The following is a 144,179-nucleotide window of genomic DNA, read 5'->3' as shown; positions in this document are numbered from 1 at the left end:
CTGTTGGAAAATCTTTTAGTAATTTCAATTCAAGATAGTTAATAAAGATGTCTGCCATAATCCCTGATACAGAGTTTCCCATGCTGAGTCCGTCTTTTTGGACATAAATTTTATCGTTAAATGTGAAGTAATTCTATGAACTCGTTTATTTCCACGCTGGGCATATTACTGTGGTTTCTGAAATTAGCGTCAATAATTTGTATTGTTTCATCAATTGGGATATTCGTATATAAATTGACAATGTCCAGCGAAAGAAACGTCATAGTGTCTGTAATAGGTATATCTTTTATTTTCTCTACTAATTGGGTACTATTTTTAATCGAGAACTGTTGCACAAATTTATAATGTTAATTCAAAATAGTTAGACATTTTTTCGCAATATTCACCAACGGGCCCCCTCTCCCATCAACTATCGGTCTAACGGGACTAGATTGCTTATGAACCTTGAATTGTGATCGTAACTTAGGAATTTTTGGATTCATTATCTTGAGATACTGTATCTCACGAAGGTTTATTATATTTGAAAGTGATTTAAGTTTTTCATTTAACTTTCTTTGGATCTCATTCGTTGGGTCTCTCGCAATTGATGTAATACCGTTTTCTTGAAAAAATTGTAAAGTTTCTTCTACATACATTTCTTTTGTAACAATAATAACAGAATTCCCTTTGTCTGCCTTTGTGACAATTGCATTACTTTCTTGTAATTTATTATTCAAACTTTTCACTGTCAACTGGTCCCTCCTGTTTTGGTTATTATCTTTTTCTACCTCGTTCTTTAATAGCTTTTCTACCGCTACAGCCATTTTATTCTGTTCTACCTTATTTATTTTACAACTATCCATCCCAAATTTTACCTGCACTAGTGTATTCTTAATTGCCCTCCTATCTAATTGTTTATGTATGTTGTACTTTAAACCTTTATTCAAAAGTTCCTTTTCTTCCTAATTAAATACTATATCCGTTAAATTTTTAACTCTCGGATAGAAGTTATATTTATGTTCGCCATTTAACATTTGTCCTTTCCCTTGTCCCATTAGCTTAGCTATTTTTTTTGACATGTTTAGCTCTTACTTTACTAACTACATTATACACAATCTCATTTACTCTTGAGAGTAGCAAATCTAACATTAAAGGAGAGACAAGTTCACCCAAATTGGCGTGTGCTTCGAACAGTTGTGAATTAATAACACTTTTTTTAAAAAACAGTTTCCTAATTTCACTTCTCATCAAAACCAGTTCGCATTTTTTCATTGTCACTGCGCACATTTGTCGTCGTATATTAAAATAACTCTGTACATACCGTGGGGTAACATTTTTCTTAATACACTCTTTGTTGAACTGGATATGTTGACTTGTGATCGCCAGCTTGATTTTTAACTTCTTGTATTTAAGATACGCTGCACAAGCCCATCTAGGCAAAATTTTATTGATTGGCGACTCCATGTTGTCTTGTGCACTACGACCAGATAACAGGTATACTTGAAAAAAGAGACAGCATTGGTCGTATATTTTTTACTATTGCAAAATCGTTGTACTTTTGTCTTCCCACACCAGATGGTGGGTGTTACGTTTTTTAAGAAAGACCTGTGTTGCGCCTCTTTTTATGTTGTTCATTTATTATTCTTTGGCATTATCTTTTGCTTTTTATATGTTCTGCACTCTAACAACTTATCATATACCTATTACAGACACTATGACGTTTCTTTCGCTGGACATTGTCAATTTATATACGAATATCCCAATTGATGAAACAATGCAAATTATTGACGCTAATTTCAGAAACCACAGTAATATGCCCAGCGTGGAAATAAACGAGTTCATAGAATTATTATCATTCTGCTTAAAATATAACTACTTCACATTTAACGATAAAATTTATGTCCAAAAAGACGGACTCAGCATGGGAAACTCTGTATCAGGGATTATGGCAGACATCTTTATTAACTATCTTGAATTGAAATTACTAAAAGATTTTCCAACAGTAGCTAAAAAGATCGTATAGTACTATAGATATGTAGACGACACGCTATTGCTTATTAATGGTAGTCAATCTGATATTGACAAAGTCGTCAGTACATTTAATAGCTTACACAACAAAATTGCTTTCACAGTTGAAAAAGAACAGAATGGAGTCATTAATTTTTTAGACTTAACCATTGGAAGGGAAAATGGAAAACATACATTTGACATTTACAGAAAATCAACATTCACAGATATCATCTTAGATTATCGTTCACAACACCCAGACCAACACAAAAAAGCGTTTTTGCACTTTGCATTTCATCATATGTTCAGATTACCATTATCTAATGCAAACCATGAGAAAGAGTTAAACATAGTTAAACAAATTGCAAGAAATAATAATTACCCGTTGAAATATGTCATGAACATTTATGAGATGACATCCAAAAAATATAGTAAAGACAATTTAAGGCGGAATGAGACAAGCGAAACTAAAAATCAAAAATTTATCACATTGCCTTTCTATGGTCCCATTAGCAATAAAATTGCCAGTGTATTAAAGAAGAGAAATATTAATGTAGGTTTCTCGACGGCGAACAGACTGGGCGTGCTTTTAAGGAATAACATTCACGAACGCAAAGTCTTACATGAATCAGGTGTTTACAGACTTGTGTGTGCCACGTGTAATGCAGGTTACATAGGGCAAACAGGACGAAAATTAGAAACAAGATTCCGTGAGCACGTTGCACTTGAGAGGAAAGATATTGCTGAAAAATCGAATTTCGCAGCCCATCTGGTAGCCACTGGTCATACAACTCCAGATTTGACATCGCATTTGAAATTGTTGCACAAGGGTAAAAAAGGTCGCCTTCTCGACCTTATGGAAGAGATGGAGATCTTTTGTCATAATAAAGCTCCAGATATTGCGCTACTTAACGAGCAAACGATATCGAGAAGCACACATTTTTGGGAATGCTTCTCCGATTTACTATGAAATAAAGTCAGCTTGTGGTCATTTATCACAATTTGCAATTCATAGTCAGCTTTTTTTTTTTTTTTTTCTTTATTGAATTTCAATTCCCCCCAAAGGGGGCGGGCTGGCAGCAGCTTAGGACGCTGCTCTGCAGCCTACAGATTTTCTGACAAAGAGCAGGAGAATAAATAATAATAAAAAACAGGCGATAAAATCGGGGACTTAGTGAGTAACAAGGTGAAAAGAAAATGGGGAAATTAAAACACGTTACAGAGGGATGATGAAGCGAATAAAAATACATACGGAGCAGACAGGGAAAACAATAGACAGTTAAAAAACACGGCGACAGTCTGGAGTCTGTTCGCAAAGTATATAAAATTCACACCCAGCGACAGCATGGTTTCTGTTCGCAACACAACACTGAATAGGCACTAGAACACAGTACGAAAAAGTCGGCAAAGGTGACACCACAGTCGAGAGCAGGTGGGGGGAAACTGGACAGGAGATGGGAAAACAAAAAGGGGGGAAAGGAGAGTAAAAGCGAAGGGGGGGGGGGAACCGGGAAAGGAGCTGATGGAGGATGACGACCCATAAGAGGGGCAGGGGGCAGACGCGACAGGGAGGGGGGTAGGCAGAGGAGGGGAATACAAAAGGACTGGGGGGGAGCAGGGAGGTAGGGAGAGCTGTAGTGGGGAGGAAACAGGACGGAAGGGGGGGGGGAAGAGGGAGCCCAGGGAAAGGACAGAGGAAAGGAGGGGGAGGGAGGATCAGAGTTGATAGGAAGGATAAATGGAGGGAGAGAGGGCATCATCCGGGAGGGGGAGCTGACGGAAGCCACCTTGGGAAAGGAGATGGAGGGTGTAGAGATGGAGGGTAGGGGGGACACAACGGTGAAGATGTGGCAGGGGGCAAGGATGGGAGAGGAGAGGAGCAACCAGGGGGTGAGGGGGTTCAAGACGGCGGGAGGTGTAGAGGATGCGGATATGTTCGAGGAAGAGGAGCATATGGGGGAAAGGAATGAGATCATGGAGGATCCGCGTGGGGGACGGGAGGCGGATACGGAAGGCGAGGCGGAGTGCATGACGCTCAAGGATCTGGAGGGACTGATAGAATTTGGGGGGGGCAGATATCCAGGCAGGACTGGCATAACAGAGGATGGGACAGATTAAGGATTTGTAGGTGTGGAGGATGGTAGAGGGGTGCAACCCCCATGTCCGGCCAGAGAGGAGTTTGAGGAGGCGGAGGCGGTTGTGGGCTTTGGATTGGATGGATCGGAGATGAGGGATCCAGGTGAGGTGACGGTCAATGGTGAGGCCAAAGTAGGTGAGGGTGGGGGTGAGACGGACAGGACGTGCACAGACAGTAAGGGAGAAATCCAGGAGCCGGAAGGAGCAAGTGGTACGACCTACGATGATTGCCTGGGTCTTGGAAGGATTTAGTTTCAGGAGCCATTGGTTACACCATGCAGCAAAAAGATCAAGGTGATTCTGGAGAAGGCGTTGGGACCGTTGGAGGGTATTAGCGAGGGCGAGGAATGCGGTGTCATCAGCATATTGCAAGAGGTGCACTGGAGGGGGGGGGGGGGGTTGAGGCATATCTGCCGCGTACAGGAGGTAGAGGAGAGGGGAGAGGACAGAGCCCTGGGGCACACCGGCAGAGGGGTAGAAGGTGCGGGAATTGGCATGATGGATGGTAACGTAGGAGGGGGCGGCGGGAGAGGAAGGAGGCCACCAGACGGCTGTAGTTGATAGGAAGGGCGTAGGTTTGGACATAGTCAGCTGCTTGTTATCCCTTATATACAACGCCTCAGTCATAGTCGCTACGAGAACACGTATAATGGCCGCTATTTCAACTATCTCAACACATTGACACACATGTTTTCAGTTTGTTTTAATAACTTTACTAATTTCGGTTTTTTAAAAGATGCTTCTTTCCTTTTTGTTCTGTAATTTACAGAACTTATGGACGCCTACTGAACATAATTTTACCACAGTCGGCATCTCGTAGGCGGTGACACAAAGTAATACAAACCGGTTATCACTTTACGTAATTATTTTTAATGTATGTTAACAATTCCTTTACTATTTGAATAAGTGCTGGATATCGTGCATAGTCTATGTTTAATTTCTCTAAAGTACGATGTACATTTTGGTATAAGTGACACTATTACTTGTCCTTCCTCATGATGGTTTCTCGATGATTGATGTATACTACTTGTTCGCACCTTATATTTGCACGGCATTTTAATTATTAAGTAATGGCAGTTTCGTACTGTGATTATTTTTCATATATTTGACTCCTTGGTATTAACGTTATTATTTTTTATATATTTGACTCCTTGATATTAACGTTTGTTACATAAATTACGAACGTTGTACTTTTGACTTCCCACACCAGATGGTGGGTGTTACGTTTTTTAAGAAAGACCTGTGTTGCGCCTCTTTTTATGTTGTTCATTTATTATTCTTTGGCATTATCTTTTGCTTTTTATATGTTCTGCACTCTAACAACTTATCATCGATCTATTTTATGTTTTATAGTTTATAAAAAACAATATGCCAATGTATTTTAGATATTCTCCTGCGTCTGCTATGTGTTGTACGTACATTTTAAATTTGAATTACTACACCATTCACAAAAGTACAAGAGTTATTTAGTGTTAATAATTCGCAAAACCAATAATACTATGTCTTCACGTGACACATGTCACATAGAGGGCGTGTCAAGCCCCGTCACACCGAGGTCTGCCGAATAAGTGCAGGTAAACAGCGACCTCAGTCTATGTGATTGCCGTAAGCTTAGTGACAACAGTGCATCCCAATTTAAGTTATACAATATAGGTTTGTTTCTAACAAGTGTTATGTTCATATGCAGATGTAATTGTAATTTTCTATGTTGTACTCTCTGATCGCAATGTGAAAAAATTTTTAACTTCTAGCACTGAAGATGGTCACTCAGTGACAGAAAATCGATTTTGCAATAGTAAAAAATATACGACCAATGCTGTCTCTTTTTTCAAGTTAGCTTAAGTAGTTTGTAAGCTTAGGGACTGATGAGATTAGCAGTTAAGTCTCATAAAATTTCACACTCTCCACTTTTCTGTCTCGGCCAATTTCGGTTGAAGAAATGGAGAATTTGTTGTGTGACATTGTCGAGCATTCTCGCTTCAGCCACTATAGTTTCATGCAGTTCCGATAGGTGGTGACGCCATACGTAGCCTTCAATATGGCGTCCATAACGGAGGTGCGTTCCAGGCAGAGAGCTGTCGTTGAATTTCTTTTGGGAGGAAACCAGACCGACGCAGACATTCATGGGCGCTTTCAGAATGTCTATGGATACCTGCCAGTAAACAAAAGCACGGTAAGACGTTGGGCAACAAGATCTCCTGCCTGCCGACTGGCTGCACACAGCTGTGACTCCTGCAGTGTAAGAACGTGCGGACACTCTCATTCGAAGTGATCGACGGATCCCAATCAAACACCTCGCTGCTCAACTGGACGTCTCTATTGGCAGTGCTGTCACACTAGTCCGTTAGTTGTGGTACTCTAACGTGTTTGTCGTCTGGACTCCTCGCCACATAACAGAAGACCATAAAGAGCAACTTCCATCTTTTTGTCCCAATGAAGGATACACTCCACGGGAAGCAGTGCAAGTGTGGTGTCACCGCCAGACACCACACTTGCTAGGTGGTAGCTTTAAATCGGCCGCGGTCCATTAGTACATGTCGGACCCGCGTGTCGCCACTTTCAGTGATAGCCGACCGAGCGCCACCACACGGCAGGTCTAGAGAGACGTACTAGCACTCGCCCCAGTTGTACGGACGACTTTGCTAGCGACTACACTGACGAAGCCTCGCTCCTTGGCCGAGCAGATAGTTAGAATAGCCTTCAGCTAAGTCCATCGCTACGACCTAGCAAGGCGCCATTAGCCTTACATAGCTTGTATCTAAAGAGTCTCACTTGTTTCGCCACAATCTCCAGATGTACAACAACGATGGATTAAAGTTAAGTATTCCAGAAGCTACGTACTTTTCTTTATAGCATTCATTACGTATCCTGTTTCAGACCTCACGCCATCCTTCGTGTGCTTATAGCGTGCATTGCGGCCCCCTCAAATCACACTGTGTCGGCACTTCTGTCGACACATCAGCAAGTACAATGGGGCATCTGTTTGTCCCGATGAAGGATACACTCCAAGGATTGCAGTGCAAGTATAATGGGGGGGGGGGGTTATTGATGCAGAAAGATATTGTCTCCGACATCGGCCAGTAGAGTGGTAGGATGAGGGCATACAGGCCTTCCCAGTAAGGTGTGGCCTAAGGCCGTCGCATTGAACGAACATTATGTTGAATAACAGAGTTTTGTAGACAAAAGAGTGGGTTCAAATGGCTCTGAGCACTATGGGACTTAACATCTATGGTCATCAGTCCCCTAGACTACTTAAACCTAACTAACCTAAGGACATCATACAACACCCAGTCATCACGAGGCAGAGAAAATCCCTGACTCCGCCGGGAATCGAACCCGGGAACCCGGGCGCGGGAAGCAAAAGAGTGGGAAATGATGTAGTATGCTGGAGTTGTGAATGTAACCAACCTGGTTTCAGAAATAAAATGTGTTTTTGTGATACTTACTGGTTGGGGGGGATCGTTAACATAAACAAGAAATTTTGCTTCAGCACTCTCAGAGAGCAAATGTTGGCCTTTCTGCTATATGTTCATGATATGTAGGCTGCGGACATTTCGGTCTTTCAGGATGACAACAGCCGTGTACACATGGCTGCCTGCATACGTTCCCAGTTGGAGGAACACTCAGACACCGTACTGTACCTCCACCAGCTCGCCATTTCACACAAACGTAACCGCTTGAGTACCAGTGGGTTCTGGCTGAAACCACTATATTATGTATTTATTTATTTATTTTTAAGTATCAGTACCCTTTGCGTCAGACCACCAATGCTCTTGCAAGACAGAGACTATAGCTTCATATCCAGACTTAACTAATTTTCCCCCGTATCAAGGGAAACAAATAGTTAATGACAGAGTCCAGTACGATTAAGTGAAACGATATTTAACTTTTTTATTGTAACTTCTATGGAATGCAGCTATACACTAACCTATACAGCTATACACAGCTATACACTAACTAGTACTGAGATAAAAATTACGCAAAGATGACACACTTAGAACTTTATGAAAACACTCGTAAGAGTGTGAAAAGCTCTCTTGGCGCTTGTTTTTCTGTTCTTTAGCTGCCTACTTATCCTTTAGCTCTCCTTCGCGCTCTTGTTGTCATGTCTTGGATGGAATTAAATCTTTATCACCGAGCTTTACTAATTAGCGTGAGTTTAATGAACGTGTGTATACTGTTCATTAAAGTATAAAAAGTAAACAACATATTACAACTACGTTGTTCGAAGATTCACTTTTATTTTGGGTAAAACAAAAAGGTTTCATTCATCAAATGTGATAAATATAAAAGCTCTTCGTTTGATTCGTGATTATTTCAGAAGTCATTTTGTGTGTAATTACAATTTGCATATTATATTCATTAGAACCCGCAATTGTTTTTCTCGAAGTCCGATAATATTTTTGAGTTCATTTATCACGAAAGTAAGCTTCACTTCCTCTCACGGTCAGTAAAACACCAAACGAATTGTTTCCAAGTTAACTGTGGGCCGTAATTATTTAAGTTTTAAAGTAAATCAAAGTCAAAATAATTATTGTCATCCTCGGAGAGATTAAACCATCTTCTTATAACGCTACTGGCAAAGAAAGAGTTTCTATAAATGCTCGTCTCGAAAATTTTAATATTCTTTATTATGAGATTCAGAGCACAGAGAAGTAATTGCAGGCGGCAATGTTATATGACATCTAGTGGTATACTTAGGTAATTCTACGAATATAGTGCACTGAATGAGTCCCTTAAGAGCGTTCAAAGCAACAATAGACGGCGACACTTTTTGCGCTATTGCAGGATAATATGGCCTTTTCATTCGTAGTCAGCATATTGAGGAGATCATTGATAGTGAAAGTAAGTATATCTAGAGTTATTGTAATGTAAATTTCAGTTGGCACTAATGCTTTTATGAGCAGTTTCGCAGTCAAACCACTATAGCAGTATGTCCACTTGATATAAATTTATTAAACTTTAGTTCCATTTTTCTTATTATTTCGGACTGTAATTTGTTTTGTGTATTGTGATCCCATAGAAGTTTCGAGATGTGGGATTGTGTCTAGGAAAAATGCTAAATTGCTTTCAAAGAAACATTCAGTGGTGAAAATCTGTAAGTCCCAGTGGTTCCAAAGTGAAACTACGTTTTTAAAACAATTCCTTGGTTACTTCTTGGTTACTTTTTGCCCATTTTTTTTGTACACTATGACAGTAAAAGCCAATTTTGTAAAAAAATTTAAAGTTGTGTTCCAGAGTGAAACCAAATCGTTGAAATAGTTGATTGTTTACTTATTGTCAGTTTATTCTTGTATTCGTTACTTAAAATGCTAAAGCTCAGTTTTGTGAAAAAATTTAAAATTTAATTTTTCTTTAGATTATTCGGACTCAGAGAGTTAATTCCACAGAAAATGTTTGGGAGAATTGGAACAGCAGTTAAAAGGTAGCATTCAACATCTGCGCAAGCTGAAATTTGAATGACATCTAACCTTCAAAGGTTGGTTTCAGCTGATTATAGCATACATGAAGAAATTTTAGAGACTCTCTTACTTCAATATGTACATATTATTAAAAACAAGATGATGTGTTTTTTGTGTTCCGCCGTCTTCCGGATGCCATGAAGATCAGTTACACTGTAAAATAATATGCAAATGTTAACATATTGGGATAAATGCCTTAAATACGTACAGATTTAGATTCTGACCTGCACGTAACTAAGTATTCCCACTGCTGGATGTCGAGATTCCTTCGTCATTTTAGATAACAGATAACTTTATTTGATTTTGATATTTGATTCTGACTTGTATAGAGAGCATATGTACAATATGACTTTCACCTACCACAGCTGTGTGATGCATGTATTGCCAATTTTAGATGACTGTCGTTAAGATCAGACACTTTCAGTTCAGTCTCAGTAGGTCAAGATTGATAATGAACCGGATAGTTCGAACTAGTCGCCAAAAAATATAACCTACACTGCAACTGTGACAGATTTGTAATATGCTATCAATGCTAAAGCTGTCGAGTGGTAAAATACAAAATATGTTAAATTCAAAACAACGCTCTGAATTAAAAAATAGGAAATAATTTGGCTTCACCTGTGTTTGCGAAAGTGGTAGAAATATGATGGGCTTTCAGTAAATAATAAAACACATTCTTTATCTGAAAGCTAATTGGTTTTATTCAGGATTAGAATAAACCATATTATTCCCCAGTCTTCCGGCTACAAAATTCTGTTTTTCGACACAATATCCGTTCAGTGCGACGACCTAAAGCCAACTTACCAGGAGGGCCTGTTTGCCCATATGGTAGCATTCTACTGGTCGACGTCTTGCTACGTCAATAACCTCCTCTTCATCCACATACTGCTTCCCACGGAGTGCATCCTTCATTGGGCCATGCAGATGGAAGTTGGATAGTGCGAGATCCGGGCTGTGGGGTGGATGACGAAGAACAATCCAATGAAGTTTTGTGAGCTCCTGTTGGGTGCACAGACTTGTGAGGCCTTGCCTTGTCATGGTGAAGGAGAAGTTCGTTTGCATTTTTTTGGGAAAGAACTCGCTGATATTTTTTACTTCAGTTTCCTACAGGTAGTGCAGGACACTACGTTGCACCAGGACGTCAAACAGAATAACCCGTTCAGAGTTGCAGCAGTCCGTCGCCATGACTTTACCAGCTAATGGTACGGCTTTGACCTTTTTCTCCAACTGAGAGGTGACATGGCGTCACTCCATGGATTGCCGCTTTGTTTCCGGTTTGAAGTGATGAACCCATGTTTCATCGGCTGTCGATGTTCGACCAAAAATTGTGACTTTTTTTTTTGTTCATCAGTCTACTGACTGGTTTGATGCGGCCCGCCACGAATTCCTTTCCTGTGCTAACCTCTTCATCTCAGACTAGCACTTGCAACCTACGTCCTCAATTATTTGCTTGACGTACTCCAATCTCTGTCTTCCTCTACAGTTTTTGCCCTCTACAGCTCCCTCTAGTACCATGGAAGTCATTCACTCATGTCTTAGCAGATGTCCTACCATCCTGTCCCTTCGACTTATCAGTGTTTTCCACATATTCCTTTCTTCTCCGATTCTGCGTAGAACCTCCTCATTCCTTACCTTATCAGTCCACCTAATTTTCAACATTTGTCTATAGCACCACATCTCAAATGCATCGATTCTCTTCTGTTCCGGTTTTCCCACAGCCCATGTTTCACTACCATACAATGCTGTACTCCAGACGTACATCCTCAGAAATTTCTTCCTCAAATTAAGGCCGGTATTTGATATTAGTAGACTTCTCTTGGCCAGAAATACCTTTTTTGCCATAGCGAGTCTGCTTTTGATGTCCTCCTTGCTCCGTCCGTCATTGGTTATTTTACTGCCTAGGTAGCATAATTCCTTAACTTCATTAACTTCGTGACCATCAATCCTGATGTCAAGTTTCTCGCTGTTCTCATTTCTACTACTTCTCATTACCTTCGTCTTTCTCCAATTTACTCTCAAACCATACTGTGTACTCACTAGACTGTTCATTCCGTTCAGCAGATCATTTAATTCTTCTTCACTTTCTCTCAGGATAGCAATGTCATCAGCGAATCGTATCACTGATATCCTTTTACCTTGTATTTAAATCCACTACTGAACCTTTCTTTTATTTCTATCATTGCTTCCTCGATGTACAGATTGAAGAGTAGGGGCAAAAGGCTACAGCCTTGTCTTACACCCTTCATAATACGAGCTCCATTTTATATTGTCGAACGCTTTTTCTAGGTCGACAAATCCTATGAAAGTGTCTTGATTTTTCTTTAGCCTTGCTTCCATTATTAGCCGTAACGTCAGAATTGCCTCTCTCGTCCCTTTACTTTTCCTAAAGCCAAACTGATCGTCACCTAGCGCATTCTCAATTTTCTTTTCCATTCTTCTGTATATTGTTCTTGTAAGCAGCTTCGGTGCATGAGCTGTTAAGCTGACTGAGCGATAATTCTCGCACTTGTCAGCTCTTGCCGTCTTCGCAGTTGTGTGGATGATGCTTTTCCGAAAGTCAGATGGTATGTCGCCAGACTCATATATTCTACACACCAACGTGAATAGTCGTTTTGTTGCCATTTCCCCCAATGATTTTAGAAATTCTGATGGAATGTTATCTATCCCTTGCGCGTTATTTGACCGTAAGTCCTCCAAAGCTGTTTTAAATTCCGATTCTAATACTGGATCCCCTATCTCTTCTAAATCGACTCCTGTTTCTTCTTCTATCAAATCAGACCAATCTTCACCCTCATAGAGGCTTTCAATGTATTCTTTCCACCTATCTGCTCTCTCCTCTGCATTTAACAGTGGAATTCCCGTTGCACTCTTAATGTTACCACCGTTGCTTTTAATGTCACCAAAGGTTGTTTTGACTTTCCTGTATGCTGTGTCTGTCCTTCCGACAATTATATCTTTTTCGATGTCTTCACATTTTTCCTGCAGCCATTTCGTCTTAGCTTCCCTGCACTTCCTATTTATTTCATTCCTCAGTGACTTGTATTTCTGTATACCTGATTTTCCCGGAACATGTTTGTACTTCCTCCTTTCATCAATCAACTGAAGTATTTCTTCTGCCACCCATGGTTTCTTCGCAGCTACCTTCTTTGTACCTATGTTTTCCTTCCCAACTTCTGTGATGGCCCTTTTTAGAGATGTCCATTCCTCTTCAACTGTACTGCCTACTGCGCTGTTCCTTATTGCTGTATCTATAGCGTTAGAGAACTTCAAACGTATCTCGTCATTCCTTAGTACTTCCGTATCCCACTTCTTTGCGTATTGATTCTTCCTGACTAATGTCTTGAACTTCAGACTACTCTTCATGACTACTATATTGTGATCTGAGTCTATATCTGCTCCTGGGTACGCCTTACAATCCAGTATCTGATTTCGGAATCTCTGTCTGACCATGATGTAATCTAATTGAAATCTTCCCGTATCTCCCGGCCTTTTCCAAGTATACCTCCTCCTCTTGTGATTCCTGAACAGGGTATTCGCTATTACTAGCTGAAACTTGTTACAGAACTCAATTAGTCTTTCTCCTCTTTCATTCCTTGTCCAAAGCCCATATTCTCCTTTAACCTTTTCTTCTACTCCTTCCCCTACAACTGCATTCCAGTCGCCCATGACTATTAGATTTTCGTCCCCCTTTACATACTGTATTACTCTTTCAATATCCTCATACACTTTCTCTATCTGTTCATCTTCAGCTTGCGACGTCGGCATGTATAGCTGAACTTTCGATGTCGGTGTTGGTCTGCTGTCGATTCTGATTAGAACAACCCGGTCACTGAACTGTTCACAGTAACACACCCTCTGCCCTACCTTCCTATTCATAACGAATCCTACAGCTGTTATACCATTTTCTGCTGCTGTTGATATTACCCGATACTCATCTGACCAGAAATCCTTGTCTTCCTTCCACTTCACTTCACTGAACCCTACTATATCTAGATTGAGCTTTTGCATTTCGCTTTACAGATCTTCTAGTTTCCCTACCACGTTAAAGCTTCTGACATTAGACGTCCCGACTCGTAGAACGTTATCCTTTCGTTGATTATTCAATCTTTTTCTCATGGTAACCTCCCCCTTGGCAGTCCCCTCCCGGAGATCCGAATGGGGGACTATTCCGGAATCTGTTGCCAATGGAGAGATCATCATGACACTTCTTCAATTACAGGCCACATGTCCTGTGGATACACGTTACGAGTCTTTAATGCAGTGGTTTCCATTGCCTTCTGCATCCATCCCTAGGACAAGAGAGTGCCCTGAACGTCTATCCGCTCCTCCGCCCTCTTTGACAGGCCGTTGGCAGAATGAGGCTGACTTCTTATGCCGGAAGTCTTCGGCCGCCAATGCTGATTATTTATCAAAATTTAGGCAGTGGCGGGGATCGAACCCGGGACCGAAGACGTTTAGATTATCTATTAAAGACGCTACCCCTAGACAACGGGTCACAATCGGCCACATAACGCTTAAGCAATTCTGCACAGATGGTGCAGCGTCGCTCTTATCGTCTTCTATTAGGCGGCGAGGGACGCAGCACGCACAGATCTTCGAGTCCGCCAACTGGTTAACGAGTATGTCAGCACTGCAAACAGAAACGCCCAATTGTGACCCATCAGTCACCCCAAATGAGAGTGTCCGCACGTTCCATCACAGGGCGAGACAGCTTCGTGCGGCCGGCCGGCACGCAGGTTTGTGTAACCTTGCTGCGACTGTGACAGACGCTTCGCCCAACGAGTCACAGTGCTTTTTGTTTGCTGTGAGGTCTCCGTAGATGTTCTGTAAGTGCCATGGAATATCTGTGATGCTCTTGTTTTCCGCCAAAAGAAACTCAATGGTAGCTTTCTACTTGGACTGCACCTCCGTTATGGACCCCATTTTGTAGCGTGCAACACCGCCACTATAGGGGCTAAGGCGGCAATATACCACAATGTCCACAAAACATTTCGTATTTTTTGAAAAGAAATCGACAAAGGAAAAGAAGTGTATTAATTATTGAACGGCCCTCGGAAGCTGTAAGGGGCAATTTTGCGGTACCACATTACGACTAAACTTGGGGACGGAATTTTTGATGGTCATTAACTCTTGATGAGATGGGCCGTCGACTAAAACAACGCAGTAGCACGTACTCTGCAGCGATCAGCTGCGGTAGCTACTCGGAATGGGGCTGGACCCACCGCCAGCAACGTCGTTGCTGCGTGGGGTCCTGGATGTGGCGCGGCGAGTCGCAGTTGGCCAGCCTGGGAACAGATGGGGTTGCGGCCCAGCCTGGTGGGCACGCCAGATGCTCCCGGCCTGGCACAGAAAGCCAGCCACCACTGACAAACTGCCTGCGCTACGCTAGAGGACACAGCGGCCACTGCGAACCGCGAAGCTGCGTTAAATTACGCTCTAAAAGTAACTCGGAAAAATAAAGCTCCGTTTATACGTTATTGTTTGTTTTCAGGTACATGTCAGCAGTTTTAGTATATACTCTAAGGCAAAAAAAAAAAAAAAAAATGACGCACCACGAAGGAATTATCCGAATGGGACGGAAATCGGTAGCTGTACGTGTACAGACTTGCAAATGAGTACACTTTCAGGAAAATTAGATGATTTGTACTAGGGAAAGAGCTTCACATTTTTGGCATTTCAATGACGCGTTGGTCCACCTGTGGTCCGCATGCAACCTGTTAGTGGGCTTGGTTCAAATGGCTCTAAGCACTGTGGGACTTAATATCTGAGGTCATCAGTCTCCTAGAACTTAGAACTACTTAAACCTTACTAACCTAAGGACATCACACACATCCATGCCCGAGGCAGAATTCGAACCTCAGACCGTAGCAGCAGCACGGTTCCGGAGTGAAGCGCCTAGAACCGTTAGGCCACAGCGGCCGGCTTATTGGGCTTGTCACTGATTGACCGACTTGTTCGATATGTTCTTGAGCGATGTGGTGCCAAATTCTGTGCAATTCGCCAGTTAGATCTTGAAATTCGCGAGCTGGTTGGAGGACCTTGCCCATAATTCTCCAAACGTTCTCCAAAATTGGAGAGATCCGGCGACCTTGCTGGCAGCGCAGGATGACAGGCACGGAGACAAGCAGTAGAAGCTCTCGCCATGTGCGGGTGGACATTGTCTTGTTGAAATGTAACACTAGGATGGCTTGCCATGAAGTGAGCAAAACGGGCCGTAGAATATCATCGACGCATCGTTGTAGTGTAAGAGGGCCGTGGACGACAATCAAAGCGGTCCTGCTATGAAAAGAAATGACACTCCGGATCATGACTGCTGGTTGTTGGGTAGTATGATCGGTGACAGTCAGGTCGGAATCCCACGTCTCCACTCTTCGCTGGTCGTAGGGGCTCAGTTCGCAACGGATCTGAAGACAAGTTTACTCCTGTCGATGAGGTACCTGGCTGAAAGCGTGTCTGGAGACGCCATAGACAGTAGCGGGATACCAATTTCACTGTCGCCCACCGTGTGGCCATATAGCTAGAAGTGATGATCTGGGGTGCCATTTCATACCATAGCAGGACCGCTTTGATTGACACCTGAGGCACCCTTACAGCACAGGGGCACGTCGTCGATATTATATGTCCTGTTTCCTTGCCCTTTATGGCAAGCTACCCTGGGCTTATATTTCTGCAAGATAATGCCTGCCCGCATGTGGTGAGAGTTTCTGCTGCTCGTCCTCGAGCTTTCCGAACCCTATCTGAGCCAGCAAGGTCACCGGATCGCTCCCCAATTGAGGACGCTTGGGACACTATTGGCAGGACCCGCCAGCTACAGCTAGTTCAGGATTGCGACGATCTAACGTCCCAATTGGACAGAATTTGTGCACGATATCCCTCAGTAGGATATCCAAGAACTCTGTCAGTCACTGGCAAGGGCCAGATGTGTTCCAACGCGTTGTTGACTAGCCCAGTTTGTGAAACTCTTTCTCTTGAATAAATCATCCATTTCTTTCTGAAACTGTTGTCATTAGTTTCCAACGGCCTTGCCGCAATGGTAACACCGGTTCCCGTCAGATCACCGAAGTTAAGGGCTGTCGGGCTAGACTAGCACTTGGATGGGTGACCATCCGGTCTGCCGAGAGCTGATGGGAAGGGGGTTGCACTCAGCCCTTGTGAGGCAAAATGAGGAGCTACTTGATTGAGAAGTAGCGGCTCCGGTCTCGGAAACTGACATACAGCCGGAAGAGCGGTGTGCTGACCACATGCCCCTCCATATCCGCATCCAATGACGCCTATGGGTGAGGATGACACGGCGGCAGGTCGGTACCGTTGGGCCTTCATGGCCTGTTCGGGAGGAGTTTTAGTTTAGATTTTAGTAATCATTAGTTTGTCTGTACATGTACATCACAGTTTCCTTCTTTTTTTGTTTACTTTACAGATTCCAGCGACAAACCACTACCAGCACAGCCACAGGAGTCAAAACAAAAGATCACAGCATATTTGTAGATAAGCAAAGAGCACTTGATGAAGACAAATCGAACGCTGTTGATCAGCTCAATTGCTGCGAAAATCAAACGTCCACTGATCTAAATTGAGGAATTTGTGCTGATCCAGATGTCTACATGCCCTCAGTGATACGTTTAAGTTTAAAGCCATATCACATACTGCCGAAATGAAGATCTACAACGCCGCCGTTTGTAGTATCACCTTTCCTTGTCTGAACTGACAATGCCGTATGTCTATTTCAAAATATTAAACGGAGTAATTAAATACACGGTGAGCCAAAAAGTAAGTTAATATTTGAAAATTCAAATTTCACAGAAGAATGTAGGTAGAGAGTTAAAAATTGACATACATGCTCGAAATGGCATAGGGTTTCATTGAAACTAAAAAAAAGTACACAAAATTATCAATAGGTGGAGCTCCATACAACACAAAAGTAATAAATGGCATAACAACTGATTTTTAGCAAAGACGATGTTTTTTGTAACAAACGCTCAACATGTCAGCCCTCATCCATCAACAACACTTGCAGGTGTGGGACAGTCAAGAGGTGTAATTAAAAGTCTAGTGGACAGAGTTAAAAGGATTTTTGCGCCGGAAAACCTGGAAGTCCAAGTAAAAACATCTAAACCAGGTTTTTGAGAAGAATGGGTACTCTGGTGAGGAAATAAATAGAGTTTTGCGACCAAATAACAGGAGGCCTAATGACATCGGTAGGACACAGCGACGGAAGAACAAGTGTGAGTACAGGGTTGAAGGAACATGAAAGTCTTTCCCGACTAGGGAAAACTGACAAGTCAGCCGTGGCGGAACATGCTCTTCAGTTGGGTGATCACGTAGTGAAATTTTCGGAACTGAAGTTTTATGTACTATGGCGAACTATTATCCACGGGTATATAGAGAAGCTATCGAAATATATAAACATGTGGATAATTTTAACAGAAAAAAGAAGCTATGAAAGCTGTATATGGACATTGGCGCTACAGAGTCAATGAGAAGTTTTTATCTTTGACGTGCTATGATCGTTAGTTATGTTTTATCCTTGACAAGGTCTATCTCTGCTATCACGTGAAATCCAGACCGCGCCCACTTTGCACGGTATTTAGGCCATTCTTCGACATCCGACTCGTCAGTTGGCAAGACTCAGCACAACCAGGAGCACCTCCGCAGATGTCCAACGTAGCTTTCGACGAAACATCAAGGACAGAAGAGTTCCATGGACCACGGCCATACAACCCGGAAGAATTCTCGGCAGCTTCAGTGTACAATCTTGTGAATTCTGTACGTTCATCTTTTCAGATATGGTTGCGGGACCTCGGCTGTATAGTACAGAATGTCAAATGAAACACCTTTCAGCCGTCTAAATTTCCAAGCTCTCCCATGTCGTGAACAGCTCTGTACAGCATAGCAGTAGATATGGTGAGAAATTGCCGTCGTATGTTGTCTTTTAGCATCCCCAATGACGTCGGACGACAGCGGTAGACTTGCGACTACAGGTAACCCCATAACCAATAATCACTCGGCATGAAATCTGGGGTTCCGCGAGGCCAAGCATGGCCGAAATGCACGCGATCCTCGTACCCGTCACGCTGACTGTTTGAAAAGTGGCACTTGCATTTCCTCGAAGAAAAAAGGTCCGACTGCGACTGATGTGGTGAATCAACACCACATCGTGATTTTCTCATCACGCAGTAGGGTTCCCACGAGCAGTTCTCGGATTTTCTCACGATTCTCATCGGTCGTCACTGACTTGTTGCTGCCCAGCGTCGTCTGTTGGCCGATTTTTGAACTCATCTTTGGTTTCAATAAAATCCAACGTTACTTCAGGTTGCGTGTCAATTTTTACCTCTCTGGCACAGAAAGCCATTATTACGTGAATTAGTGTATTTCCAAATGTTACAGACTTTTGTGTTGCCCTGCATATTGACAGTGTGCCTCTGGTTTAGCAACGATTATATGAATATCATATTGTAACTGTAATATACACTCTGTGCGCTGGTTATTCTTTGGTATCAAGCATTGTGACATATCCAAATACGGAAAACCGTTTTATAACTTCTCAGTACGGATAAGCCGTGAAGAGAGTTGATAAAGGGGGACGTTGATGAAATTGACCAAAAATGCCAGTTCTCGATTTATTTTTTGTTAGTGCAACTCATGTTTCAGTGCTGAAATCGCATCCGAAGTGCCTGAAAATTAGTTAAAAGTGTGACGTGGCCTCCCTCCCACGCCAAGCTCAGAGGGATAACAACCCCTACATTCACAAGGAGAGGCTTCCAAATTGTATCCTGGATCTTGTCAAGCCCACTTAGAGGTTTCTGGCCGATCCTGCACTTCTCAAAAAGAGTATTCAAGGCAAAACCCAAAATTCAAATGAGTCTCTAACTTCACTCATATGGAAACGATTCCCTAAAAACACATTTGCATCTGCTACAGTAGTCAGAACTGCAAGCTATGACGCAGTTATTGTATTTAATAATGGGAACGTCGGGAGGATGAAGGTATTAGAAAGAATGGACTTCAAGACAGGAAATTTTACTTAAGACATACTGAGAAAAATAGATTTACAGCGCGTCTGTGCAGCTGAAAAGTCAGGTGAAGACCTGATAAAGGAAAGAAAACACACAACAAGATACCAAACGAGAAACCTTGAAGGGAAAGACGACCCAGAGTACAAATGTGGTGCCTTCTGAAGAAGTGACATAAGGAAAACGTTAGGTTGAACTTTAAATTGCGTTTCCTGAAAAGTTTGTTTTTTAAAGTTTATCTACCTTTTCCTCAGATTCTATGAATGTTGCAATTATGAAATTTTGTACTCATATTTCCGTAAACCTAATAAACGTTGCCTCAAGAGGAAATTTTGAAATTCTAATTACAAACTGAGACATTGAGCAAAGTGCTTGGAATTTTGCATGAATTTAAAATTGTACTTGTGGAATCATAATTAAAAAATTATGGAAATTCTCCTATTTGATCTATTCCAAAAAAAATTTATGAGAGAAGCTTACAACATTTAAAGAGATGAAACACAGAAATATTTGTAGAAATTTCTTGAATACTTTTTTAGAAAAAGGAACATACATTACTTTTTTAAAATAAAATTTCAAATTTCATTCAAAAAAAAGTTGAATATATATAATCAAATGATTTTATATGTAAATGTGTTGCTTTCATGTTAAGTGTGGTACATTGCCATACCTCCAAAACTGTGGATTTCGTGCATTTTTGAAATAGTGTGTATTTTTCATCAATGTGCCCCCTTAACGAGTGGTAAAGTGTCTTTTGAAATCACATGTTGACTAAATGAAAATGAACTGCCAGGAGGAAGTGTTATGGCCAGTCGAAGCAACAATCGCCCAGCCATAACCGTGGGTTCTTTGATTGCTCTAGGAGATGGATCATCTTAAATACAACATATAAGAAAGCAGTTCACTTTAATGCATGAATGACAAAATAATTTATTAACTTAATACAATCTTTATCCACAGGAATGCTTGATATTTACAACTGTAATTAACTATTAAATTACCATTTGATGCACTAGATAACAGACTCTTCCGCTGAAGTGCAACATTCAATGTTTACAAAAATACATGTCCATTTGAGACTTGACTAACACTGGTGCAGCCGGCCGCGGTGGTCTAGCGGTTCTAGGCGCTCAGTCCGGAACCGCGCGACTGCTACGGTCGCAGGTTCGAATCCTGCCTCGGGCATGGATGTGTGTGATGTCCTTAGGGTAGCTAGGTTTAAGTAGTTCTAAGTTCTAGGGGACTGATGACCACAGATGTTAAGTCCCATAGTGCTCAGAGCCATTTGAACCATTTTTAACACTGGTGCAACTCGATGATGTGCTCTGCTTCAGCCGTGGTTACGGACTTGGTAAAACGCTTCCATTCCCAGTTCTATATTGACCTTCGTGTGAGGGTGCTGCTGTGCTGAGGAGAGTGCGTGTCCTCTTCTTGCGGACTGCAGCGAGACATTGCTAATGTCTGTGGTGTAGATGCACGTTGCCGCCTGTGGTGTGGCACAGCGATCCTTGGACAATGCCATAGGGATGTGTCAAACAAAAGTCGTCATCACGAGATCGCTGATGATATTCAAAAGAAATTATATCGCCTACATATTTTATTAATCAGTCATCGCGGTTTCACTTATGACAGTACAAGTTTAATAGGAATGTTGGATGATGCACACGAGCCTGCTACACGCCTCCGATAGAAGAGCTTCCTGCTTCAGTATCCTGGTACGCATTGCACACTGCCGAGTCTCTCCGATCGTAGATTAATGTTTGTTCACAGGATCTGCTGCCTCACCTGGACCTGAACCTTCTGTATACATCTAAATCATAAGGTAATGTTGAAAATTTATATTCAACATCTAAACTCGTTAATAACCACAGTAACGAAAAATAACGTAAGGAAAAATTCATGTTATACACCCCGTAATCAACCTCTTATAGTTCAGAAACCTGGTCATCTAACTAAAATGGAGATGCAGTAGCTTTTTACATTTGAAAGGAAGGCAATGAGAACGATCTGGGGCCCTGTGACAAACATACTTCGAGAACAAGAAATAGTAATGAAATTTATGAGATGATGAACCAGCCCAGCGTTTTGCGATATCAAAAGAGCATACGTCTCCAGTGGGCAGATAACATAATCCGCATGCCAAAGATCCATCTTCCTAAGCACTATTTCATTGCCCATATTACAACATAAAGACCTCCGGGGAGACCAAGACCCAGTTGGGAAGACAATATGAATACACTACTAGCCATTAAAATTGCCACACCAAGAACAAATGCAGATCATAAACGGGTATCCATTGGACAAATATATTATGCTAGAACTGACTTGTGATTACATTTTCACGCAATTTGGGTGCATAGATCCTGAGAAATCAGTACCCAGAACAACCACATCTGGCCGTAATAACGGCCTTGATACGCTTGGGCATTGAGCCAAACAGAGCTTGGATGGTGTGCACAGGTACAGCTGCCCATGCAACTTCAACACGATACCACAGTTCATCAAGAGTAGTGACTGGCGTATTGTGACGAGCCAGTTGCTCGGCCACCATTGACCAGACGTTTTCAGTTGGTGAGAGACCTCGAGAATGTGCTGGCCAGGGCAGCAGTCGAACGTTTTCTGTATACAGAAAGGCCCGTACAGGACCTGCAACATGCGGTCGTGCACTATCCTGCTGAAATGTAGGGTTTCGCAGGGATCGAATGAAGGGTAGAGCCACGGGTCGTAACACATCTGAAATGTAACGTCCACTGTTCAAAGTGCCATCAATGCGAACAAGAGGTGACCGAGACGTGTAACAAATGACACCCCATACCATCACGCCGGGCGATACGCCAGTATGGCGATGACGAATAAACGCTTCCAATGCGCGTCCACCGCGATGTCGTCAAACACGGATCCGACCATCATGATGCTGTAAACAGAACGTGGATTCATCCGAAAAAATGACGTTTTGCCATTCGTGCAACCAGGTTTGTCGTTGAGTAGACCATCGCAGGAGCTCCTGTCTGTGATGCAGCGTCAAGGATAACCGCAGCCATGGTCTTCGAGCTGATAGTCCATGCTGCTACAAACGTTGTCGAACTGTTCGTTCAGATGGTTGCTGTCTTGCAAACGTCCCAATCTGTTGCCTCGGGGATCGAGACGTGGCTACACGTTCCGTTACAGCCATGCGGATAAGACGCCTGTCATCTCGACTGCTAGTGTTACGAGGCCGTTGGGATCCAGCACGGCGTTCCGTATTACCCTACTGAACCCACCGATTCCATATTCTGCAAACAGTCGTTGGATCTCGACCCGCGCGAGCAGCAATGTCGCGATATGATAAACCGCAATCGCGATAGGCTACAACCCGACCTTTATCAAAGTCGGAAACGTGATGGTACGCATTTCTCCTCCTTACACGAGGCATCACAACAACGTTTCACCAGGCAACGCCGGTCAACTGCTGTTTGTGTATGAGAAATCAGTTGGAAACTTTCCTCATGTCGGCACGTTGTAGGTGTCGCTACCGGCCTCAACCTTGTGTGAATGCTCTGAAAAGCTAATATCGCAGCATTTTCTTCCTGTCGATTAAATTTCGCGTCTGTAGCACGTCATCTTCGTGGTGTAGCAATTTTAATGGGCAGCAGTGTAAATATGCATAAGCTTAAAATTGAGATAAAAACAGCAACAGGCAGAAGTCAGGGCCGGTGACAGGTGGATAAGTAAGTAAGTAACCTGGAGTATCAGGCTGTAAATCATGTTCCACATTTGTAAGGCAACAAGCTGAAACGTTCCGTGGTGAGATGGTGTACCACTACGCCACAGCTTACGACACACGTGTTAGGAGACACACGGACTTTTCCACTATGGTCAAAGAAGTTTGTATGAGGAAGTGGCAGACTATACTGTAACGTAGCAAATTATTACGAGTTGTCATCTTTCACTGAAAACATAGCTTGCCGTGAGACCGGGAGAAGAGCATATTTTGGTTCTCACGCTGGCACAGCTGAAGCTGGCTAGTGTGCCGAGTTTCCTTCGGGTCACCAAAGAATTAAAAATCACGGTGAAATCTCCTGGCTGTACGAGGGATGTTTCAGTGTTCCCCAACTAAATCGCTGAATCGTAGCGTAGATTTGGTTGGGAAACATTGAAACATCCCTCGTACAGCCAGGAAATTTCACCGTGTGATTTTCAATCCTTTTTCGTCTTGAAGAAAGACATACGTGGACGTCGGTTTCACTCGGACGAGGAACTACAAGAGTGGATTCAGTTGTGAATCCGTCATCGGCCGACCGCGTTGTACGTAACAGGAATTCATCGTCCCGTCTCCCAGGGGGATAAATCTTAACGCGTGTAATGATTACTTTTGAATGGTACCATTCCATGGCCCGTTGTTTTAATGAGACTGTCCCTCATTCAAAATAGGTAGATTGAAGTCCAGGGTATCAGAACTGAGGCGATAGTGCAAACAATTAGTGTCAGTCATGGTTCAGTTTTCAACGTCTTCCATGAGGTCGCCGCCGTGAGTGTTCCGCGACCGCTTGCAACCATCCAAAAAGCCCACTTAATCGGTACGGCAGCTGAAATGTTGCAACTCTGTGTCTGGCCTATCCAGATGACTAGTCTAGCAGCCTAATCACCATATACGAGTGTTGACTGTATCAATATGACCCCTACACAAAGGAGCAAAGCAAGCAGTTGAAACACGTGGGTTCACTAATACCGATAAAGGTGAAGACCCAACCGTCATCAGTCTAGGTAGCACTGTTTCCTATTTTTGGACTGCCATGTTGTGATACCGACAGATTATCTTCTTAAGTGGCAAAACCGGGCCGGGAGCATATTTCCGAGATATCCTGACGGGTTTACGCCAGGCTGTCTAGGTGAAGTATTCCACAAAATCTCTCCAGAGGAGTGTTTTTGCTCCACAGCAATACATTGAGCATAGCCACACAACCTACTTTTTCGCTATCAATTTTGCGCCCCCGCCCTACTCTATTTACGTGGTGAAGAAACCACTGCGAGGCCAGCTTTTCCAGAATGATGACGAGGTGCTTTTAGAGACGAGAAGTATCCTGAACAGTGAGAATGTGCCCCTGTAATCAAGGTGTCCGCCATCTAAGGCTGAGAAGACATGCCGCATTTAAAAGATATCTGTTGATTCAGCCACCCTATATTTCGCTTGCATATTTTTGCATATCGATTACAGGAGACTTCTTCGGTATCTTACCCGACCGCTTGTTGGTCGATTTAGATATCCATCTGCTACAAGGAAAGTGTTTTGGTTTCACTTGTGATCGTAAGAGCGGTATCTCCTCCAATGAACGCCTAGGGCATTGCAATGTCACGCTAGTGTGTCGTATTTGAAGGAAGCGGTGATATCGTCCAAAGATCGCAGTGCCAAAGTCAGCAACGCACATCGATACCACAGACTTTAGCGAGGTCCGATTTTACTCTGCAACGACGAATGGGAGGTGATCCTGAAGACACGCGCTCTCTCTCAGAACAACAGTGCCCTCACACAGAGGTCAATATAGAGCTGAGCATGGAAGCGCTCTGCCCAGTTCTTAACCATCATCGAGTAGGAGTAAAGAGTTATTCAAGTCTCAGACGGAAATGCACTTTTGTAAATGTTGAACATCGTACTTCAGGAGAAGAGTTGCAGATTTACACACGAAGTGATGCTTTGATAGTCAAAGTACCAAACACTCCCGTTAATGTAAAAAGTGAACTAATATTTTATATGTTGTGGTTCAGATGAGCCATCTCCCCAAGCAAACAAACAATTGGGGAATAACCTGGTGTATTTCAATGCTGAATAAAACAACCCCTGTTTCAGAAAAAAAATGTGTTGCATTACTTATTGAACTGCCCTCGTACAATAAAAACGTAATAATACAGCTGAGTCGTTCTCTTTAGCCATTAATACTATGAGTTACTCGTTGCTGATCAGTTTTACGGCCGAACTTTGTGTTATTGTAAGCTGTGCGAGAAGGCAGTGCTGAGCTGGAAGAGGCCAGTTGAAAGTTGTTTGTATCAGACGAGCTATGGACTGACAATTCTATTTAACTCACTTGAAGAAACTGGTGCGTGATATTGGTATTGAGAGTCGCTGTTTTGAGAGAGCAAGCTATGTTTCTTGAATTGATTTTGACATGCACATGTTGTTCCTCTCAACGCTTTTTGCTCAGTGAACCGAGGTAATGTGTCACTGCATTCCTTTTCTTATGGCTGGGTGTGTATCCAGTGATGATGTGAGATTAGACTTCCTGACGCACCAAATAGAAGAGTGACAATTAAGCTGATCTCAGTATTCACCATTTGTTACATTCGCGTTCTATATTTAATCCGCGATCGGGAGTCAGTAAACCACCAATACAGTCATGCTCAAAAATTAAGGATAATGCTGATACATGGTGAAACAACGCTCTGGTGGGCGGGGTTTGCGGGTTTAAATCACCTCAGGGTATGACCATGCGGTGCATTTGACCTGCAACGTCGCACGGTGGCGCTGGCAGCAGTCCACCATACGCAGAGGTGTGTTGGTGCATGTCAGAGTTCGGTGCATCAAGTAAGTGTGCAGACGTTTTCAGACGTGCTAATGGTGACTGTGTGTTGAAAATGGCTCAAAGAACACATATTGATGACGTTATGAGGGATTGAATACTAGGGCGGGTGGAGGCTGGTCAAACACAGCAGGTCGTAGCGCGGCCCTCCGTGTGCCACAAAAGGTGATCTCAAGATTATGGCAACGATTCCAGCAGACAGGAAACGTGTCCAGGCGCTACATTATGGGACGTCCACAGAGTACAACACCACAAGAAGACCGATATCTCACCATCAGTGCCCGCAGACGGCCACGGAGTACTGCAGGTAGCCTTGCTCGGGACCTTACCGCACCCACTGGGACAGTTGTCTCCAGACACACAGACGACTGAACAGACATGGTTTATTCTCCCGGATACCTGCAAGATTTATTCCACTGACCCCTGGTCACAGGAGAGCCCGTAAAGCCTGGTGTCAGGAACACAGTACATGGTCATTGGAACAGTAGTCCCAGGTTATGTTCACGAACGAGTCCAGGTACAGTCTGAACAGTGATTCTCGCCGGGTTTTCGTCTGGCGTGAACCAGGAACCAGATACCAACCCCTTTATGTCCCTGAAAGGGACCTGTATGGAGGTCGTGGTTTGATGGTGTGGGGTGGGATTATGATTGGTGCACGTACACCCCTGCATGTCTTTGACAGAGGAACTGTAACAGGTCAGATGTATCGGGACATTTTGCACCAGTATGTCGGCCTTTTCAGGGGTACAGTGGGTCCCACCTTCCTCCTGATGGATGATAACGCACGGACACACCGAACTGCCACTGTACTGACAACACGTTTTCTCCTCAGCTTCAAAGCAGGGACACCAATAAAACTACTGTTTATTTCTCCAATTGTATAAGGATACCCTGTACACTCACACCCTTATCTCCTGTCTCGCCCTTCCTGGCTCTTATTCTGTCACCATTGCCACATTCCTTTCCTGTGCACTTGCTGCCCCTCTCTGCCAGTCATTGGCAGTGCTGCTGTCCAAGTCTTCTTGCTCCTAAACATTTTATGTTTCCCACCCATTTCACCAACCCATCTCACCAGTGAAGCTGCAGTGCTGGTACAATATAGTCAGCTGAAGCAATGTTACCATGCTGTTCTATCTCTCTGTTTGTGCTTCTTTTTTGTGTTCGACAGTAAGTCTTGTTTATGGATGATGGGCCTATCTACAGTTCTTTGCCTCAGCTGCATGGTGAATTGTTGACTCAAGGATGTTGCTTACAAGACTAAAACTTGAGGGGAGTATATATGGTGAAACTGGTCAAAAAAGTGACATTTTCTAATTATTATCTCTTAATAATATCTGATCTCTCCTGCATAATTCGATACATCATTTGTCGATTAATTCCAGCTGAAAGTGTACTTTTTATCATTTCAAAGTTAGTAGTGCAAGTGTAAAAAAGTCCAGTCTTTCTGCATTGACTTGCTATCTCTGGATATATATTTCCTAAGAACAATGTGGCGAAACAATCATAGGTAACTACCGTTTTCAGTTGCTAATGGTAGTGTGTGCTGAATTCGTTTCGCGGTTTCAGAATATGATAGGGATTTGAAAAGTGAACTGTTGAATCTTTATCAGAAACGCAAGTTGAAGCCTGATGCTGTTCCGACTCAGTACTTCCTGTGGTCCAGAGCTGATTTATGGGGTGGTTATCAGAGTAATAATGAGAAAATGAAAATAAAGTTCCTGTAAAAAAATAGATTTTACACGCAAATATATTACCCACCAATGAAGTAACTATAGTAGAGGAATTATTAACTATGACAATAAAGAATGCTGTAAATTTGACAGTGTAGTTTGTGCCAACGATTTGAAATTATGGAAAAAAATAAAAGACAATATGCAAAGAAAACAGATTAAGTGGAACATCCCTCTTGGTGTAATGCTGAGTTACTGACAATTTCCGACCGGCGGTTGAGACCACCTGTCGAATATTGCATCCAAAAATGTGCTGTGATATATTTCACAATACTACATCAAAAAATTCAAAAAGTTGTAGATGGCTCTTCTTTTGTCAAAAACTAGTGGTAATGGAAGGACGTTGTTCTATTTGGTCATATGAAGGTATTGAAAGGGTTACATATTTACATTCAAAATATTACAGTTTATAAGAGACCCAAATAAAGGCAAATTTATTTAACTACTAAATAAGCTTTAATAATAGATACAATGCAAAACGAAAAAAAAACGACTGACTTTGGAAGAGTGTTTGAGTCACACATGAGCGTGTCGTGTGCCTACAAGTATATAACGATGCAAAGAGTGACAGCGCCTCTACATGTAATACCTAGGCTACGTTACAGTGACAACACCTCTACACTTGCTGCCTAGACTACATTACTGGTGACAGCATCTCTACACGTGATTACTAGGCGATGTTACCAATGACACCACCTCTACGTGTGATACCTAGGCTACATTATTGGTGACAGTATCTGTACACTTCATAACTAGCCTGCGTTACTGGTGACAGCACCTCTACCCATGATATCTAGGCTACGTCACCAGTGACAACACCTCTACACATGATACTTAGACTACATTACCGGTGACAGCATCTCTACACGTGATTCCTAGGCAACATTACCAGTGACAGCACCTCTACGCATGATACCTAGGCTACATTATTGATGTACCTCCAAACTTGATAACTAGCCTGCATTACCAGTGACAGCACCTCTACACGCGATACCTAGGCTATGCTACCAGTGAAGGCACCTCTACGTGTGATACCTAGGCTACATTATTGGTGACAGTACCTCTACACTTGATAACTACCCTGCATTACCGGTGACAGCACCTCTACATGTGATACCTAGGCTATGTTACCAGTGACAACACCTCTACACATAATACCTAGACTACATTACTGGTGACAGCATCTCTGCACGTGATTCCTAGGCAACATTACCAGTGACAGCACCTCTATGCATGATACCTAGGCTACATTATTGATGTACCTCCAAACTTGATAACTAGCCTGCATTACCAGTGACAGCACCTCTACACGCGATACCTAGGCTATGCTACCAGTGAAGGCACCTCTACGTGTGATACCTAGGCTACATTATTGGTGACAGTACCTCTACACTTGATAACTACCCTGCATTACCGGTGACAGCACCTCTACATGTGATACCTAGGCTATGTTACCAGTGACAACACCTCTACACATAATACCTAGACTACATTACTGGTGACAGCATCTCTACACGTGATTCCTAGGCAACATTACCAGTGACAGCACCTCTACGCATGATACCTAGGCTACATTATTGATGTACCTCCAAACTTGATAACTAGCCTGCATTACCAGTGACAGCACCTCTACACGCGATACCTAGGCTATGCTACCAGTGAAGGCACCTCTATGTGTGATACCTAGGCTACATTATTGGTGACAGTACCTCTACACTTGATAACTACCCTGCATTACCGGTGACAGCACCTCTACATGTGATACCTAGGCTATGTTACCAGTGACAACACCTCTACACATAATACCTAGACTACATTACTGGTGACAGCATCTCTACACGTGATTCCTAGGCAACATTACCAGTGACAGCACCTCTACGCATGATACCTAGGCTACATTATTGATGTACCTCCAAACTTGATAACTAGCCTGCATTACCAGTGACAGCACCTCTACACGCGATACCTAGGCTATGCTACCAGTGAAGGCACCTCTACGTGTGATACCTAGGCTACATTATTGGTGACAGTACCTCTACACTTGATAACTACCCTGCATTACCGGTGACAGCACCTCTACATGTGATACCTAGGCTATGTTACCAGTGACAACACCTCTACACATAATACCCAGACTACATTACTGGTGACAGCATCTCTACACGTGATTCCTAGGCAACATTACCAGTGACAGCACCTCTACGCATGATACCTAGGCTACATTATTGATGTACCTCCAAACTTGATAACTAGCCTGCATTACCAGTGACAGCACCTCTACACGCGATACCTAGGCTATGCTACCAGTGAAGGCACCTCTACATGTGATACCTAGGCTACATTATTGGTGACAGTACCTCTACACTTGATAACTACCCTGCATTACCGGTGACAGCACCTCTACATGTGATACCTAGGCTATGTTACCAGTGACAACACCTCTACACATAATACCTAGACTACATTACTGGTGACAGCATCTCTACACGTGATTCCTAGGCAACATTACCAGTGACAGCACCTCTACGCATGATACCTAGGCTACATTATTGATGTACCTCCAAACTTGATAATTAGCCTGCATTACCAGTGACAGCACCTCTACACGCGATACCTAGGCTATGCTACCAGTGAAGGCACCTCTACGTGTGATACCTAGGCTACATTATTGGTGACAGTACCTCTACACTTGATAACTACCCTGCATTACCGGTGACAGCACCTCTACATGCGATACCTAGGCTATGTTACCAGTGACAACACCTCTACACATAATACCTAGACTACATTACTGGTGACAGCATCTCTACACGTGATTCCTAGGCAACATTACCAGTGACAGCACCTCTACGCATGATACCTAGGCTACATTATTGATGTACCTCCAAACTTGATAACTAGCCTGCATTACCAGTGACAGCACCTCTACACGCGATACCTAGGCTATGCTACCAGTGAAGGCACCTCTATGTGTGATACCTAGGCTACATTATTGGTGACAGTACCTCTACACTTGACAACTACCCTGCATTACCGGTGACAGCACCTCTACATGTGATACCTAGGCTATGTTACCAGTGACAACACCTCTACACATAATACCTAGACTACATTACTGGTGACAGCATCTCTACACGTGATTCCTAGGCAACATTACCAGTGACAGCACCTCTACGCACGATACCTAGGCTACATTATTGATGTACCTCCACACTTGATAACTAGCCTGCATTACCAGTGACAGCACCTCTACACGCGATACCTAGGCTATGCTACCAGTGAAGGCACCTCTACGTGTGATACCTAGGCTACATTATTGGAGACAGTACCTCTACACTTGATAACTACCCTGCATTACCGGTGACAGCACCTCTACGTGTGATACCTAGGCTATGTTACCAGTGACAACACCTCTACACATAATACCTAGACTACGTTACTGGTGACAGCATCTCTACACGTGATTCCTAGGCAACATTACCAGTGACAGCACCTCTACGCATGATACCTAGGCTACATTATTGATGTACCTCCACACTTGATAACTAGCCTGCATTACCAGTGACAGCACCTCTACACGCGATACCTAGGCTATGCTACCAGTGAAGGCACCTCTACGTGTGATACCTAGGCTACATTATTGGTGACAGTACCTCTACACTTGATAACTACCCTGCATTACCGGTGACAGCACCTCTACATGCGATACCTAGGCTATGTTACCAGTGACAACACCTCTACACATAATACCTAGACTACGTTACTGGTGACAGCATCTCTACACGTGATTCCTAGGCAACATTACCAGTGACAGCACCTCTACGCATGATACCTAGGCTACATTATTGATGTACCTCCACACTTGATAACTAGCCTGCATTACCAGTGACAGCACCTCTACACGCGATACCTAGGCTATGCTACCAGTGAAGGCACCTCTACGTGTGATACCTAGGCTACATTATTGGTGACAGTACCTCTACACTTGATAACTACCCTGCATTACCGGTGACAGCACCTCTACATGTGATACCTAGGCTATGTTACCAGTGACAACACCTCTACACATAATACCTAGACTACATTACTGGTGACAGCATCTCTACATGTGATACCTAGACTACGTTACCAGTGAGAGCACCTATATGCTTGATAAGGTATCAAGCATATAGGCTCTGTTGTACTAGCTGTGCCTCAAATTTACTGTGTCATTGCAAAGTGTCACTTAATTTCTTTGGCGTCTATGGGAGCATAGGGCATCCAGGAGAACTCGCCATCCCTCTCTGTCTTTGGCCATTTGCCTCAATTCTGCCAAGGTCTTGCCAACTCTTTTCGCCTCCCCTTCCACAGTCCTCTTCCATGTGCCCCTATGTCTTCCTCATTTCCTTGTTCTCTGGGGACTCCATTCCAATGCTTTTTTCTCAATGGCTCCATCTGGTTTTCTCAATGTGTGCCCCAACCATACCCACATTCTCTCCCATATCTGTAGGTATCTAGTTTGTTATTCGCCAGAGCTCTTCATTAGATATTTTTTTCTGGTCACCAGATATTCATGATGCGTCGGAGACATTTATGAAGCTTTGTAACAGTGATGTTATCTTTTTATCCATTTTCCAGCGTACAGAAGGACAGCCTTCAAATTTGTATTAAAAATTTTTGTTTTATACCTGATATTTCTATTTTCCTATATTGGATACAATAGTATGAAGGCAGCATTTGCCTTTTTAGTGCGGTTTTTCACGTCATCTCCAGCTCCACCATCTTCCGCCACTCTACTACCCAGATACAGGAATGAGCTGACAGTCTCCAACCGCTGCTCACCTATCAACAGTGCACCTCCATGTTCCCTGTATTTACTCTCATTTCCTTTGTCTTTCCTGTATTTATCTTGAGGCCAACAGTCTCTGCTTCTTCTTTCAGCAAGTTTAATTTAGCTTACATATCAGTCAGCCTTTGAGCTAATGAAACTATGTTGTCTGCAAAATTCAAATCCTCCAGACGTTCATGCATCCACCACTGAATTTCTCGTCTCCTGCCTGCTGTGACTCTTTTCATAACTGAGTCTAGAACAAGTAGAAAAAGTGTTGGTGATAAAATGCAACCCTACCGGACTCCAGTTGTTACTTTTATGCGCTCTGTCATATTTCCCTTGTGGAGTACGCAACATCTGTAGCCGTCATAAAGATATTTTATGATGTTGAAGATCTTCTGTGGTATACCACACTTCCGCAACACCTGCCAGAGCACTTTGTGTTTCACGGAATCAAAGACCTTTTGAAAATCAATGAATGCCAGGTACATGGTTGCTTGGAATTCTTTGCTTTACTGTAAAATGATCCTAAGAGTGTTAATAAGATCAACACAACTGCGTTGTGCCCTAAAACCGACCTGTTCTTTACGCGGTAGATTTTCCAGAGACACTTTAATTCTGTTTAAAATAATTCTGGTGAGGACCTTACTCGGCACTGACAACTATGGAATACCATGCCAGTTGTTACAGTCTGAAAAATTTCCCCTTTTTGGGACCTTTACTCCTTTAGAGATTTCTCTTCAAAACAAATATGCTTCCGCAAGGCATGGAGCATTTTAACAGTTCTTTCATACTGGCTTTTAAGAGCTCCGGTGCTATGTTGTCTAGGCCTGGAGCCCTTGCATTTTTTAAGGCTTTCAAAGTAATCCTAATTTCGCCCATTGTAGGGCACTGCAGATTTATATCTTGATCTTCTTCGACTTCCTCTGGAACATCTCTTACCTGTTCCTCTTGGTTGTCTTCACAATTTAACAGTTCCATGAAGTGGTCCTCCCATCTCTGTAGCTGTTCCTGTTGAGTTGTAAGCATCACGCCATCGTTGTTCTTAACTGGTACTCCACGTCCGAAAATCTTCATTTGGTTATATTGTAGAGCTCTTTCATATTCCCCTGTCTTGCTGCCCCTTCTGCTAACTTTGCTTGCTCATCTGTCCATTTCCTTTTATCTCGACGTAGTCATATTTTCACTTTTTTTGTTCGTCTCCGTGTATTCTTTATGCGCTTCGGTCTTCTGGTCTCTTGTCATACAAAGATTTAACTTAAGATTTAGTTCTTTCCTGTTGGTGATTTCATTCCATGTAGTATCGGAGATCGATTCCTTCCTTTCATGTGCCTTAAATTCCTTCCTTTCATGTGCCTTAAATTCTAAGATTTTTTTTCTCCCACATCTAAATAATTGTCTCTGATTTTTTGCCAGCCTGTTTCAATTCCCTCTTCCATAAAGTTTTCTTCAGAGAGGACCTGGAATTTCTTTTTAGTTCAAGGACAAATGTTCCTTTGACCTGTTGGTCTTTTAACATTGCCACATCTATTTTCTTGCTCCTGTGATTGAGCTTTGTTCTATTTGCCACTATCTTCAGTCTGAATTCCGCCAAAACTAGGTGGTGGTCGCTTCCAAAGTCTGCTCCTCTTCTATTTCTGACATTACAGAGAGTGCCGAAACTTGTGGCTTATGGCTATGTCGTCTATTTCACTTTCCATAGCGTGGTCTGGAGAAATCCACGTTATCTTATGGAATTTACATTGTGGAAACAATGTGCCTCCAATGACTAGATCTGTTCAGCGCATGTATCTATCAACAGTTCACCATTTACATTTCTGTTCCCCATGCCATGCACACCCATGATATGTTCAAGCCCTTCATTTTCTGAACCAACTTTTGCGTTCAAGTCACCCATTAAAATTGTTATGTTCCTAGAATCTGTTTGTCTAAGGACTCCATTAAGCTCTATATAAAATGCATCTTTTAATTCTCCTTTAGCTATTTCAGTAGGTACACAGCATTGAATGACAGTGACATATCGCACATTTGTTTTAAAGCGTGCGGCTATTATCCGTTCTGAGACTGGTTTCCACTTCAGTAAGCTCTTCTTGCTACGTTTGTGTAGTAAAAGCCCTACACCATTCCTATGCATCGCGTCCTCACCTGTGTGACCCGCATTTTGTGTTTGAAATTCCCCAGATTTTGGCCATCTTATTCGCTTAGTCGGTAGTTCTCCAGCTCTTTTTCAGCCTATCTTAGCCTTCCTGCCTCTCTCAACGTCCTTACATTCCAAAAAACCAATACAGGTTTTCCTTTTTTCCTCTTTGGGTCAAAGGTCATATCCTTTAGATCCATCCAGCAGTTTCTCCTTTTAGTTTCTGTGATACGTGTTTTTAGGTGGTGGGGGTTATGAACCCCCAGCCCCTGAGTGTTCTGGTGGGGCTGCCACCTCATGGCTTGGACACCTTCCAAGGTCTTATTTCAGGGCCTTGCCCCTTAGATGTCTTCGCCATGACTACAGAATGCTATCCATCCCTTCCTATGTGCATCACCGTTGTCCTGGTTTCCAAGGATCTTCTGCTGTCCACATTAGGGGCCTGAGTCTGTTGGCACACAGTCACAGAGAGGAAAAGGAAAGGAAGGACGAGTATAGGATGGGATGGGATAGGATAGGACAGAACACTAGACTTGACTTTGTGAGACACGGTTAGTCTGGATCCTGTCCAGATGGAGACCTGTCCAGCCTGGGAGGCCCTGCCGATAGTTAGACTACCGCCGGTATAGCCCTCCGCTTCATTGGATCACACAAACTCCCTTGGCAACATGGACAGTGTTTCGTTAAAAGCTGGTGTCTTTTGAGGGGGAAATGTGGATACACGCAGCTGAAAAAAATTGCAAGGCGCTTATGGACAACATTCACTGACACCAGAGTACAACATGTGCATACTGAGAGTTTGTAGAGTTAGTAGTTCGTCATCGTCATCGGCGATCAGATGACGCTCAGGATGCCTGTATATGCGGCCTCTGTTATACTTCTGCAGGCAGTAACTGTGCTAAGTTAAGACGTGAACAGTGTTTACAACATCCATTCTACAGTACAACCATTACTAGTGACAAGTATGTACCTCTTTTCAGCAACTTCAGCCTCTTGAACAGGATTCCACTGTGTACTTGCAGGAAGCTGGCTGTACATATTGACGGATTGCTACACATGTTTGCTACATAGAGTAGTATCCCCACACCACTGTAGAGTCTTGTAGTGTAGAATCCTCATCGCCACTGTAGAGTCTTTGTATCAAGGGAGCAAGGGAGAGGATGTTGTTATGAGTGGCTAGTATCTTCTTTCTACAACACAAATGCACACATGGATTAACATGGTTCTTTATTTACATGAACAGATATTTGTTGAAAAATTAAAAGAAATTATCGTATGGCATTGTTGGCAGGGGAGCTCGGCCGCTGTATTGCAAGTCCTTTTTAGTTGACGCCACTTCGGCGACTTGCTAGTCAATGATGATGAAATGATGATCAAGGGCACACAACACCCAGTCATCTCGACCCCACTGGTAATCGAACCTGGGACCCCATGCGTGTGAAGTGAGAACACTACCGCAAGACCACAAGCTACAGACAGATATTTGTTACTTAACTTTAATAGAGTCCATGTATTGTGGTATAAGCTCATCAGCAATAGTCTTCTTGCAGACACTATCAGAAATCTTACTATTGTCACAATTTTGGGCACTGTGTACTATCGTAGCCTGTGACCCGCTCTGCAAGTGGACTGACAGACAACAAACTATAATCAGTTTGAGTTAGTCAGTGATTTAGTAAGATCCTCCAGTCAGCGGCGGCTGCCTAAATACTTGCGGTCAACAGGGCGTTGGCGGCACATTGCTTGCGAGTCTGTCTCTGGCGTCTCTCATCACAGGTGCACGCTTGATCCAGCACCCAATATTCATCTTCATGCTACAGCTTTGCCGACCAGAGTGCTGCTGACAGCTTACACCAGCACAGCAGTGAGTCGCTGCTTTTAATACCAGTCTGTGGATCAGTCCCATACCTTTGTCCCTCTTTATGGATATCTGCATAATACAGATCAATTCATTACTCAAGCAGCGATGTCCAAATGAACACAGTTCAAGAACGAAATCTGGGCACATGGTGCAGCTGCTTTGTCATCAGAGACCATTGGGAACTGTCTTCTTGCAGCAGGATCTCATGTACCTCTGGCCCAGCTACCACTGACACCATGACACCACCAAGCATGGCTACTCTGGTATCATGGAAAAATTTGGCTGAAGAGTGGAATGGCACTCTCTTGTCTTCCGTTTATATGTGAGTGATGGACATACACTTATGTTGTGTAGATGAGCTGGCTATTACTGAGTGTGTTCGCTCAAGACCCATAGATCCCAACCCAGACCTCATGGCGGGCGCGAGGGGAGAATCAGTTACAACTAATTGTCACATTTGGTGTTTTTCCAGGGTAAAGTAATCAGTACACACTACTGGCCACAGGTTGTTATTACTGCCATTTATTCAACAACAAGGTGATGTGCTTTTTCAATAGGACACTGCACGTCTTCATACGATTGTTGTGTGAAACAACTGTCCTGGCCAGAAATATCAGCACACCTCTATTCAGTCGAACATGTATAGGACACGATGAAATGGGGAGCCAGCAAAAATCATTGCTGAATTGCAACAAAAGGCACAAGGTGCTTGGAACAGTCTATCGCAGTATGCCATTCGGCACCTTTACAATCGTTTGCGTGAGAGAATACACACCTGTGTACTGACGTGACTGTTTGGGAACCGTTTACTCTGACGTGTGTATCATTTGGTCCGAATTAGTTATCATATTCTCCTACAATGATAAACTAAAAACTTGTCAATAAAATGACATTCTCCTTGAGGGTGTAGCATTTCCTTTTTCCTGCCGTGTTAACGATGCGGCCAGTGTATACGAACAGGAATAGCGGCAAGTCCTTTGAAAGTCGCTAACCAGACTAAAGTGGCCATCACGAAACTAGGTACGTCGTCACATCAGCTCCCCGCAGTCTGCTGGCGCTAAGTGCTGTAACTCGCCCACCTGATGGCTTTCTTGCGGCATATACGTTGGTAACAGTGCGATAGGTCAGCTCCCTTGGAACGGTGAATCGACTGTGTGATAGTGAACGAAATGGAGGAGTAAAGGCCACTCCGGTCAGTGTACACAAAGGACGAAAAGGCATTCGAAAACGATCTAAAATTTATGTATCCAAAATACTGGCCAACAGTGAAGAAGTCAGAAAAAATAAAAATTTTGCAAAAAATGACAACAAAACCTTGTGGTATTTCCGAATCGACTATATTCCGTATTAACAGTGCAGTAACATCGGCCGAATCTCCAGATGTGAGAACGTGGTATGATTCTCCAAGAAAGGTATATAAATGAAAACGGAAATTACGACGGTTGACGATTTTGACAAAACGTTTGTACGTGGAACTGTATTTTGATAATACGACAGAGGAGATTATCCGATGGCGTGCTCTCCGTGAAAAAATTATTTTTTCTGGCTCAGAGACCTCCGATCTTTGTCTTCCCGACTAACTTGGTTTTTTGTTCAGAAAATTTGATAATGGTCAAAAATTCTTTATAGAATGCGGAGACATTGGGGCAAGAACGAAGTTTCCTGTAAAATGCATTTACTGGGTGCTGAGGACAATTCTCTTGTAGTATACTTCGATAAAACTTGGGTTTCACTAAACCACCCGAAAAAATATATTTTGCTCGGCTGCAACGGAAATAGTGGCCTAAAAATCACCTGCAGTTACTTTTGTATGTATCGGCGATTTAGGTGTAGGGTGCAGTGAAGAAGGCGGCAGGTAAAGAATTTTCGATAGGTAGGGAATGTTCTCAGTCGTATGAAGACACTAAAATCCAGTCGGCGACATACAAGGATTCGCGCACTTTGGCGCACGAAGTCTTTCGTAAATAAAATGCGCTCATATGTGACAAGATGCAACAATGATGTCTCAGATGTTCCCAAAATTAATTTCATAGTTTTCCTAATAACTTTCTCGGTAGAAGTTTCTGCTGCGTGTAAAGGAATGCAAGCTCATCAGCCAAGAAATTTTCCGTTACACAAGCGGAGAAGTTTCACACCACTTACGGTATTTTATTTTTTACCTGGGAACACTATGTTTTCACGATAAAACGTGTAACATATGCGTCTGTAAGGTTTTAGAATGCTGATATATTATTTTCAGTCCAAATATGTCAGTGGTTCTAATTTTTTCCGCAGTCTGATGTAAAAAAAAAAAAAAACAGTATTTTTCTTCGAAATTTCTGTTGTGTCTAGACAAGACAGCCTAGACACAATGAGAGGAAGCCGACAGGCTCGCGCTAAGTTAAAGCTGAATGGCGTGAGGTCTGAAACAGGAGACGTAATGAATGCAATAAAGAAAAGTACGTAGCTTCTGGAATACTTAACTTTAATCCATCCTTTTGGTACATCTGGAGATTGTGGCGATACAAGTGAGACTCTTTAGATACATGCAATGTTACTAATGGCGCCTTGCTAGGTCGTAGCCATTGACTTAGCTGAAGGCTATTCTAACTATTGGCTCGGCTAATGAGCAATGCTTCGTCCGTCGCTAGCAAAGTCGTCCGTACAACTGGGGCGAGTGCTAGTCCGTATCTCGAGACCTGCCTTGTGGTGGCGCTGGGTCTGCGATCACACAGTGGCGACACGTGGGTCCGACATGTACTAAATGGACCGCGGCCGATTTAAGCTACCACCTAGCAAGTGTGGTGTCTGGCGGTGACACCACAATTTCTTTTAACGTCAGTTTTTGTTTTTGTTCGTTGCAGCTAGTAATAATTTTGTTTTGGAAGGTATTCCATCGATTTGTAGAATCATGGAACATATTTTGTGTTTAGACACGATGACCTTTCTAGACTCTGAGAAGCTCATCTGCGGAAACCAGCACGGTTTTAGGAAACAGCGGTCATACGAGACACAGCTGGCCCTCTTTGCGCATGATATACAACAGTCTCTAGATACCGGCTCCCATATTTCTCGACTTCCGAAAGGCGTTCGACTCAGTTCCGCACTGTCGCTTGCTACAAAAAGTGCGCGCTTACGGTCTATCCAATGACATATGCAGTTGGATAGAAAGCTTTCTAACAGACAGGGAGCAGTATGTCGTCCTGAACGGGGTAACTTCAACAGAAACAAGAGTAACTTCAGGTGTGCCCCAGGGCAGCGTAATAGGTCCTCTGCTTTTTACGATTTACATAAACGATCTGGTTGATGGTATTGACATCGGCCTTAGACTGTTTGCCAATGATGCTGTAGTCTACAGGAAAGTAGTATCAAACGAAAGTTGTGAACAAATCAATGAGGATTTGCAGAAAATAAATGCGTGGTGTAATGACTGGCAGTTATCTCGCAATATTAGTAAGTGTAACCTACTGCGTATAACAAGGCGAAAATCCCCATTCATGTATGAGTACAAAATAAATGATCAGTCTTTGGAAGCGGTAACATCAGTCAAGTATCGGGATGTGACTATTCGAAATGATCTCAAATGGAATGATCAGATTACACAAGTAACGGGCAAGGCGAACTCTAGACTGCGGTTTATTGGTAGAATCCTGATGCGATGCACTCCTTCAAGAAAGGAAATAGCTTACAATACGTTAGTTCGTCCAGTCTTAGAGTACTGTTCGTCTGTTTGGGACCCTTGCCAGCTGGGTCTGATTCAAGAGATTGAGAGAAGAGCAGCAAAATTGGTGACTGGTACATTTAGCTACCGCGAGAGCGTTACAAATCTCATAGAAAGTTTGAAGTGGGACACACTTGCAGACAGACGACGTGCTAAACAGAAGGGGCTGCTCACTAAATTCCGAAATCCAATATTCACCGAGGATGTAGAGCATATACTATTACCACCAACTCTCAAATAGCTCAAAGATCACTATTCAAAGACAAGGGAAATTAGAGCTCGTACTGAGGCGTTCAGACAGTCGTTCTCCCTCTCGCGATCCGCGAGTGGAACAGAGGGGCGGGGGGGGGGGGGGGGGGGGGGGGGGGGAAGGGGGGGAAGGGAATATGACTTTGGCGCGAATTGTGCCCTCCGCCACACACCGCTTGGTGGCTAGTGGAGTATATATGTAGATGTAGATTCTAGACAAAAAATAAAAATATCTCTTTTCAACATATGAAATTGTCACTAACTGACAATGGTGTAGGACTGTACGATATTGCCTGTGCCATTCCGAATTTCGACGTAACGAACAACTATCTGCTGTGTAATGGAATGATGACGGTGAAAATTTGTGCCAGACGGAAAAAGCGAACTCACATTTCCCACGAGAGAGTTTCAAGTGAAATGTCTCCGCCTGTACAGGAATATACACAATGGATGACACGCGTAAAGCTGAAATACTAAACACCTTTTTCCAAAGCTGTTTCACAGAGGAAGACCGCAACTGCAGTTCCTTCTCTAAATCCTCGCACAAACGAAAAAATGGCTGACATCGAAAAAAGTGTCCAAGGAATAGGAAAGCAACTGGAATCATTCAACAGAGGAAAGTCCAATGGACCTGACGGGATACCAATTCGATTCTACACAGAGTACGCGAAAGAACTTGCCCCCCCTTCTAACAGCCGTGTACCGCAAGTCTCTAGAGGAACGGAACGTTCCAAATGAGTGGAAAAGAGCACAGGTAGTCCCAGTCTTCAAGAAGGGTCGTCGAGCAGATGCGCAAAACTGTAGACCTATATCTCTGACGTCGATCTGTTGTAGAATTTTAGAACATGTTTTTTGCTCGAGTATCATGTCGTTTTTGGAAACCCAGAATCTACTATGTAGATACAGTTCCGCACTGTCGCGTGATAAACAAAGTAAGAGCCTACGGAATATCAGACCAGCTGTGTGGCTAGATTGAAGAGTTTTTAGCAAACAGAACACAGCATGTTGTTATCAATGGAGAGACGTCTACAGACGTTAAAGTAACCTCTGGCGTGCCACAGGGGAGTGTTATGGGACCATTGCTTTTCACAATATATATAAGTGACCTAGTAGATAGTGTTGGAAGTTCCATGCGGCTTTTCGCGGATGATGCTGTGGTATACAGAGAAGTTGCAGCATTGGAAAATTGTAGCGAAATGCAGGAAGATCTGCAGGGTGCAGGGAGTGGCAACTGACCCTTAACATAGACAAATGTAATGTATTGTGAATACATGGAAAGAAGGATCCTTTATTGTATGATTATATGATAGCGGAACAAACACTGGTAGCAGTTACTTCTGTAAAATATCTGGGAGTATGCGTGCGGAACGATTTGAAGTGGAATGATCATATAAAATTAATTGTTGGTAAGGCGGGTACCAGGTTGAGATTCATTGGGGGAGTCCTTAGAAAATGTAGTCCATAAACAAAGGAGGTGGCTTACAAAAGTCTCGTTCGACCTATACTTGAGTATTGCTCATCAGTGTGGGATCTGTACCAGATCGGATTGACGGAGGAGATAGAGAAGATCCAAAGAAGAGCGGCGCGTTTCGTCACAGGGTTATTTAGTAACCATGATAGCGTTACGAAGATGTTCAACAAACTCAAGTGGCAGACTCTGCAAGAGAGGCGCTCTGCATCGCGGTGTAGCTTGCTCGCCAGGTTTCGAGAGGGTGCGTTTCTGGATGAGGTATCGAATATATTGCTTCCCCCTACTTATACCTCCCGAGGAGATCACGAATGTAAAATTAGAGAGATTAGAGCGCGCACGGAGGCTTTCAGACAGTCGTTCTTCCCGCGAACCATACGCGACTGGAACAGGAAAGGGAGGTAATGACAGCGGCACGTAAAGTGCCCTCCGCCACACACCGTTGGGTGGCTTGCGGAGTATAAATGTAGATGTAGATGATGTGCGAGTATAGGTTGTACGCACATGGTTGACGACATGTATAGAAGTTTGTCTCAGGCTGTTAGTTGCGCTCGGATAGCCAAATGGTAAGGCGACCACTTACGATAAGCCGGAAATCCAGGTTAGAGTCCCGGTACAAATTTTCATTGTCGTCATTCCATTATGTAGCTGATGTTCATTTTCTCAAACGTGAATACATTTCATGTATGCTGTAGGAGGCTGAGAGGACGCTGAGGTGTCTGTTTTCGAGACGGCCGCTATGGCATGTAGTCCCGTAACGATGGCGGTCGTAAATTCGTAGGACGGCCGACGCCGTACTGTGTGGCGTGTCATATGCTGGCGACAGGACCAACAACGAACCGTAATCGATGTCTGGTCGCCAGCCTGCGGTAAGAGCAGTTTGCCGCACGTGGTGATGGAATTACAGTATCCACGGCGACGGGGTCACGGTCAGAGGCATTTGCTGACGAACCATCTGGGATTAGACACGCGCGTAAAACATCTGCCCGCCGTCCCGACAGCCGAATATACGGCCCCGTGGGACAATACCGGCTGTTAACACGCCACAGCCTCTACACCGGCTCGTAACCTGCTAAACACAAAATAAGTACTGTGCTCCCTGCCGCCGTTGGATAAGCAGCTGCAGCAGCAAGTCGTATACTCCTAGCTCACTCATTTGTTACATAGTTTAATTCTTAATTTCTTTGCGTGTTTTTGGTACTTGCATTGTGTAATTCATAAATTTCGGGCGTATTATAGTATTTGAGAGTTGTAGCATCGCGTTTTAGTACCTGAATAGTGTAAATTCGCGTAGTCGTTTGTCTACTGTTTTGTTTCGAACGGCCAGTGTCGGTTGGTCGCAGTCAGTGTGCTCCCTGCCGCCGTTGGATAAGCAGCTGAGCAGCAAGTCGTATACTCCTAGCTCACTCACTTGTTACATAGTTTAATTCTTAATTTCTTTGCGTGTTTTTGGTACTTGCATTGTGTAATTCATAAATTTCGGGCGTATTATAGTATTTGAGAGTTGTAGCATCGCGTTTTAGTACCTGAATAGTGTAAATTCGCGTAGTCGTTTGTCTACTGTTTTGTTTTGAACGGCCAGTGTCGGTTGGTCGCAGTCAGTGTGCTCCCTGCCGCCGTTGGATAAGCAGCTGCAGCAGCAAGTCGTATACTCCTAGCTCACTCATTTGGTACATAGTTTAATTCTTAATTTCTTTGCGTGTTTTTGGTACTTGCATTGTTTAATTCATAAATTTCGAGCGTATTATAGTATTTGAGAGTTGTAGCATCGCGTTTTAGTACCTGAATAGTGTAAATTCGCGTAGTCGTTTGTCTACTGTTTTGTTTTGAACGGCCAGTGTCGGTTGGTCGCAGTCAGTGTGCTCCCTGCCGCCGTTGGATAAGCAGCTGAGCAGCAAGTCGTTTACTCCTAGCTCACTCATTTGGTACATAGTTTAATTCTTAATTTCTTTGCGTGTTTTTGGTTCTTGCATTGTTTAATTCATAAATTTCGGGCGTATTATTGTATTTGAGAGTGTAGCATCGTGTTTTAGTACCTGAATAGTGTAATTTCGCTTAGTCTCCTTCCGCCGCCGAGCAGTGTCAGCAGTGCGCAAGTAGCAGCATTACTGCATTTACTAGGCAATCTTGTGTTTTAATAACCGTTTAAATTTTGTCGATTTGTTTGCGCTCTCTGTAGATTAGTTCAGACGTTCTTAGCAAAACAGTTTTTAGCATGGATAGGGACTGCAACTGCTGTGTTCGGATGCAGGCTGAGTTGGCATCCCTTCGCTCCCAGCTTCAGGCAGTGTTGGCTTCGGTCACACAGCTTGAGGCTGTTGCCAATGGGCATCACTGTGGGGGTCGGGATGGGGGTTTGTCGGGGACGGCCAGCTCGTCCCACACATCCCCTGATCGGACTACGACTGTGGTTGCCCGGGATACTGCCCGCATTGAGGCTGATCCCTCACCTGTGGTAGAGTGGGAGGTCGTTTCAAGGTGTGGCAGGGGGCGAAAGACATTCCGGAGGGCTGAACGGAAAGCCTCTCCAGTTTGTCTGACGAACCGGTTTCAGGCTCTGTCTCAGGCTGATACTGATCTTCGGCCTGACATGGCTGCTTGTCCTGTTCCAGAGGTTGCCCCTCAGTCTGCAAGATCCGGGCAGTCGCAGAGGGTGGGCTTACTGGTAGTTGGGAGCTCCAACGTCAGGCGCGTAATGGGGCCCCTTAGGGAAATGGCAGCAAGAGAGGGGAAGAAAACCAATGTGCACTCCGTGTGCATACCGGGGGGAGTCATTCCAGATGTGGAAAGGGTCCTTCCGGATGCCATGAAGGGTACAGGGTGCACCCATCTGCAGGTGGTCGCTCATGTCGGCACCAATGATGTGTGTCGCTATGGATCGGAGGAAATCCTCTCTGGCTTCCGGCGGCTATCTGATTTGGTGAAGACTGCCAGTCTCGCTAGCGGGATGAAAGCAGAGCTCACCATCTGCAGCATCGTCGACAGGACTGACTGCGGACCTTTGGTACAGAGCCGAGTGGAGGGTCTGAATCAGAGGCTGAGACGGTTCTGCGACCGTGTGGGCTGCAGATTCCTCGACTTGCGCCATAGGGTGGTGGGGGTTTCGGGTTCCGCTGGATAGGTCAGGAGTCCACTACACGCAACAAGCGGCTACACGGGTAGCAGGGGTTGTGTGGCGTGGGCTGGGCGGTTTTTTAGGTTAGATGGCCTTGGGCAAGTACAGAAAGGGCAACAGCCTCAACGGGTGCGGGGCAAAGTCAGGACATGCGGGGAACAAGCAGCAATCGGTATTCTAATTGTCAACTGTCGAAGCTGCGTTGGTAAAGTACCGGAACTTCAAGCGCTGATAGAAAGCACCGAAGCTGAAATCGTTATAGGTACAGAAAGCTGGCTTAAGCCAGAGATAAATTCTGCCGAAATTTTTACAAAGGTACAGACGGTGTTTAGAAAGGATAGATTGCATGCAACCGGTGGTGGAGTGTTCATCGCTGTTAGTAGTAGTTTATCCTGTAGAGAAGTAGAAGTGGGTAGTTCCTGTGAATTATTATGGGTGGAGGTTACACTAAACAACCGAACTAGGTTAATAATTGGCTCCTTTTACCGACCTCCCGATTCAGCAGCATTAGTGGCAGAACAACTGAGAGAAAATTTGGAATACATTTCACATAAATTTTCTCAGCATGTTATAGTCTTAGGTGGAGATTTCAATTTACCAGATATAGACTGGGACACTCAGATGTTTAGGACGGGTGGTAGGGACAGAGCATCGAGTGACATTATACTGAGTGCACTATCCGAAAATTACCTCGAGCAATTAAACAGAGAACCGACTCGTGGAGATAACATATTGGACCTACTGATAACAAACAGACCCGAACTTTTCGAATCTGTATGTACAGAGCAGGGAATCAGTGATCATAAGGCCGTTGCAGCATTCCTGAATATGGAAGTTAATAGGAATATAAAAAAAGGGAGGAAGGTTTATCTGTTTAGCAAGAGTAATAGAAGGCAGATTTCAGACTACCTAACAGATCAAAACGAAAATTTCTGTTCCGACACTGACAATGTTGAGTGTTTATGGAAAAAGTTCAAGGCAATCGTAAAATGCGTTTTAGACAGGTACGTGCCGAGTAAAACTGTGAGGGACGGGAAAAACCCACCGTGGTACAACAACAAAGTTAGGAAACTACTGCGAAAGCAAAGAGAGCTCCACTCCAAGTTTAAACGCAGCCAAAACCTCTCAGACAAACAGAAGCTAAACGATGTCAAAGTTAGCGTAAGGAGGGCTATGCGTGAAACGTTCATTGAATTCGAAAGTAAAATTCTATGTACCGACTTGACAGAAAATCCTAGGAAGTTCTGGTCTTACGTTAAATCAGTAAGTGGCTCGAAACAGCATATCCAGACACTACGGGATGATGATGGCATTGAAACAGAGGATGACTCGCGTAAAGCTGAAATACTAAACACCTTTTTCCAAAGCTGTTTCACAGAGGAAGACCGCACTGCAGTTCCTTCTCTAAATCCTCGCACAAACGAAAAAATGGCTGACATCGAAATAAGTGTCCAAGGAATAGAAAAGCAACTGGAATCACTCAATAGAGGAAAGTCCACTGGACCTGACGGGATACCAATTCGATTCTACACAGAGTACGCGAAAGAACTTGCCCCCCTTCTAACAGCCGTGTACCGCAAGTCTCTAGAGGAACGGAGGGTTCCAAATGATTGGAAAAGAGCACAGATAGTCCCAGTCTTCAAGAAGGGTCGTCGAGCAGATGCGCAAAACTATAGACCTATATCTCTTACGTCGATCTCTTGTAGAATTTTAGAACATGTTTTTTGCTCGCGTATCATGTCATTTCTGGAAACCCAGAATCTACTATGTAGGAATCAACATGGATTCCGGAAACAGCGATCGTGTGAGACCCAACTCGCCTTATTTGTTCATGAGACCCAGAAAATATTAGATACAGGCTCCCAGGTAGATGCTATTTTTCTTGACTTCCGGAAGGCGTTCGATACAGTTCCGCACTGTCGCCTGATAAACAAAGTAAGAGCCTACGGAATATCAGACCAGCTGTGTGGCTGGATTGAAGAGTTTTTAGCAAACAGAACACAGCATGTTGTTATCAATGGAGAGACGTCTACAGACGTTAAAGTAACCTCTGGCGTGCCACAGGGGAGTGTTATGGGACCATTGCTTTTCACAATATATATAAATGACTTAGTAGATAGTGTCGGAAGTTCCATGCGGCTTTTCGCGGATGATGCTGTAGTATACAGAGAAGTTGCTGCATTAGAAAATTGTAGCGAAATACAGGAAGACCTGCAGCGGATAGGCACTTGGTGCAGGGAGTGGCAACTGACCCTTAACATAGACAAATGTAATGTATTGCGAATACATAGAAAGAAGGATCCTTTATTGTATGATTATATGATAGCGGAACAAACACTGGTAGCAGTTACTTCTGTAAAATATCTGGGAGTATGCGTACGGAACGATTTGAAATGGAATGATCATATAAAACTAATTGTTGGTAAGGCGGGTACCAGGTTGAGATTCATTGGGAGAGTGCTTAGAAAATGTAGTCCATCAACAAAGGAGGTGGCTTACAAAACACTCGTTCGACCTATACTTGAGTATTGCTCATCAGTGTGGGATCCGTACCAGGTCGGGTTGACGGAGGAGATAGAGAAGATCCAAAGAAGAGCGGCGCGTTTCGTCACTGGGTTATTTGGTAACCGTGATAGCGTTACGGAGATGTTTAATAAACTCAAGTGGCAGACTCTGCAAGAGAGGCGCTCTGCATCGCGGTGTAGCTTGCTCGCCAGGTTTCGAGAGGGTGCGTTTCTGGATGAGGTATCGAATATATTGCTTCCCCCTACTTATACTTCCCGAGGAGATCACGAATGTAAAATTAGAGAGATTAGAGCGCGCACGGAGGCTTTCAGACAGTCGTTCTTCCCGCGAACCATACGCGACTGGAACAGGAAAGGGAGGTAATGACAGTGGCACGTAAAGTGCCCTCCGCCACACACCGTTGGGTGGCTTGCGGAGTATCAATGTAGATGTAGATGTAGACCATGAACGGAATCTGATACGAAGACAATGACTTGTGACGGAACAACTGTTATAATTACGTGAACTTAACTGTCACTACCTATTGATACGTACGAGGGTCACTCCAAAAGAAATGCACACTATTTTTGTAAAAATATAGTTTTCATTCTGCATGTGAGAAAGATTTACAGGTGTAGATATATCCTCTCCGCTTGTTTTCAAACATAGTTCAACCTGTTCCCGTGAGTGGCGCCGTCACAGCATGTCTTCAAGATCGCTGCTACACTTGACGTTCGTCAGAAACAACGTGCTGTCGTAGAATTCCTGTGCTGTGAAAACGAGACAGTGGGAAACATCCACAAGGGGTTGAAAAAGGTGTATGGAGATGCTGCTGTCGATCGCAGTACAGTCAGTCGGTGGGCAAGCAGGTTACGTGATGAAAGCGGGCACGGCAATATTGAGGATTGTCCTCGCAGCGGCAGGCCTCGTACTGCACACACTCCAGACAATGTGCAGAGAGTTAACGAATTGGTGACTGGTGCTGACAGATGCATCACAGTGAACGAATTGTCACGCTACGTTGGAATAGGGGAGGGAAGTTTTTGCAGAATACTGAAAGGGTTGGCGTTAAAAAAGGTTTGTGCCAGTTGGGTTCCCAGGATGTTGACAATGGCTCACAAAGAAACAAGAAAAACGGTATGCAGCGAACTTTTGGAACAGTAAGAGAATGGTGGAGATGAATTTCTTGGAAGAATTGTGACAGGTGATGAAACATGGCTCCATCATTTTTCACCAGAGATGAAGAGGCAATCAATGGAGTGCCATCATGCAAATTCACCCAAGAAAAAAAAATTCAGAACCGCACCTTCTGCTGGAAAAGTTATGGCTACGGTGTTTTTGGATTCCGAAGGACTGTTGCTTGTGGACAACATGCCAAGTGGAACCACTATAAATTCTGATGCATATGTGACGACACTGAAGAAACTTCAAGCTCGACTGAGTCGTGTTCGACCACATCGGTAAAGGCAGGATGTTTTGTTGTTGCACGACAATGCACGGCCACATGTCAGTCAAAAAACCACGGAAGCAATCACAAAACTCGGATGTACAACACTGAAACACACTGAAAACATTCCTGCGCTGGTTCTATGTGACTATCATCTCTTTGGGAAACTGAATGACTCTCTTCGTGGAACAAGGTTTGAAGATGATGACTCCCTTGAGCACGCTGCCAAACAGTGGCTCCAACAGGTTGGTCCAGAATTTTACCGTCCGGGTATACAGGCGCTGGTTCCAAGATGGCTTGAGGCAGTTGAGAAGGATGGAAATTATGTGTAGAAATGAAAATACTTTTCCTAAAGGATGTATCTACACACTGTAAAGCTTTCAAACATGTAGAATAAAAGATGGATTTAAAAAAAGTAGTGTGCATTTCTTTTGGAGTGACCTTCGTAGAAGTGACAATTTCAACAGACAACGTCACTCTTTGTTCTCTACTTACACTTCGTTAGTGGATCCTGACTGCGGATGACACTTCTACATTGTAAAAAAGAGCGGATGTTATTCGGCAAGCCACTTTGTATACTGTTGGTGGAATTCGGGTAACGATTAACTTTAAACAGTGGTTTGTAGCCCCGGCGTCTTACCAGTATAAGCTTCTTACAACGAATAATATCTATAATTTCATTACCAGACGACACGTCACCTCCTACAGTCTGACACAACTTACTAACAGTTATTATACTACGCGAAATTATAAACGTGTGCAAATAACCTTAATATTCGTCTAGCACTCCGTTTCAGCTCAAGATAACTTATTAATTTATGAAAACTATACAAACAATGAGTTACGATCACGCATCTGATTCGGCAGTAGACACACCAGTTCACACGTCTGCAATCGTGTGTTTGGAATAGATTCGAATATTACGGTTAAAGCCAGCACATCAGTTTATATGCGCAACTCAACCAGACAATGCGACTTATCACAGGCTGCATACGTAGCACTCAAACTGCATGGCAACCAATTTTAAGTAACATCCAACCTTCAGCTCTACGGAGATCAGATGCTCTCCTGAAGATCTGGAGAAATATTCAGAAGAACCTCCAGCTACCCGTACACAGCGATATATTAATAGCAGAACATCAGCGTCTGAAGTCAAGAAAACCAGCTTAGCGAACTGCACGACATCTTGAAGCCTCCGATTTTAACATCAACGAAGTATGGAGATGTCAGTGGGAAGAATCGTCGGTGTTCAACGGCCATTTGGTTGGAAAGCTTTCCATGCGGCGAGTTCCAGGTTTCACACTCCCTAGACGCCAGTGGAGAACCATCAACCGCATCCGAACAGGACAAGGGAACTGCGGATATCTGAAGCACAAACGGGGCTGGGCAACATCTCCAGATTGTGACTGTGGAGCTGCCCTGCAAACAATGAATCACATTGTTGGTGAATGCCCAAAACGAGCCTTTGGGGGATCAATAAATGACATCCACCATGCATCACCTGAAGGGCTCAACTGGATCAACAGATTGGACTTAGAAATCTAAGAACTTGTGTAATGTGTAGATAAGTTAGCATGATACTTTGAACATTTGATTCGCTACATGTATTTTGCTTGCCATTTCTCACGCTGTATACTCTTAAAATTATGTATTTGATCCAAGCTCTGTATAATCACACGATAAATAATAATAAATAAGTTTATATGTTACTTTTTACATCTTTACAGACGTAATCATTGATTAAAACAGATTCTGTGCATATACTGAACATACCTACGTGAATCACATAACATGAACCCCACAGTAAGTATTTGCAGTTATCCAGTAAATGTTATTAATTTCCAAGAAGTTCGTTGTCATACGGTATCTTGTTAATAAATAAATCTTCTAAATTAAACGTGATTAGAAAATGTGTCTTCAGGCGCCGTTGATCCACATCTATAATTTCGTCTGCCTTAAAATGAGTTACCGCAAGTTGTAACCCCCAATAAAAGTATTCAACATTGAAAAAAATCATTATTATCAATTATCACAGACTAAAATTCGCGTCAGCAAAAAATTCTCGCTAGTTGAATTATTGTTACTCAAAGCGAACACCAGTCATCTTTTTACAACAATATGACAAGGCGATTCTTCAAATAACTGTTTCCTTTTGACTGCTCACAAAAATCTCAAAATAATCGATAATCGACGTCTGCTAATTCGGATTTCTCCAATATATATACATAAAGCTGACCGAACAACTCGAAAAATAAGATTCACGCACACACACACACACACACACACACACACATACACACACACACACGAAAAAAAATGTGTAGAATCCAAAGCTGGTGCTAAAATTAGCCCACCACCCCAGCCCCCCGCGGGTGAGGTGGGAGGCAACTTTAAAATTTCAAATGGGAACCCCCATTTTTTATTGCAGAATCAGTTCTACATAAAAAAACTACGTACATTTTATCTCAGACATTTGTTTTGATTCTTTTTAGTTGGCGCTGTAATGCAAGAAAATCCGTGTTCTCATTTTTGCATGGAAAATGGTTACGGATAAATAAAAAATGAGTTCACTCGTTAGTAAGTAGGATTTTCGGTTAGTTAGTTAGCTAGTCAGGTGATTTGTTTGATAATTAAAAGTCGTGTGGCCTCATGACCACGAAACAAACAAAACTTAAACGAATCTGCGGAAAAAATTAATATTTGGGCCAAAAATTGTAAAACTCTAATTCCTCTCTCTCAAACCCCACCCTATGCGGAGAGAGGGAGACTTTTAGTTATAGCGAATCAAAATTTACGAAGTAAATAACTATTTTTTATTTATGCGGAATCATTTTCCACACAAAAATGAGAACATGGATTTTCTTGAATTACAGCGCCAATTACCAAGAATCAAAATAAATGTTTCAGACAAAATGTACGTAGATTTTATTTAGAATCTGATTCTGCAATAAAAAATGGGGTCTCCATTTGAAATTTTAAAGTTGCCTCCTGCCCTTCAGCCAGGGGGCTGGGGTAGCGGGCTAAATTCAGCAGTAGCAGGTCCGCCTCGAAAATAATCAGCTTTGGATTCTATACATTTTTTCGTGTGAAGCTTATTTTTCGTGTTATTCTGGTTTTTCAACTTAAAATTTACGCCCTGTATATATATTGAACTGACAGCACTGTTGGCAGCTTTCGACTACGAAGCGCAAACGGCAGCAGGTGGAAACAGTAGTCGACTACCGCAAACCAGTAACTCCCCCCTCCCGCCTCCCCCCCCCCCCCTCCCCCCAAAAAAAAATTGCCGTGCGATCGGCCGAAATCGATGACATTTTCATGTACCCGTAGATAAGCATCACGTGGTTTATCACATTGGACGAGGCAATCAGTAAAAAATATTACAGCCTGCTACAGGCCATGTTTCCCTTTATATGTATTGTCAAGTGGTCATGTAATATAACGACACGGTTTTCATCCATATACAATGTTGTATATGAACTGTGTGAAATGTGGCTTCATGTATGGAACAGTTATCTGATTTATTTGTCGCATCCAGTGGCATAAATCACGTGATAGTATCCGTATGTGCTTGATAATGACAGAAACGTCGGCCGATTGCATAATTAATCAAGAATATTACAGCCTACTATGGACCACGTTTTCCTTTACAAAATACTTTTAAAGTGTTCTACGTTCGATTGATCCCGCAGCATAGCACAGGTCATAATACCAAATTTTGAAATAAAAGGTCCAGACTAACTGCAATAAATTTAATATTCTTTAGAACAGCTGTTTCGGCTTTGTTGTCATTCCCAACTAACGTGTGAATACTGTTGTGTTGGCAGAAGAGCCAACACCGTGTTACTAGAGGAGGCCGAAATGCACGCGTTTTAGCTCACGCAGGCTGGCGTGAGGAGGGAAGGACTATACTGACGTGAGGTCTGGAACATGACAAGGAATTAGAATTCAGAAAGCGGACGTAATTAGTTTGATACTTAACTTTAATCCATTAATAATGATCGTCGCTCTTGACGGTACATGATTCACAATATTATCTGTTCAGAATACATTCATAGTAACTGAATATGGCGCCTTGCTAGGTCGTAGCAAATGACGTAGCTGAAGGCTATGCTAAAGTCGTCTCTGCAAATGAGAGCGTCTGTAGACAGTGAACCATGGCTAGCAAAGTCGGCTGTACAACTGGGCGAGTGCTAGGGAGTCTCTCTAGACTAGCCCTGCCGTGTGGAGGCGCTCGGTCTGCAATCACTGATAGTAGCGACACGCGGGTCCGACGTATACTAACGGACCGCGGCCGATTTAAAGACTAACAACTAGCAAGTGTGGTGTCTGGCGGTGACACCACAAATACAACATAGGTGAGACTATCTAAATAGAGGTAGTTGTCCATATGAATAATTACATGTGCTATCAACGTTCGATATTACACTTGTTAGGGGCTGCAGTTATCGACCGCGGCCCGTAATAAATATCGCTGGACACGCGAGTCGCGACCAGCACCGCCGCTCCGCGGCTTGTGTCAAGTATCTAGCGAGCTCTCGTCCACTCTTGCTCGGGACGTCAAGTAGTGAAGTAGCATGGCCTTCAGCTGATAGGAAGCAACCTCTAACAAGGCGCTTAGTAACGTATCGCGTAAGTAGCCATCTGTCTATCATTATATGTATGCAGCCAAGAAGAATCCTGTACAAACAGCTAAGCACAATATAGATTATTTTTTACAACCGACTTGTAATTATTTTAGTCGTTGCAGATCCAGACCCTGCAGCCAGCACCTTATCGACGTTACTGACAAACCTCCTGTGATTTATATGTTTCTGTTTAGCATTGCCCACCAGTCAATATTGGCAAAGACTCGTTCGTCGTCATAACATTATACATTGGAAGTTTCTATACGGTCATCAGGACGACGTTTTCGTATTACATTCAGAGAATACACCAGAATAAGCAACAGTAATCAGTCCAGCTTCTTCTTACATCTACAAAAGCAAAACCACACAGACGAGAAAACTGCAGCATCATTACACATACTACCACAGAACACCAAAAGGATTCACTGTGAACATACTTGAAGAATTGAGAAACATTCCGCACCAAATACTAGACGAACGCACAGTCTTTAAACATAAATATTATCTAGAAAACTTCATCAACGTACTGGAACACAGAAAGGGATGGTACATTTGACAACAACGCGTACTCAGATCAAAGACACAATTCACAGCAAAATCAAGTCAGTGAAAAATAACATTATCGTTTCTTAATTATTGCACTTCGTAAACACAGAGTATCATAGTAAATGAACTATAAAATAAACGTCGAATCGTACTTTATAGTAAACGAACTGTCAAATATGTGTCTAAAAGTATTCCATACGTTTATTATTACAATATCTCGCATAATCGCTACGAATTAGATAGTGAACGTTTCCTATAGAAGCAATACGGACGGCAAATCAAACTAGACGTAAGTATTAATGTATAATTATTCACATGGACAACTACCACATATGTAGATAGTCTCATCCGTGTTGTATTCGCAGGTTACTTGAGAATGCCAATAAAGCCAAACGTCTTTCGTAAATAATATTAAACTTATTGCAAATAGTTTGGACTTTTAGTTTCAAAACTTTGAAAATGAGTTATTGTACTCTCGTCACCAAACGCTATAAAATATGTATCACATGCATCTACAAATTTTAATATTCTTCGTATATTATTTCCAGTTCAAATAAGTCACTGGTTCTGCTTTTCTATAGACTGAAGAAAATAAACTTTTTTGTTCAAACTTTCTTCTAACAAAAGTTTTTTTCGTAACAGCTGGGAAGAATTTTCTTTTGGAAAATACTCCATCATACTCTAGACTAAAAAAAAACTATGTTTAATATTATTTCGTAATTTTTGAAACTAGCTCTCTAATTATTTCTTTAATTAAACACTGACCTACAAAATTTTCCCTGACAAAGACAACTCAAACTTAATCTATTCATTTATTACCCACAATATATAAGTCCAGTGCAATCTGACTTCCAATAATTAACGCAAAAGAATGGCCCTGAATTGCAAGGAATCCTAACAATAATACAAATTCAAAGAATATGAAATTAAAGAAATATGAAACTAGCTCCAACTCTGTTAATTGGCTAAACACATTTCAATCACGAATCCAGATAGTGGAAGCTCCATTATTTTTCGTAAATCACTTACCTCACAGAAAATATTCATAACACGAAATACAGCAATTACAACACGTAGCAACAACAGCCAGCTAAATAAAAGGATTCTAAGTACTATACTCTAACTACTAGGAGGCATATGGTTAGCGAAAGAAAGATTTTGTTGAAGAGCAAACAATATGTTTAGAAAATTGTACCTAATTCATGTGACATCCAGATGCAAAAATTAGATAGTTGTCAATAATTACACTGCCCAAACATTATCAACCATACATCCATTCCCATACATTTCCTAGCGTATTTTCTTATAAACACATCATTTCATGTCACTTTACAATGCATGTCCTACCAACACAGAGTCTCCACTAATAATATCATATCCATACACTTTCCTATTCACTTGCTGCTAGTCCGCCCAACCACAGAATCTCTTGCCGCGGGTGCAGAGCGCTGTCAGCGATATTAACACAGTCTACAGCGCTACCAACTTACATTTTATTAATACTTGAAATTATCACTAACAGTCAGTGCTGTAGAACCGGGTAATGACCTTGAGGTGCCTATTTTCGAGAAGGCCGCTATAGGAAATGTTCTTCTGAAGCTAATTGTCTTTAAGTGGAACGTGGACGATAAACAGTTCAGACAAGAAGAGAACAGGAGCTTTTGAAACGTGGTACTACACAGTAATATTGCAGTTCAGACGGATAGATCACGTAACCAATGAGGAGGTACGGAATAGACCTAGGGAGAAAAAAAAAAGTGCCATACTTTGCTACAAGAAGGGTTCTGTTGATAGGGCACAATGTGAGATATCGAGGGATCACTAATTTAGCACTGGAGGAAAGTGCGGGAGGCGAAGGTTGTCGGAGGAAACCACGAGATGAATACAGTAAGCAGATTCGAAACGTTGTAGCTTGCAGTAGTTATTTGGAGGTGAAGAGGTTGTAAAGGATAGGATAACATGAGGAGCTGCATCAAACCAGTCTCACAACTAAAATTTTAATAAATTTCTTTATTTCCAATCAATCAAATTACTCCGGACACAAAAAGGTCCCAATTTACCGCCGTCAGTTGTATAAAAGGAAACTAGGACACTGACAAAACTAGGAGAAATCCGGGGAAACCCAGACGTGTAGCATTGCTAAGCTAAACCGAAGTTATATCCGTAGTTTTCAAAGGACGTGCGATATCGCTTTTGCTATGCTTCACCTGTTTACATAGGTGCCTGCAAGACGCATGGGCTTCCTATTCATTACAAAATTCCACGCATTTGTAACGTTGATTATCCCGCAGACTTAGCATTTCGGAACTCTTCGGGAAATCCTAGCTTCAGCAAACACTACATAACTTGGGATTGTTTGGTTGTCACCCTTTTCGTAGCAAACTGCAGCTTTCCTGGCACGTTGGCGGGTTCAAAGCTCCCGTTGAGTCCACTTCGAGAAATACGGGGTGACACCGAATAAAAAGAATGTTTGAAAAAAATGGTTCAAATGGCTCTAAGCACTATAGGACATAACATCTGAGGTCATCAGCCCCTAGACTTAGAACTACTTAAACCTAACTAACCTAAGGACAACACACACATTCATGCCCGAGGCAGGATTCGAACCTGCGACTGTAGCAGGAGCGCGGTTCCGGTCTGAAGTGCCTAGAACCTCTCGGCCACAGCGGCCGGCGGAATGTTTGAAATGAGCAGTGGCAGCCATTGGCCGGTGGCAGCACTGCGGGTTCGTGACAGTAGCGAGTAAACAGTCCTTCATTTCAGTGATCATGGATCAGTGGAACGGACAACAGCGAGCTTTAGCCATAAAGATGTTTTATAAAAACAATGATGGTTTGGTAGCGGCGCAGAAGGACGTTTTTATAATTAAGGGCATCGTGATCCCGTTCCGTCGAAACACGCCATAAAATGTTGGATTAATAACTTTGAAGAGACAGGATCTGCCCTCAAGAAGAAAGCAACAGGACCTTCAAGAAGTGTGCGTCCTCCAGCGAACATTGGTGATGTACGCAAGACTGTCTTACGGAGCACACGGCGTTCAATTCGTACGCAAGCGCCTGTGGTTGGAATGTCCCGGGAGAGAGTTCGCAGAATTCTTCATCTCGATTTATAATTTCGTCAGTGTAAACTACAGATGGTGCAACAATTGAAGGGCAACGATTATCGGTTACGATTAGGATTCTGTCAACAAATGATAACAAAAATAAACAATTACGATGAATTTCTAAACAAGTTGTTGGTGTTCGATGAGGCTCATTTTCATCTCACAGATATTTTTCCGCAAATGTACAGGGAAACCCAATAACTGTCAGGGCCGATCGTTGCGTGGAGATGTTACGAACTTTCGATACAGCTGCATTGAACAAATTTACAAACTTTCTAGAGGCACGGTTTCAACAGGACGGCGCGACGCCACACAGTGCATGACAGTCAGTGACACACGTGCGAGAATTGTTTGGCAACCGTGTGATCTCACGATTCGGTAACATTCCCTGGCCCCCTGGATCGCCAGATTTATGTTTGAGATTTTTTTGTGGGGCTGCCTCAAGAGCAGAGTCTACACGACTCGACGAAGAACCCTGGATGAGTTAAAACAAAGAATTCGGGATGCAGTTCATAGTGCCCCGGCTGAGTTGTTGCAGCGGTCAATGAGGAACATCAACAGCAGATTACATTAATGTATTCGTACGGGAGGACGCCATCTAAAGGACGTATTTTTTACATAATGATAAATGCCATCAATATTTCGTAAAGGGCAAGGTTGTCGGGTTTCATTTACTATGAAAGCAATTTCTTTCCTTCGTCACTACTAGTTTTATTGGATTGTGGAAATATTCCCGTTTTTCTGTGTCGCCCTGTATTAACGTGGCATTATTTGCAACTTAATTTGTTCCTAACCAAGTCGATTTTCTCAAGCATTTTGAGCCAAAAAGATGTCATTTGCATTAATATTAACGATAAAAAACGGTTTACTGTACACTGATGTGACTAAAGTCATGGGACAGCGATGTGCACATACACAGATGGCTTTAATATCGCGTACACACAGTATGAAGGGACGGTCCATTGGCAAAGCTGTAGTTTATACTCTGGTGAGTCCTGTGAACAGGTTTCCGACGCCATTATAGCAGCACGACGGGAGTGGACAGACTCTGAACGCAGAATTGGAGCAAGGCGCATGGGATAACTTATTTCCGGGCTCGTGGCCATATCTGAAAATTGCCTTTGAAGGCGGAAATCGCTTACGATCGTACTATAAAAAGTGATTGTGTCAAAAAATGAAAAAGGAATATCTATGGAGTATTCCATCGGTTTTTGGAGGAACACAGACATATTAGAATTTGAGTAGTCCACAATAATTATTGTAGAACATTGATCAAGTTTTTATATTAAAAAAAAGAATACCTTACAATAAGTCATTCACCTTCAAACTGAACGTCATTTTGCAAAATTATAGTCAGTTGAAGACTGATGATATCAAGCCGAAAACTGGTTAACCCGGATAAATTAATCCTGTAGTACGTATTCAGTATAGCGCTTTTGATTTCCTATTATGTTGTTCTGCCAAGAAGCGACGAAATAATCAGTTAACGTAACAGAATAGACTATATAATAACTTCAAATAAACTAACAATCACAATATATACAAGACAAGAATACTGAAGAATAGGATGGAAAGGTATTACATATAGAAGGTGATGCAAAAACAGAGTAAAAGATAGCTTTGATAATTCTGTAACAGGAAATACATAAGCTAAATTACATATGATTAGTGTGAAGAATTTGTCTTAGTATAGGGAAGATCTCATAAAATAAAAGAACACAACGAATAGAGTACATAGACAATCACAATAAAAGAAATAAATACAGAAAAATGAAGGTAAAGAACGAAACAAAGTGGAGAGAACGGAAGAAATATGAGGCGTCTAAGTTTACGAACCGGGGATTGATCTGTGTTCGATCAAGTTAAGATGTATGTCACTTTTTCCACTCTTAGTGGCATCTAGTACTGCATTTTTCAGTTAGACAGCAGAACGTGTTCAATATTATCTTCCGCTTTCGGGAACTCTGTAACTAACGTGTTAGGGGCCCTACCTTTTTTGACATCATACGCAAAGGTTAAAGGAACAGGAACAAACATGATAACGCATTACTCGAACTATCTGTATGTTAAAAGCAGACAACATGGGAGGAGATTTTTAGAAAAAATGCAAGCTCTGCTGTCGAGAAAGACATTTAAATGAGACCTGTTATAGAAATGGTGCTGCCTTTGTACCAGAAGTACAGTTTGTTGACAGACTTTGACTCACAAGTGGCGTGGAAGATCAGAGTAGTCGATAACTTCCAGGAATAAGTAATTGCTTTTCTCGACATAGTGTCCTGCCTCATTAATTTCAGTGGCACAAATTCCGGTAGGAATCGATAACTGTCCTCGCTCATCCTCAATTAATTTCGAAACGGGTGTTCGTCCTCTAATAAAAGTTGCTCTCGCATAAACGTCAAGCTTCCTGTCTCCTCCTGTCTGCACTTCATTTTTTTAACCCTTAATGACAGTTTTCTCCTTTACTATGGTCCACTAATAAGACATACTGTATAATGCGTAGCTACAGGGAAACGAGGAACTGATTTCCGGTTAGCGCCCGACGATTTGGCAACTTGCTCTCTGCGAGTCCAAAACTGACTTGGGTCTTGCCACGTGTCTAACCATAGCGACTTTTCTCTTTCGCTGTATCTTCGATGCACACGAGCGATTTACACCCACGTAGAAAAAGAGCAACATTATCGAGGACAAGGTCACTTTATTGACAAGTGAGGTGACAGGTAATTCATCATTGTAAGAGTCTATGATAATGAATTCAGACAAAATGAAACACACTTGTCGCGGTAAAGGGTGCCCAGTAAGGCTGTTGATAAAATATCGGTATATCAATATTTTCTCCAATAACTACCGATATTTGTATGCAGTATTTCTCCACGATATATCGACATCAAAACGGCAATATTGAGAGCCGATTTTTTTTTATTTTATGTTATTTTTTCGCTATTTTTGGCAAATATTTGACGTTGTCCTTTTGAAATCGCAGTAGAACATAATTTTACTTTTACTGTGCGAAGGACTCTTACCACTTTTTGAGCTTTCATCATGTTCAATTTTTCACTCTGTGTGAAGCAAGTATATATTGCATTGGGGGTTGGCGATGTGAGCGGAATAACAAACTTCCGATATGGAGAAATATCACAGCTGTGTTGTTAAAATTTTTTTAACGCAACTAGTGTGCTATTTCTCCACATACGCATTCTTCAAAAGCAGTTGCTAAAAATTATAAACAAAAATCTAAATGACAAAGTTGGTCTTTGCCTTGGGCGGATACGGATGAGGGGAAATAATGACGTAATCGGCGCTCGGTCCTGCCAACGGAAACTGCTACGTTTAACTTCACCACGCAACTTTGACACAACAATTGCTAGGTCACTGGCGTTTGGAGAAATGACGAAAGAAACAGGGAAGTCGACAAGAAATGTTCAGGACAAAGACGATATGACACGAAACCGAAACACAGAGCCATCAGATAGCTTTAATTGCGCCACTTAAGTGCAGTTACCATTGTTAGTAAAGCCCACGAAGCCAGGGACCCAACTTATCAATAAGGCACTCTGCAAGCTGATGGTGGCTTCATTATAGTATGGGCTGTGTTTGCATGGAATACACTGCGTCTTGGTTACGTTCGGCTATTTTGAGACCATCATTACCCTTTCTATTTTTGCTCTAAGGGGGTAGGCAGGCTGCTAGCTTGTTGATGTACAGAATATCTAATAATAAATCAGTTGTTAAATATACAGCTCTAAAACCGGCAGTATATTTACAGTTCGCAATCGATATTTTTATAAACACATATGTCGATCTTTTTCGTACGTATATCGATCCTCCTTTCAAGACACCATCTATTCCGTTCAGCTGCTCTTCCAAAGGACTTGGAAGAGCAGTTGAACGGAATGGAGAGTGTCTTGAAAGGAGGGTATAAGATGAACATCAACAAAAGCAAAACGAGGATAATGGAATGTAGTCGAATCAGGTCGGGTGATGCTGAGGGATTTAGATTAGGAAATGAGACACTTAAAGTAGTAAATGAGTTTTGCTATTTGGGGATCAAAATAACTGATAATGGTCGAAGTAGAGAGGATATAAAATGTAGAGTGGGAATGGCAAGGAAAGCGTTTCTGAAGAAGAGAACTTTGTTAACATCGAGTATAGATTTAAGTGTCAGGAAGTCGTTTCTGAAAGTGTTTATATGGAGTGTAGTCATGTATGGAAGTGAAACAAAACATGGACGATAAATAGTTTGGACAAGAAAAGATTAGAAGCTTTCGAAACGTGGTGCTACAGAAGAATGCTAAAGACTAGATGGGTAGATCACATAACTAATGTGGAGGTACTGAATAAGGGAGAAGAGAAATTTGTGGCACAACTTGACTAGAAGAAGGGATCGTTTGGTAGGACATATTCTGAGGCATCAAGGGATCACCAATTTAGTACTGGAGGGCAGCATGGAGGGTAAAAATCGTAGAGGGAGACGAAGAGATGAATACACTAAGCAGATTCAGAAGGATGTAGGTTGCAGTAGGTACTGGAAGATGAAGAAGCTTGCACAAGAGTAGCATGGAGAGCTGCATCAAACCAGTCTCAGGACTGAACACCACAACAACAATATCGATATATCATTCTTTCTCGATATATCGAGAGCGAATAATGATATTTTTTAAATACTGATGCGTCGGATGCCCGATGTTTCTAAAAATATCAACACTCCTTGTAGGTACACGGTAGAACCCCCTCTGGCCCAAAAGAGGAATGTATTCCCGCATGCAAACGAGCGTAAACATAATTAGAATAAGAAACGTAGCAGTAAAAATAAACATAAAATTTAAAACAAAATTTTCTATCAAGGAATAAAACTGTTCAATAAATTAGTCAAAGAGATTAAAGAAATTGCTAAAATACACTTATTTAAAAAGGCTGCAAAAAAGTACCTGTTATGCAATAAGTTTTATACGTTGAAGGATTACTTAGATAAAACAGAGTAGGGGTTTGCTAAAAGACGTGGTACAAATAAATAATAATAATGGTAATTATAAAACATCCAACATTCCACATAACAAGTTCATTTTATGTTTTTTATTCTTTTTTCCTTACTATAAATACTTACCCTCAAGCTATGCATAGCACCTCTTCCTCTCTCTGAGCTCAACATCTCACTCATTATGGAGGGGTGCTGACTCAGTTTTTCAGGATAGTAAATGGGAAGTTGCGGTACAGAAAATGGCCCAGAGATGACTGGTGTGTATGTGTGTGCGTGCGTGTGAGTGTGTGTGTGTGTTTGCGTGTGTGTGAATGAAGTGTTGTGAAGCAGTGCGTGTACTGCGTGTGCAGTGACTGAGAGTGAGATATGGGTGAACGGTGTGGCATTACACTATTTAATAAGTTGGCTACGAAGTCTTTCGCGACGTATTTCCTGAGTAAAACTTTCTCGGTGTACATGCCGCGTCAAATCAGGATAAATCTCCGAGCTTTCGACCACTACCTCCATGGTCGTCGTCAGGGCTAAAACTGACTGTCGTGAACTATTTTTTTTTTTTTTTTTTTTTTTTTCCTTTATTGTGATTTCATGCCCCTGCCCCATATGGGCAGGGGAGGGCTGTCAGCAGCACAATCCGCCGCTCTTCAGCCGAGTGATATGACAACTAAAACAAGAATAAAATAATACATACATAAGGAGGTAAAAAAAGGGGAACATAAAACAGAGTAAGGGGAGAAAATGGAGGTAAAAATCACTGACATGTAGAAGGTCATTGGGGACAGTTAAAAAAGTCACCAGAAAGTTAAAAAACACAGTTGGCGATTCTTAAAACACAGAGAAGACACTGGATGCACATGCACAGGTTAAAAGTTGGCCACAGTATTAAAAACACTCCGAAGAAAACACACTTAAAACCCACGTGGAGCACACACGACGAAGAGTAAAACTACCAGGCGGGACCTGCCGAGGGAAAGGGCAGAGAGGATGGAAAAGGAGGGGAGAGCATGGGGCAGCTGGGGAAGCGGCGGGAGGAAGAGAGGAGGGGCAACTGTGGGTTCACGAAGAGGCAGGAGACACATGGGGCGGGAGAGGAAAAGGGAAGACAGGGCAGGAGGGAGCGCAGAGACACCGAAAGAAGGCACAAGAGATGGACGGGGAGTAGGAGGGGATATCCGCTCAGAAGGGGGGAGGGGAGGAGAGGGAGCCCTGAGGAGGAGGCAGGAAGAGGGGGTTAGAGTTGGTAGGAAGGGTAGATGTCAGGGCGAAGCTCATCATCCGGGAGTGGTAGACGGTAGAAGTTGTGTTGGGAAAGGAGAGGGAGGGTGTGGAGATGGAGAGAGGGAGGGACACAACGGTAAAGGCGCGGCAACTGGTTGGGAGTGGAGAGGAAGGGAGACACCATGGGGTGAGGGGGATCAAGGCGGCGGACAATATATAGTGTGCGGATGTGTTCAAGGAAAAGGAGAAGGTGGGGGAAGGGGATGAGGTCATAGAGGATGCGCGTAGGGGACGGAAGGCGGATGCAGAAGGCGAGGCGGAGTGCATGGCGTTCAAGGATTTGGAGGGCTTTATAGAACCGGGGAGGGGCGGAAATCCAAGCGATGCTGGCATAACAAAGGATGGGGCGGATCATGGATTTGTAGGTGTGAAGGATGGTGGAAGGATGCAGACCCCACGTCCGGCCGGACAGGAGTTTCAGGAGGCGGAGGCGGTTGTGAGCTTTGTTTTGGATGGTAAGGAGATGGGGAGTCCAGGTGAGGTGGCGGTCGAGTGTGAGGCCAAGGTATTTGAGGGTAGGAGTGAGGTGGATAGGACGGCCGTAAATGGTGAGGTAGAAATCATGGAGGCGGAAGGAGCGGGTGGTGCGGCCTATGATGATCGCCTGGGTCTTGGAGGGATTAACACGGAGGAACCACTGGTTGCACCAAGCGGTGAATTGGTCAAGGTGGGGTTGGAGGGTACGTTGGGACCGTTGGAGGGTAGGATAAAGGGCTAGGAAGGCGGTGTCATCAGCGAACTGGAGAAGATGAACAGGAGGGGGAGGTTTGGGCATATCAGCAGTGTACAGGAGATAGAGGAGAGGGGAAAGGACAGAACCTTGGGGCACGCCGGCAGAGGGGTAGAAAGTACGGGAGTTGGAATTGTGGATAGTCACATAGGAGGGACGATGGGAGAGGAAGGAAGCAACGAGACGGACGAAGTTGATGGGGAGAGCATAAGTCTGGAGTTTGAAAAGGAGCCCGGGATGCCAGACACGGTCATAGGCGTTCTGGAGATCAAGGGAAACAAAGATAGCAGAGTGACGGGAGTTAAGTTGGAGGGAAAGAAGATGGGTAAGGTTAAGGAGCTGGTCGTCAGCAGAGAAGGAAGGGCGGAAGCCACATTGGGTAAGAGGAAGGAGGTGGTGGAGGGTCGTGAACTAGCGAGGTTCCCACTTTTATATGCAAAGGACGGCTTCTTATTGGCTGGAATACGTCAGCGATATGGCGCGTAGCGAAGTGGTGCCCTCTACTTCCATAGATGTAGTTGCTATCCCGCGTTGCTTGCAGCGCCATCCCTTAAATCAGGAGGTAAAGTGCGAGAAGTTTTTCTCAGCGATTTTTCTTTATCCAGTGCACTCTTCCAAGTGTTGCTAAGTGCATAGCCGTTGTCTCTATTAAAGTTATTATCGCTAAGCCTAATTTCGACTGCTTCCCGGATCACAGAGTCCCAGTAATTCGATGTGTGGGCTATTACTCTGGTTTCTTCAAATAAAATCTTATGCTTGTTAAGCAGGCTATGTTCAGCCACCGCTGATTTTTCCAAATACCTGTATTTCAGGTAACGTTGGTGCTCGATGCAGCGGTCGGCAACGGTTCTTACAGACTGGCCCACGTAATTCTTGCCGCATTCGCAAGGAATAGTATAAATTCCCGGCACTCTTAAGCCGAGACTATCTTTGACTGGTCTCAACATTTCCTTAATTTTCCTAGGTGGTCGGAAAACTGGTTTTATTCCTTGCCTCTTCAGGACTCTGGCTATCTTGCTCGTTGTAGCACCGCAAAAAGGAAGCCGCGCTAAGTGTTGGTCCTCTTCTAGTATGTGGCCGGCATCGTGTCTTACTTTCTTGGACAATACTGATTTAATTTCACCGGCAGAATAACCATTCCTGTTGAAAACAGTCGTCAAATGGTTGATCTCGGGACCGAGGTGGTCCTTGTCGGAAATAGTCCTGGCTCTGTGTACTAAAGTATTCAGCATAGCTCTCTTCTGAGACGGATGATGGAAGCTATGGCTATGCAGATATAAGTCTGTATGGGTTGGCTTCCTGTACACAGAATGGCCCAGTCGTCCATCCGGCTTTCGCTCTACCAGCACATCTAAAAAAGGTAACTTCCCTTCCTTCTCTACCTCCAATGTAAATTTTATGTTTGGATGTACACCATTCAGATGTTCGACGAACTGCTGCAGCGTGTCGCTGCCGTGTGGCCAGATTAAAAAAGTATCGTCGACGTATCTGTAGAAGCATGATGGGCGGAGGTGTGCACTGCTCAGGGCTCGTTCTTCAAAGTCCTCCATGAAAAAATTCGCTATTGCTGGTGACAGTGGCGAACCCATGGCTGTTCCATCCGTCATTTCATAATAATTTCCACTGTATAAAAAATAAGTTATTTTTTAAAAAAAGTATTGCATACCAGGAGTAAAAAAAATAGTTCAAATGGAACTTAATAGTTCAAATGGAACTTAATATCTGAGGTCATCAGTCCCGTAGAACTTAGAACTACTTAAACTTAACTAACCTAAGGACATCACACACATCCATGCCCGAGGAAGGATTCGAACCTGCGACCGTAGCGGTCGCGCGGTTCCAAACTGAAGCGCCTAGAACCGCTCGGCCACATTGCCCGGCCCCAGTAGTAAATCTAATGATTATGTCTAATTAGAAATCTGTAACTATATGTGTATACGAATTAGCTTCTTTTCACTTGGTCTAAACTTGTAAATACGTTCACATGTCCTATATGCGTGTAAAAAGAGATCTACGGATGAATAAAGCTACTACTACTACTGCTACCACAGATGGAATCTGATGAGGGCCATGAGTAGTTCTCGCTGGCGCGGGACGAGGTGTTACAGTGTGACGGCCCTGTTGCCCCAGCAGTGTCCCTGTGGCCGGGCGTGGAAGGGGGGGGGGGGGGGGGGGAGGGCAGAGAAAGCCGCACAGCCGGCAGCTGGCGCGGGCGCCGGATTAATTGGCTGGAGGCGGCAGGGGGCGGCGTTATCTGCAGACAAAGCGGCGGGGGCGGGCGGGGGCGGGAGATTGCTGCCGGCGACAAGTGGCGGCGGAGCCCCGGATTGTTCTGCTGCTATCTGCCGCACTCAGCCGTCCGGCGCCCAGAGGACGACGCCGCATCTCGACCTGCATGGGCCGCAGCTAGCGCGCTCCGTGCGAAAACGACCCTGGGGGAACTCGACAGTACTGCTGACGATCCCCACAAGCCAATGTGTTAGTTATCGCCTTCAAAGAGAGCATTGGTCGCTTTGGAGCACTTTAGCTGGTGCAGAAAATTGAGGATCTATTATATGACGATAAGTTTGGCTTTGAGAAAGGTACAATGAGGTGACAGAAGTCATGGGATACCGATATGCCCGTATACAGATGGCGACAGTATCGCTTACACTAAGTATAAAAGCGCAGTCCATTGGCGGAGTTGTTATTTAATGCAGGTCATTCGTGTGAAAATGTTTCCGACCTGATTGCGGCCGCACGACGGGAACTGAGGCTCTGAACGCGGAACAGTAGTTGGATCTAGCTGCACGGGGCATTTCATTTCGGAAATCGTTATAGAATTCAGTCTTCAGAGTTTTACACTGTCAAGAGTGTGACCACAGTAGCAGCTCTCAGGCATTACGCCTCACCACAGACAACGCTGGGGCCTGCTACATAACTGCTATATAACTACAGGCAGCAGGTCTTTACTTGAAAAATAAATAAAATGAATAAATCTTCAGTTTTGCAGACCTATGAGAGAGGGACGTGTATGACCACAATCTGGCGACCAAACTTCCCTGACGCTTCCGCTATCCACACCCTCCACACTGTAGCACCTCCAGATCACAATATATTCCTTAATATGGCTCTGCAGCACGGGAGACGGAAGGCAATTTTCATCCCTATTCTGCCAATGATATTTTACCCATTGAATAGGTACACTTTTCAAAAGAACTGTAAGTGATAAAATAATGAAATTTTTACTGCATGTATATATGCCTCAATTTACAAGTAAAATGAACGTAATACCTCTTACGGTTTTGAAGAAGAAAATTTATTCTTTCACTACTAAAATTTAACTTTTTTGTACATTAATTATTATAAAACAGTTTATGATTCTTTGATGGTATCTCAAATTACTTTGCAAGTAGGCTGTTTAGGTTTTTATATTGGTACCGCCACTTAGCGCTCTGTAGGACAATCGCTGAATGTGCTGTCTGCAGTCTGTGGCTGGTTGGTATTGTTGTAATATTCGCTATTGTAGTATTGGGCAGTTGGATGTGAACAGCGCGTAGCGTTGCGCAGTTCGAGGTAGAGATGGGTCGAACTCGTTCATTCCCGTGAACTACTTCATTCATTTCACTCTTTGCCGTGAAGCGTTCAAATGAAGTAGTACGGAAGCCTGGCGAAGTTGCCCAGTTCGCCGCGGCTACGCTCGCTTCGCCTCGCTCGTACAATAAAGCTTCGTAATACTTCATAATTTTACCAACTGATGGCCGAACTATGCACTAACGTGCACGCAACGTTTTACACTCTTACAGAGTCTGAGCTAACTTAAATAGAGCATGGTCGAACGGGACAAAGGAAAGATAAACAGAGAAGCCTGTCACATATAAAGAAGATATTACATTTAATTTTGTTCGACATTTTCTCATGAAGCGCCCAAAAAAGTCTTTATCTGCCAAGTGAAACATTATTTGTTGTATTCATGGACTGAAAACTATGGCTACCAACGAAATGCAGTCCAATTTTATGTTCCTTTTAAAATTTAATCCAAAATAGAATGAGTATGTCTACCACTGTCACAAAGTCTATATATCTACGTTAAGTAATGATTCAGAAGTTTTCCTGTAGATTTTATTTTTGTTGAGAATAATAACCCTCCAGATTCAAAACGTAAACTGTCACCTGTAGTCATTAGCACGATTTCAGGTAAAATCCCTCTTTGAGTGTTATTAACAAACCTTTTATTTTCATGTTGGCTGTGCGTGCTCACACAGCCAGCCTCTTCATTTGTATCTGTAATATTCATTTGTCCGCAAGCGCTGCCAACGGTAGGCTACCGGTAGACGCGAAGAATAACTGAACTGCACAAATAGTCACGGGTAATGTCAGCACTGCAGGAAGCAGCTGACGCTGCCTTCCCCTCGCCCCTCACATCCACAACCCATCGCAAACGTATCGTTTCCCACAAACGCAGCGCGATTCGTCGACTGGCAGTAGAGGGGAGAATGAGTGACGTAGCGCCGATGTAATGGGATGAGGGAGAGGGGAAGAGAGTGAGTGAACTAGAAAAAAGTGTGGAGTGTGTTATCTGTGAAGAGTTTGAAGTACCAGTTCATGGAAATTGAGTGGTTAGTTCACACTTCACTGGAGTGAAGCGTTCATTTGAACGACTCATTCGCGAGCTCTCCATCACTAGTTCGAGGTGAGCCGCCAGCAGTGGTGGATGTGGAGAGAGAGATGGCAGAATTTTAAAGAGCGGACGATTTGGACGTGTATCCGCCAGAAAGAGTAAATTTGTAATACTGGATATCATGAACTGATATATATATTATGACTTTTGAACACTATTAAGGTAAATACATTGTTTGTTCTCTACCAAAATCTTTCATTTGCGAACTATTCCTATCAATAGTTAGCGCCTTCAGTCTGTGTAAGTAGGCTGTTTAGGTTTTTATGTTGGTAACGCCACGTAGCGCTCTGTATGAAACTCACTGGCTGTGCTGTGTGCAGTCTGTGGGTGGTTGGCATTGTTGTAATATTCGCTATTGTAGTGTTGGGCAGTTAGATGTGAATAGCGCATAGCGTTGCGCAGTTGGAGGTGAGCCGCCAGCAGTGATGGATGTGGGGAGAGAGATCGCAGAATTTCAAGAGCGGACGATCTGGACGTGTGTCCGCCAGAAAGAGTAAATACTGGATATCATGACCTGATATATATATTATGACTTTTGAACACTATTAAGGTAAATACATTGTCCGTTCTCTACCTAAATCTTTCATTTGCTAACGATGCCTATCGGTAGTTACTACCTTCAGAAGTTAGAATCTTTTATTCAACTGGCAGTAATGGCGCACGCTGTATTGCAGTAGTTTGAGTAACGAAGATTTTTGTGAGGTAAGTGATTCATGAAAGGTATAGGTTATTGTTAGTCAGGGCCATTCTTTTTAGGGATTGCGTTGCGCTAAAAATATTGTGTGTTCAATTCATGATATCCAGTATTACAAATTTACTCTTCCTGGCGGACACACGTCCAGATCGTCCGCTCTTAAAATTCTGCCATCTCTCTCCCCACATCCACCTCTGCTGGCGGCTCACCTCCAACTGCGCAACGCTACGCGCTGTTCACATCCAACTGCCCAACACTATAATAGCGACTATTCCAACAATGCCAACCAGCCACGGACTGCCCACAGCACATCCAGTGATTTTCGTACAGAGCGCTACCAACATAAGAATCTAAACAGCCTACTTGCATAGCCCCCATGCTCCCCACAAAAAAATTTACAAATGGTATTGGGCAGTGGCCAATACAGATTTGAAAAAAATTTTCGTAATTACAATAACAAAGATATCAAATGCACACACTTATTGATACACTAACGTATTACCATCTGCAATACAAACTGAACAAATTTCATGTTTCTAACTCCTTTAGGATATCAAATAATGGTACCTGAAAGTAAAAAAATGTACTTTTGAGAAAAATCGATTTAAAGTTTAATATTGCAATTCTAGTATAGTTATTGATGAGAATTACTCACCACTAATATTTTCCTGCGCCATACTGAGCATCATCTGAACCATACAGATCTTCTTTTCTTCCCTTGGCGCCTCTTCTTTTCTGTCTGGCTTCTTTTGTGCATTTTAAATTAGCAATATCTGCTTTGCAGATTCTCTCTTTATCTATTTGCACCAAGGATTTTGCAGTATGTCCACTAGTTTTCATGCCCCATAATTATTCCAAAACATCCAGTTTCCTAATTATACCATCACTGAAGCATTGAATCATAAACAACAAATTTGAGGGTTGTAAGCTGAACAAATACAGTTTTCTGTAACTGGTTCCAAATGACAAAATTCACACATTCATTTAAATTTTGGGTTTTCCCATGAAGACATTTCTTCAACAAGATATCTTTACAAAGGTCTCTAAGTATGGGTTTAATTTCATTCATTACTGACGCAGGTAAGGAATATTTGTGGTCATATCTGGCACTTCTGTACTTGCACCAAGTGTCAGGATCATTCGGGCAAACACCGTGCACTGGATTTTCATTTGTGGAAAGCTTATGGAAAACGATAGCCCATATAGCTTTATTTCATGTTTTCTGAACTCCCTACATTTCTTCTTATGGCCAAGCCATAATAACTCTGTAATCTATTTCAACATTTGTCAGGCGACCTTTACCATCTGTCTTCTTACCATCTTCTAATACTATTTTTTACTTTTCTTTCAATAATCTTCTCAATCTGGACCCCATTCTCTCCTGGACATGCCCAGTGCACTCTAATTTAGAAATTGTGACTTTAGGACCGTAGGGTTGTTCTGCACATACCCGGTCATAAGCCTTGCTGTCATCGTCCCCAGATTGCACAGAGTGTCAGGAAAACCATCATATCTCACGAACAAATTGTCGTATTTATATAAAACAAAAACTGTTTCACGCAGGAAGGACCAGGCATTTCAAATATGGTGAAATCTAAAAATCGAATTTTTAAAACCCCACTTACCTATCGTCTTCCCTTAAATACAATACACACAATTAAAAGTTGTTCTCAGCCAACTTAATTTACAATAAATTTTAATTTTATTACCCTTATAACGCTATTATTATGTGCATGAAATTTATTCTCAGCTGCGAGTATTTACAGCCATCATCTCTATAATGGAATGACGACAATGAAAATTTGTGCCAGATCGGCACGCGAACCCAGATGACTCGCAAACGACTTTCAAGTAAAATGTCTCCCCTGTACGAAAATATACGTAACAGATGTACGAGTAGAGGTTATAGGTGCAAGGTTGATAACATGAGAAATTTGGCTCTGGGCGTGAGTCGTGTCAAATGGAAAGGCGACTGCTCGAGATGAGAGGGAAATCCGGGTTCGAGGCCCAATCCGGGACAAATTTTCATTGTCATCATTTCATTATACAGCTGATGGTTGTCCATAAGCACAACTGCGAATACATTTATTGTATTTCATAACGGCTGTAGTCGTCTCAGCACAGGCCCTGCAATATCTTATACCGTTTTATGCCCGAAAGAACAGACACCACAAATTCATGTTTCCACAGATGTGTATACAAAAAATGAAAGAGAAATACCGACGTCTGCCTCATGAAAGCACCAAAAGAATTCATTGGTGACAAGTGAAAATTTTTGCCGGACCGGGACTTGAACCCAGATTTCTCGCTTTACATTCAATAGCACTATATACGCCTTGATGGCATTTAATAATTTCAGTGTGGGTGCTGCTTAGATCCGGTCTGTTGCGGGGATCATGCTAAATGCTGCGAGCAATAAAGGTGATTGACAGGGGTGAGCTGTGAAGTAGCATGCGACAAGTTGGGAATTTGGGATGAACGGAAAACGTGCTTAAATAGACGAAGTAATTAAGGCAGCCTCTCATTTAAGATGGACTAAAGTATCAGTCTGGCACAAATTTTCACTCGTCTCCAATAAATTTTTTCAGTCTCTCATGCGGCTGACGTAAGCATTTCTTTTTCATCATTAAAACACTGTTTCGAATATATGCGAGTTTTACATCCTTTGCAACGCGGAAGTTATTAGTTCTAGAGAAAAAATTAACACGACCTTTATTTTCGGAGAACTGTTCTGTAGATTAATTTTGTACTGGGAATCGTTCTCGCTAGAAGCTGCGATTTTCGTGTTATGCAAGGGAACGAGAAAAAAACTGACTTTATAACGTTCCCCACTCGCCATCCCCCACGGCATTCCCCGTCGGTAAGGATTTTAGTACGCTGTTCATAGAATTACCTCCAATTACTCTACAAAAATTTGCGACAACACCATTTTTTTCCCCTACGTTCCTTTCGTTGACTGGCCTGTATTCTCGGGAGGATGCCTGTAATGGCGGCCGCGAGATATTAAAGCCCATAAAGGGAAATCACCATTGTATTTTTCCGTGACCTTTTCGTAACTTCTTTGGCGGAAACCAACTGTAACTGGAACTTGCTAAGGCAACCTATTGGAAGAAAGTTTTGCGCTGCGGACTTTGAGTTTATCGATGGCTCGGCTAAGAGGAGGATAGAGTTTTTGGGCCGACATTAACCTGCCACCGCCTGTGCCGAAGCGCTAATGCGCCTACAAACGCCGGCAAACAGTAACGCGATTACGTGCGCGCCGTGCGCTCCGAATAGCTGCCAACATTCTGGCCGGCAGTTTGTGAGGATGGATTACGGCTTACAAGTCGAGCGCCCGTCTGCAGCGGGATTTAATGCGCATTACGCGGAAAACCCCTTAATAACTACAAAGGGAGAAAACAGTCTACACATCAATGCGCCTGCCGCCCGCGTGTTTACTGCCATGTGCTCACTGCCGCTTACAATAAAGTCGGGACGAGGCGAAACAAAACACGTTAAAACACGGAGAAAAAAGCTATGCGATCCTGACGTTGGAAACAATTCCAGGGATTTTATCATAAACTCTGGTTCCATCATTATTTAAAGAGGAGAAATGGAAGCTGTAAAAGCGTTCATTGCAAAAAGTACACAGTAAGTCTATTAGTTGTTCGTCTATAACGTGACACCACAAATACTTTTAAAATGCTTTATTTCTGACAGATTTCTGGTAGCTATGCCCTTTTTCAGTTACATTGATGTTTCGTTCATCGGCATGTCGTCTGATGCTGCATTACACAAAGTAGCTCGAATAGTCAGAGCTACTTAATATGTTGTTTCATTAATAAAAACATGCTACTGTGTGTGGCTTTGTTTAGATGTAAGGTGAAACAGCTGTGGACACTCTCATATGTTCCAGTGGATGGCGATTTGTTTCGTTATAGTCCTTATGGATTCCCACATAGATATATAAACTATTGAAATGCAAAAAGCGCACCCACTGCAAATGAACCACAGTGGCGCACTTCGTAATAATCTTAATGTTAGTTTGTGCGTCATATATATAGGGCGTCATATATATAGGAGAAAATACAAAAATGCACTAAGTGAAGCAGGCAAAAAGGAATACAAACGTCTCAAAAATGAGATCGACAGGAAGTGCAAAATGGCGAAGCAGTGATGGCCAGAGGACAAATGTAAGGGTGTAGAGGCTTATCTCACGAGGGGTAAGATAGATACTGCCTACAGGAAAATTAAAGAGTCCTTTGGAGAAAAGAGAACCACTTGCATGAATATCAAGAGCTCAGATGGAAACCCAGTTCTAAGCAAAGAAGGGAAAGCAGGAAGGTGGAAGAAGTACAGGGCGATGTTCTTGAGGACAATATTACGGAAATGGAAGAGGAGGTAGATGAAGATGAAATGGGAGATATGATTCTGCATAAAGAGTTTGACTGAGCACTGAAAGACCTAAGTCGAAACAAGGCCCCGGGAGTAGACAACATTCTATTAGAACTACTGACGGCCTTGCGAGAGCCAGTCCTGACAAAACTCTACAATCTGGTGATCAAGATGTATGAGACAGGCGAAATACCCTCAGACTTCAAGAAGAATATAGTAATTCCAATTCCAAAGAAAGCAGATGTTGACAGATGTGGAAATTACCGAACTATCAGTTTAATAAGTCACAGCTGCAAAATACTAACGCGAATTCTTTACAGACGAATGGAAAAACTGGTAGAAACTGACCTCGGGGAAGATCAGTTTGGATTCCGTAGAAATGTAGGAACACTGACCTTACGACTTATCTTAGAAGAAAGATTAAGGAAAGGCAAACCTATGTTTCTAGCATTTGTAGACTTACAGAAAGCTTTTCACAGTGTTGACTGGAATACTCTCTTTCAAATTCTGAAGGTGGCAGTGGTAAAATACAGGGAGCGAAAGGCTATTTACAATTTGTACAGAAACCAGGTGGCAGTTATAAGAGTCGAGGGACATGAAAGGGAAACAGTGGTTGGGAAGGAGTGAGACAGGGTTGTAGCCTCTCGCCGATGTCATTCAATCTCTATATTGAGCAAGCAGTAAAGGAAACAAAAGAAAAGTTCGGAGTAGGTATTAAATTCCACAGAGATGAAATAAAAACTTTGATGTTCGCCGATGACATTGTAACAGCAAAGGACTTGGAAAAGCAGTTGAACGGAATGGACAGTGTCTTGAAAGGAGGGTATAAGATGAACATCAACAAAAGCAAAATGAGAATAATGGAATGTAGTCGAATTAAATCGGGTGATGCTGAGGGAATTAGATTAGGAAATGAGACACTTAAAGTAGTAAAGGAGTTTTGCTATTTGGGGAGCAAAACAACTGATGATGGTCGAAGTAGAGAGGATATAAAATGTAGACTGGCAATGGTAAGGAAAGCGTTTCTGAAGAAGAGAAATTTGTTAACATCGAATATAGATTTAAGTGTCAGGAAGTCGTTTCTGAAAGTATTTGTATGGAGTGTAGCCATGTATGGAAGTGAAACATGGACGATCAATAGTTTGGACAAGAAGAGAATAGAAGCTTTCGAAATTTGGTGCTACAGAAGAATGCTAAAGATTAGATGGGTAGATCACATAACTAATGAGGAGGTACTGAATAGAATTGGGGAGAAGAGGAGTTTGCGGCACAACTTGACTAGAAGAAGGGATCGGTTGGTAGGACATGTTCTGAGGCATCAAGGGATCGCCAATTTGGTACTGGAGGGCAGCGTGGAGGGTAAAAATCGTAGAGGGAGACCAAGAGATGAATGCACTAAGCAGATTCAGAAGGATGTAGGATGCAGTAGGTACTGGGAGATGAAGAAACTTGCACAGGATAGAGTAGCATGAAGAGCTGCATCAAACCAGTGTCAGGACTGAAGACCACAACAACAACAACAAACAACATATATCCTATACAGGCGATATTTTTGTCTATAATTCAAAGAGTATTCATTAAGGAAATATATTTCCTGTCCACCAAAGATGGTCCTGATGAATGACGTTTAATAATAAATAGTTTGATAAGACAATAAATATGGAGCTTTTGCGCAAAATCAGAGAGGAAACAAATGTGTGGACAACATTGAAAAGATAAAGCAACAGGATGATGAGACATGCGTTAATGTATCAGAGAATAAATTCCTTGGAGCTTGTGGCTGCTGTAAAGAATGAAAGCTGTAGAGGAATGCAGCATATCAAATAAATAATTGATTGGCGACTCCATGGCGTGTTGTGTGCACCACGACCAAAGTAGTGGATAGGATTGGAAGGAAAATCAGCATTGGCCGTGTTTTGTTGTTTTATTGTCAGAAAAATCGATTTTCGGTCACTTAGTGACCATCCTCAGCGCTGTAATATACAATTAACATTGGTAGGCACTGGTATTAAGCTATAACCACAAGCTTAGAGCGATCACATAAATATTTGAGGACATAGGGTGCAAGAACAGGTTATCAAGGCCGGTTCGAGATATAGTGAGCATTGCTGATAGGACTTCCGGTATCAGATCACACAGTTGGGATCATTGGTGACCATTATTCTCTTCCTCCCTCCCCTCGACGGAACCAAGAGAATTCGGTTAAGGTACTCTGGGGAATCCACCAACAATGATAATTGTGCGATACTGGTCACGTGATATAAAACTGGCGGCAAAGTCGACCCTTGATCACTCCCAGTCAAATGGAGCACAATAACATGGCGGCAGTCATCTCCCCCGTGGACCAGTGAGGATCAAGCACAACCTCCTCTCATCGCAATCTTCATCTTTTATAACTGGGACACTTGAGTGGGAAGGATGCGCCCTGTATCTGAACAACATTGGGAGAAGATGAGACCATGTCTGTATGTTAATAACGAAATTACGTTAATATCACCTGAACAGTTAGTTAATAACAATTTAATATAACGTTATTAGCAGCACTAGCAGAGACTGTACCCTGCCAAATAACTAAGTGTTCACATTCTTCCACAATTTTACGTATTTATCCATATTTTCATAATTTTTCGTACATTACACATTTTAATGCATTTTCACCAATTTCCATACTTTCCATAACATACGTATTTTTCCCCATTCCTTCGTATTTTTACAAAATTCTCTTTTTTTACATCCTCTCCTGTTCCAACTTTTTCATCTCAGGTTATCACTTGCAACCTACATCCTCAATTGTTTGCTGGAAGTGTCCCATCTATGCCTGCCTTTACAATTGTTAACATCAACAGCTCCCTCTAGTACTATTGAAGCTATTCCCCTATGTCTTAACAAATATCCCCTTATCCTCTCTCTTCTTCTTGCCAATGTTTTCCGTACATTCCTTTGCTCGCCAATTCTCCGGAGAGCCTCCTGATTCCTTACCTTATCACTCCACATAATTTTCGACCATCTTCTGCAGCACCACATCTCAAAAGCTTTTCTTCCATTTTGCTCTACCCACAGTCCACTATCATGCAATGCTCTGCTCCAGAAATTTATTACTTAAATTATGTCCTACATTTGATACTGGCAGATTCCTCTTGGCTCTGAATGTCCTTTCTTCCAGTGCTAGTCTAGTTTTTATGTCCTCTTTCTTCAGTCCGTCGTGAGTTATTTTGCTGCATAGGAAGCAGAATTTCTTAACTTCATCTATCTCGTCATCACCAAGTTTGATATTAAGCTTCTCGGTATTCTCATTCCCGCTACTTCTCATTACTTTCACCTTTTTTCAATTGTTCTATCAGTCTGTATCTGTATTCATTACAATATTCATTCCATTCCACACGTCCTGGAATTCTTCTTCACTTTCACTGAGGATAGCAATGTCGGCACCGCATCGTATCATTGATATCCTTTCACCTTCAATTTTAACCCCACTCTTGAACCTTCCTTTTATTTCCGTCACTGCTTCTTCGATGTATACATTAAACAGAATGGGCGAAAGAATACATCCCGGTCTTACACCTTTTAATCTGAGCAGCTCGTTCTTGGTCGTCCATTCTTATTATTCCCTCTTGGCCCTTGTACATATTGTATATTACCCGTCTTTCCCTATAGCTTACCCCTATTTTTCTTAGAATTTCGAACACCTTGTACCATTTTACATTGCCGAACGGTTTTTCCAGGTCGACAAAACCAATGAACGTGTCTTAATTTTTCCTTACTCTTGCTTCCATTATCAGCCGCAACGTCAGAACATCCCCTCTGTTGCCTTTACCTTTCCTAAATCCAAACCGATCGCCGTCTAACAAATTCTTCTGTACATTATTCTTGTCAGCAAATTGGACACATGTGCTGTTTAGCTGATGTGCGATTATTATCGCACTTGTCATCTTCAGAATTGTATGGATGATGTTCTTTGCGAAACTCGATGATATGTCACCAGATTCATAAATTCTAATCAGCATTGTGAATAGTCATATTGTTATCGCTTTCCCCAATGATTTTAGAAATTCCGAGAGAATTTTTTCTATCTCTTCTTCCTTATTTGATCCTAAGTCTTCCAAAGCTCTCTTAAATTCCGATTCCAAGACTGGATCCTCTGTTTCTCCCCTGTCAACTCCTGTTTCTTCTTCTATCACATCAGACAAATCTTCCCCCTCAAAGAGGCCTTCAATTTACTCTTTCCACCTATTCTCTCTCTCCTCTGAATTTCACCGTAGAATTTCTATTGCACTCTTAATGTTGTTGCACTTGCTTTTAATTTCACCGAAGGCTGTTCAGACTTTTCTGTATTCTGAGTTAGTCTCTTCTACAATCATTTCTTTTTGGATTTCTTCACATTATACATGGAGCCATTTCGTTTAATTTTTCTTGCATTTCCAATTTATTTCAGTCATAAGTATTCCTATATTTCTGAATTTCCGTGAACATGTTTGTATTTCAAGCTTTCGTCAATCAACTGAAGTATTTCTCCTATTACCCATGGTTTCTTCGGAGTTACCTTCCTTGGAGTTATTTTTCTTTCCAACTCCAGTGATTGTCTTTTTATAGATATCCATTCCTCTTCAACTGAACTTCCTACTAAGTTGTTCCTTATAGCAGTATCTATAACCTCAAAGAATGTCACGCGTATCTCTTATTTCTTAGTACTTCCGTGTTCCACTTCTTTTCACATTGATTCTCCCTGATTAGTCCTAAACTTCAGCCTGCTCTTCATCATTACTAAATTGTGGTCTGAATCTGTATGTGCTCCTGGGACAATCTAATATCTGATTTCGGAATCTCTGTAATCTAACTGGAATCTTCCCGTATCTCACGGCCCTTTCCAAGTGTGATTCCTGTTGTGATACTTGAACACAGTTTTCGTTATTACTAGCTGCAATATATTGCAGAAGGCAATTAATCTTTTTCCTCTCCCGTTCCAACCACCAAGCTCATATTCTCCCATAACTTCCTCTTCTACTCATTCGCCTACAATCCCATTCCAGTCCTCCATGACTATTAGATTTTGAACTCCCTTCCTGTACTGAACTGCCCGTTCAATATCCTCACATACTTCTCTATCTCTTCGTCTTCTGTTTGCGACGTCAACATGTATACCTGAAATACTTTTGATCCTGACGAGATTAGCCCTATCACTGGGCTGTTCACAGTAACTCGATTTCTGCCCTACCTTCCTATTTGTAGCGGGTTGGGTTGTTTTGGGGGATGAGACCAGACAACGAGGTCGTCTGTCTCATCGGATTAGGAAAGGACGGGAAGGAAGTCGGACGTGCCCTTTCAAAGAAACCGTCGCAACATTTGCCTAGAGCGATTTAGGGAAATCACGGAAAACCTAAATGAGGATGGCCGGACACGGGATTGAATAGGCGTCCTCCCGAATGCGAGTCCAGTGTGCTAACCACTGCGCCACCTCCCTCGGTATATTCGTTACGAATCCTACGCTCGTTGTATCATTTTCTGTTGCTGTTGTTATTACCCTACACCCTTCTGACCAGAAATCCTTGTCCCAATTCACTTCACTGACCCCTACTATATCTAGATTGAGCCTTTGCATTTCCTTTCTCAGATTTTCTAGCTTCCCTACCACGTTCAAGCTTCTGACGTTCCACAAACTGACATTATCCTTTCCTTGGCTATTTTCTCATGATCAGCTCCACTTTGGCACTGCTCCTAGCGATCCGAATGGGTCACTAGTCCGAAATATTTTGCCAATTGAGAGATCGTCACGGTACTTTTTCAACTACAGGCCACGTGTCCTGTGGATACATGTTATGTGTCCTTAATGCAGTGGTTTCTATTGTCTTATACATACTCATGCCGTTAATCATTGCTGATTCTTCCGCGTTTAGGGGCAGTTTCCCACTCCAATGACAAGAGCCCTGAACCTCTATCCGCTCCTCTGCCTTCTTTGACAAGCCCATTGGCAGAATTAGGGTGACGTCTATGCCGGAAGCCTTTGGCCGCAATTTCTGATGATTTTGGCGGCCATTTAGATTTTTATTCAAAATTTAAGTGGTGGGTGGGTTCTAACCTGGAACTGAGGACGCTTTGATTACTAATCAAAGACGCTACCCCTAGAAGTAATAATTGCTTATTTTTACTGCACTCTAGCCATTGCCTAGTCTCATTTGTGTATGGCTAGGACTATGTATTTACGAGTCTTATAGTGACGTCACGCAATATCTCTGCGGTAATTACATGTCTTTTTATCCCACCGGGGCCGGCCGGTGTGGCCGAGCGGCTCTAGGCGCTTCAGCCTGGAACCGCGCTACCGCTATGGTCGCAGGTTCGAATCCTGCCTCGGGCATGGATGTGTGTGATGTCCTTAGTTAGTTAGGGTTAAGTAGATTTTAAGTTCTTGGGGACTGATGACCTCATATGTTAAGTCCCATAGTGCTCAGAGCCATTTGAACCATTTGAGCCATCCCACCTGGGAGTCCTGGCAGTTCTCGTCCACAGTCAGTGTGTTTACAGCCTTGTATTTACCGTTACATGTCTTATACAATGGCTATAAACTGATTGCATTGCGTGGTTTATTTGTATAAATATCGTTTAGTGGCAGGTTAACAGTAATACCTTAAATGTCACTATTAAACCATTTGTATAAATGCGTTGTTACTCACTATTAATGCCCAGATAGGTTTCGTAGCAAAATTAGATTTTTTTTCCTGCAATGGGGTAGCTGCCCAGCCTGTGTCTTTGAGAAATTGTGTGTGGTATCGTCCAAAGATCATGGTGCCGCACCACAGTCGGAAATGTGCATCGATAACGTAGACATAGATCGTGTCTCACTGTAATCCACAACGACGAATGAGAGAGGCTGAAACAGACACAACTTCTCTCTCAGCACAAGAGTGCCCTCGCACAGAGGTCAATATAAAAGCGAGCTTGGAACCTCTTTGCCCCAGTCTGTGACAGCTGAGGCAGTCAGTATCCTTGAGTAGGAGTAAAGAGTTATTCAAGTCTCAGATGGAAATGTGCTTTTTTAAATGCTAAAGAATATGCTTCAAGAGAACAGTTTGTTAGTTAGTGCGACAAGTGATGAATTAATAGTGAATGCCAGATGTAAATTATCAAGGACTCCTGTGACAAAGGATCGTATCAAGTTAAGTAAATCTCTTTACCATTCATATAATAAAGTGAACTAATATCTCATATATTGAAGTTCTGATGAACCATTTCCCAGAGCAATTAATGAGCCTATAGTTGTGGCCCGGTAAACATACTTTTATCTGGTCATAACACTATGGATCAGTCGAAGCTATGCTAATAGCGATGGCAACATTCGAATTTTCTTGTAATTAATATACAAGCATTATACACTGAGGAGTCAAAGAAACTGGTACACATGCATAATATCGTGTAGGACCCCCGCGAGCACGCAGAAGTGCCCCAACATGACGTGGCATGGACTCGATTAATGTCTGAAGTAGTGCTGGAGTGAGCTGACACCATGAATCTTGCAGGGCTCTTCATAAATCCGTAAGGGAGTGCAGATCTCTTCTGAACAGCACGTTCCACGGCATACCGGATATGCTCAATAATGTTCATGTCTGGGGAATTTTGTGGTCAGCGGAAGTGTTTAACCTCAGAAGAGTGCTTCTGGAGCCACTCTGTAGCAATTTTGGACGTGTAGGATGTCGCGTTGTCCTTCTGGAATTGCCCAAGTCTGTCGGAATGCACACTGGACGTGAATGGATGCAGGAGATCAGACAGGATGCTTACGTGCATTTCACCTGCCAGAGTCGTATCTAAACGTATCAGGAGTCCCATACCACTCCAAGTGCAACACGCTCTACATCATTACAGAGCCTCAACCATCTTGAACAGTTCTCGGCTGACATGCAAGGTCCATGGATGCAGGAGATCAGACAGGATGCTTACGTGCATTTCACCTGCCAGAGTCGTATCTAAATGTATCAGGAGTCCCATACCACTCCAAGTGCAACACGCTCTACATCATTACAGAGCCTCAACCATCTTGAACAGTTCTCGGCTGACATGCAAGGTCCATGGATGCAGGAGATCAGACAGGATGCTTACGTGCATTTCACCTGCCAGAGTCGTATCTAAACGTATCAGGAGTCCCATACCACTCCAAGTGCAACACGCTCTACATCATTACAGAGCCTCAACCATCTTGAACAGTTCTCGGCTGACATGCAAGGTCCATGGATGCAGGAGATCAGACAGGATGCTTACGTGCATTTCACCTGCCAGAGTCGTATCTAAATGTATCAGGAGTCCCATACCACTCCAAGTGCAACACGCTCTACATCATTACAGAGCCTCAACCATCTTGAACAGTTCTCGGCTGACATGCAAGGTCCATGGATGCAGGAGATCAGACAGGATGCTTACGTGCATTTCACCTGCCAGAGTCGTATCTAAATGTATCAGGAGTCCCATACCACTCCAAGTGCAACACGCTCTACATCATTACAGAGCCTCAACCATCTTGAACAGTTCTCGGCTGACATGCAAGGTCCATGGATGCAGGAGATCAGACAGGATGCTTACGTGCATTTCACCTGCCAGAGTCGTATCTAAATGTATCAGGAGTCCCATACCACTCCAAGTGCAACACGCTCTACATCATTACAGAGCCTCAACCATCTTGAACAGTTCTCGGCTGACATGCAAGGTCCATGGATGCAGGAGATCAGACAGGATGCTTACGTGCATTTCACCTGCCAGAGTCGTATCTAAACGTATCAGGAGTCCCATACCACTCCAAGTGCAACACGCTCTACATCATTACAGAGCCTCAACCATCTCGAACAGTTCTCGGCTGACATGCAAGGTCCATGGATTCATGGTGATTTCTCCATATCCGTGCACGTGCATCCGATCGATACAATTTGAAACGAGAATCGTCCGACCACGCAACTTGTTTCCAGTCATCAACAGTCCAATGTCGGTGTTGACGGGCCCAGGCGCGGCCGCGGTGGCCCAGCGGTTCTAGGCGCTTCAGTCCGTAATCGCCCGACTGCTACGGTCGCAGGTTCGAATCACGTTTGAACCATTTGAAGCGTAAGGCTTTGTTTCGCGCACTCATCAAGGGTACACGGGAGGGCCTTCGGCTCCGAAACCCCTTATCGATGATGTTCCGTTGAATGGTTGGCACGCTGACATTTGTTGGCGGCCCAGCACTGAAATCTGCAGCAAATTGCGGAAGGGTCGACTTCGGCCAAGTTGAACGATTCTCTTAGGTCGTCGTAGGTCCGTTCTTGCAGGATCTCTTTCGCGGCCGTTTAATGTTTTACCGGATTCCTGATATTCACAGTACAATCGTGAAATGGTCGTACGGGAAAATCCCAGCTTCACCGCTGCCTCGTAGATGCTGTGTCCCATCGCTCGTGCGCCGACTGTAACACCACGTTCAAACTCACTTAAACCTTTATAACCTGCCGTTGCAGCAGCAGTAGCCGATCTAACAACTGCGCCAGACACTTGTCTTATGTAGGCGTAGGCGACGGCAGCGCCGTATTCTGCCTCTTTACATACCTCTGTATTTGAATACGTAGGCCTGTACCAGTTTCTTTGGCGCTTCAGTGTAGTAATGTCACAAATACTAATAATACTCCAGGGTTTGTGTTGCTTAGATATCCCAGTTATAATTACAAGCTTTCATTGCATCTGGCAGTGTTGTCTGGCTGAAAATGAGGACACCTACGACACGCTTAAACTCAAGTTTTAAAACCGTGATGGTTGGAGGGGAGTAGGGGCAGCTTGTTTTTTATTGGTCCAGAGGGAGAGGCGATAAGGGAAGGGGCAGTGCTTGGCACTTAAACTGTTAGCAAAATTTATATGCAAAGGTGTCCGCAGGTGTCTGTAGAGTTTCTTTGCTTAACCTGTAGATGTCAACGAGTTACGGCTGGCTTACTGTGGCCGGAAGCTGCGTCGTTGAATTGGTGATTTCGTAGTAGCGGTTGCTTTTGCGTCAGCCTCCAGGACGGGCACATACATTTTTAATAAATAATCCAACTCCAATGTCTGAGTAATCTTCTGAATTACAGGCCTATATCACTAACGTCGATCTGCAGTAGGGTTTTAGAACATATACTGTATTCGAACATTATGAAGTACCTCGAAGAAACCGATTTATTGACATATAGTCAGCACGGATTCAGAAAATATCGTTCTTATGAAACACAACTAGGTCTTTATACTCATGAAGTAATAAGTGCTATCGACGAGGATGTCAAATTGATTCCATATTTTTAGATTTCCAGAAGGCTTTCGACACCGTTCCTCACAAGCGTCTTCTAACCAAACTGCGTGCCTAGGGAGTATCGCCTCAATTGTGCGACTGGATTCGTGATTTCCTGTCAGAAAGGTAACAGTTCCTAGCAATAGACGGAAAGTCATCGAGTAAAACACCAGTAATATCCGGCGTTCCCCAAGGAAGTGTTATAGGCCCTCTATTGTTCCTGATCTATATTGACGACATACGAGACAATCTGAGTAGCCGTCTTAGATTGTTTGCAGATGATGCTGTCATTTACCGTCTTGTAAAGTCACCAGATGATCAAAGCGCCTTGCAAAATGATTTAGATAAGATATCTGTATGGTGCGAAAAGTGGCAATTGACCCTGAATAAAGAAAAGTGCGAAGTTATTCACATGAGTAATAAAAGAAATCAGCTAAATTTCGATTACGCGATAAGTCACACAAATCTGAGGGCTGTAAATTCAACTAAATACTTAGGGATTACAATTACAAATAACCTAAATTGGAACGATCACATAGATAATATTGTGGGTAGAGCAAACCAAAGACTGCGATTCATTGGCAGAACACTTAGAAGGTGCAACAGGTCTACCAAAGAGACTGCTTACACTACGCTTGTCCGCCCTATTCTGGAGTACTGCTGTGCGGTGTGGGATCCGCATTAGGTGGGACTGACGAATGACATCGAAAAAGTACAAAGAAGGGCAGCTCGTTTTGTATTATCGCGAAATAGAGGAGATAGTGTCACAGACATGATAATGAATTGGAATGGCAATCATTAAAACAAAGGAGTTTTTCGTTGCGACGGGATCTTCTCATGAAATTTCAATCACCAGTTTTCTTCAGATTGCGAAAACATTCTGTTGGCACCCACCTGCATAGGGAGAAATGATCATCACGATAAAATAAGAGAAATCAGAGCTCCCACGGAAAATTTTAAGTGCTCATTTTTCCCGGGTGCCGTTTGGGAGTGGAACGGTAGAGAGACAGCATGAAGATGATTCACTGAACCCTCTGCCAGGCACTTTATTGTGAATAGCAGAGTAAACACGTAGATGTAGATGGTGTGGTATAGTATTGGGCAGACATGCGAAGCGCACTCATTCACGACCACCGACTCAGTGCTCACCTAATGCCGGCCGCGGTGGTCTCGCGGTTCTAGGCGCTCAGTCCGGAACCGCGCGACTGCTACGGTCGCAGGTTCGAATCCTGCCTCGGGCATGGATGTGTGTGATGTCCTTTGGTTAGTTAGGTTTAAGTAGTTCTAAGTTCTAGGGGACTGATGACCACAGAAGTTAAGTCCCATAGTGCTCAGAGCCATTTGAACCATTTTTTGCTCACCTACCAGCATCTCACTGGGACCGTTCGACCTGCATTATGTGGGGAGGGGTGACTTCCTCGTAGTCTGTGTGTGTACCTGTAGCAGTCTTTGTTATCTCCACCGACATGTTGGGGACAGTTTGTCGTTTTTGGCGTGGGAGATGCCTCACATGATGCAGCAACAGTGTATTCTGTATTAGCGACAAGGCCAGAGATCATTACACTTATAATTATGCATATTTCTCTGTCATTTCTAGTTTGGTGTTTGCCACTATACAACACACGTCGGAGTGCGAAAGGGTGAGCTACATTGCAGGCGATGTGCTTTTTGCTTGCGTGGTTGCAGTTACTGGTCGGCCCTGTCCCCAGCTGAGTATTTTGGAGCGCTGGTCTATACACGCAGAGCATCTTTGGTTGGAAGCATCAGAATTTTACTGTAATGTCACACAATCTAGTAACGTGGTAGTGGCTAAGTAAGGGGTTTATCTATCACAGTATGGTATTTCCTATGCGTGCACAGTGTGTATTTCCTATACATGCAGCATCTTTGGTTGGTAATCGGTAGCGCTTATAGAATTTGCTATGACGCTGTTAAAACGATGTGACGCCATTGTTTCTAGCAACATGTTCGTTTCTAACACATACACTATGAACTCATGCACACACACACTAGTAACAAAGTGGTGGCTTAGGAACACCAAATGCGAGTAAAATGGGACCATACTGCGTTGTGATTAGCTGATCGCTCTATGATGTCAACGCGACATTGACGCGATGTTGACTCGACGTCTGGAGCAGTGGAATGGACTTTTCATCTCCGAATACATACTGTGATCTACATAAATCGGAATCCGCTTACTGTATTCATGCCCAGACCTACCTCTACAACTTTTATTTTTCATACTTCGCTCCAATATCCAATTGGCGGTAACTACATGCTTTCGTATGTATTTTAAGTTTTCCTGCAGCACCAAGTTTAAAAACTACTGAGTCTTGTCTGAACCGTTTATCGCCCTCTTTACAGTTCTGTTTAAGGCTTTATGCAAATATCTTCAGAAAAAATGCCTACACTTCAGTTTCTATTCGATATTACAAGATTTCTCTTTTCTAGAAACACTTACATTGCTGTTGCCAGTCTACAATTTATATCTTCTGTTGTTCGGCCGTCGTCAGTTACTTTGCTGCCCGAATGACCACACACATCTCCAGCTTTTAGTGTCTCCTTTCTTAATCTAATTACTTCAGCATCGCCTGATTTAATTTGACTACATTCCAAACTCGCGCTTTACTTTTCTTAATACTCATCCCGTAACTTCTCTGAAGGCACCCTCCATTCCGTTCAGCTTTTCTGCCAAGTTCTTTGCTTGCCTGTCGGAATTACAACGTCATCAGAAAAAACCTCAAAGATGTTTTTTTTCCTTCACAACTTAGCCAATGTACAAATTAAATAACATATGGGATAGCTTTCGCGGGGGGGGGGGGGGGGGGGGGAACGAAATTTCATCTACTGCTTCATGCTATGACCTAACTATCCCATTCAAAACATCTTCTTTGCTGTCTCTCAAAAATTACAAAGCCATTATCAACCGTCATTTTTTTAATTCTTCTTGCCTAATTCTAATTATTTTTCCAAATTTGACCATGCTTTCCTACACTGCTTCTTCAGCAGCGAAACTGTGTAACACTGGGGACACGCTACAGCACCTTCGCGCCCTCTTCTCAGCTTCTGCTTCAAGTCCATCAGCTACAAATGGACTCTCTGCTGCCTTTACCTTTCCTGAAGCCAAAATGATCGTCATCCAACAGATCCTCAAGTTTTTGTTAAATTGTCATGTGTGTTATTCTTCCCAGCAACTTAGATGCATGACCTGTTAAGCTCATTATGCGATAATTCTCACACTTGTCAGCTTTTACTATCATCGGAATTGTGTGGATGATTTTTTTCCAGAAGTGTAACGGTATAAAACCAGTCTCACACATTCTACATACCAATATGAATAGTCGCTGTGCTATCACTCCCCCCAATGATCCTTGAAAATCAGATGGAATGCTATCTGTCCGTTCTGCATTATTTGACCTTAAGTCGTCCAGAGGTCTTTTAAATTCTGATACTGGATCCCCTATCTCTTCCCTGTGGACTCCTCTTTCTTCTTGCTTCACGTCATCAAACAAGTCCCCCTCCTCATAGCGGCCTTTCATGTACTCTTTCATCCATCCGCTCTTTTTTCTGTATTTAACACTCTTAATGTTACCACCCTTGCTTTTAATTTCACCAAAGCTTATTTTCACTATTCTGTATGCTAAGGCAATACTTCTAACAATCATTCCTTACTCGATTTCTTCACATGTGTCATGTAGGCACTTTGCCTTAGTTTCCCTGCGTTTCCTATTTATCTCATTCCTAAGAGACTTGTATTTCTCTATTCCTGAATTTTCGTGAACATTTTTGTATTTCCTTGTTCAACTAATGTATTTCTTATCTTTCCCATGGTTTCTTAGCATTTACCTTCTTTGCACCTACATTTTTCTTTCCACGTTCTGTGATTTCCCTTTTAAGAGCTATCTATTCCTTTCCAACCGAACGTCCTACTGGGCTATTCAGTACCACAGTATCTATAGCCTTAGAGAACCCTTTCATCCTTTAGTACTTCCGTATTCCACTTCATTCCGCATTATTTCTTCCTGACTACACTCTTAAACTTAAGCCAACTCTTTATCATTCTTGCGTTGTGATCTGCGTATATATCTGCTCGTGGTTCCTCCTTACAATCTAATAACAGATTTTTGAATCTCTACCCGATTAAGATGTAATTTAATTGGAATCTTCCTGTATCTCTCGTACTTTTCCAAATATACCACCCCCTCTTGTGATTCTTGAACAGAGTGTTCTCTATTACTAGCTGAAATTTATTGCAGAACTCATTTAGTGTTTCTCTTCTCCCATTGCTAGGACCAAGCCCATATTGTGCTGTAATCCTTTCTTCTACATCTTCTCCTATAACCGCATTCCGATCCTCCATTACTATTAGATTGGTTGGTTGGTTGTTTGTGGGAAGAGACCAAACAGCGAGGTCATCGGTCTCATCGGATTAAGGAAGGATGGGGAAGGAAGTCGACCGTGCCCTTTCAAAGGAACCATCCCAGCATTTGACTGGAGCAATTTAGGGAAATCACGGAAAACTTAAATCAGGATCGCTGGACGCGGGATTGAACCGTCGTCCTCCAGAATGCGAGTCCAGTGCGCTACCACTGCGCCACCTCGCTCGGTATTACTATTAGATTTTTCATCACCCTTTACGTACTGAATTACAGGTTCAGTAACCTCGTATACTTTCCTTGTCTCTTTTTCTTCTGCTTGCTACATCGGCATCTATACCATAACTGTTGTTGTCGGTACTGATTTGCTGTCGATTCTGATGAGAACAGCTATTTCACTGAACTGTTCACAGTAGCTCACTCTCTGCGCTACCTTCCTATTCATACAGAGTCGTTCTCCCTTTACGCCATTTTCTGCTGGTGTTGATATTACATTTTACTCGTCTGACCAAAAACTATACATTCCAGACTCATATACCTACTGGTGAGGGAATCCTTCCTCATTGAAGACCTACTGACAAATCTTGTATTAAAACATTTAAAGAAAAAGGGAAGACATATCCCAATAATTTTACTGCACAGGAACCATGATTGAACTAACATGGACGTAGGAACACTCGAGATCGGACACATGATCACCAGAATCGGAGCCCATGGTTTCCACCACCTTATTTGCAACAACACGTCTTATCATGAACCAAACGCAATTTGTGAGTGTAAACTGTGTCATCGAATATGCAAACGTTACATATAGAACTCTGTACCGAAAGGATACAGTCGATAAGAGTCTATGAAAAACACAATCTGAGAAATTTCTAGTTTCGTCTACTATTATAATCATACTTCGAGTCTGCATCGCTATTTGGCTGCAATAAATGTATTATTATAATTGCGCATTTTCTGGTATCACTCAGAGAGAATGTAAACGCCTTTAATACGGTGATGTATATGGAAAAGGATATTCTAGAGACCAGAATACTTCGACCCTGTCTGTAGTCTGAGTTTTCATGTCTTGTTTTTTCTCCGTCTACAGAAGTAGTGTCGGCGTGGTCTGAAGATTTAGTGCCGACCCTGCGGAAACACAGTGACACGAGATAGGGCGCTGGCGCAGGAACACGTAATTTCCTGCGGTCGCAAGTTTTCTGCAGAGGCAGTGGCCAGCAGCTAGCAGCCAGTCTGTAGAAGAGGGTAGCCCGTAGACTGTGCAACGGTTTTCACTGTCGCCAGCAGATCCGTAAATAAATCTAAAACTGACGAAAACTGTGATATGTATCTGCAGGCAGGAGTTGGGCAAAAATATAGATAATTTTTTTTTTTTTTGCATGCGAAGATAGCTTGATTTTAAGATCTTGATTCCAATTACTACTTCTGACAGAATCTTCCTGTCATCTTCAGATTGACATTCTACTGTATGAAAATAAAATACGTTATCGGTAATCTGCACAACCATTTTTTGGGATGACCCAAATTTTACAAGAACTTTTGCTTTTTCCTTTATTGTTATTTCATACTCCTGCCCCATGTGGGAAGGAGTGGGCTGGCAGTGGCACAATTCGCCGCTCTTCAGCCAAGAGACTACATAAAACAACGTAGGAGAATGGTACATACATAAAATATGGGGATAAAAGATGCAGTTTACGTATGAGAAGGGAAAGGAATGGGAGTTAAAATATACAAAAAAATAGGGGTAGTTTCAAGAGGCACGTTTACATAAAATCCACATATAACTAAAGTGACACTCGATGAAGACGTGGCACATAAACACTGGTAGCACGAAGAGCACAATTACAGATGGCTTTCACAGTAATGACAACCAAATGCAACCAAATGGGACGACTACACTGAACACTCACTGCACTGATGTTACATACATGGCGAGCACCAAAACACGACAGCGTAAATGGATCAAAATCGGAAGGACCTGCCAAGGGAGGGGAGGTCAGAGAGGAGGTAGAGAGGAAAGATAGTAGGGTGGTCAGCGGAGAAGGGGGCCAGGAAGGGGCAGAAGGGGGGGAGAGCCGGTATCATACCAAGGGGCAGCAGAGAGGGAGGGTGAGGACGGAGCAGCCTAGGAAAGAGTGCAAGGACTGCAGAAGGAGAAAAAGACAGGAGGGTAGTAGGGAGAAAACAGCAGAGAGGGGGGAGGAGAGGGAGCCCAGGGAAGGAGGGGAGGGATAGAGAAGGGTCAGAGTTTGAAGGGAGGATAATTATCAGGCTGAAGCACATCATTCAGGATGGGGAGACATTGGGAGTTCCTTTGGGAGAGGAGGTGGAGGGTGTGGAGATGGATAGGTGGTGGGAGACATCAGTAAAGGTGCGGCAGCAGGCACAGAGTGGAGAGGAAGGGAGGCACCAGGGGGTGAGGGGGACTGAGGCAGCGTTTGGTGTAGAGGATAAAGATGTGTTCAAGGAAAAGGAGGAAAAGAGGTTGAGGTCATAGAGGATCCTCATGGGGGATGGGAGACACAGAAAGTGAAACAGAGCACATAGCATTCTAAGATTTGGAGGGTTACAGAATTTAGGAGGGGCAGAGATCCAGGGGACACTGGTGTAAAAAAGGATGGGGCAGATCAAGAATTTGTAGGCATGAAGGATTGTTGAAGGATGCAGTCCCCATGTCCAGCCAAACAGGCGATTCAGGAGGTGGTGTCTATGGTGGGCTTTGTGTTGGATGATAAGGTTGGGAGTCCAAATGAGGTTGTGGTCAAGGATGAAGCAAAGGTATTTCACGATGGGGGTAAGTTGGACAGGGTGGTCATAGATGGTGAGGTACAAATCATAGAGCCAGAAGGAGTGGTGATACATGCTATAACGATTGCCTCGGTTTTCGAAGGATTGATTCGAAGGGGCCACTAGTTGCGCCAAGTGGTAAACTGGTTTAGGTGGGTTTGGAGGAAAGTGAAGTGGAAGGAAGACAAGGATTTCTGGTCAGATGAGTATCGGGTAATATCAACAGCAGCAGAAAATGGTATAACAGGTGTAGGATTCGTTATGAATAGGAAGGTAGGGCAGAGGGTGTGTTACTGTGAACAGTTCAGTGACCGAGGTGTTATAATCAGAATCGACAGCAGACCAACACCGACAACGATAGTTCAGGTATACATGCCGACGTCGCAAGCTGAAGATGAACACATAGAGAAAGTGTATGAGGATATTGAAAGGGTAATGCACTATGTAAAGGGGGACGAAAACCTAATAGTCATGGGCGACTGGAATGCAGTTGTAGGGGAAGGAGTAGAAGAAAAGGTTGCAGGAGAATATGGGCTTGGGACAAGGAATGAAAGAGGAGAAAGACTAATTGAGTTCTGTAACAAGTTTCAGCTAGTAATAGCGAATACCCTGTTCAAGAATCACAAGAGGAGGAGGTATACTTGGAAAAGGCCGGGAGATACGGGAAGATTTCAATTACATTACATCATGGTCAGACAGAGATTCCGAAATCAGATACTGGATTGTAAGGCGTACCCAGGAGCAGATATAGACTCAGATCACAATATAGTAGTGATGAAGAGTAGGCTGAAGTTCAAGACATTAGTCACGAAGAAGCAATACGCAAAGAAGTGGGATACGGAAGTACTAAGGAATGACGAGATACGTTTCAAGTTCTCTAACGCTATAGATACAGCAATAAGAAATAGCGCAGTAGGCAGTACAGTTGAAGAGGAATGGACATTTCTAAAGAGGGCCATCACAAAAGTTGGGAAGGAAAACATAGGTACAATGAAGGTAGCTGCGAAGAAACCATGGGTAACAGAAGAAATACTTCAGTTGATTGATGAAAGGAGGAAGTACAAACATGTTCCGGGAAAATCAGGAATACAGAAATACAAGTCGCTGAGGAATGAAATAAATAGGAAGTGCAGGGAAGCTAAGACGAAATGTCTGCTGGAAAAATGTGAAGACATCGAAAAAGATATGATTGTCGGAAGGACAGACTCAGCATACAGGAAAGTCAAAACAACCTTTGGTGACATCAAAAGCAACGGTGGTAACATTAAGAGTGCAACGGGAACTCCACTGTTAAATGCAGAGGAGAGAGCAGATAGGTGGAAACAATACAATGAAAGCCTCTGTGAGGGTGATTTGTCTGATGTGTTAGAAGAAGAAACAGGAGTCGATTAGAAGAGATAGGGGATCCAGTATTAGAATCGGAATTTAAAAGAGCTTTGGAGGACTTACGGTCAAATGAGGCAGAAGGGATAGATAACATTCCATCAGAATTTCTAAAATCATTGGGGGAAGTGGCAACAAAACGACTATTCACGTTGGTGTGTAGAATATATGAGTCTGGCGACAAACCATCTGACTTTCGGAAAAGCATCATCCACACAATTCCGAAGACGGCAAGAGCTGACAAGTGCGATAATTATCGCACAATCAGCTTAACAGCTATTGCATCAAAGCTGCTTACAAGAATAATATACAGAAGAATGGAAAAGAAAATTGAGAATGCGCTAGGTGACGATCAGTTTGGCTTTAGGAAAAGTAAAGGCACGAGAGAGACAATTCTGGCGTTACGGCTAATAGTGGAAGCAAGGCTAAAGAAAAATCAAGACACTTTCATAGGATTTGTCGACCTGGAAAAAGCGTCCGACATTATAAAATGGTGCAAGCTGTTCAAGATTCTGAAAAAAGTAGGGGTAAGCTATAGGGAGAGACGGGTCATATACAATATGTACAACAACCAAGAGGGAATAATAAGAGTGGACGATCAAGAACGAAGTGCTCGTATTAAGAAGGGTGTAAGACAAGGCTGTAGCCTTTCGCCCCTACTCTTCAATCTGTACATCGAGGAAGCAATGATGGAAATAAAAGAAAGGTTCAGGAGTGGAATTAAAATACAAGGATATCAAATATACGATTCGCTGATGACATTGCTATCCTGTGTGAGAGTGAAGAAGAATTAAATGATCTGCTGAACGGAATGAACAGTCTAATGAGTACACAGTATGGTTTGAGAGTAAATCGGAGAAAGACGAAGGTACTGAGAAGTAGTAGAAATGAGAACAGCGAGAAACTTAACATCAGGATTGATGGTCACGAAGTCAATGAAGTTAAGGAATTCTGCTACCTAGGCAGTAAAATAACCAATGACGGACGGAACAAGGAGGACATCAAAAGCAGACTCGCTATGGCAAAAAAAGCATTTCTGGCCAAGAGAAGTCTACTAATATCAAATACCGGCCTTAATTTGAGGAAGAAATTTCTGAGGATGTACGTCTGGAGTACAGCATTGTATGGTAGTGAAACATGGACTGTGGGAAAACCGGAACAGAAGAGAATCGAAACATTTGAGATGTGGTGCTATAGACGAATGTTGAAAATTAGGTGGACTGATAAGGTAAGGAATGAGGAGGTTCTACGCAGAATCGGACAGGAAAGGAATATGTGGAAAACACTGATAAGGAGAAGGGACAGGATGATAGGGCATCCGCTAAGACATGAGGGAATGACTTCCATGGTACTAGAGGGAGCTGTAGAGGGCAAAAACTGTAGAGGAAGACAGAGATTGGAATACGTCAAGCAAATAATTGAGGACGTAGGTTGCAAGTGCTACTCTGAGATGAACAGGTTAGCACAGGAAAGGAATTCGTGGCGGGCCGCATCAAACCAGTCAGTAGACTGATGACAAAAAAAAATTGAGGGAGCACTGAGACCGTTGAAGGGTAGGATAGAGGGCAAGGAAGGCGGTGTTATCAGCATATTGAAGGAGATGGATGGGTGGGAATGGTTTGGGTATATCAGTGGTGTACAGGGGATATGGGAGAGGGTAAAGAATGGAGCCCTGGTGCACACCTGCAGTGGGAAGAAGATATGGGAATTGATATTATGAATTTATGAATAATGACACAGGAAGGACGGTGGGAGAGGAAGGAGGCCCTGAGACAGAGGGAATTGATATGAAGGGCGTAGGTCTGGGGCTCGGGAAGGAGTCCCTTAATGACAGACATTGTCATAGGCGTTCTGGAGGTGAAGGGAAACAGCAGAACGACGGAAGTTGGAGGGAGAGGAGATGACCAAGTTGCTGGTTGTAGGCGGAGAAAGAGGGTCGGAAACCACCCCCAGTAAGAGAGAGGAAGAGGTGTTGAGCTATGTGGTGAGGGATATAGCAAGAGAGGATGGAGTCGAATTTTTTACTGAACATGGACGTGAAGCAGATGGGGCGATAGGACGAGGTGTGAGAAGGGGGTTTGTTATGTTTAAGAAACACCAAAAGGTTTTACATACTTTTGCTTTTATGTTCACATGCATGTGTCGTCGACATTTTGAGAACAAAGTGTAAATACATTTAAAAACTCCATATGGTTTTGTCATTTATGAAACTGTACAATCCCAGATGGATTCTGAAATGAATGAAAGGTAAAATTATAACACCCATAGCACTAATAAAGTTAAAACTACACGCCATGTTGACGACTTCACGTGAATATGGACGTCACAGAGCGTGTGAACTTGCCATGTAGACGTCAGGTGGCGCCTTTCTACTAACCGGCGATATACTGAAATATTTTGAAATTCGTCTCATTAAACTTTTTAAACAATTTTAAAAAAAGCATATTATTTGCTATAGGAATTACAAAGGTAAATCTTTACATCTGATTCACACACAAAGATATGGCGCATTTCACCAATACAAATTACATATATTGAAAAATGTAATGGTAATGAACATTTGTAATCCTCCTAGACCGTCATTGTGCGTCACAGGGCGCTCAATACACCACAACAGCCGATGAGATCACTCACGGTACAGTACGATATTTTTATTTATACCCTGCACAAACCATTCATTTATTCATCCAAGACTAGTCATACGAAAAAGTACACACTGTAGAACAATAAACTCCAAAACCAGGGAAGAGGGAGGGAGGATGGTGGATGCGGGCCTGTGGGAGAGGGGAGAATAGGAGGAGGGGGAGGGGAATGGGGGAAGTGGGAGAAGGGGGAGGGAGAAATATAATGGGAGAAGGGCGGGAGAGAAGGGAAAAGAATCCTAGAGGGTTAGGGAAATGTGTAGGGAAATGGGGTGGAAAGAAGATAACATGGGTAGCGATTACGTTCCCTTCTCTCCAGAGTAGATCACAAAATATCAATAATACTGTGATCTGGTGAGTGGTCACCAGAGAAGGTGCCACGATTCAACCACGTGCTCACAAACCAGACGTGGACGTTGAGAGCTGTGTGAACAGCAATTATGTCGTCACAGAACACAGCATCACCGATTGAGAACATTCTGCCATGGGATGGACCTGATCGGTAATTGGCGGTAATGCGACACTGGAGAGTAACCGTGGAGTCCGCGGAATACAACGATATGGCCGTTCACATCGTCACTCTTTGGACGTAAACTCGGCAACAAGTTGAGAACATTGTGAAACAAATCTAATCCGACCAGCTTTCTTCTGTTGCTCCATAGTCCAGGGTCTATGGCTACGGCTCTCGATTTTGCTGTTACGGGGTTTTGCACCACTGATGAATGGGTTTCGAATTCTGAGTTTTCGTCGCAATTCTCTTCAATGACCGTCTGTCATGATCACCTAACACACACTTTAGTCTGGTTTCTGATTTATCGGATGGTGTTTTTCCGCTCTCCTTGTGTGTGGTACAAAACTGTACAGTGCCTCTTGTAACACTAAACGCTTCGGCTCCATTGATTACGGCAGCACCCACTACATGAGTACCAAAATTATTTTACCAAATTCGAATTCACTTAGTTCCAAACCAAAATAATGCACTCACAACTACACAACACTGTTCTGATACAAAGTGAGGATGTTGGAAAGGTGATGTTCGTGGCTAAATACGACAGCGCAACTAGTAGGATGGGTTAGCATCTGAGTTTGTGTTCAAGCACGCATTTCAGCGGTCATGTCATATTTTTGTTCATCCCTTGCACATACTCTGCAAGCCACTATATGATGGTGTGTAGTGCAGGGTGCCGTGTACGCCTGCTAGTCATTCTCTGTCCTATTCCTCTCCCAAATGGTGCGTCGGAGAAGCGCCTGTCTATATGTCAACGTACGACCATAATACCTATTACCTTGCATTCGCGGTCCTTATATGTGCCGTAAGCTGGCGGCAGCAGAATCGTTCTGCAGTCAGGGGGCGTAATATTCCATCCCAAACAATATGCAAGAAAGTTAAACATTAAACGTTGTAAGTGCATTTTATGTATAACTATTCACCATACTTGCATTACTTATTTCTCAGATGGAGGAAAGATTTATAAACAGAATATTTTTCCTCCTTTGGTTCCTTCTCATTGCCTAACGTCGAGTTCATTATGTGATGACTGAAAAACATGTCTTCGTCTCTCTCTCTCCCCGTCGATGAACATCGGATCACCTGTTTACGTCACAACTTCTACAGACAAGTAAGACAAATGGTAAGCATCTGCAGGCGAGTGGAATAGTATCTTTACAGGTGAAAAGCTAAACAGAGACCCGCAGGACTGCTTCGAAATGACCATATTTATGATCTTGCATTTCCCGCGAGAATTTTGTCGAATCAAAGTATTTAAATTCAATAATTTTATACTTAGCATATTAATTTTGACAAAATTATACAGTTTTAGAAATTGGGAATTAGGATTACAAGAAATATTATTGTTTGTCCAAATCTTATTCAGTTTTGCAAAACATTATTCTAGAATGCGAAGAGTCTTGTCATCAATAAGTAACTTTTCAAACAAGCTATATTTGAATAAAGAAAACTGTTCTTTCAAAAGTAGGGAAAGTGGGTTTGCAATAAAGTCATGTCAAGGTAATAGAAATAACTTTTACCTGTGTAAAGATTGCCAGTAATACATGCTTTTTAGGCATTGTAATTCTACCTTATTCGTTTATATAAAATGCTTTTAGTAATACCAATTACATTATTACAGTCAGAAGACTGATAACAATATACTGAATAATTAAAATAAATGTTAAACAGCTTTAACAAAATTTCAACAATTTCTGGTACATATTAATTATACAATTCGTATTTTAATAGACACTCTAAAATAAATGTAGGGCGTTATTTTGATCATTAGTTTTCCCTTCACTTTTTCATTACTTTTTATTTTAAAATAAATGATCTGATGATGAAACTTTATTAGTGGACTATATGTTATACATACGTTTTGTACATGACTGTAGCTAAAAAATACTTTTATGAGTTACAACATATTGTGAATGAGGTAATTGTTTGTATATTATTACCCGTGTGTAGAACACTTCAGATATAAGTTAGTGTCGAGAGCTTTTATAAAGACTGGTGTCGATTGCTACAGCAATTCGGGTTTACCTGTCTCCCAGATACATTTCAAAGTATATTGTCATTTACACACAGAAGCAGTTTTGGAACATCACAGAATATACAGCTATCCTGATCGTTGCATGCCATCTTCAAGGCGTTGCACTTTGATGTCCATCTCTCTACGGCTATTCATATTGTTAAGTAGTATGGGTTGTGTGGATGTGGCGAACGAATATTATCGACTGTTTACATGAGTTTACGTAGCGTAGCACGTCTGAGCAGGTTGTGGAAAGCCTTCTGTTCCTGTCTCTCTTCGGAAGCAGTGAGCCGCTTGGTGGCCGAACTACGGCCATCAACGCTTCCGAAAGGAAGTGAGCGCACATCTGGGCGCTTGGCGAGTAACGAACCAACTTGCGCCGGGCGCCGGCTTCCAACTGTACAAACACAGGCGCGCCAACTGTTCTGCAATACAGCAAACCCAGCAGATGATAGCAGCCGGAGGGCTCCTCTGGCCATTGCTAAGAGGCGAGGGACACGTCCGTCGACTCTCTAACGTGTCAGTGGTGTCAGTACAAATCGTACTTGGTGTGTTAAAACGGGTCTTAAAAACTGTAACATTGCCAGTCATTGATGCCCGCCAACATAACCAGCTTGAAACATCCCCTTTGAAAAATTAATTAATTACCTTGCTGATAAACCTCTCACATTATTTGATTTTTAAACAGCTGAGCAAAACTGAACGTACTCAGACATTTCTCTCTTTACTTATTCTGATCATCGCTAAACTGACACACATTTTTTTTTAGCGCAACGCAACCTGACTTTCAATAATCCCTACAAAAGAATGGGCCTGACTAACAATAACCAGTACCTTTCATGAATCACTTACCTCACAAAAATCTTCGTTACACAAACTACTGCAATACAGCGTGCGCAAATACTGCCGGCTGAATAAAAGATTCTAACTAGTGAAGGTGTTGTGACTTGACAAGACAGCCAAGCCACTAGGAGGTGAAGCCGAAAGGCACGCATTTAAGCTCACGCAGGCTGGCGTGAGGTCTGGAACAGTTAAAGGATTTGAGTCTAGCAAATAAAGTACGTAGCTGTTAGAATACTTAACTTTAATCCATAATTGGTGAACATCGGTCTGACGGTACATGCACCACAAGATAAACAGCAAATGATAATGGCGCCTTGCTAGGTCGTAGCAAATGACGTAGCTGAAGGCTATGCTAACTATCGTCTCGGCAAATGAGAGCGTAATTTGTCAGTGAACCATCGCTAGCAAAGTCGGCTGTACAACTGGGGCGAGTGCTAGGAAGTCTCTCTAGACCTGCCGTGTGGCGGCGCTCGGTCTGCAATTACTGACAGTGGCGACACGCGGGTCCGACGTATACTATCGGACCGCGGTCGATTTAAAGGCTACCACCTAGCAAGTGTGGTGTCTGGCGGTGACACCACAGAAGGCACTACCTACTGATAGGCATAATTAGTAAATGAAAGATTTTGATAGACAACAAACAATGTATTTACCTTAATAGTGTTCAAAAGTCATTATATATATATATATATATATATATATATATATATATATATATATATATATATATATATATATATATATATATATATATATATATGATATCCAATATTACAAATTTACTCTTTCTGATGGACAAACGTCCTGATCGTCCGCTCTCAAAATTCTGCCATCTCTCTCCCACATCCACCACTGCTGGCGGCTCACCTTCAACTGCGCAAAGCCTAACACTACAATAGCAAATATTCCAACAATGCAGCAGTGCAACACAGCACAGTCAGTGATTTTCATATAGAGCGCTACGTGGTGTTACCAACATAAAAACCTAAACAGCCCACTTACAAGCTACACGAATTGTTCGGTAGCATTGTTACACCCCAATGTTTGCGCATAAATACAGGGTGGTCCAAGAGTCAGTTGTCACAAGCAGTCCTTAGACTTTATAGGGTGTTTATAGGTTGTGCTACCAGTCACAATATAAGGTGATTTTTATTTAACAAAAGACCTGTTTCTCGCTTGTGCCCATCTTCAAGTGGTTTCTATTCATGTACATGTTTCCAAACTCCTTGTTGCAGATCACTGTTTAAATCAAAAACAATCAATTGGTGATAACTAAATAGACACAAACAAAACATTTGGAAGTAGCTAAACGACATGTGTTGTACAATCTTATAGTACTTGACAGAGATTGAAATTCTGAAACACTCCACTACGGGGAATGGATTTTACTGAACGATCAATTGGTAAGCAGAAAATAGTCTTATTATGATATTATGGTACCCACTATTCCAGACCATCAGTCGCTTTTACTGCGAATATGACACTACTTTTTTTTATTCCTTATCTTTTAACTTGTTCCATCGGTTCGACAAATCTTTTAGCTTCATTTTAAGTTTTACTACATGACAGGTTTAAAAATTTTCCTTTTTATAGGTCTCTTTTAACCGTTACTAATTTTGTGTTTTTGGACCTATTTGATTAATATTCTCGGCACTAAATTCAATTTTAAAAATTCACTGTTTTACCTAATTTTTCTTCCGCATGTGTAGGATAGTTATGCAATCGCTTTTCGTAAGCACATTGGTTATCCAACGCCATCTGCCTTCAATGTCGGCTACTACGGTCGTATAATCTTGCTTCTACGGCTCTATGTTTGTGTGGCGGGCTTGGAGGGCTGACGTATCCTTCTTCTCGACCACATTATCTGCTGTTTGTCAGCTGCACGCAACACTCCATGCTGTTTACGCTGGATCGTGGCTGGCTCCGTTTTATGTAACATTCCTATTTTTTTCTTGGTCTGTAATAGTTTTCCTGTCCATCAAAGACTGTAGTTATACTTGGCATTGTACTCCCGGTTCCAGATTCCGTAGTGCTTTTATCCATCCTATGACGATAGGACGATGGCTCCTTATAAAATTTCATCTTAATGCCATAGGTCGGCATTAATGGAGGAATGTTGGATTTCCACATTCATTTTTGCGTAAGCTCACTGTTATGGTCAATTGTAGAGACGGGTCCACAGCCTGAAACTTTGCCTCTTTTGTGTTTTTATATTAACTCCATTGCCCATTTAATTTCCATATGCCTCACTGTTGTCATTTTTCACACTTATGTCAATCTGAAGATGCCCCACAAGGGCGTCACTTTCTATGAATAAAAAAGTTTTTGCAACCGAGACTATTATTTCAAGAATGGTATGTCGCCAGACTCATACATTCTACACACCAACGTGAATAGTCGTTTTGTTGCCACTTCCCCCAATGATTTTAGAAATTCTGTAGGAATGTTATCTATCCCTTCTGCCTTAATTGACCGTAAGTCCTCCAAAGCTCTTTTAAATTCCGATTCCAATACTGGATCCCCTATCTCTTCTAAATCGACTCCTGTTTCTTCTTCTATCACATCAGACAAATCTTCACCCTCATAGAGGCTTTCAATGTATTCTTTCCACCTATCTGCTCTCTCCTCCGCATTTAACAGTGGAATTCCCGTTGCACTCTTAATGTTACCACAGTTGCTTTAAATGTCACCAAAGGTTGTTTTGACTTTCCTGTATGCTGAGTCTGTCCTTCCGACGACCATATCTTTTTCGATGTCTTCATATTTTTCCTGCAGCCATTTCGTCTTAGCTTCCCTGCACTTCCTATTTATTTCATTCCTCAGCTACTTGTATTTCTGTATTCCTGATTTTCCCGGAACATGTTTGTACTTCCTCCTTTCATCAATCAACTGAAGTATTTCTTCTGTTACCCATGGTTTCTTCGCAGCTACCTTCTTTGTACCTATGTTTTCCTTCCCAACTTCTGTGATGGCCTTTTTTAGAGATGTCCATTCCTCTTCAACTGTACTGCCTACTGCGCTATTTCTTATTGCTGTATCTATAGCGTTAGAGAACTTGAAACGTATCTCGTCATTCCTTAGTACTTCCGTATCCCACTTCTTTCCGTATTGATTCTTCCTGACTAATGTCTTGAACTTCAGCCTACTCTTCATCACTACTATATTGTGATCTGAGTCTATATCTGCTCCTGGGTACGCCTTACAATCCAGTATCTGATTTCGGAATCTCTGTCTGACCATGATGTAATGTAATTGAAATCTTCCCGTATCTCCCGGCCTTTTCCAAGTATACCTCCTCCTCTTGTGATTCTTGAACAGGGTATTCGCTATTACTAGCTGAAACTTGTTACAGAACTCAATTAGTCTTTCTCCTCTTTCATTCCTTGTCCCAAGCCCATATTCTCCTGTAACTTTTCTTCTACCCCTTCCCCTACAACTGCATTCCAGTCGCCCAAGACTATTAGATTTTCATCCCCCTTTACATATTGCATTACCCTTTCAATATCCTCATACACTTTCTCTATGTGTTCATCTTCAGCTTGCGACGTCGGCATGTATACCTGAACTATCGTTGTCGGTGTTGGTCTGCTGTCGATTCTGATTATAACACCTCGGTCACTGAACTGTTCACAGTAACACACCCTCTGTCCTACCTTCCTATTCATAACGAATCCTACACCTGTTATACCATTTTCTGCTGCTGTTGATATTACCCGATACTCATCTGACCAGAAATCCTCGTCTTCCTTCCACTTCACTTCACTGACCCCTACTATATCTAGATTGAGCCTTTGCATTTCCCTTTTCAGATTTTCTAGATTCCCTACCACGTTCAAGCTCCTGACATTCCACGCCCCGACTCGTAGAACGTTATCCTTTCGTTGATTATTCAATCTTTTTCTCATGGTAACCTCTCCCTTTGCAGTCCCCTCCCGGAGATACGAATGTGGGACTATTCTGGAATCTTTTGCCAATGGAGAGTTCATCATGACACTTCTTCAATTACAGGCCACATGTTCTGTGGATACACGTTACGTGTCTTTAATGCAGTGGTTTCCATTGCCTTCTGCATCCTCATGTCGTTGATCATTGCTGATTCTTCCGCCTTTAGGGGCAATTTCCCACCCCTAGGACAGGAGAGTGCCCTGAACCTCTATCCGCTCCTCCGCCAAGGCCGTTGGCAGAATGAGGCTGACTTCTTACGCTGGAAGTCTTCGGCCGCCAATGCTGATTATTTATCAAAGTTTAGGCAGTGGCGGGGATCGAACCTGGGACCGAAGACGTTTTGATTATGAACCAAAGGCGCTACCCCTAGACCACGGGTAGATTCGCTCAATATAGAGATTGAACAACATCGGGGAGGGGCTACAACCCTATCTGATTCCCTTCCAAACCACTGCTTCCCTTTCATGTCTCTCCACCCATAACTGCCATCTGGCTTCTGTACAAAATGTAATGCTAATGATAAATGCAACATATTTCTTGATAAATTTATATCCCTTTTTGAACATTGTTTCCCAAAGAAAATAATTAAATGTAACACCACACACTTTTCAAAGAAACTTTGGATTACTACAAGTATTAAAGTGTCTTCAGAAAGAAAAAGAAAACTTTATTAGACAGCAAGAACTAGTAAAGATCCAGAAGTAGTTCTACACTATAAAAATTATTGTAACATACTGAGAAAAGTTATAAGGTAATCAAGAAATACACTCCTGGAAATGGAAAAAAGAACACATTGACACCGGTGTGTCAGACCCACCATACTTGGACACTGCGAGAGGGCTGTACAAGCAATGATCACACGCACGGCACAGCCGACACACCAGGAACCGCGGTGTTGGCCGTCGAATGGCGCTAGCTGCGCAGCATTTGTGCACCGCCGCCGTCAGTGTCAGCCAGTTTGCCGTGGCATACGGAGCTCCATCGCAGTCTTTAACACTGGTAGCATGCCGCGACAGCGTGGACGTGAACCGTATGTGCAGTTGACGGACTTTGAGCGAGGGCGTATAGTGGGCATGCGGGAGGCCGGGTGGACGTACCGCCGAATTGCTCAACACGTGGGGCGTGAGGTCTCCACAGTACATCGATGTTGTCGCCAGTGGTCGGCGGAAGGTGCACGTGCCCGTCGACCTGGGACCGGACCGCAGCGACGCACGGATGCACGCCGTTGGATCCTACGCAGTGCGGTAGGGGACCGCACCGCCACTTCCCAGCAAATTAGGGACACTGTTGCTCCTGGGGTATCGGCGAGGACCATTCGCAACCGTCTCCATGAAGCTGGGCTACGGTCCCGCACACCGTTAGGCCGTCTTCCGCTCACGCCCCAACATCGTGCAGCCCGCCTCCAGTGGTGTCGCGACAGGCGTGAATGGAGGGACGAATGGAGACGTGTCGTCTTCAGCGATGAGAGTCGCTTCTGCCTTGGTGCCAATGATGGTCGTATGGGTGTTTGGCGCCGTGCAGGTGAGCGCCACAATCAGGACTGCATACGACCGAGGCACACAGGGCCAACACCCGGCATCATGGTGTGGGGAGCGATCTCCTACACTGGCCGTACACCACTGGTGATCGTCGAGGGGACACTGAATAGTGCACGGTACATCCAAACCGTCATCGAACCCATTGTTCTACTATTCCTAGACCGGCAAGGGAACTTGCTGTTCCAACAGTACAATGCACGTCCGCATGTATCCCGTGCCACCCAACGTGCTCTAGAAGGTGTAAGTCAACTACCCTGGCCAGCAAGATCTCCGGATCTTCCCCCATTGAGCATGTTCGGGACTGGATGAAGCGTCGTCTCACGCGGTCTGCACGTCCAGCACGAACGCTGGTACAACTGAGGTGCCAGGTGGAAATGGCATGGCAAGCCGTTCCACAGGACTACATCCAGCATCTCTACGATTGTCTCCATGAGAGAATAGCAGCCTGCATTGCTGCGAAAGGTGGGTATACACTGTACTAGTGCCGACATTGTGCATGCTCTGTTGCCCGTGTCTATGTGCCTGTGGTTCTGTCAGTGTGATCATGTGATGTATCTGACCCCAGAAATGTGTCAGTAAAGTTTCCCCTTCCTGAGACAATGAATTCACGGTGTTCTTATTTCAATTTCCAGGAGTGTATGTATGTTAGAGAAGAAATTAACAACTCCGGCAATAAAATCAAATCAGTATGGAATGTTGTTAGAAGGGAGACAGGAAAAGTAACCACTGGGGTAGGTAGTATTACTATAAAGGAGAACGAGACCATCCTAACCAACAGTACTAAAGTAGCTAATGTATTTAACAACCATTTCTTAAGTGTAGGAGAAAAAATTGGTGAGATTAGTTCAAAAGAAAAAGCCAGGCAGTACATGGAACAGTCTGTTTTGAAAAAATTTAGTCAGATTAAGTTTCACCTAACATCCTCTTGTGAAATAAGTAAAAATATTAAATCTTTGAAAAATAAATGTTCTGTTGTAATGACATCTGTAATAAGATAGTAAAACAATGTCGAGTAATTACAGGTGATGTTTTGAGTCACATATGTAATGCATCATTAACTCAAGGTATTTTCCCAGACAGGTTAAAATATGCCATTGTCAGGTCGCTCTACAAAAAGGGGGACACCACAGATATCAATAATTATCGGCCAGTATCCTTGCTTACAGCATTTTCAAAAATCTTCGAGGAAGTAATGCACTAAAGAGTGGCTAGCCACCTCAACAGTAATGGCATGCTTAGTAAATCACAGTTTGGATCTCAAAAATGCTGTTCCACTGAGACGTAAATCTCAGTTCGAATCTCAAAAATGCTGTTCCACTGAGACAGAAATATACTGTTTCGCTGTCCACAAAATAGAGTCTTTAAATAGTAAAATGTCACAATAGGAATTTTCAGTGACTTGTCCAAAGCATTTGATTATGTGAACCATGACATTATGTTACAGAAATTACAATTCTGTGGTATAAATGGAATAGTATACGAGTGGTTTAAGTCGTACCTACAGAACAGGAAGCAAAAACTTTCCTTATATGGGTCAAGTGATTTAAATAATTTTGCCACTTCATCTAACTGGGATGAAATTACATTAGGTGTTTCACAGGGGTCAATCATGGGTCCCTTTCTGTTCTTGATATATGTGAACGACCTCCCTTCCTATCTGAAACAGGAAGCTGAAATGACACTGTTTCCTGATGATACACGCATCATTATTAACCCGGTAAAAGAAACTGCAATTGAAAATGACACAAATAAGCTCTTTGGAAAAGTCATTAATTGGTTTTCTGCAAATGGGCTTGCTCTAAACTTTGAAAAACACAGTACATCTAATTTTCTGCTGCAAAAAGTACAGTTCCTTCAATAAATATAACACATCAACAGAAGTCAGCACACAGGGTAGAGCATACTAAGTTTTTGGGTGTACACATAGATGAGAACCTTAATTGGAATATTCATATTTTGGATCTTCTAAAGCGACTAGGTTCAGCAACTTTTGCAATCAGAATAATTGCCGATTTTGAGGCTATAGAAATTAGTAAGCTAACATACTTTGGATACTTTCACTCTCTAATGTACAGAATAATATTTTGGGGTAATTCAACATTTAGACAAAAAGTATTCACTGCTCAAAAGAAAGTGGTTAGAATAATGTGTGGGGTTCATAGTCGCACATCTAGTAGGCAATTTTTTTAAAAGATTGGGAACTCTTACAACAGCCTCACAGTACATTTACTCACTAATGAAATTTCTTCTCAACAACATGGACCAGTTCAAAAACAACAGTGACTCTCATGATTATAATACCAGAAAAAAGAATGACTTACACTACCCTTTACTCAGTCTACCTTTGGCACAGAAAGGGGTAATATATGGTGCTATAAAAATTTTCTACAAGTTAGCAGACGAAATAAAATGTCTGACAGACAGCAGTAATAGCTTCAAAAACAAATTGAAATCATATCTCCTTGACAACTCCTTCTATACCATAGATGAATTCTTGAACAGGAATAAATAAATCTATAAATGTAGTATATGCATTTTGTGCCATTTAAGGGAATGGGGTAAATAACAGAAAAATTAATCCTTAACTCTGTATTGTAATTTATATATATTAGAAAATCTTGTTTCATATGTGCATTTCTTGTGCACTTGACACGGTCCACATCATAATGGCTACTGTACCATGCAATTGATCACTCTAACACACAACCAACTAACTAACTAACTAGCTGCATCCATTGTGGTTGAAATACATTTAAATCCTTAGACTTTGTTGTGCATAGTGTAGTGTTAGCCACTTGTGCACTTGACCACTGCATAATACCCATAAGTCAGCTAACACAAACAGTGCCATTTTATGTCGTTTATTATCTGAGAAACTGTCAATAGAAAGTTAATTACAAAACAGCGTGTATTTGTTTTGCAAATGTGGTGGAAGCATGATCGTAATCACAGTGATGATTGTCATTTGTTTGTGGAACCATCTGGAAACACCCAGCGTCCATTTCGGCAAAGTATTAAATTTAAGATTTTGTGAGTCTGGGTCATCAGTGGACTTTCCCCGTTCACGTAAGCCAAAGTCTGTTACTACAGAGGAGAATCTCAACAATTAGCGTGCGGATGACATAATATTACAGCGCCAGCTGGTTATATGAATTTTGCGGCGGACGTAATATTATGTCACGGCAGTTATGATGATTTGCCGCGGTGTCAAATGCATATTTACGACTCCTGCAAACGTCTGTCAGGTCTAGAGGCTTCACAATGTCTGCTAGAAGGTAGTAGCGACATTCGTCGTTTTTTAAACTTTCGTTATCATCTCTTGTTTCGTAGTCCTTAGCTGACTTCAAGTTTCCTCTGTTTCGTGTCTTTTTGTGTGCTTATGGGTCGATTTTGTGTTCAAAATTTGCAGTGAAGAGAAGATACGTCTGTAACAAACGATTTACAAAGTCCTTGACGAGGCCGCAGGTGATGAGACAGAAATACTTGATGACGATTTATATTTCACTTTCATTGCATTATTTTCGTAGGTCTTGTTGTTATGAACGATTTTCCTGCATGTAAATCAGGAAATACATCTGAGCATACGATTCCAGTGAGTGCAGTGTTGGACTATGTATCTCTCCATGATTCAATTTTTATCACTCCATGCTCCTCTATGAACGCTAAATTTTACTTTGTTCCTGTTTTGTGTGTTTGATTCCCGGGGTATGCATTTGAATACGAGATCTCATTTCAATTTTTTTCTGTGGTAATTACTATTAAATTGAAATGTCATCTGTGGATTCTGATTTAGCAATTCCAAAATACATATATTTAAAGTAGGAAGACCAATAAATCTAGAAAAACGTTGAAATTCCAATTACACGGTAGTACACACGAGTTATAACTTTAAAAAAAAAAAAACAACAGGCGTTTTATCCAGTCCACAGCTACGTACAAAACCGGTACCGTAAGTGTTGTGACACAATATTTTGTCAAATAAAAGCGTCCAAGAATGGAATAAAGAAGTAGCCTGTGAAGCATTGTACAAAATCTGAAATTGAGGCCACTTGAGCCTACTTTACATGAAGGCGTAAATGATGATCCTGACAGGCGTATAGAATTCCGAGACTTCTACTTAAACCTATAAGTAGCACATCCCAAGCTTTACAAAAACATCCTTTCCGGCTACAAAGTGACTTTAAGGCGAAAGGTGGAGTCAGCTCACGCTGAATGTCTATTGGGACGCTACGAATCGCCATGTGGGAATGGAGGCAGAGTTAAAATCTCCTGGCGTATGTGTATGGGCAGGGATTTTCAGCGCTACGCTAAAAGGCCTAATTTTCTCATCGGTGCTGACATTTTCGTAAATTAATTAGATATGTTTTAAGAAGTATTCCTAGAACTCGAGAATAGTCCACTTCATGAACGTCTGCAGCCGGTTTATGGAAATCTGATAAGACAACGAGATGGAGCATCCCCGCTTTATGGAGTTATTGTGAGAGGTTCTCTAAATAAAATTTTTGGCATACAGAGTACTACTGAATTTTTTCCATGACGCCCAGATATCACACCCACGGATTTTTCAATCTGAGTATACTAAAAATGCTCTAGAAGGATTTAGTACAAACTTAATTATGTATACAGAGACTAATAATAATTTTATGTAGCTGAGTGGCCTGGTAGAAAACCTTCCACCGGCTTTCTACTGGGCGCCACTTCAGCAACTTGCGTGTCCCTAACCCACCCCAGTTATGTACCTACGGAAACGGGACATATAGTTTAACGTAAAATACAATCCATATATTGTTTCTGGTGACTCCTCATATCGTTGAGAGGTGAAGAGGCGAAAACTGTCCGGCCGAAATTCGATCCTGTGACCTCTCGGTTTCCAGAGAAGCGCTGTTCTGCTAGATAACCAGATACGACATGTATGCATATAGTTCATTTATAGTTTCTGTTAAGTGAATTTGCGAGTATCAAACAAGTCACATATATGGTCGCACCTTTCGATTGCATCGACTTAGCTTAGACTGTTTACATCGCAAAGGGGTCGCAGACTTTATTACGTGAAATAAATTTCAACTTGGTATCTCTACCCGTTCCTGAGAAAAAGGGGTCTTAACAGATAGACAGACAGATGGACAAGATAGTGACCCTCTGAGGGCTCTCTTTTTACCGACTGGGGAACGAAACCATAAAAATGAGTTTCTTTTCCGCCAAGAGGCGTGATGTCAAACAGTTGAAGGAAAATCGAATAGGAATCTGAAAATCTATAGTTCCGGAAGATTTGTGACAAATTTATAAATCTGTGTTGAAAAGAGATGTTTGATTAGAACGGCATGGAAACCACTTTGAGCATCTTTGGTAGGCTCGTTGAACTCTACGTGTGTTTCTGTGTACATAATAAATCTGTACTTTAATTTCTTTAGTGTCACTGCACTAAACGCGGCTTTTGACAACTGACTTACGGACCATCCTGTAATTCCGCATCAGAAGTCAGATATATATGAATCTACGTCCGCTGCTTCAATTGTTTAATACTCTGGCCACTATTCGTCCAAGTGGAAAGACGTTAAGAAACTAACTTGACCCGAAAAAGTAAAGAACCAGAGACAATAGAAAATGGTTTACTGTGACACTGGTTGTTGCAATTTAACATAAGGTAGGGAGAGATGGGGAGAGAGCATCAGCGAATGATTTCTGTATGGATAGCAAAATGACCCACGTACAGTAGCTTCTCCAGAAGATGTATTTACTGATTAAAACGGTCGTAAAACGAATAACAGTATCAGTAATTCCACATTGCGTAAATGGAATGGGGCTGCAGCTGGTCGAAGACTTGAAGAAAACAGATACCAACAATCGTCATTTTTTTAATGATTTTATTTAGTTACCAGTTTCGATTTTCGTTAGAGGTGTGGAGCATCCATGTCTACCGAGAAGAAATCTATGGAAACCGGTTGGATACAGTGATCCCTACAATAGCATAAACTATTAGATGACTTATCCAGCACCGTGTATAGGGGACTGAAGATGGTGCCAATGGGGCACCGTAACTGGTAGCTGAATGAAGTTATTAGATAAAATTACAGCTGTTGGTACTTGTTTTCATCAAGGTGTATTGCACTTGGCTGAATTGCCTGCATATGTGATAATAAATGTTGGTCATTCTGTCATCGCGCTAATAGTGCCATATCAGCCTTAAGCAATGACAGAAATGGAAGTTCAAAGTTAAGATTCACAGGGAAGGATAACGATGATACGGTTCACGTATGACATTTATTTGTGCTCAGGCATCAGGGACTAAATTTCTGGCACTAGAGGGAACTGTAGAGGTTAATGACACAGAGTGCAAATGTTACTCTGAGATGAAGAGATTGCCACAGCAGAGGAATTCACGGTTAGTCACATTGAAAAAAAGAAAAAAGACCTCCATTGTCCACAATCGTAAATGGAATTCCCATTGATTTTATAATTTTACAACATACATTGATTTATACAAGACTGTTTAGAGGCCACTTTAAACAAAATCAATGCTTTTATGCACAGTATATTTTCTATGGTGACAGTCCCACGTTTTCGTAGGAGACTGAGCTATGTACATTGCACAGACAAGTATGGTACTCGATTGTGTTCTCTTGCACCATGTCAGGTGAGTTTGTTGGTTACATAGCCGCTAGATGCATGACACACGATCTGTTTGTTACGTTACACCAGAATCGGATTTTAGTACGCATAAATTTAGGAAGGAAAGACTGACTCAGCTTATAGGAAAGTCAAAATAACCTTCGGTGAAATTAATAGTAATGGTGGTAACATTAAGAGTGCAATGGGAATTCCACTACTAAATGCAGAGGAAACCAGATAGATGGTACATTGAAGGTCACTATGTTTGGGAAGAATTTGTTGATGTGATAGCAGAAAAGGGAGTCGATATAGAAGAGATTGGGATCCAGCATTAGAATTAGAATTTAAAAAAGCTTTGCAAGACTTAAGTTCAAATAAGGCAGAAGGTATATATAACATTCCACTAGAATTTTTCTAAAATCATTGGGGGAAGTGGTAACCAATCAACGTTGGTGCACAGAACGTATGAGTCTGCGAATATATAATCTGACTTTAGGAAAAATATCATCCACACCATTCCGAGGACTGCAAGAGCTGACAAGTGTGAGAATTATCGCACAATCAGCTTAACAGCTCATGCATCCAAGTTGCTAGCAAGAATAATATACAGAAGGATGGAAAAAAAATTGAGGATGTGTTAGAAGACGATCAGTGTGTGGTTTTACAAAAGTAAACGCACTAGGGAACAATTCTGACGTTTCGGTGGATGATGGAAGCAAAACTAGACAAATCGAGACATGTTTATATGATTTGTCGACCTGGAAAAAGCATTCGGCAATGTAAAATGGTGCAAGAGGTTCGAACGTCTGTAGGGATAAGCTTTAGGGAAAGAAGGGCAATATACAACATGTACAACATTCAAGAGAGAATAATAAGAGTGCAAGAACAAAAACGAAGTGATAGGATTAAGAAAGGGTGTAAAACAGGGATGTAGTTTTTCGCCCCTACTGTTCAATCTATACATCGAAGAAGGAACAATGGAAATAAAGAAAACTTCGAGAGTGGAATAATAATTCAAGATGAAAGCATATCAGTGATAACGTGAACTGATGAGATTGCTGTCCTCTGTGAAAGTGAAGAAGAATTACATGATCTGCTGAATATGATCAGCAGTCTATTGAATACAGAATACGGATTGAGAGAAAGTCGACGAAAGACGAAAGTAATGAGAAGTAGCAAAAATGAGAACAACGAGTAATTCCAGAGATTGGATGTTTCTATTTAATAATAAGATATTCTCCAGTAATTACAAATAAAAAATAAAAGAAGATAGTCACAAATTGGTAAAATTTATTAATGAACGTATTATTGTGGTAGAAATGACTATTTGCCAGACAAGTTGTAATTATTGGTGTATATGCACCCACGAGTGGTGCAAGAGATCAGGAGAAAGATACTTTCTGGTCAATTCTTAGGGAGACTATAGAAAAACTCCCAAGGCAGAAGGAACAGGTTGTCATGGGGGATATGAACGGAATAGTAGGAATTAGAGAATCATGTTCAATAGTGGGAAAACATGGAGAGACGGAATATAATGACAATGGAAAACGATTGATTGACATTTGTGAACAGTTTGATCTGAAAATTACCCACACATCATTCAAACACAAAGATATTCATCGTTCTATAATATATTATGTTATCACTAGACAAACAAATAGTTTCAAGGCAGCAGATGTAAGATATATGAATATATAAAATCCAGTGTTATAACTATAGCAACAGAAGTGCTCGACATAACGGGGAACAACCACAGCCGTACAGCAGAAAGGTGGTCGCAGGAACTAGAGATGGCGGTTAAAGAAAAGAGGAATGCATTCAACCGGTGGCTGAACGATAAATCGGAAGTAACAAGAACAATTTACAAGGAAAAGAAGAATTAAGTGATAAAAATATAAGGATAATAAAGAATGAAGCTTGGGGAAAGACATGTGCCAATATCAACAGCAAACTAGGATTTGGGAGAGCGAAAGAAGCTTGGTCAGTACTAAAAGGACAAGAGGCAAAAGCCAAAACCAGTCTTCAACTGATAACACCAAAACAATGGGGAGAATATTTCCGGAAATTATTCAGTGAGAATTGAGAAGAGTATCTGGACGGAGGAACAGTGGAAGGAAAGGAACAGGAAGCAGAGGAATACAGGTTACAGAAAGCGAGGTGAGTAAGGCATTAAGAGAGGGAAGAACGGTAAATCACCTGGTCCACGCAGCTGTTAAAATACGGCGGTGACGAAATTGTGAAACTAATAACACGGTTATTCAATAAAATGTTACGTGAACATTCAATACCCAAGGAAATAAAGTGGCTATATGAATACTATATTTAAGGGAGGGGATCGCAAAAGCTGCTCGAACTATCGAGTGATTTTTGTTATAAACACATTAATGAGAATTTTTGGGAAAATAATGAAAAAAAACTGGAAATAAATTTTAAAACCCAGGAAGAACAATGTGGCTCCACAGCTGGTAGATCATGCGTGAACCATATTTTTTTCACATTACAACAGATCTTAGAGAAACATAAGTAAAATCAAAAAACATAGGGTTAATTTTTATAGATTTAGAAAAAGCATATGATACTCTCCCGAAAATTGGAAATTTTTGGTAAGGACTTATTGGACCAAACTGCTGAGGTCATCGGTCCCTAAGCTTACGCACTACTTAATCTAACTTAAACTGATTTATGCTAAGGACGACACACACACCATGCCCGAGGGAGGACTCGAACATCCGACGGGGGAAGCCGCGCGGACCGTGACAAGGCGCCCCAGACCGGGCGGCTACCCCGCGCAGCTAACTGTCCCGAGAAAACTATTTTGGGGAGCATTAAATATGGCAAACATAAAGGGTCCTTTAATTAAAATAATACAAGAAATACATAAAGATAAATATGTCAATCGAAAATCGGTAGTACACTTTCACAGAAATTTAGAACAAGCAAGGGCCTGTTACAAGGCTGCCCCATGTCATCAACATTATTTGAAATTCATATAGACATCAGTCTCAAGACATGGTCTCGGAAATGCAGTGCCATGAGGCTAGAAATTAAAGATGGAGTCTATTTACATCACCTACTGTTTACTGATGATCAAGTAGCTATAGCACAAGATGGTGAGGATGCAAATTATATATGTAACCAGTTGGCAATGGCGTGCATAGACAGGGAACTGAAGATTAATTGCCAAAAAGCAGATACCTCACTAAAGATCCAAATGATTTACACTAGAGAGAAAGAACATTAAGAACATCAATACTTTCTGTTATTTGGGATCCATTTTTGGGATGGAGGGAAAATCAGAGGTAGAAATTAATAAAAGAGTTAGCAGAGGAAAGAAGGTCATTGGTATGCTCAACTCAATCTTATGGAGCAGAAATGCAATAAACCGAACAAAAAAATCGTATATAAATCGATACTAGAGAACATAATTATGCATACGGCGGGGACATGGACTACTAATCTGAAACACACAAAAAAGCTGCAAGCAGTAGAAATGGACTTCTGGGGAAGATCAGCAAGAATTTCTAGAAAATAGAAAGTAAGAAACGACGAAATAATAAAGAGAATGGAAGTAAGAGAAAGAATACATGATGGACAATGATTAGGGCGTGTAAGAAGAACGGAGGAAGTCAGAATTCCGAAAATGATCCTGGAATGGAACCAGAGGGAAAGAAGAAAAGAGGACACCCTAAGTATAGCTGGCTCCAAATTGTACGAGGGCATTTCGAAAAGTAAAGATACAATGGCTCGCAGTCCTTAAATAGAACATTTATTTAGACAACGTCACTTACATCTTATTAACTGGATTATTTGTTATGTTTCGACATAATCACCCCCGTTATCCAAACATTTGTTAAGTCGGTGCGCAAGCTTTAGTATCCCACAGTCATAGAAGGTTGCCGCCTGTTGTCGGAACCACATTTGTTAAGTCGGTGCGCAAGCTTTAGTATCCCACAGTCATAGAAGGTTGCCGCCTGTTGTCGGAACCACATTCCAACTTTATCTTTGATCTCTTCATCGTCGTGGAATGATTTTCCACCAAGATGTGACTTAAGGTAACGGAAGACATGGAATTCGGTGGGCACAAGGTCCAATACGTCCCATTTGAATTGTTTGAGTAGTGCTTTGTTTTACGACTGCTGTGTGAGGCCCAGCGTTGTCACGAAGCAAGCGGACTCCACTTGTCAGCATTCCCCTGCGTTTGTTTTGAATTGCCCTTCGAAGACGTTTCAAAGTCTGGCGATACGCAGCAGCATTGATTGTCGTTCCAGTCGTTCCAGGAGGCATAAATTCCAACAGAAGAATGCCTTGTCTCTCCCAAAAAACAGAAGCCACGATTTTCTTCACTGGAATCGACGTTTTGCATTTCTTGGCTTTTGGTGAATTCGAATGGCGCCATTGCATTGATTGTTGCTTGGATTCAGGTGTATGGTGATAAACCCACGTCTCGTCACCTTTCACAATGTAATCAAGGAAGTCATCAACTGCTTCAGCATAGCGTGAAGTCGAGTGCAAAGCCCATCCTTTTCTTTTTGTGTTCTTCCGTTAAGTTTTGGAACCCAGAGGGCACACAATTTCCTGTACCCTAACTTAACAGTCACAACGTCATAAAGAGTTGTCATTGACACGTCCGGTATGATCTGATGCAATTCTTTCAATGTCAGACGTTTATTCGTACGAATTGCTTCCTCCGTTCTCCGAAGAAGGGCATCAAGGATCACAGATGGCCGACCTGTTCTTTGTTCGTCATAAACATCGGTCCTACCTTCACAGAAATGAAGATACCATGTCGTTACATTTTATCGATTCATAATGTTTCCATAAACAGAAACAATTTCTTTGTGAATATCCGCTGGTCGTTGAGCTTTTGCATGAAGAAAACGCATTTTGGCGGGATTCCGAATCGGCGCAGCCATTTTAAACACGACCTACTCCAACCAGAAGCAACGTTCAACTGCCGAACGACCTCGAGCAGAAAGCTAAAGGTTCAAGGTTAACACCAGTGTTGCCAACTTGCTCGCCAAAACTCTTCTGTTCCTCTGGCGTACAGTGTATCTTTACTTTCCGAAATACCCTCTTTTTTTTTTTTTTTTTTTTTGTCATCAGTCTACTGACTGGTTTGATGCGGCCCTCCACGAATTCCTTCCCTGTGCTAACCTCTTCATCTCAGAGTAGTACTTGCAACCTACGTCCTTAATTATTTGCTTGACACATTCCAATCTCTGTCTTCCTCTACAGTTTTTGGCCTCTACAGCTCCCTCTAGTATCATGGAAGTCATTCTTTCATGTCTTAGCATATGTCCTATCATCCTGTCCCTTCTCCGTATCAGTGTTTTCCGCTTATTCCTTTCCTCTCCGATTCTGCATAGAACCTCCTCATTCCTTACCTTATCAGTCCACCTAATTATCAACATTCGTGTATGGCACCACATCTCAAATGCTTCGATTCTCTTCTGTTCCGGTTTTCCCACAGTCCATGTTTCACTACCATACTATGCTGTACTCCAGACGTACATCCTCAGAAATTTCTTCCTCAAATTAAGGCCGGTATTTGATATTAGCAGACTTCTCTTGGCCAGAAATGCCTTTTTTGCCATAGCGAGTCTGCTTTTGATGTCCTCCTTGCTCCGTCCGTCATTGGTTACTACTTCTCAGTACCTTCGTCTTTCTCCGATTTACTCTCAAACCATACTGTGTACTCATTAGACTGTTCATTCCGTTCAGCAGATCATTTAATTCTTCTTCACTTTCACTCAGGATAGCAATGTCATCACCGAATCGTATCATTGATATCCTTTCACCTTGTATTTTAATTCCACTCCTGAACCTTTCTTTTATCTCCATCATTGCTTCCTCGATGTACAGATTGAAGAGTAGGGGCGAAAGGCTACAGCTTTGTCTTACACCCTTCTTAATACGAACACTTCGTCCTTCATCGTCCACTCTTATTATTCCCTCTTGATGCATGAGCTGCTAAGCTGATGGAATGTTATCTATCCCTTCTGCCTTATTTGACCGTAAGTCCTCCAAAGCTCTTTTAAATTCCGATTCTAATACTGGATCCCCTATCTCTTCTAATCGACTCCTGTTTCTTCTTCTATCACATCAGACAAATCACCCTCATAGAGGCTTTCATTGTATTCTTTCCACCTATCTGCTCTCTCCTCTGCATTTAACAGTGGAATTCCCGTTGCACTCTTAATGTTACCACCGTTGCTTTTAATGTCACCAAAGGTTGTTTTGACTTTCCTGTATGCTGAGTCTGTCCTTCCGACAATCATATCTTTTTCGATGTCTTCACATTTTTCCTGCAGCCATTTCGTCTTAGCTTCCCTGCACTTCCTATTTATTTCATTCCTCAGCGACTTGTATATCTGTATTCCTGATTTTGCCGGAACATGTTCGTACTTCCTCCTTTCATCAATCGTCTGAAGTATTTCTTCTGTTACCCATGGTTTCTTTGCAGCTACCTTCTTTGTACCTATGTTTTCCTTCCAACTTCTGTGATGGCCCTTTTTAGAGATGTCCATTCCTCTTCAACTGTACTGCCTACTGCGCTATTCCTTATTGCTGTATCTATAGCGTTAGAGATCTTCAAACGTATCTCGTCATTTCTGAGTACTTCCGTATCCCACTTCTTTGCGTATTGCTTCTTCCTGACTAATGTCTTGAACTTCAGCCTACTCTTCATCACTGCTATATTGTGATCTGAGTCTATATCTACTCCTGGGTACGCCTTACAATCCAGTATCTGATTTCGGAATCTCTGTCTGACCATGATGTAATCTAATTGAAATCTTCCCGTATCTTCTGGCCGTTTCCAAGTATACTTCCTCCTCTTGCGATTCTTGAACAGGGTTCTCGCTATTACTAGCTGAAACTTGTTACAGAACTCAATTAGTCTTTCTCCTCTTTCATTCCTTGTCCCAAGCCCATATTCTCCTGTAATCTTTTCTTCTACTCCTTCCCCTGTTACTGCATTCCAGTCGCCCATGACTATTAGATTTCCGTCCCACTTTACATACTGCGTTACTCTTTCAATATCCTCATACACTTTCTCTATGTGTTCATCTTCAGTTTGCGACGTCGGCATGTATACCTGAACTATCTTTGTCGGTGTTGGTCTGCTGTCGTTTCTGATTAGAACAACCTGGTCACTGAACTGTTCACAGTAACACACCCTCTGCCCTACCTTCCTATTCATAACGAATCCTACACCTGTTATACCATTTTCTGCTGCTGTTGATATTATCCGATACTCATCTGACCAGAAATCCTTGTCTTCCTTCCACTTCACTTCACTGATCCCTACTATATCTAGATTCAGCCTTTGCATTTCCCTTTTCAGATTTTCTAGTTTCCCTACCACGTTCAAGCTTGTGACATTCCACGCCCGGACTCGTAGAACGTTATCCTTTCGTTGATTATTCAATCTTTTTCTCATGGTAACCTCCCCCTTGGCAGTCCCCTCCCGGAGATCCGAATGTGGGACTATTCCGGAATCTTTTGCCAATGGAGAGATCATTATGACACTTCTTCAATCACAGGCCACATGTCCTGTGGATACACGTTACGTGTCTTTAATGCAGTGGTTTCCATTGCCTTCTGTATCCTCATGTCGTTGATCATTGCTGACTCTTCCGCCTTTAGGGGCAATTTCCCACCCTAGGTAGTGCCCTGAACCTCTATCCGCTACTCCGCCCTCTTTGACAAGGCCGTTGGCAGAATGAGGCTGACTTCTTATGCCGGAAGTCTTCGGCCGCCAATGCTGATTATTTATCAAAATTTCGGCAGTGGCAGGTATCGAACCCGAGAGCGAAGACGTTTTGATTATGAATCAAAGACGCTACCCCTAGACCACGGGTAACCCCCTCGTACTATTAACAATAAGAAGACTTGTCGCAGAGTAATGAAGATATACAACATCGAAACAGCTAGAGGGACATCCTGAGAAGATAAAATAAGGTTTTCTGTTACAGATGTAATAATTTCTGGGGATTTATTATGTTGTATAGAGGAAAATATTAGTAAATAAAAAAATATTACATTTATTTAAAAAAATATTTTTCGACATTTGCTAACAAAGAATTTAAATAATAGTGAAAAGCGAAGTCACTACAAATGAGAATCGAAGCAATGACATCATTATCACAAAACTTGTACAAGATATATTTTTTTCAGCTGCCAGTAGCTACTTTATGAAAATAGAAATGTTTTGTGTTTGATGTCACTCCGAAATGTTCCGATGTTACAAGTCGAGCATTTGAGAGGTTTCTTTTTAGATGTGCATTACAGTGCTTTAGGAAATTGGTGTCCAGATATTGGAAATCAAATCGTGTAACTATGAAGAAAATCAAAGAGGGCTAGTCCTTGTCAGATCCAAGGCTAACTTTAACGCTCCGTCTAAGCTACATAAAATGTCATCCGAAAGAGGAGCTACAACTCCGAGGAAACCTTTCACGGCACACTCACTGTTAAATATGGTATCCACTGTACGGGCGGCGAAACGAGGGAGGATTCTGCTGCGAAGAGGAAGAGTTTCCGCTCGTTAACAGTTGCGATATTTGCCTCCTCTGAGGCGTGCAAAAACGCTAAGCGTAACGAGCAATTAGCGAGGGCAGAAGCGGCGGGCCGGGTGCGCTCGAGTTGGCGCCACTTCTGGCGCCAGCGTTCATTGCACAACGAGCTGGCTGGCCCAGGCCGACTAGAGATAAGGGCGAGCGCTGGCGGCGTCTTTTATCCGCCTTGTCGGCGAGAGCCACGGTGGGGAACTCAGGGACGGAGTGGTTTTGTTGCGGCCCGCTACGTCATCTCACCGATACCCAGACTACCGCACGACCGCAGAACAAGTAAACACGACACATCGCCAGGCGCACAGGATTCTACATACAGGGTGTTACTGTGCAACTGCAAATATTTTTATTGGTGAATGAAGATAGTGAACTAAACAGCATTAAATCAGTATCTATTTCATTTGCAGACTAATAATTATAGGTGTTAAGAGTAGTGTAATGGTTTTTATAGACATAGAAAAGGCATATGACCCAGTTGACAGGGAAAGACTCTGGGAAGAAATGAAGAAGATAGATATTGAAGATGGATACATTAATGTTATAAAGACAGTGTACAGAGGACACAATTGTAGAATTAGAACACCATTGGGGAACTCTGAATACTTCGAAATAAGACAACAACTTAAGCAAGGAAGTATTCTATCTCCTGCACTTTTTAATGTTTTGATAGAGGGAATGAATAGGGCAGTTAAAGATATAGTAAAGAAAAAGACAAAAAGATGATTTTTGCAGATGATATGGTAAAATGGGGTGATAAAGAGGTAGATGTACAGTTACAGCTTGATGCGTGGGAGGAAATAATGAAAACGTATGGATTAAAAATAAATAAATATAAGAGTGAAGTAATGGTATTTGGAAGAGAGAAAGGGATCAACTGAAATATTACCTTGAATGGAGAACCCCTCAAAGTGGTAGAAAGTTTCGTTTATTTTGGGAGTGAAATTTCTAGGGATGGAAGAATAACTAACGAAATTGATAGGAGGTTACAGAAGGGAGGCAATTTCTACCAAACAATAAAACACCTGATTTGGAATAATGAAGTTTCAGAAAGAGCAAAACTCCGTATGTATAAGAATTATTACATCCCTATTGTCACCTGTGGTGGAGAAACGTGGACAAAGACAGAAAGGGACTGGAGCAGACTGCAAGCAGGAGAAATGAAATTTCTCAGAGCAGTTAAGGGAAAAACAAGAATGGACAGAGTAAGGAATGTAGAGATTAGAAAGGACCTTAAACAAGAAAGTATGAGAGAAGAAATTGAAAGAAAGAGATTAAGTTGGTATGGGCATGTTAAGAGGATGCATGGGCAGAGACTCCTCAAAATTATGGAAGAACTAAAGATGGATAGGAAAAGACCTAGAGGGCGCCCAAGAACACGGTGGAAAATGAGAGTGAGATTAACTGTAGAAAGGAGACGTGTGACCTGGCAGCAAGTGGAGGAAGAAAAGTGGTGGGAGAACCGAGCCAAATGGAGAGGACTCATCAGCACCCAGACCCGGCAGTGGCTGGAGTGGGATTCGGGTATAGATAGATAGATATAGACAGAAGAGCAGCATGTTTTTATGTTGGTTAGTACCTCCAAATACTTGTATCAAGAGCAAGGCATTAACGTGTATTCGGTTAAGTGTTAAAATGTGGACACCTGGAGGTAAAACGCTTAGTCTATACTGGCAGGCGTAGTCCACTTAATTGTGGAGCTGCAACAGTGCAGAAAACATCAGGTAGTAAATTATTTAACGTGTTTGCGGGAAGATTGTTAGACGCAGCAAAACAGAAGGAACATACCAGGTACCAATGATAACAGTATCTGCAATTATACCCCTGACACCATCTATACTTACGATTGTGGTTTCATAAGCTTCGTAAAAAAAGTTCGTTTTTTAAACAATGCACCTTACTACATCTCGATACAGTCGCGTTTGTGTCATATACTCTTTGTCCAGTGATCCTCCGGCTTTTTTATCCCACCAGAAAAATAGGTTATGTCAAACGGGGAGAATATTGGTTGACTACATCTATCACTCTCTCAACTGATGGAAATTTCTTCCCAGCAATCCAATGTTTCTAATTAGGGAAAAGGAAGAAGTTAGTTGCGATTAAGTCTGGTGAATAGCATGGATGAGTAGCCAACTCAGAATCCAATTCACGCACTTTCGCCATTGTCATTGCTTATGTGAGGGATGATGCATTACCCTGGTGTAAGAGCACTTCTTTCCCGGGCCAACCTTGGTCTTTTTTCAGCCAACGCAAATTTCAAACCAAACGATACAGTAATGAAGTGCGATAGGTGTCCTGTTGTGGTTTTTCTTTTTCCAAGTAATCTGTGAGAATTATTCATTGGGTAAAAAAAAAAAAAAAAAAAAACACACACACAGTGGCAATCACCATAAAAGCTGATAAAATGGTCTTTCACTTCTTTGGTGCACTTTCATCAGTCTTTGTGCATTTTTTGACTGCCATTTTGACTCTGGTGTGTGACGATGGATCCAGGTTTCATAAACTGTCACACATCGGCTCAAAATCTCTTGCGGACTGCGATTAACACTCTTCATACCCAAGTATCCATACAGGATATTATGCACCTGCTCTGTTGAGCTGCCTACATTCTCATCAACTTCAGAAATTTTTATTCGGTGCTCTTGCATTAATATATCATCGTTTTGTCAAATGTTTACTTTGTGGTGACCTCAGGTGAACAGAATGAGTGCACTTCCTCTTGTGTGGTTGTTCGAAAACGTTGAAATTCACTAATCGAAAAGTAAGCGGTCTTCAGTGATGGTTCAGAGTCTGCGTGAAATTAATCCAGTTCTGTTTTGATTTGTGCGGCAGTCCTACTCTTGAAATGAAAATGTTCAGTAACAGCACCAAACAAGGTTTTCTCCATTTTCAATAGCAACCGACACGCTGACCAATTCAGACGGTTGTCAACAGTGAACTGAACGCCGTACATTGTTGAAATTCTTCATACGATCCTTGGAATAATCAAGCTTTCCGACCGCGAAGGCGCAACATAAATGTTCCATTATTTCGTGGAAATTTGTCTGACTTATCAAATCACCCTCATACGTTGATCAGCCAAACCTTTACCACCATACCACACCGCGAGACAATGCCGTCAGGTTTTCTGTGGATACGTGACGTGGTAAGGAAAGTATATCAGCGGAGTAGAAGTATACGGATCATTCTAGCGGCCATACGAATAACAAATGGGGAAACACACCTACATCGAAGACTCTGAGCAAGGAAATGTACTGGCCTGACGCCTGGTATCGATCACCACGAAAACGACGAACGTGGGCTTCTGTTCATATCCTGCTGTCGTGAACATCGATGGAAAGTAGTTGAAGGATGGAGAAAACACTACTACCCAGCTAGCTATTGCAAGCTGTAACAGAACACCTTTCGATACTGGTAGATTAATCTCGAAACTATATATGAAGGGCTTATTTCGATAGTGGTACAAGTGCATTACCTCCACTTTTCTGTCTATAATGCTTCTGAAATTAAAGATCCAAACAAACAGAAAGGTTCATCCCTAGCAAGAAGTCATATGCTTGAATATTTCTGGTATCTCAACTGCAGATCTTTCAGCGCTCATTTAGGAGTCTGTATCTCAATATGAACAAAAATGGACTTGTACCACTATTAAAATAAGCCCTTCATATCAAAATTGGCAGTAGAAATACCTTCGTAAAATTGTAAAATGAGCTATTTCCTATATTTGTATTATTTGAAAAAGATAAAAAACAATGTAATACTTATTTATAAAATTCTAAATGACTGCTCTACTCCGAGCCTTTAATTGATGCTTTAATTAAGGGAGAAATAAACAACACGAAAATCGAAATATACGATTGGATTGGCGTGCTCGGTGGTGCCCTCCGCAACCGTAGCCGAAGAAGAAGAAGAAGAAGAAGATAATGGCGAGGTGTTGAACAGTATAGACGCTTTCCCGATGGCCGTGGATGTAAAGTTATTCTGATGCAAAAAGTGCATCTAGTCTGCATCAAAGTGGTGTGGCTTTTCCGTTAGACGCTATAAAGTCGTCCCACCCCTACTTAAAGGAAGTCCCTCTAACAAAGGAATCAACTTCAAAGGAAGTCGCGTGAAAACTGCGGCAGGATGCAAATGAAATGATCGGCGCGCCGATCTCAGGGACGTGGAGCGATGTACGCGGTTTGAAATTAATGACTGAAAACGATAAGTGTTCGGCCATATACGTTCACTAACAATGGCTCGTCGGCGCCTCTTTTCCAGCAGTGATCGTCTGAAAAACATAAATCATAAAATATTAACAACAAAGTGACATGGAGGGTTGAAATGTAGAAATGAAAATCATAGTGAAGTTTACTTTGACTTAAGGTACATTTTAACATAGAGATTAGATTAGTACTTGTTCCAAAGATCATGAATACGACACTTCGTAATGATGTGGAACGTGTCAGGTTAATAAAAGGTGTCTATACAAGATATTACATTAGACAAAATATTACATGACACTCAATAATTTATTTATTTTTTGTGGAGGTTGCGAAATTACCCACTTACTATATCCAAACATTCATCTAATGAGTAGAAGGAGTTGCCATTAAGAAATTCTTTTAATTTCCTTTTAAATGCTATATGGCTATCTGTCAGACTTTTGATGCTATTAGGTAAGTGACCAAAGACTTTTGTGGCAGCATAATTTACCCCCTTCTGAACCAAATTTAGATTTAACCTTGAGTAGTGAAGATCATCCTTTCTCCTAGTGTTGTTGCCATGTACACTGCTATTACTTTTGAATTCGTTCGGAATGTTCATAACAAATTTCATAAGTGAATATATATATTTTGAGGCTACAGTAAAGATCTCTAGCTCTTTAAATAAGTGTCTGCTCCAGCAATTATTCTGATTACACGCTTTTGTGCAATAACACTCTTTTACTCAATGATGAGTTACCCCAGAATTTCTACCCCTTACTATTCTGTGTCACAACAGCCCACAGGTACCATGATGCCTTTGATTAGTACCACACATCTCATGGAAGCGTAACACATTATGTGTTTATAGCAGCTGTTTGCCTGTTGACAATGTATCCAAATACGACCTGGTGTAGGAGAAAACGATCTGTGTCCCATAAGGCCACACATTTCCATTAACCAATGGTCCTATCATGATGATCCCATACCTACTACAATCATAAATGATGGTGCAGCTGTGGCAACAAGGGAACACTCACCGCAAAAACCTATGTTTAACAACATGCATTGAACGGTGAGCGACAAAATACTTCCATATGCGCTAGTATTACTGTCTTTCGTGAGTTTTGCCACAAAAGCCGCCTTGTTTATAGAGCAGGTAAGCCTGCACCCTACATGTTCTGTGATCCAAGAAACTTGTGACTGACCTCTAACAATATTGTGTAAATTCAATCTGTGTTTTTAAATGACGACAAATTGCGTGCAATCGCTTCAAGCTTCCTATTTCACAGTTATCATTAAACTGAGATTTTATGACCAGTTGGTCTTATAATTGGTTGCTAGTTCGTCCTTTAATTGGTTGTTACATGTGTTAATATCTTTTAAATGCACCAGGTATGGAATAAGCTTTTATATTGGATAACGAATACTATCGTTCCGTGTCATCGGCCTCCGGACGTGAAATCGGACGCTGCAATTGCCGTCTGCTCTGTCGTGGCACTTGACCTTGACTGTGGCACAGATCGTTATATTAACCTCCGAAAAAGTTACCGGTTAAGATTCGTCCTCACTCACACCGGAGTATTTGTATTGTATGTATTTGAGCAGTTAGCTACATTATTATCACCTTTCCTTATAAAATAAAGCGTGTGCGTAGTAATTGGACTATTTTTAAGCAATTAAGGCAATCGACCATTAATTGGATGGATACAAGAGTCCAGTCGCATTGCGTTAATCATAGCACTACCTACTTTCAGTATCATTTTGATACCATGAATACATCCGTTGAATAGCTTAAGTTGCAGGAGAGGATTGTCTCTTACCTTATGAAACGCCCTGAAAGAAATAGTATATCAAGTTTCTTGCGATAACCAAGCTCTGAAGGAGCTAATTTGATTTTAATTATTTCTGAAATTTACAACGAATTTATGAACGAAGTTGTTAACTGTACTTTGTATTCCCGCGCCCGGATTCCCGGGTTCGATACCCGGCGGGGTCAGGGATTTTCTCTGCTTCGTAATGACTGGGTGTTGTGTGATGTCCTTAGGTTAGTTAGGTTTAAGTAGTTCTAACTTCTAGGGGACTGATGACCATTGATGTTAAGTCCCATAGTGCTCAGAGCCATTTTCTTGTACTTGGTACTCAACATTCTAAGATCAAGCAACATAAACTGATTCTAATGCCATGTTCTGGCAGTCTTCTTGAAACTGTTTTACAAAATTAATTACTGAAGTTCATTACTGGATTATAAATTGTTTTATTATCAACATTTACGTTAGTAAATGGAAAAGCAATGCTTAGATATTTAAAATTAACCACACTGTTAGCCTTTTAATCTGCAATACTGTAGTCTTTGGAATAGGTTACGATTCTAAAGATCGTTTTAACACATTGTTTGTAATGAGTGAGAAAGGACTGTAATGGAATAATGAAATAAATGTGTGACTACTAATAAACTATAATGTTCAAATTAAATGTTGCTTCATATTGACCCATTCTGATTGATGCTCTGCTAACAAAAGTACTTTACTGAAGAAAATCAAAGTCTTGCCTTGTTGTAGTTTTCATAGACGAAAATGTTATCGTGGATGCATCGTCGAAGTGGTGGTGAGTGATGATCTCCGACAGCTTTGGATGTAGCTTTTGGATGTAGCAAGTGGGTAATTTCCCCAACTCCCACAAAAAAATTAAAAGTATTAAGTGTCATGTAATACAGGGCTATTACAAATGATTGAAGCGATTTCATAAATTCACTGTAGCTCCATTCATTGACATATGGTCACGACACACTACAGATACGTAGAAAAACTCATAAAGTTTTGTTCGGCTGAAGCCGCACTTCAGGTTTCTGCGCTCGAGAGCGCAGTGAGACAAAATGGCGACAGGACCCGAGAAAGCGTATGTCGTGCTCGAAATGCACTCACATCAGTCAGTCATAACAGTGCAACGACACTTCAGGACGAAGTTCAACGAAGATCCACCAACTCCTAACTCCATTCGGCGATGGTATGCGGAGTTTAAAGCTTCTGGATGCCCCTGTAAGGGGAAATCAACTGGTCGGCCTGCAGTGAACGAAGAAACGGTTGAACGCGTGCGGGCAAGTTTCACGCGTAGCCCGCGGAAGTCGACGAATAAAGCAAGCAGGGAGCTAAACGTACCACAGCCGACGGTTTGGAAAATCTTACGGAAAAGGCTAAAGCAGAAGCCTTACCGTTTACAATTGCTACAAGCCCTGACACCCGATGACAAAGTCAAACGCTTTGAATTTTCGGCGCGGTTGCAACAGCTCATGGAAGAGGATGCGTTCAGTACGAAACTTGTTTTCAGTGATGAAGCAACATTTTTTCTTAATGGTGAAGTGCACAGACACAATGTGCGAATCTGGGCGGTAGAGAATCCTCACGCATTCGTGCAGCAAATTCGCAATTCACCAAAAGTTAACGTGTTTTGTGCAATCTCACGGTTTAAAGTTTACGGCCCCTTTTTCTTCTGCGAAAAAAAGTTACAGGACACGTGTATCTGGACATGCTGGAAAATTGGCTCATGCCACAACTGGAGACCGACAGCGCCGACTTCATCTTTCAACAGGATGGTGCTCCACCGCACTTCCATCATGACGTTCGGCATTTCTTAAACAGGAGATTGGAAAACCGATGGATCGGTCGTGGTGGAGATCATGATCAGCAATTCATGTCATGGCCTCTACGCTCTCCCAACTTAATCCCATGCGATTTCTTTCTGTGGGGTTATGTGAAAGATTCAGTGTTTAAACCTCCTCTACCAAGAAACGTGCCAGAACTGCGAGCTCGCATCAACGATGCTTTCGAACTCATTGATGGGGACATGCTGCGCCGAGTGTGGGAGGAACTTGATTATTGGCTTGATGTCTGCCGAATCACTAAAGGGGCGCATATCGAACATTTGTGAATGCCTAAAAAAACTTTTTGAGTTTTTGTATGTGTGTGCAAAGCATTGTGAAAATATCTCAAATAATAAAGTTATTATAGAGCTGTGAAATCGCTTCAATCATTTGTAATAACCCTGTATTTTGTGTAATGTAATATCTTGTATAGACACCTTTTATTAACCTGACACGTTCCACATCATTACGAAGTGTCGTATTCATGATCTATGGAACAAGTACTAATCTAATCTAATCTAAAGAAAAATTTTATTAAGACTCACTTACACTGTCACAGTAAAACTCAAATGATGCCAGAGACAGAGGCGGAAGGAGGAAGTAAGCCAGTACGTCGCAAGTGGGTCAGATCATCGACACATAACGACTCTGTCTGCCGAGCTAAGATCGCATTCAGCAGAAAGGAGACTGATAGGAAACTAAGGATGCGAGACAAGGATATTCGTCAGTTCATAAGACATGTTGCAAGAATCTCTGTGCCCTTCACAAGAGCACATAGCGAGGAGCTGACACAGCAGTTAACAGCCTGTTAAGCGAATAAAGTAGAATAAGGAGAACCATGCAGTCATTACAAACTGAGGCACAGGACATAGCCTCTCACTAGCTCCCTTCCTTTATATACCACAGCTCTCCAGCTCTCATGATGTGTTGATCACTGGGATCGATGGCATTCACGGTAATAGTGACTACTTTAGGCATCAGTCCTGTTTCTGACAGTAATGAGTATAAAAAACCTTTTTCGATGACATTTTTAGGCGGTATTTATTATAGAATTCGTCCACTTTTAAAAAATATGGATGCAAATTTGCCCTTTCTACTCACAATAACTTACAGAAAAATCTTATTCACAGTCTCAAGGCCACAGTTGCTCCTGTGTACAGTATAGGAGTTCATAAAATCACTTGTGATATGGTTCTGTTTATTAAGTAGGACAAACTGGAAGATCATTCAATGTCAGGTGTAAGGTAAATTTATTGGAAAAAAGAGGTACTAACGTACATAATTCCACTTTTGCTGATCATCTGTTAATTTCCTGCCACAAACCGAAAAGTTTCGAAGAAATTTGCATTTTACAAAAGGAAAAGAAAGGTCACAGGTTCGGTGTACTCGAAGAGACAGAGATTTTCAAGCACATTTCTAAGAACGATGACCTTACCCTCAACGAACAGCTACAATTATGTACTTTTTTTAATTTCTTTAAACCATTACTGGCAGAATTTTGATTGCTTTACGTTTTACTATGTATCCCTACCTCTAGTTCCAAAACATCTTTTTTTTCCTCATACCTCATATAGAAGCTTTGGGGGGGGGGGGGGGGGGAGGGGAAATGTGGAGAAGTAGTTGTCAGTAGTGCATTGGCAGTTGGTAGAGCACTTGGCCTCGAAAGGCACCAAGGTGTTGAGTTCGAGTCTCGTTTCGACACACTGTTTCAGTCTGCCAGGTAGTCTCATATAGACATGTACTACCAAAGTTTCCTTTATGTAGATTTCTTTTTGGGCTGTGCAGCTGTTTTTGTAAATATTCTACAGGATTCTGTACTTCGTGTAATGGATTTCTGTAAACTAATACATGGCTCTTAGTTGCACTTCATTTACTTGACTATTTTGTACTTTCAAAAATTCATTAAGCTTTCATTCTTTGAATTTTGTTTTTCCACAATTAACTGTCTTTTAATTCGATTATTTCTGTTATAATGTCTCAAATGGGCATATGTCAGTGACTGCACCTGATAGGCGGAGCAACTTGTCCTGTTTTTGTAGCAGCAATGTAAGCCACTGGACCAGTCAGTTTGATGCTGGCCCTTGCAAGATACATCTACCAAAGATTGGAACGTTTTTAATTTTTAACTCTTAATGTGAGAATGTTCGCTGAAAACTTTGACTATGGCTCCTCGCATTGTAGTCAGGCAGCAGCAGCCGGCCGAGACAGATGCAGCAACAGGGAAGTAACCGATTTCACTAAATCAGGAGCGAATTTTATAATATCATCTGTGTGCTTTAACAGTGTAGTTTCTTGAGTTTCTGCACGTTAATTTAACATCCAATAGCCACAGTTCTCGCGTTTTCATTTTAGTCGGAAAGTAAACCGATTTTGTGATATATTACAAGTTTCTAATCAGAGGCGGATTATTTACTTTCACCTGAGTGCTTGGGTAGTTAGGTATTTCAAATGCTGCATGTTAAACTAATTTATTAGACACAGTGCCTGCATTTTCTTCAGGATCTACAGTAGAGTTGCACAGCAAGGGCCGATAGTCCGTTTATCTGCATAGTTTACTTTTCCACAGTCTTTAGTATGTACAGGAACTGTGATTGTTGTGTGCAGATGCGAGCTGAGTTGATGACACATCGCTCTCAGCTCCAGGCTGTGCTGGCATCGCTTACACAGCTTGAGGCTGCAGTGGATGGGCACCACTGTTGTGGGTCGGCCGTGAGTATTTCAACAGACGTCTAGCACGTTCTAGTCCTCCAATCGGTCCTCACGGGTGGCCAGCCCAGTTACAGCTTGCATTGAGGTTGACCCCTCACCTGTGATCGAGAGGGAGGTCGTCCAGGGGCGTATGTAGTAGGCGGCGAAAGACTTCCCAGATGGCCACAGGTAAGGCCTCCATGGTTTGTCTGACAAAAAGGTTCCAGGTGCTGTCTGTGGCTGACACTGTCGCTGAGCCAGATGCTGTATCCTATCCTGTTTCAGAGGAAACCACTCAACCTGCAACATCCAGGCAGTCAGAGAGGGTGGGATTATTGATAGTTGGGAGCTACAACGTTAGGCGCATTATTGGGCCCCTTAGGGACATGGCTGCCAAGAAGGGAAAGAAAACCAATGTGAACGCCGTGTGAATACTGGGTGGAGTCATTCCAGATATGGAACGAGTCCTCCCGGATGCCGTGAAGAGCACAGAGTGCAGCCAACTGCAGGTGGTGGCTCACGTCGGTACCAATGATGTGTGTCACTTTGGATCAGAAGAGATTCTCTCCGATTTCGTGCGGTTATCAGAAGTTGTAAAGGCTGCCAGTCTTGCTTGCAAGATGAAAGCAGAACTGACGATTTGCAGCATAATCCATAGGACCGATTGCGGACCTATGGTACGGAGCCGAGTGCAGGGTCTGAATCAGAAGCTCAGACGGTTCTGCGACCGTGTAGGTTGCAGATTCCTCTACTTGCGTCAAAGGGTGGTTGGATTTCGGGCTCTGCTGAATAGGTCAGGTGTCCACTATACGCAGGAAGCGGCTACACGGGTAGCAGGGGCTGTGTGGCGTGAACTGGGCGGTTTTTTAGGTTATAGGGTCTCGGGAAAACACAAGAAGGGCTTCAGTCACAAAGGGTGCAGGTCGAACACAGGAGGAATGTAGATACAGGAACCACCGGTATAACAGTTGTAAACTGTCGTAGTTGTGTTGGGAAAGTAGAAGAGCTCCAAGCGCTAATAGGAAGCACTGACGCTCAAATCGATATAGGCACTGAAAGCTAGCTAAAGCCGGATATAAGCTCAGCCGAAATATTTGCGAAGAACCTATCGGTGTTCGGAAAGAACAGGCTGAACACGGTTGGCAGTGGCGTGGTTGTTGCTGTTAGAAGTAGTTCATCTTGCCGCGAAATTGAAGTACGTAGTAGTTCCTGGGAGTTGGTAACGCCACAGCTTATTGCTGGCAACCGGAATAAAATAATTATTGGATCCTTTTACCAAACTCCCAATTCAGATGATACAGGTGCTGAACTGTTCAAAGAAAATTTGAGTTTGATTTCAAACACGTATCCGGCCCATGCGATTATAGTTGGTGGTCACTTTAATTTACGTCCGATACGCTGGCGAAAATACATGTTTTATTCCGGAGGAACGCATAAAACATCATCCGAAATTGTGCTAAACGCATTCTCTGAAAATTATTTCGAGCAGTTAGTCCATGAGCCCACGCAAATAGTGAACGGTTGTGAAAACACACTTGACCTCTCATCAAAAAATAATCCTGAGTTAATAACGAGCATCAAAACCGATTCAGGGATTACTGAACACAGGGCAGTCGTAGCGAGACTGAATATTGTAACCCCCAAGTCCTCCAAAAATAAACGAAAAATATACCTATACAAAAAAGCAGATAAAAATTCACTTGACGCCTTCCTGACAGACAATCTCCACTCCTTCCAAATTAATAATATAAGTGTAGACCAGATGTGGCTTGAATTCAAAGCAATAGTATCTCTAGTAATTCAGAGATTTATACCAAATAAATTAACAAACGCTGGAACTGGTATTCCTTGGTACACAAAACGGGTCAGAACGCCGTTGCAGAAACAGCGAAACAAACATGCCAAATTTAAACAGAGGAAAAATCTTCAAGACTGGCGTTCTTTCACAGAAGCTCGAAATTTAGCGTGGACTTCAATGGGAGACGCTTATAATAGTTTCCACACCGAAACATTAAACCTAACAGAAAATTCAAAGAGGTTCTGGTCGTATCTGAAGTATGTTAGCGGTAATTAACAAACAATGCCTTTTCTGCGCGATAGCAATGGAGATGCTATCGAAGACAGTGCTGCCAAAGCAGAGTTACGAAACACAACCTTCCGAAATGCCTTCACAAAAGAAGACGAACTAAATACTCCAGAATTCGAATCAAGAACAGCTGCCAACATGAGTAACGTAGAAGTAAATATTATAACACTGCAACAGGCAACAGCCTATGTAATCAAATACTAAATTTGGTTTATTACGTATTATGCCTCAACAGAACAAATTAGTCCTGTCACGGTAAAGCCACGTATAACACTCCTGTTTGCTACTGCTGTACCATAACCTTAAAGCCGGAAACAAGTTGTGAAATAAAACTATCTTGTTAAAGCATTTATGGTATAAAGCAACAGAGCAGTGTTACCCTCTGAGAGGAATTTTGTTATGTTGACCGTGTTGTACCTAACTGAGGTGGCTTATCGGAAATGAAAGTCAGAGTTACGTAATTATTAGAACAGTAACAAACAAAATTTTGCCTATCTGCACTGTTCAACGAATAAAGAAAACGGTCGCCAGCCTAACTAGGCAAGAGAATGATTAACATTCTTGTTCAAGAAAGTAGTTATTAGTAACTCTAATGGATAAACACAACCTATACTTCGCCACACGCGAGTGCAATGAACTCTGACACATACATATGTTTACGTTAAGATTGAAGCTAACAATTGGAGCAGTACAAACTATTTGCAAAATTAAAACAGATACCGAAACACACTATTACTTTCAGGCCTTGTTCAAACTGAATGGTATTTATATCATTACTATTAACATTCCCTCTAGGATCATAAATTGGACATAGGTTTAGGTTTAAGTCTCTCTCAGTTAAATACTTTACTATTTAAAATGAAAGTTAGTTGAAATTCACTGACAGGTTACTTATCACTGTCTTTCTAATAAATAGATTATGGTTTTCATAAATAGAGATCTCTCCGTTATTTGTTACCTAGCATTAGCACACTAGACAAACTGTGGATCCTGTTATACTGTTAATATGCACTTATAATACACAAGAGAGACAAACACTTAGTAATCATGAACATATAATTTCCTACTATGCAATTTTCCACTTTTGCTACCGTGAGACATAAAATTAACATTTATGTAAGATACTGACTCACTTTCTGCGATTAACAACAGGCAGTAATGTGATCATTTACTAAGCAAAACTTTATAAGCCTCAGTCTTGAGAAATTTTTATTTGAAGTTGGCAACAACACATTAATAAGCAGTTTTACTAGGAAAATTATTTCAGCAAGCATCATTAACTTTAACTCACTCTCTTGCCACATTAACTTTAACTTTCTCTTTACTATGTTCAAGAGGCATTAATTAGAAAACTGGGTTTTAATGTACTTTCAGTAAGGACACTCGGTAATCACTTTAGTTCAAACGGAGAGGACCCTGAGAGGTGTTATGATGAGGAGAAAAATCAAGGTAGGTCCATAAATTCGGATATAAATTACCTTATATTTCAGCACATTAGCACATCCATTAAGCTGATCCTTCACTGTACATCATTATAGTATTACGTTGCAATGATTGCGCAATGTGGTGGCAACTGCATGTTGGTAGGTGGAATTGCAGGCAGAATTGCTGGACTCTGTCATTTCTTGGTGGCGATGATAGATACAAATTCCAGCTACTTATCCATCCATCCGAGGCCTTGGAAAGAAGCAGGAAAAGCCTCTCTCGGAATCAGCACAATATGCATCTTTTACATGGCAGAGCACGGACTTGTGGCTCGTCCCCGACTGGAGGCTCATCCCCGACTGACTCTAGTTCCACCTTTTCTACATAGGCCAACCACAATTTGCGCGCACTACTCAGTTCCATTACCGAGGGGTACCACTACACCTTTTACATACAAACAAACTAAGAACCCTAAGTGAGGATCAGCAATTTACATAACAGTAACCAAATGCATTAAATAAAACAAAACATTTACACATATTGACATCTCTACAAAAAAAATTATTCACACAAAATTACAATTATATACAGTACGTTTTGTTCCCTCCAAATGGGTCAAAGAGTTTAAATGAAAGATATGCTACACAGCATAGGACCAAACCATGACATCAAAGTTTGTATAAAGAAAGCAGTATACAATTTTATGTTATCGATTCAATCACACACATTTACAGAAGCACAGCAATGTAACATTAAATGAAACAAAAGCAAAATAAATCAGTACAGCATTAGAGCTATGGTGTTACAATATCATTGGAGTAGTGAAGCAACTTAAATCACGTAATAAAAGCAAGTCTTCTGGCGCAGACTGTATACTAGTTAGGTTCCTTTCAGAGTATGCTGATGCATTAGCTCCATACTTAATAATCATATACAACCGTTCGCTTGACGAAAGATTCGTACCCAAAGACTGGAAAGTTGCACAGGTCACATCAATAATCAAGAATGCTAGCAGGAGTAATCCACTTAATTACAGGCCCATATCATTAATGTCGATATGCAGCAGGATTTTGGAACATACATTGTGTACGAACATTATGGATTACCTCGAAGGAAACTGTCTATTGATACACAGTCAACACGTATTTAGAAAACATCGTTCTTGTGTAAGACAACAAGCTCTTTATTCGCATGAAGAGTTCAGTGCTATTGACAAGGGATTTCAAATTGATACCGTATTTCTGGATTTCCGGAAGGCTTCTGACATTGTACCCACAAGCGGCTTGTAGTGAAATTGCGTGCTTATGGAATACCGTCTTAGGTATGTGACCGGATTTGTGATTGCCTGTCAGAGACCTCACAGTTCGTAGTAACTGACGGAAAGCCAACGAGTAAAACAGAATGATTTCTGGCGTTCCCCAAGGTAGTGTTATAGGCCCTTTGCTGTTCCTTATCTATATAAACGACTTGGGAGACAATCTGAGCAGCCGTATTCGGTTGTTTGCAGGTGACGCTGTCGTTTATCGACTAATAAAGTCGTCAGAACATCAAAACAAACTGCAAAACGATTTAGAAAAAAACATCTGAATGGTACGAAAAGTGGCAGTCGACCCTAAATAACGAAAAGTGTGAGGTCATCCACATGAGTGCTAAAAGGAACTCGTTGAACTTCGGTCACACAATAAATCAGTCTGATTTTAAAGCCGTAAATTCAACAAAATACCTAGGTATTACAATTACGAACAACTTACATTGGAAGGAACACATAGAAAATGTTGTGGTGAATGCTAACCAAAGACTGCGTTTTATTGTCAGGGCACTTAGGAAATGTAACAGATCTACTAAGGAGATCCTCTTGTCTATCCTCTTTTAGAATACTGCTGCGCGGTGTGGGATCCATACGAGGTAGGAATGAAGGAGTACATCGAAAAGGTTCAAAGAAGGGAGTACGTTTTGCATTATCGCGAAATATGGGAGAGAGCGTCACTGAAATGATACAGGATTTGTGCTGGACATCCTTAAAAGAAAGGAGCTTTTCATTGAGACGGAATGTTCTCACGAAATTCCAACCAGCAGTTTTCTCCTCCGAATGCGAAAATATTTTGTTGACACCGACTTACATAGGGAGGAACGATCACAAAGATAAAATAAGGGGAATCAGAGCTCTTACGGAAAGATATAGGTGTTCGTTCTTTCCGCGCGCTTTGCGAGATTAGAATAATAGAGAATTGTGAAGATGGTTCGATGAACCTTGTGCCAGACACTTAAATGTGACTTGCAGAGTATTCATGTAAATGTAGATGTAGATGTAAATAATAACCTTTCCATGGTATGACATTTCTCATATCTGTTAATGTTTATATCAAAATTGTTCAAATGGCTCTAAGCACTATGGGACTTAACATCTGAGATCATCAGTCCCCTTGACTTAGAACTACATAAACCTAACTAACCTAACGACATCACAGATATCCATGCCCGAGGCAGGATTCGAACCTGCGACCGTAGCAGCAGCGCATTTCCGGACTGAAGCGCCTAGAACCGCTCGACTACAGCGGCCGGCGTTTCTGTCAAATTTACGAGTATTTTTGTATGTATTATTTTATAGGGTTGTTAAAATTTCATTCTTATGAAGACACCATTAGAGTTGTTGAAACCTTGATCAACATATTAATATTTATTTACAGTCGGTTGCCTATGACATTTCTCCATTGAAACTTATATACGGTTACTGAAAGACAACTATGCTAAAAACTGCTTGATTCCAAGTCTAGGATACTGTAGTGAACTATGTCCTAGATGGTGCAGGACTGTCTATGAACAAGCCAAAGACGTAATCGAGATGATAGCCTTCAAAAATTTGATGAACTTCATGCTGCTTGCCACCTACCATCTAGTGATGGAGGAACTGACTGTTTTCCGACAACACCACATCACAGTTTGCTGCTGGCTCTGAACTTCAAGGTTAAAGCCAGCAACAGGGCCTCCCGGAGTCAGAGTTCCTGTTCAACGCACAGGCGCCTCTGGGTGCTAAAACCTGCCATGGTTAGGGAAACGTTCAGCCCACCACGCAACTATGAACACCATGTACATCGCAGATGGGCCATCAAGAGTTATCGTAGAATTTGAAGAGGGACAGAGGACATTCCAGCAGCCAGCTCGAGACCGCTTCCCACTGAGCGATGGCTGCGCCGCACTGAGGTCGCTAAGCCCCGAGTGAGTATGCAGCCATGGATCTGGCAGGCGTCAGCTAAAATCCCACACGCTGCCTAATGAGCAACAGCTGAGGCTGATCACAAGAACGACAATTTGTAAACTTTGAGAGTAAATGATTGAGCTTTAACAATGTTTTGCTAGCCAAGTTCCAAATAGTTGTCCTGACTTCACGCAGAGGTGTCTCCACTCACCCATCTGTAGGACTTTTCCCTTTTTTCTTCTCTTGTGCCATCCTTTTCATCTCAGAGTGGCATTCGCAACCTACGTCCTCATCTTGCACCATTTTACATTGTCGAATGCTTTTTCCAGATTGACAAACCCAATGAATGTCTCTTGATTTTTCTTTAGTCTTGCTTCCATTATCAATTGCAACGTTAGAATGCCTGTCTCGTGCCTTTACCTTTCCTAGAGCCAAATTGATCGTCATCTAAGACATCTTCAATTTTCTTTTCCATTCTTCTGTATATTATTCTTGTTAGCAACTTACATACGTGAGCTGTGTTCCAGTCTCTGTCTTCCTCTACAGTTTTTGCCCTCTATAGCTTCCTCTAGAACCATGGAAGTCATTCCCTCATGTCTTAATAGGTCCTATCGTCCAATCTCTTCTGTTTGCAGGTGTTTTCCACATATTCCTTCCGATTCTGCGCAGAAGCTCCGCATTCTTTACCTTATCGGCCCAGCTAATTTTCAATATTCGTCTGCAGCACCACAACTCAAATGCGTCGATTCTCTTCAGTTCCGGTTTTCCCACAGTCCATGTTTCACTACCATACAATGCTGTGCTCCAAATGTACGTTCCCAGAAATTTCTTCCTCAAATTAAAGCCTACGTTTGATACTAGTAGACCTGTCTTGGGCAGGAATGCCCTTTTCGCCAGCGCTGATCTGCTTTTGATGGCCTCCTTACTCCGTCCGCCATTGGTTATTTTGCTTCCTAGTCAGTAGAATTCCTTAACTTCATCTACTTCGTGACAATCAATCCTGATATTAAGTTTCTAGCTGTTCTCATCTCTACTACTTCTCATTAATTACTTCTTTGATTTACTCTCAATCCATGTTCTGATTAGACTATTCGTTCCATTCAGTAGTTCATGTAATTCTTCTTCACTTTCACAGAGGATAACACTATTTTCATCGAATCTTATCATTGATATCCTTTCACCTTGAATTTTAATTCCATTCCTAAACCTTTCTTTTCTTTCCATCATTCCTTCTTCAATGTACAGATTGAATAGTAGGTGCGAAATACTACATACCTGTCTGACACTCTTCTCAATTCGAGCGTTTCGTTCTTGCTCGTCCATTCCTATTATTCCCTCTTGTGTATTACCTGTCTCTCCCTATATCTTATCCCTAATTTTCTCAGAATTTCCAGCATCTTGCACCATTTTATATTGTCGAATCCTTTTTCCAGATTGACAAATCCAATGAGCGTCTCTTGATTTTTCTTTAGTCTTGCTTCCACTATCAATCGCAACTTCAGAATTACCTCTCTGGTGCCTTTACCTTTCCTAGAGCCAAATTGATCGTCATCTAAGACATCTTCAGTTTTTTTTTCCATTCTTCTGTGTATTATTCTTGTCAGCAACTTGGATGCATGGGCTGTTAAGCTGATTGCTCGATAATTCTCGCTTTTGTCATCTGTTGCAGTCTTCGGAATTGTGTGGATGATATTCTTCGGAAAGTCAGATGGTATATTCCCAGACTCATACAGTTTGCACACTATCTCGAATGATTATTTTGTTGCCTCTTCCCTCAACGATTTTATAAATTGTAATGGAAGGTTATAATACTGGATTCCCTATCTCTTCTATACCGACTCCTGTTTCTCCTATCAAGTCAATGAATTCTTCCCCTCGTAGAAGCCTTCAGCGTACTCTTTCTACCTATCAACTCTCTCCTCTGCATTTACAGTGCAATTCCCGTGCCACTTAACGATAACACCCTTGCTTTTAATTTCACCGAAGATTATTTTGACTTTCCTTTATGCTGAAACAGTCCTTCCGACAACCATTTCGGTTAGCTTCCTTGCGCTTGCTACTTATTTCATTCCTCAGCGACTTGTATTTCTGTATTCCTGAATTTCCCTGATCGATCTGCACTTCCTTCTTTCATCGATTGTTGATCAGCTACACCCCTTCATGTTTCATTTCTTCTCCAGATAGATGACTGTCTTTGTCAAAAAATAGAACTGAACTACAGTGGTTTCAGGAGCATGAACCACTATATCACGGTTCTGGACCTGATGCGTTGCACGACACCTTCGACACGTTTGAGTAACGTATCCCGTATCTGCTTATAACAGATTAGCCACGCATGCGGAGGTTGTCATTGGAAATGAACAATATCACGCCCATCTCGCGGTATTTCTGGTACAGCACTCACCTTGCGTCTTGTAATGCTGTCCCTCTCGCTCCAGTGGATACGCTTGGTCGTGGTCCCGTTCATGAGTGGTGCTGTAACGATGATCATCGTAGTAAAATCCGTAATCACTCCTAAGTAAAGAGTACGCAATTATGGTTCTAAGGGATGCATTTTACTACGTGCTGTAATTCTCAACACAGTACATTCAAAATTATGTGCAATGTATTGCACAAAAAGGTATTTAGACTGCTCAGTACAGTACACTCGAAATGCATGACCGAATCGAACTCTGTTAATTACAAAGAATTACCCACTTATGTGACCGCACTCATATCTGGCCCACACCCCAAATTACTATCATGAATCACAACTTGAGAACAGAGACATGACCTGTGCGACTGTTCGCTTTGGCCGCTGTTGCCCAACTCCTCGACAATACAATAACTAACATATTTAACAACGTCCTTACACGAACGAGCGTTCACTGTGACCCCCGCCACTAGACTATTTCATAAAACAATACTCAGTCAGCTCGAGCCATAACTGACACGCCCTTCTACCTCAGGCGTCGCCACCCAGCTCCCTTGCCGATACAAGAGAGCTTCTGGATAGTGTTTTATCCAATCACAGTAAAGGAAATTTCTTGCGAGCAAATACTGTCAAGCCTTGCTCGGCCAATAGAAAACGAAGACGTTCTTTCCACGGGCACCTTGTGACGACGTACTTGGTCACCCAGAATTTCTGGCACACAGAATAACTGCTTTACTGTCTTCCCAAAGTGTGCGAACATGGTACTAAGAAGGTGATCCTAAAATTTCGTCCCATCAGTACAGGTCAAGTGCAGTTTATTTCTTTTTATCGCACACAGTAAGTTATCTGCTCTCGCTTTCCTCTTAGTACATCTTTCTTCACCCTATCCATCCACCTTTCTTTTTTCCATTACTCAAAATGTAATATAATGATTATTTATCACGGTGCATATATGTAGCTCTGGTGTACTGCATGACATTGTCAAGAATGGACATGCTGAATAGACCACGAAATGTATTTTGCATTTACACTTACGGAGCACAAAATTTTGCCTCAAATTATTAATTTCGATCTATGATCATCATAGACCTGACTGCAGACTATTTTTCGTTCACAGGTCTGAAGATGGTCATCATAGTCCGAAATTAATAACCTGATACAAAATTCTGTGGTCCGTAACTGTAATAAATTTCGAAATAACCGTTCATGGCTAACTGTAGATTTTTGCGATATGCTGAAACCCCTTCAGCTAGAAAAATTTTAAACGGCTTGGCAGATGATAAGACGGATGAAACTATTTGCACAGAAATAAAAACGTAAACATAGCAGCTTGTGTGCTTTGTTGCAGCAAAATGTGTGAAGCATAATTTTAAGAATAATGGTATTTTGTCGAAAAATGACATGATGAGACATAGACATTCTATGGAAAAATACAAGTTTTTACAATAAAGTTAGGAAGAAGAGGACATTAATCTTTAAACAAACTTTACGGTGTGTAATTAAGGAGACTAGTATGTTAACAAGTGTATTTTTTAAAATTTTATCTTAATAATTCTTCGCAGTTTTCTGAACAAGAAAAAGTTTAATTTGAGGAAGTTGTGCCGAAGAATCCCCTAAAACTAGACACACATGACGACGCCCCCATGCCAGTCAAACAGCTCTCTTAAAAACAGAATTTTGTTCTCACTTATTTGCTTTTTATGACTTTTTAGTCTCTAGTGCATTGTTGACACAAGATTATTAAAGTAGAATTTACATATTAGGGCTCAAAACACAAATGAAAGTTTTAACAACTGTATACGGGAACAAACGCCGAAAACTGTTCTGATACTTCAAAAATATGTGTACTGGACGCTCTGCTGTATCTCAGCGGTTGTGCAGAGACAAGGTTTAAGGTTATGGAATTAATGGGAGTGATTGGTGGACTAAATATGCAAAGAACTTGAATTCCCACTGGTGGCAGGAGACTCTTCGAAGCAGAGAAATCAGTGGTAGAAGTCATCAAAGAAACAAGATAAAGAACTCTGAAAAAGGAAAGTAAGGCAAAAAAAAAACAACACCAGAAGCAAGATTAATATGGATACCAGGATGCTTGACTGTTATGAAGGGCAGGAAGAGAAACACGCTCTTACTTTAACTTGATTTTCTGATAAACATTGCTTAAAAACTATTAAAGATAGAGGGCTCAAATTTTTTATACGGACTTAACACTTAATTAACTAAAAATAGGTTATATTTACGATTTAAATTTGAAAAATACAATAGATTTTATACAGAAAACTATGACTTAGTTATCAAAATTTTTGATAATCATTATTTTAAAAAAATTAGCCATAATTTACGTCAAACATCTTTTTAATAGTCTGTTTGAAACCTAATAGTGTAGAGAACTTCTAGAAAAGAAATCTAGTATCTACTTCGTTTTTGAAACTTCCTGGCAGATTAAAACTGTGTGCTCGACCGAGACTCGAACTCGGGACCTTTGCCTTTCGCGGGCAAGTGCTCTACCATCTGAGCTACCGAAGCACGACTCACGCCCGGTCCTCACAGCTTTACTTCTGCCAGTATCTCGTCTCCTACCTTCCAAACTTTACAGAAGCTCTCCTGCGAACCTTGCAGAACTAGCACTCCTGAAAGAAAGGATACTGCGGAGACATGGCCTAGCCACAGCCTTCGTTTTTGTTTCCAGACATGTGTACCTCTGATGTACATAAACAGTTAACATGCTTTATTTCATTTGCAACGCAAAATACAATTCAGGAAAAGTACGAGGCCGAAAGCTGCTGTTCGTATATCAAACTGTTCTCAAAAGATCTGTTAAAAGACGCTAAACATTACTTGGGCTTACAGTTCTTATACTTTGAGCTACGCTACTTAGAATACTGGCAAATTTGTCTAGATTTTCCACTGTGTACACGAACCAGTCTCCTTAAGCACTGAAAGTACATTGCAAGATGGATATCAACAAAAATAAAATAAGTAATGGATCAAATAAGTTGATGTTGAGTGACATGGATTAGAAAATGAGGCACCAAAACTAGTAGACGAGTTTTTTCATTTGGGCAGAAAAATAACTCACGCAGGCCAAAGTATGCATACTGAAAACTGCAAAGAAGAATATTTATATAAAAAATAAGTTTGCTAACACCGAATAAAAATTAGATTTTAGGAAATCTTTTGTTAAATTTCAATTAGGAATGACCTAATATAATTGGGAGGCGAAGTAATATATGGCACAGTTTCACAAAAAGAAGGGCTCAGTTGACAGGATCTCTCCTGTGGCATCAAGAACTTGTAATTTTGTAATGGAAGATAACATGTCAGGTAAAGATTCTAGAGTGGGACTAAGACTTGAGTACGGTACGTAGATTTAGGTGGGTGTAGATTGCAGCAGATATATGGAGGTGAAGAGTCCTGCACGGAATAGACTTTCGTGGAGAGCTTCATCACACCGGCCTTTGGACTGAAGACAACAGAGAGTGTAATAGAATCAGTATTGAGCAATCACAACCGTAACAACAGCACTGTTTGTGAAGAACTCCCATAAATCTTGGATCATACACACATATGGCTCATGCATGCCCCATCTGTGCCATGTCAAGCTTTGAAACCAAGACTTTAGTCACATGCCAGAGGGTAAAAAATGGAATTTCTGTCACTAACCGCTATGCGAAGTGGAGTCATCAGTTAACGCATTTCTCAAAAAAAATGGTTCAAATGGCTCTGAGCACTATGGGACTTAACATCTATGGTCATCAGTCCCCTAGAACTTAAAACTACTTAAACCCAACTAACCTAAGGACATCACACAACACCCAGCCATCACGAGGCAGAGAAAATCCCTGACCCCGCCGGGAATCGAACCCGGGAACCCGGGCGTGGGAAGCGAGAACGCTACCGCACGACCACGAGATGCGGGCGCATTTCTCATTTTTGGTTGAAATCAATATATATTTCAACAGTTGAACGAGTTCTTGTATCCATGTAATGCATGTAAGGGCCTAGCAGTTAACGTAATTTCTCCTAAATTCCCAGTTCCTTATGTATTCTGTATTTACATTGACAACTATCTCTTCTTTTTTAATTGGTTGTGTATCACTCTCCATGTTTATACCTCTTGATGCAGCCTTGTCTAGTACTAATTTTATCTTATTTTATTAGTTTTGTTTATTAATAGAAACTGTTATGTAGGCATCCTATTCCTATTTTGTGCTAAAGGTTTTCCTGTCAACTCCATTGTTATTTATGTACTGTTCAGTTTTTACTATTTCATTGCAAAGATGTTACTTACTGTATGTTTCTACTTCACTCTAGATGTGTTACTTCTCTTCCAATGATGTCTGCTAACATTTAACTTCTTTAGTGATAATACTCAGTAAATGTCTGAAGATGGCCTTGTAAGCTGAAAACCGGTTAGCAATAAAAGTAATATTGTAGAACAAAAGCAGACTGGTGCTTTGTGTAATTACTTGCCTTAAAATTCTACCACTTCAAAGCAATGATTCGAACAATTCTCTGTACTACTTCTGTGAGAAAACTGTAAGAGTATTGAGATTACACAATACAAATTATGAAGCTGAACGGGAAACAAAAAGACACTGCAATTAAGTTTTCATAAATTTCCGCATGTATTTTACGATGTATGAGAAGCTCATTTCCAATACGTACCAAAGCTGGCAAATGAGATAATAGGTGGGAGCACTACTTAGAACGATTACCAATGTAATCAGAACTTTCATGTATGTCAATACACACAATATCCGTTACACATTTCCCTTCAGACTTGTTGTTCATGGCGAATATTGCCGTATCCAGTTTTACTTCGTTTCTAAGAAGTACCAGATACCTCCAGCCAATCGTTGCTCTTCTCGGTAATGACGTCAGACACAAGATGGCCGGTATTTGTTTACACGACATTGTATGTTGTA

Source organism: Schistocerca piceifrons, chromosome 9, assembly GCF_021461385.2.
Source record: "Schistocerca piceifrons isolate TAMUIC-IGC-003096 chromosome 9, iqSchPice1.1, whole genome shotgun sequence".
NCBI lineage: Eukaryota > Metazoa > Arthropoda > Insecta > Orthoptera > Acrididae > Schistocerca > Schistocerca piceifrons.
The sequence above is the reverse complement of the archived record's forward strand: the minus strand, read 5'-3'. Positions refer to the sequence as shown.